The 105,124-nt window shown below is 40.4% G+C and overlaps 1 protein-coding gene across 3 annotated transcripts; it reads right to left on the bottom strand.

Moving 5' to 3' along the window:
• Window positions 1-20,536: 20,536 nt before the first annotated feature.
• Window positions 20,537-104,059, bottom strand: LOC126383250 (netrin-G1-like). Of its 3 annotated transcripts, none has more exons than XM_050033752.1 (7): window positions 103,799-104,059; window positions 97,363-98,020; window positions 63,227-63,870; window positions 38,044-38,216; window positions 33,720-33,746; window positions 31,831-31,875; window positions 20,537-20,929 (listed from the first exon to the last, which is right to left on the bottom strand). In XM_050033752.1, exons 2-7 carry the CDS (start codon window positions 97,606-97,608, stop codon window positions 20,691-20,693), a joined length of 1,374 nt encoding a protein of 457 aa, XP_049889709.1. In that variant the 5' UTR covers window positions 97,609-98,020; window positions 103,799-104,059; the 3' UTR covers window positions 20,537-20,690. The 3 variants fall into 3 exon arrangements, with proteins under 3 accessions (XP_049889709.1, XP_049889710.1, XP_049889711.1); XM_050033753.1 differs by lacking the exon at window positions 103,799-104,059 and adding an exon at window positions 102,396-102,876; XM_050033754.1 differs by lacking the exon at window positions 31,831-31,875.
• Between the last annotated feature and the right edge of the window lie 1,065 nt (window positions 104,060-105,124).

Raw genomic sequence — 105,124 nt, 5'->3', positions numbered from 1 at the left:
AGTTATTTCTTGATGTATTAGACTAACTGAATATAGTAGGGATGCACAATATTGGGGGGCATGGTGGTGCAGTGGTTAGTATTGGGTTCCTGATTCGAACCCTGGAATGGGGGAGCCCCTCTATGCAGAGTTTGCATGTTCTCCCCGTGTCAGCGTGGGTTTCTCCGGGTACTCCGGTTTCCTCCCACAGTCCAAAGATATGTAGGTTAACTGCTGACTCTAAATTGCCCGTAGGTGTGAATGTTAGCGAGAATGGTTGTCTGTCTCTATGTGTCAGCCCTGTGATAGTCTGGTGACCTGTCCAGGGTGTACCCTGCCTCTCGCCCAATGTCAGCTGGGATAGGCTCCAGCACACCTGCAACCCCAAACAGGATAAGTGGTTATGGAAAATGAATGAATGAATGAATGAATGGAAGCATGATATTGGATTTTTTGCCGATATCCGATATGGCGATATATAACAACCTGTTTGGCCGATAACTGATATCGATATATCCACTTTTTCCCCACCTAATTTTAGTGATCATCAAGTCTCGTTTATAGAGGCATCATGTTATGCATACATACTCTTATTGCGATGGCCCGCCACCAGGTGGATAGAATGCTTTTCAATGTATGTAATATTCATTCATTATGCAAACTAAGAAAAAGTATATTGGCCACTGAAATGAAAATTTGTGGCCGAAGCCGAATAATATTAAACGCTTGGCCGAATACCGAGTACCGAATACAGAATATCATTGTTTAGTTTTTCATTAGTTTTTGCAGATGAACCCCCTCCAGATTAGTGTTGTCATGGTACCAATATTGGGACCCATTGTACGATACCAGTGAAAATATCATGGTTCTGAGTAGTATCACGATACCACAGCGAAAATGAGGCAGATGTGCCTTTTGTCATTTATAAAAAGATAAATCACTTTTCTATAATCCATCAATGATATTTCAATGGAATAAATTACTTATTGACTTATTCATACTTCAAAAACAGCATCTATAAGTGATTAACATAGGGGGGATTGAAATAAAATAAAGAAATAAAATAAGAATCAACCAGCCACCCTCCTCCCCTGACAAGTCCCTTCATAAGTAAAGAACAGTCCCTAAAGTGCGGTGAGGTTTGTGGGCTGTGTTTGGCTGGCTCGGCTGTAAAGGTACTTCTGGGCAGTCATGACGCCAAGAAGAGGATATTATTGGAGCCGAATTCTCCGTCGCGGTAAGCCGATGGCCGGCGTATTTGACAGGAATANTATTCGGCCTTGCTTTTAACTTATTCCACCGAATACCAAATGTGTGTTTTTTTGCAATATTCGGCCGAATATATTCGGTTACCGAATATTCGGTGCATCCCTAATTATTGATGCTGTGCTGATATTAGCATGCACCCTCAGAATATAGTCAATCATCAAAAGGACCCTCTGTTACTATGATTGTTATTTTGTTTGTTTGTTTGTTTTTTGTTTTTCTTGTATGACTGATTACCTTATTGATCACCTACATTTTGTTCTATTTTATCTATGTTCGAAATAATGTTATAAAAAAAAAAAGAAAAAAAAAAAAGAAGGGACCCACACTTGGATAAATACTTCACATTGTTCCCTTTGAATGGCACTAAAAGTAAATGAAAAGCCAGTTCTCATGTTCCGCTTCACACATGTGAAGTCATCAAAGTGAAAAAATATATACAAAAGGATACAAGAACAAATAGCTTTTAAAAGTGCATGTGTGTGGGGGATGAATCGTGTAGGTTACTACTTCACTGCGAGCTGCTTCATCTTTTGATCATTCACTGTAGAATCCAGAGAGCCATTTTACATTCCACAGATTTTATGTTTACCTCAACTCTTTCTGGTTTCAGAATGAATGATTCAAGGGTGATGTAACCGCTGTTCACTGTAGAGCAAGGTAGCACAAGGGCGTTAAGTGATGCTGTTTTCCTTCAAACGTTAACATCCCGCTAACCATGTGTGTGACATCAATATTTAATAAAAGCAGACTCTTTGAATTGTACTTTTGAAATTTGATAGGCTATTTTTCTCTCTTCAGACAAATGTTACATTGCAGGAGCAAAGGCTTTGTGGTTGCATCACAAATGATAGTGTGATTGACATTTTGTGAATCTGACACAGTTGGGGAGGTGCAGCGGAGAGCCGACAGTGCTCAAATAAAGGCTAAACAAATACAACAGAAAAGAAAGACACCAGGAAGCAGCTGTGGTATAGGAACATGTAAGCTCAGAGCAGGTTTATGTCTTCTTCATTTGCTTCACTGAAATAGGAAACAATCTTGGCCCCCTTTCACTAAATTTGCGTCATGAGATCTTTCCTCCCTCATTCATTTTGACAAATTATACTTACTAAAACAAACAACACACCTGCAACCCATGCATGAGCAAGCCAGAGCCCTGCAGGACTCCCATACTATGTTTATCTCTCATGTTAGGGGCGATGTTGAAATACGCTGCTGCCGCTGTTTGCAGTGTACGTGTAAGAACTGCTGGCATTTGTGAAACCACCCCCTTGGCTTTAGCCCTTTCTTGCTGATCCTCTACTATTGCTTGAGAAGAACAGCACATCTGAAGTCAAGGAAAATGGTTATAGAAGTTCAAATCTCACTGCATGTCAGATATCTAGAAATTATTTGGTAACACTTTACTTGAAGGTATCTACATAAGGGTGACATGACACTGTCATAACTATGACATGACACTGTCATGAACCTGTCATAAACATTATGTCATAAACATTTATGACTGCTGTCATTAAGTGTTCGGTTTTTGTAATGACAAGTTGTCTTGATTATGACAACTTGACATTAATCAAAGTGACATTACCAGAAGTTGTCTTTGTCATGACAAGTTGACATTAAATTTGTTTGGGATGTCCTTATAATGACAACTTGACATTAACCAGGATGACATTACTAGAAGATGTCTTTGTCATAATAACTTGACATTAACAAGAAATGCACCTCTTTTTGTGTTTATGAAAAGTTGACATAATGATTATTATAATTAGATGTGCAAGGTTACAGACTGTCATAACAGCCCGTCTCATCCTTCATGATATCTTGATGACAAATCAAAATGGTGGTCTGCTGCTGCTGCGAGAGATCAAATTTCATTGGGGGCGGGGAAAAGTGCGAGGGAGTCAGCAGTCATTCATTTTGTTGCCCTAACCAAAGATACTGGATTACTACTGTATTATACAGTTTATACTATACTGTACTATTACTACTATTATTACTGGTTTCTTCACCGTCTTTGCCCCAACGTCTTGGTGTCCTTCTGCTTCTTCTTCTTGTGTAACCTTGTGTGTATTGGCGGTTAATACAGCATTACCGCCACCTAGTGGATTGGAAGTGCATTACACCTATAATGGGCTTTTATTGGGAAAAATAGCTCAAATGCGACCCCAGTGGTAAAATTAGGTATATAATTCGAGATATTGGTTTCAAATGCGACCCCAGTGGTAAAATTAGGTATATAATTCGAGATATTGGTTCGGTTAGATATTTGGCTTTAAATCAAACCGGCTGGAAAATTTTCAAACCGGCACAAGCCTAGATGGTACCACTTTACTTAAGGTCAAAGAATTTATTCATTACACTGTCATAATGGTGTCATGACAGCCAGTTTTGTGTCGTATCCTGCCAGACATCTATCTGACTGAGTGTCTGAGGTCTGTAACCTTACATATCAGAAAATAATCAAATAGGCAAAATCTTACTTCCACTGGGCGGCTATGGCTCAGAGGTAGAGTGGGTTGTCCACTAATTTGAAGATCAGCGATTTGATCCCTGGCTCCTCCAGTGGACTGGAGGATCCCCGGCTCCTCCAGTCCACATGTCGAAGTATCCTTGAGCAAGATACTAAACCCCAAATTTCTCCAGATGGCTGTTCCATCGGTGTGTGAGTGTGTGTTAAAACTGAGTAGCAAGTGGCACCTTGTATGGTAGCCTCGGCCACCAGTGTGTGAATGTGTGTGTGAATGGGTGAATGTGACTCGTAGTGTAAAAAGCGCTTTGAGTGGTCAGATGACTAGAAAGGCGCTATACAATTGCAGGTCACCATTTCCCATATTTACACTGCAGTAACATAGTTTGAAAAGTGGATGTAGTCTCACGTGTATCCTAGTCTGTGTTAGCAGAACACGTCAGAACATGACGGCACTCCAACTTAAGCAGTAGCTGGTTTGACCACTAACGTGGGTTACAGCTATCTTGATGCAGAAACATCAGGTGCTGCTTCTGGATCACCTGAGACGCACAGGAGAACAGGATGTGACTTAGGTGATTGAGAAAAAGACTATAGTCAAGCTAGCCGCCACTCGCATCTCTGCTGATCAAACCAGCTGCCGCTGAAGCTGTAGACAGACAAAGCGAAGTCTCGACACGTAGAGCAGTGAGGTCACTCTTGAGTTAATGTCTGGAAAATTATTTAATTGAAATGATTTTAAAGTTTTCGGAGCGCTGGCCTGATTGATTTGTTGATTGTATTTACTGACCTGATGTAACCAGTCTTGGTGTGTCTGGAGGAGCTGAGCCTTGCCTTTGGTTGAAACACAGCATGTCTGTAAATGACACCGAAACATAGCAGCGTACTTTCTTTTGTTCATTTGACCGCTGTGAAAAGACACTTATAATTTTAGGCACTGCCCTAATTTTCAAAAAAAAAAGTCCTTCCATGTTTTGTCAGATGTCACGATTTTCCATGTTTTATAGCTGACACCATTTTTATTGTCAAATTCAAAGATTCTGTCCGGATTTCCCGCATCACAGAAATCATAGGAACCTGTTTGAGCCCTTTGAACTCTTCGTATTAGCTAGTTAATGTCAAGTTCTATCTATAACCCTGTATCTGTTCAGTTTTTTTTCCTGCAGTGTTTTAATGCTCTGAACCTATTTTCTTCATTGCAGCGCTGTTTGTCATCTGTTTGTCAGTTGATGTGCTCTGTTTCCTGTCTTATACACCTATATTAATTTATTACCTTTTGTATTTGATGGATTTTGAAATATAAGATTCAACAGAAATAACACTGTCAGATAGGAGAATGCATTTCTACACCAGAGTCTCACAGTATCAGTATTCTGGTAATGTAAACACTCCCTCAGGCTTACTTTTCCCCCCACTGCTCTGCAGCCTCTCTAATGACCAAACTCAGCAGAGGGAGGGCTCTGTTGCACTAACAGTAACCCTCCCGTCACAAAGAGGCAGAAAGAATGGCTCCCCTAATACTCTTCCTCTCCTTAATCTGCCTGTTCCTGTCTTAGCCGAAGAGATGAAAGGCGAAGACAGAGAAGTTGGACAACAGCCAGAGAGAGAGGAATGGGTGTACAAGGTTGCGTGGAGTAGATAAAGTGCAGGGTGAAAGAGGATGGTGTGTCGGGGTGTGTGTGTGTGGATCTGAGAGAGAGACAAAAGGCAGATGGAGAGAGAGAGAGAGAGAGAGAGAGAGAGAAAGAGAGAGAGAGAGAGAGAGAGAGAAGGAAACCATGCATCATCTTCATCTGTCTGAATGATCTCCTTAACCCCCAGTCTTTGCCAGTCAGCCCCTCTGGATCTCTATATGGGGGTTAAATAGGGATTTAGCGAAAGCTGAAGCTGCCCTCAAATACGGTGAGCTCCGAGTTCCTCTCACAAGGGCTCGACTCTCCAGAAGACTTTATCTGTAAGATTTATATTCAACTGCTGACCTGTGACCATCAACCCTCCTTACCAAATCAAAAAACTACAACTACAGAGGTTTTCTGTATTCAGACAAGGTACATAAAACCTGCCTTGCAAGAGAAAAGCGAAACGTAAAAAAAAAAAAATCCAGTCCTGTTACAAAACTCACAGAAACTCTTATAGCTGATATCTACTATTTAACAGCCACATGATGCCATAAAATCAGGATATGACTTGATCAAGGGTGACTCAGCTGAATACAATAAAGATAAATGCCTATTGATTTAAGTCTGCAGATCATCTCTGATTCTTCTCACGTCATCTCACCGTCATAGCAGATGTTCATATCCTGCTCCTGTCAACAGTCTCCTTCTTGTAACCATGCTGGCAATGTTAACGCTGTTTACCTAAACCTAATCAAGCATTTTTTCAATGACGATAGATCATTTAGAAATATATCTATACGGTATTTCTTTAGATGGAAATAGGGAATATTTTTTTTGTGAATTAGACTCCATGGGATGTGGGTAAAGCAACGGATCAAAAAGATATTTCAAGAGCAGCATCCAGTAATTGAGTCATGGAATTTGGCAGGGATGATGACTGGCCAGATTCAGTGACGTAAAAACCTGTGTTTGTAGAGGAGCTCTGGAAAAGCTGGAAGGTTGGAGCTGGATGAAAAGCAAAAATTTGATGAGAGAAAAGATCCTCCTCACTGAACTTCAAAGCCTCGTTAACTGACAATACTTAATTGTATCTTAGCTACATGGGTTGCAGATCAGGAAGCACGAGTGTTTTTGTTAAAGTCTTGCGAATCATTCTGACACCACCTGTGTTGTTAAGTTACAAGGGCTTTCATCTAGTGCAGCCAGCAGGTTGAATTAATCACTTATCCAGTGAAATATATCCACATCTGGTCGATGGACAGGCACAAGATTTTGTTTATGAAAAAGTTTTTCCTTTGTCATCATCATCAGGCCGAAATTTCACTTTTCACAATACTTTTATTTATAGAATGACGAAATTGCTGCAAAAATCAATGATATTCTCAAGTATACTGTGTTCAGCAGGCTAAACAATAAACAAAGATGGTGAACAGGCTATATTTGGCAAGGGAAAAAGGGACAGGGTCCATTTTCAATGGAGTCCCTTGAACTCTCCTCAAGTTATCTGAATGAAAAATTCTATTGGATCCTCATGAGTCTCCACTGAACTTGAGAGGGCTTGTTCCCTGTAAATAATTTGTTCCTTACAATCAATGTACTCCTTCGAATTAAAGCAGTATATTTATGTTTTTAATAAAAAAGGACAACCAGCTTATTTGTGGAACAATGCATCGTCTAATACAGGGGTAGGCAGGCTGCGGCTCCAGAGCCACATGTGGCTCTTGAGCCCCTCTCCATTTGCTCCCTGTGGCTTTGACCAAAAATGAGGCTACATGGAAAATAATCACAATTATTTTTGAACATTTTAATTTTCATCCATCATTGTTGTAGGCCTACAGTGATTATTTTATTATCCAGTTATAAAAATATGTTATCTGTAGACCTACAACAAATTTAGAAAATATTTTAACATTTCGTGAACTAAAATGTGAGTATTAGCTATGTCTACGGCCTGGCGAACATCAAGAGCGGTGTTTTGTCTTGAGTCTCCTTAGCGAAGCTAGCTGTGGGCTCCAAATCCAGAAAGAAAAAGTCTTGGAGGAAAATATTTGATTTAATAGTGCAGACAGATTTGTTTACTTTCGCTGCAAGGTATAAAATATTCATAAATACTGCAGAGTAGCCACCTTATGGTATTGATTAGGCTAATTAGTAATGTTAATAAGCTAATTTAGACTTAATAAGGCTGTGTTACCTTTATTATAAGGCTCAGATATACAGACAAATTAAGTTTTTTGGACTAAAAATGGCTCTTCTGGTAGTAAAGGTTACTGACCCCTGGTCTAACACATGTACAGGTTTATGCTACTATGATAAACTTGGCTCATGAAACTTAATCAACTAAGGCTGGCAAGCCCATAACTCAGTGTCTCTCCCCACGTGTTGCATTAGACATGAGAAATGTGCCTGGACTTCCCTGGGTAAGTGTGACCTCTTCTGTCTAGCGGTGTGTGCGGTTGACTCATCGCCAGGCCACCGCTCTTGCTCCTTGTGACCAGCTCGCTTGAACTGGACGACTCCACTGGACACCCTTCCAGTGCCGTTCCATTGGACCAGTCAGCCAGCTTGCTCTTCTTCGTGGTTGTTCAGAGTCAATGTGTATTTACATGGACAATTCGTGGTGGCGTGTAGAACGCTTTCTCAGTCTCTTTTGTCTTCAGAATGTCTTGACCCCGGCATCTCCCTCGTGGCCTGCTCGCTCAGCTCAAAGGCCTCTCCAGCTCTTTCTCCAGGTGCGGCTAATGGCAGCCAATAGGTCAATACAACCAACCCCCAAGTGTGACATCAGTGATGACTCTGGCTCCTACTGCCTAAACCACACCCACGTCTACAAGGCGTTCACTTAACTACCAATAAAGCTATCATAACAACAGATACATAACACATTAAAAAAGGACTGTTATGGAACTCAAAATGTGAACTGTACCGGTATTAGTCTATGCACGTCTGATAATTAATAAAATTAACTGTAAAATTAGAAACCAAAGTATATCAGTGTGCAATTCCTTAACTTTAATATTTATATATTACAACAGCATAATAAAATTCCTGAAATTCAGTAATGGCTTTTGGTTTAGTTGTGCCACCCCCCAAATTTTCAGTGGCCCCATCTGGCCTCTGAGAGCTTTCTAGAGTGGTTGTAGATGCTTATTCTTTCTAATCCTTAATAGAAATACAATTAAATAATAATGGTCAGGAATTAAAGGAATGAATGAGGAAGGAACGAGGAAGAGAAGGTAAGGACAAGACCACCCTCCTCCCTCCTCGCCTGGATATTGTTGCTAAGTGGCTGTGAGGACTCTATCAGTGCTTCCCAGCAATTAAGATCTCACAGATCAAAGCAGTCTAAATGAGCTAATCCTCAGAGAACCGCTGCTCTCTCCTCCTCCGTCTATCTCTCTTTTCCCCTCTCTATCTCTCCCTCACCCTGGTTACTTCCTCTTGACTCATGGCTCCATGTGCTGACTGCGCTTTGATGCTTGACAGTGGTGGGTCTCCTAAATGTAAAATGGTGAATAAATGCACATTAATGGGTAATGCTTTCATATCCTTAATGCCAATTTGCACAGGCTGGGGAGCATGTTTTCAAAGGTCTTAAGACATAATTGGTGATCATGAATCCGTAGCTACTCTATCTGATGCCCACATGCAGCGCAGCTGAGCGCAGAAGCCTAACAGACTTATAAAGATCATATTGGCAGAAAGGCATTTTGCACAACGTTTGATAACAAGCAATATTCATACATCTAGGCCCGCATTAAAACTTATGGTGCGACAAGCCCCTTCTGAGTGTAGCGAGTTGGAACCAGTGCTGGCGTGAAAGCGAGTGACAGCTTTGAGGTCAATAGTTGTTCAAAGGAGCGTGACGCCGCTAGCTGCTTAGCAGCTCGGCCATTATCATAGAAAAAGCAGAGCATCTGCCTGTGACTCCTGCGGACAGGTTTAACGAGGTGGCGCTGCTCGTCATGGGGGCCGCTTTGGCAGGGCCCGTCTGTCTCTCACCCCTCTTGCTCCTTCTCTCTCTCCCTCTCTGTCTCCCTCTTTTTCTCCAATCCCTTCCTCCAGGTCTGCCAAACAGGGGTGTTCGTGTTTACTGCTGCCTCTTTCCATCAGGGAACCATTGTTTCATGGCGGGCTTTTGTGATGAAGGCTTCTGTCTTCCCTCCTTTATTTCTCCCCACTGTAACTTGAATCTCTTTGTTTTTGTGTGCCCGTTGTCTGCCTTTAAACTATTTCTTCTTGTGTCCCCGTCAGTCTGTTTCTCTGACTATCTTTCTGTGTGTCTGTTTTTTCTCTAACCGCTTTTGTACCGGCTCTTTGTTTTGGGATTTTCTGCCACCACCACCACCTGTGCCTCTCTTTCTTCCAATACACCAGACAACAGACCTTGGATTAACCAAAACCATTGCCAACACTGGTTTGCTACAAATGTGGACCAGATACTCTTAGTTAAAATAACAGACTTATTAGTATAATGTCATAAGTTACTATAGGGAGTAGATTGGCAGTAATAATAGAAATGATTTACAGTCATTTCATTTTGAAATATACAGTGGAAGTGACTCATTTAACCAGACGAAGAAGTCCTTATGGAAACTGAGATCTGTGAGTTATGAAGCTGGCATTGTTTCTGGAAAGAGATTTTGTTTTTGGAATTTGTAAGCATAAAAGTGAACACACACTGACATGCATCAAAATACTTGCACATATTGTTATCTGTGAAAGCTGCACAATGGTGGCTGCACAATGGTGGCACCTTGACCCATGTCTGTTAGATGACACGAGTCAACACATCATGGTTAGAGGTTGACTGATTTATCATTTTGGCCAATTAATCAGCGCTGAAAGGACGTTTTACAGACTATCGTTATCAGGGAAACTTCGATAGTGGCTGGTGGCTGTTCTGTCAGTCATGCATGGGACGTACATCACAGACTAGAGTTGAGGAGAGGAGGGTTGTGTTAAATGGAGCAAAAAAGGAGCTTCATCAGTGGATACAGCTTCAGAAAAAGCAGGTCTCTTCTGGTGTGTGACTGTGTCTTTTGTATTCTTCTTCATTTTAACATGTATTTACGTGACAGTTTTGCCTGGACTGCAACATCTGGTCGAGTGCTGTAGCGCTGTATTGCTTGAGCTAAAGTCCTTGAGATCATGGATGTATTAAGAGAACTGGATAGAGAATTGGAGGCAGGGCACCTTTCATTCCTATGAAAATTGCTCAGTGGTGCATGAGGCCAAAAAAAAAAAAAGTCTATATCCGTGTTGGGAAATTACCTGGATCTTCCGCATTGTGGGGCCCATAGAGCAAGACTACTAGAGACTTGTGGCTCAGCATGGCCGAGTGCAGCTGAGCTTGGCCTAGCAGCCAACATCCACAAACCGAGTGTCTGACTTCGGTTTATTAATGGGGATAAAATGATTTAATCTTGCAGCTTTTTGGATGGAATGGATCAAATCCTGATAGTCAAACAAGTCAATTTGCGGAGGTTGCGATGCCCAATGTAAGTCTATGGGAAAAAGTGTTTTTGGGGCAAATGACATCATAAAACAGACTTGGTTGTTAGTAAGTAAGTTTGTTGTATTTCCGCTATGTAAAATTGGCTTCAAAGCCCAGCGCTGTTCCTGGGGGCTTGCCCAAATCCTCTACTGAGTAAATGCATCTACTTGCGTTTCAAATTAAAAGTCCTTGTTTCAAAACAAAGCCCACTGGTATATTTCAAATACAAGTAACAGAAATACTGCCCATCTCTGATCACCATTGGCCATTTAATTGGCTGTTTGCTTTTTCCTGTTCCAAACTATTGTTATTCTATTTGCCTTTAAAAATGCAATATTGGTCGACCTCTGATCAGATACATCATAGTCCTGCTTCCTAGCTTCAGTGCGTGTCGACTCCTCGGAGAAGCCGCAGTTGCATCACATTTCTTTTACCGATCAGCACATTCTGTCTACTGTACCTTGACAACTGCATGTAGTGTGTGCAGCGTGTCACAATGATGCAACATTCTGCGGCGCTTGCAGTGTGTGTTGTTAATGTATTAATGTGTAAATACTGCACCTCCTGATGCAAACTATTATTCATCATTAACGCTCCCACTTGCAAAATATGTGCATGCTTTCCACAGCCTTGCTTACAACTAAGCAACCTTTGTGTTCATTTTTATCAGCACAGCTTGTAGCTTAAGTTCAGTGTACCCACGTTCCCTTTTGTTAACATATCACTGAATTAAAATGTACAAATTACCTATTTGAGCCTAAACCTTTGTGGTCCTGTCAGTTGAACCTAAACTGGCAGGTGCCTGCTATAAGGATGGTGGAACAAATACACTGAATGCTAAAACTGGAATGGTTTCTAGGACTGACAGCAGTCTTTGTGTGCAGTGTTCTTTGGAACAGGTGATAGTCTTTTATACACTCCACAGGTATGTTATTCTTGTTTTTCCAGTCACAGGTGTTTCTGATGCAACCCAGAGACCAACACAAACCCCACATCCCTCCCAGCACGTGAAAAAATGAGGATAAACCGTTTTCTTCCAAGCTCCGGGAACTCTGGAACAGACTGTGAATGGTATCTTTTATTTATGGACGGCGTCGGTGTGATACATAAATAATTTCTTCAACAGGGTGTCGGGGGCTTGTGGTGCCAATCCCAGCCATGGCTGATTTGCAATTTAGGTGTGGCACTGAAGGCCAAAAGTGCTGGATTTGGCATTGAGAAAAAATAGACAAGAGCTGTGATCATGTGTGACACTGAATAGGATTACCATCTGTAGCCGAAGAGCCGATTGCTGCCCTAGATTGTATTGAAATGAGGGGACATCAGATTGGTTTGTGGTCGTGACAAGAAAGCAGATTTTTTTTTTTTAAAGCTTTAGCTTTGTGCCTCTAAACTGTCCTGCGTAAAGCTGCCTATGCATTTAAAATAAATAATTTTAATTTCATTATTTGTTTTGCAATAATTGTCATGCACATTACTTGACACCCACATTGACTGTATGACATCCTACATAAAGTTTATGGTCCTCAGCGAGGACAAGGATAGATTTAAACTGTACTTTACAATTTCCAGAATATTATTTTTCACATGTTTCTTGAGTTAATGGATGGTGGCAGAGTGGACACATTGCTTCCTGTTTAGTCAGTTCCAAGAACTCTGAAAGAGCAGTGGGGAGAAAGGTATTTCCATTATGTTCCAGCGGAGGCAGCTTAACTTCCTCTTTGTTCTGTCTATTGATTCTAGTGTACTTTGGCTCTGTGTGCCAAGCCAGCGAACCACCCACCAGCTGTCCTTGCGATGTCACGGTTGTGAATAGGAGTCTGATAAAGCCACAGATGGCATGCTGCTCCCACCCCTCCATAACTGCCATTCCTGATGTGTTGCCACATAAATGGAGTCGATACAATTTCTACCGCTGGAGCTGACAAATTGATTAGGATGGAGAGGGCGGAAGGTCCTGTAGATGTTAGTGGGCCTGGCTGCATGTACGCTATGAATCGTACATAAAAGCACATGAGGTGCACTTTTGTGTGCGCACCTCAGGCTCTCACATGATGTTCAACCCCTTTTTTACTGGTCCAAAGAACACTTTAAACAAACTATTAAAAGTTAGCTAGTTCACGCGTTTTGAATATAAGATAGAAGTTTTTGAAATTGGTGTGTTGGATGATGGGGCTACATTTGTGTCAAGCTATATATTCTAGTTATTTATTGCCAAAATACCAGTATTTTAGGTATCTTAACTCTTAGAGTAAGAATTATGGCCTTCAAAATAAAAGAAAAAAATATAGGCAACGACACCTATGATGTAGTTAAACAGAAGGCTTGTTACACTAGTATAATGATGTCGCCTGAGAAAGGGGCTCTGAGCTCTCTTAACTCTCTTGTTTATGTTCTCTAAGTACCCTCTTGCATTACTTTTATAGCAGTAAGATTACATTAATTCTAGGGTGAGATTTTCCCCATATCCTCATGCTGAAACCAACTGGCAATCCAACCAAGTGGTTGCGGGGGTTGCCTCTTGACATATATGGTTCACCTTTTTCGCCCCTGTTGAGTTTGACCCCTGATTTTATATTGGTTTATTTTCTAATTAAAAACAGTGCACTTAGAAGATGATATATGTGCTATGTAAAAAGGTGTATACATCTACCCTGCATCACAGATTTCTCCTTGGGCAGCTTCTTTGCACTTCTCTGCACCTTTTTAATATAACCTTGCATTTCAAAGGACAAAATATTGCAGGTGAATCAGTTTATTTCAATGGAAACGCCATGCCAAAGTTAACGTGCAGACAATGTCCATCGAATTAGTGCCTTGAGTCAGTACTAGGAGTGTAACGATCCATCAATCTGGATCGATTTATCGATTCAGTGATCAGCAGCTTAATATAATTGATGCAAAGTGAAAACATTTATCCATATCATCGCCTTTATTTTGAAATTCTGTCTCACCATCAAACAGCAGTGGGTGGACGACCAGCAGCCATGAGACGATGAGGCTAAAGTTATTGAAGTCTTATGAAAAAATGATGGTTTGGGTTAAGATGAGAGGATTTCTTCTAGAAAGGGCTCTCTGACAGAAAGGTTAACATATCCATGTGCTGTTTGATATGTGTTAGTGGAGTCAATTTAAAGTCAGCTGTACTGCACTTATTATTATTGTGTTGTTTTTATCTTTTATGTCCAAAAGTTAAAAAGAAAGGATTGTGTTAAATGTGCAGATAATATTATCTCATATTGATCACAGGCCCCTTAATCACATCGAATTGAAATCATATTGTGGCAGACTTTTTAATGTCAGCAAATATTGTATTGTCCAAAGAATCGATATAATACCGTATAATAATGAAACTGGTGATTTAGACCCCTATTCAATACTAAGTAGACTTGACAATGTTGTCCCTTGAATGAACTGAGAAGTGAAGGGAAAACTGTCGTAGCTTATTTGGTGTGCTGCCTCATCCACTGGTAAATTTGCACGTACACATAAAAAAGAGACTGTAACAACAGGATAATAAAAAAACAACAACTAAATTTTCATTCCAGAATGTAAAAAAAAAAAACTGTTAAGAAATGCCATCATTTCCTCACCACCTTAAGTATGTACTGTACAGTAATTAGTTTCATGCGGTGCTCGCAATCGTTTTGCAAGACCAGGTATAACTTTTCTTCAAATGGTGGATATCTTCCGCAACAAAACTTTCTGAACAAACAAACAGACTGACAAGAAAATAAATAAATATATAAAATAACTTCCATTGTCAGGCAGCAGGCAGCTTTCGCTCTATGAGAATAGTGCTGCCGCTGCTGCTCAAAGGAAGAGGAGATCTTTGTGGAAACTGCAACTCTCCATATGGAGCCACACTTATAGTTTCATTTCTTTTGTTACCTTGACAGTTGGGCCAGCAGCTGAAGCTTGCTCAGTGACGGGTCAAGGACAACTTATTGTTAGAAACACAATGCTATGATTGCGAGAAATATAAGGACCCACAACATCTAACTTGAATTGTGAACTGAAAACTACTGTACGTATGTGTCATGATTTAAACAATAGCTGTACTTTATTTATAACTCTTTGATTTGAAAAGAGCTATGGGAGGAAATGTGAATCAGGCTGTCCATTCCCATTTCAGCACAAGCATTTGAAATGGTTTGGAAAAATGCATGCAGTAGTGGTATTGACAGAAGTTCAGCCTTCTATCCCTGAGCAGGCATGAGACTGTGTTTGAGTTCTACCGCTGGGCATTTCAAAGAGTGTCATTGATGAGCTGAATATGGATATTGGATTGCTAATAAGCTGAGTGCTCCAGTCATGTTGCTGAGCCTCTTCTTTCCTAGATACTGAATACCCCTTGTCTTATGTTATGTAACTTTCTGTTGGTGCCACCAGTGCTGACAGCGGCAGAACACAAGGACTGCTCGTGTCTAAAAATGTCCTTCTAATACCCCCTCCTGAGTCTTAGAAGTGAAAGGAGGAAGGACAAGGCGTTGCTGTGACACGGAACAGTGGGGAACATAACTAGCGAACAAAATCCTCAGGTCTTTTCTTTGTGCAGTGAATTCTGACCCCTGAAAAAAAAAAGCCTCATGCTGCACACCAGAATTGTACCAGAAAAAAATCATTATCATAAAATGTTCCACTGCTGCCATATATAGGTTCAAATGTCAGCATTTTTGTTTAGCTATGTATGGTAGTATTATAAAGTATATGTATGAAAATGTTTAATAACAAGTTGGAGTTACCACAACTTTTTCTGTCTCTAAATCAGGTGTTAAAAAAGAGGAGGTTACTTTATATATTTCCATGCCCATGATAGTTCAGCAGTAAGCAGGCCATGTAGAGGATCTATGGTGCTCATTTTCCTTCCCTGGCTGAGAATGTCAGTGTGATGCACTTGCTGTAGAGGCAGAGCAATGGTCTCAGCCCAGTTGTTCATCAGCACTTTGTGCCATCTGCATTTAAGTACAAGAGACTTGGATTTAACCTTAAAACTTTTCTGTGCTAATAGCTAAATACAGCCCAAAGCCAGGAGCAAGTGTCATAAAACACCATTTTTATTGCACTAACATGTCATAAAGGTAATTGTCTTTCTCTCTCTCACACACACACACACACACACACACTGGCCCTTAAACACTGCTCTAAAGCTTTGTTTCCTCCAACTGTCGCCACAAAGAGTCCCAAGAGTGCCACTTCACATTTTGCAGAGCCAGTTCGGACACAGGAACCTTGAAGAACACTATTAAGTCACAGAAGGCAATGTAATTGTAATGTTCTGACTGTATTTGGGGATAGAGGATAGTTATTGGTCAGTTTTAGTCACATCTACAAGCTTGAAAGAACAGCTGACCTTTCGCTAAGCCCCCATCCCCCTTAGTTACTGTTGGTACGCCTATCAAGCTTTCTGTTCTCAAAGTTTAAAATGATGACCAAGACAAATTTAAAATTGAAATTCCTGCTCAACTTTGAAGCAATCATGGGGTCCTTGATTGTCTTTTTGTTTTCGACTGTAATGACAACAATTGCTGGTGGTTTTCTTCACCATAGCAAGCTAGCTGTTTAAGCTAACATTAGCAGTGTCTTACATCACACGTCACACGGACTGTTGTGTGCCTGATGCTGTTTTCACTTGCTTGCTTTGGGTCGTCTTGGCACTTTTTTTGATAAACCACGAAACCATAACCTAAAAAGTTGTTTATTAGCCTAGACTCTGCCTCAACCCGCCTGGAGGTAAAAACCTACAGGAGACCTGACATCAAACTGTGACTTCAGAGATGATTTTTATTTTTATTTTTTTGTGATCAACAAGATACTCCTAGATTTATGCTCCTTGTACTGCTGGCACGGCTGCAACCGTGACTAGTGTTAGACCTCCCTGTGGATTTTCAAACACCTTTTAACTGGCTGCTAAATTCTCAAATTGACCATCATTACGTTATACGGAAAATATGTTCAACTAGATAGTGCGAATATATTTTGACATTTAGATGGACGAAATTATATCCAACAACAATAATCTCCTCAGATGGGGGGGGGGTCTGTATTGTGATATCAGTGTAAGGTTAGTGTCTTGCACCAAGAAATGCACTGACCAAATAAGCCTACAAGGCAGACTTTGAATTTTCATCTAAGCCTACATACGTGTGAGACCATATAAATGATAGAAAAACCATGAATAGTGTATTCTGTATGCCTTCATGCATACATGCATCAAACAAATAGATCTGATTTTCTATGTGTTTATTATTCAGTTGAGTTTGCCTTATTGCCCCAACTATAAAAATAGAACTAACCTATACTTTGCCACTCAGTCCAACTTCTCATTTTCATCAAACCAAATGAATCCAGGATTTTTGTTTTGAATTCTTACAAAGGTGCGCTCAGGTTTTCATACAGAGTACGAACATGCAATCAGAGCACAGGGTGAGACGGTCCCGGAGCTCGCTGAAGCATGCACTGCTGCGTCCTGCAAAACCACACCCATCAGGTGAAATACTGTGTTTAGGGAGTCCCGTCTCTAGCTGACTCCTTATATTTTCCAACGGACTTGTTTTAAAAGGAGAACCCTGCACTGAATGTGAACTCAATGGCTACACACATGATGTGCAGAAAGCCAGCATCATGACCAGTTTGTCCATGTGGATGAAATGGAAATAAAGACACAGCATTGTTCTTGTATTGCAGAGTAGAGATAGTTAGTCCTAGTATTATATTACAAGTATGATAAGCTGTGTGGCTGCTATGGCCAGCTTACATATTTTTACAAGCATGACAGAAGTTGTATGTTTTACTCTTTGTATTTTCAAGCAGTGCATTTCACTTCAAGAGGAAAAGCTTTTAGATAAAGGACTTTTGCAAATATAACTTTATCTTTGGCAACACGTTTGGTTATATTGGGTGTAAATTTATCCAAATCCAATAAAGAACAGGACACATATATTCAATGCAACCTCTATCCCCACAAAGTATTGAAGCCTTTTTGGTCTTGGAGCTATGCTAGGTTAGTAGGTAGTTAGCTGGACATGCTAACGTTTGCAGCTTATGTTAGAGCAGATAAACAGTGTTTAATTAATCTCTTAGACTTTTGCTCTTGTATTTTTAGTTTGGAAAAGCTACAAAAAATCTATATAATCACCCTTAAAGCTACAGTTGATACCTTTTAGGAAAATAACTACACAAGACAAATAATCCTGAAAAGCAGCGTTCCTCCTTCTCCTTACTGCTTCTAGTAGCATTCGCTAGAATCAACCACTGCTCACACAAGACGAGCCACTGTCACAAGGAGTCTCTAATGCAGCTGTCAGACATGTCAATCACTTCTCATTATGTGATCAAACTGTCAAATTAGGAAGTGCTGATCAAATATGAATCAAGATTCTGTTACTCAAATATTTTCAGAAATATATTTTAGTGTACTGTTTAGCTGTAAAATGAAAAAGCTGGTCTAGCTGGTGGGCGGTGCTTGGTGCTTTGATCGACTGTATCCAACATGGCGGTCAGATCACAAACGTTCTCATTTTACAGCTAAACAGTACACTAAAATATGTTTCTTAAAACATTTGAGAATTTTGAATGATATTTGATCAGTGGTGCCTACTTTGACTGCAGTTCATGGAGCGATTGACATGATTGACAGCTGCATTAGAGACTCCTCGGCTCTGATTGGCTGTTTTTGTTCACGTGTGGTAAGGCCATTAGAATTGCTACAAGTCAATAGAGTTGGCATTCAGTGCTGTGTGAATATAGTGACCATTTCAGCAAATATGGCAAAAGTCATTTTTTAGCTTTAATGCAGCCTAATGCTACTTCAACTGATTAGAAATTTAAAAAGCTTGTAGGAGGAGCTGTGCATTTATATGGTTGCTAGCCTATAATGGAGGAATTGCTGTCTTGAGAAAAAGTTTAGCAAATGGTAAATTCTTCAAGGATGTTATTCCTTTATTTTCTTATTTAAATTAATTGGCATGCACAAAGTTGCTTCTTTTTTTCCTCCTGAGCAGATTTACAGTGACCATGAGCTTTTCTTTCTCCCTTCCAAAAATGTAATATTTGCTTTACTAAATAAATAACATCCACTCCTCCCCGCGGGTTCTTTCACACAGTGTTTTAACCCATTTCAAGTACCTCATCCTCGTCTCCAAAAGCTGCTTTCCAAAGCATGAGTCTCTGTCAAAAAAGGCATTCGCTACTCTTTTCATCGACAGTGTCATTTAATGAGAGGCACTTACAGTAGACTCTAACACAATTAGGTGTTTCATGACAACCTCGGTAAGAAAATTAATCTCTCAAATGAAATTGGTCTTGGTGCTCAGTATGTCACCCAGTGGGATGTGACTTCATTTCTATTCATTGACCCTCCATGAATTAAAGCTCATTTCCTGAACGTGTCGCTTCTCATAGGCTCCCGCAGCAGGATGCAGGCTTTGAACCGTACCAGCTCAGAAAACCTTCCCCTCTTTCCATTTGATTCAAGGATTAGATTTGATTACAGATTTGAGCTGGACAACCTCTGCGACAGCCGTGCAGTCCCCCCACCCCCATGTCTTCTTGTTAAATTTACATAAAGCAGATGGGATTTTGGCTTGAGATTCTTCTGATTCTCCCATGTTTCATGAGCACAACAAGGATGGTTACAACACATTAGAAAAAAAAACAGCTGTAGTCATATAGGGATTCATTTGTTGACTGATATATTGCTACCAGCAACTGTTGCTTCAGTGAACAGGTCAACGATTGGCATCGATAGCTTTCAAAAAAATCCTTCAAAATGACATTCAGCTATTGTCACTGGCTTGTACTTATCTACAAACAATACACTGTTTCACTCGACACATCTTGTCTCAAATGTCATGTCACTACTTAATAAAATTACTACTGTTCAACAACAAGACAGAGACATGTTTTTCTTTTTCCCTTTGGTGGAAGTGTATTGTGTAAGTGTGTATGTAAACATAGTTTTGACAGCAGCTCTCAAATGAAGAGAACCACGTGCCACACAAGCAAAGAAATAATACAACCAAACTCTTTGCGCACTCATAGTCCACATCTAGGACAGGTCGGCAGCAATAGAAAACAAGTAATACATTTTTTTGTTTTGCGTAGTCATGAAAATATCTGTTTTATACAAAAATTAAATACAGTTACAGTATGTTACAACTTTTTTCCCCCCCGTACAGGTGAGCTCAAGCATGACTACAAAGCCTCTGAAGAAAGAAAAAAGAAGAAGGACTAGATTGGTACTTGTAGAGGGGCTTGATAATAATACATGTGCAGCATTTGGCAAAACAACAGACACCCTTCAGCAAAGTAAAATCACCAGAGTCACCAAAGCACAGGGAGGAGAGGGTGAAGGGAAAGGGGAAGAGTGAGGAAAGAAGAGAAGCAAGTAAGGAGGGAGGCAGTGAGGCAAGATGTTTTAAGATGTCCCCGTCCACATTATTATTTTTTAATAACTTCAGATGATACTTAGAAATCATGTGTCTAGTTTTGTACAGTTTGCTCTCAGAGTGTGGGTAGCTCTATCTGAGTCTCCAGTCTGCCTTTAACGAAGTATCAGCCAATGACATTATCACAAAGCAACTGCTCCAACCGCTCTCTCTGTGACATTATAAGACAGCAGTGACTTCAACAAGCCTTTCATAAATCCATCTAGCATTCAGTATAACAGATCAGTGCACAACCTGTTGCACCTAGTAACACCACTGTGGCCTTGGATATACAAAAGAGTTGCTTATATTGTATGCTGAGCACATTGTCCACACATCCTTTGTCCTTTATGTCCTTAAGGTTGAGAGTTCAGTCTCAACATATGTGGTCTTAGGGTTTTGGTTGAGGGGTGGGAGGCCGTTCAGGTCTCTCAGCAAAGGGAAACAATCAATAGCGGGAGCACTACAAGGGTAAGAGTGAGCTGGCGGCTGATGGGGGGATGATGGAAGGAGGCCCGTCCAGACAATTGGTCATCACACTCCCCGGGGCCCTGGCAGCGAACTCTCTCGCACAGGACGCCCGTGAAGCCGGGGGAACAATGGCACCGCTGATGGTGGTGGCAAGTGCCACCGTTCTGACAGCGCAGCATCGCGTTGTCACACACCCGAGCTGCGGAGACAAAGCAAAAAGGGCAGGGGGAGACAGGAAGGGGTGATTAATAGATCACTCAGCGATAGGGCGGCAGAGAACATCAACAGGCAAGTTCACAGGGCACAAGCTGCCTCTTCTTGTCCTGTCTGCATCGCTCTGTGTCCTTAGAGCACAGCTGACACATTAGGGAGGGTGAAGCCAAGGACTTTTGTGGAGGAGTGCGCAGAGGAAGAGGAGACAGATAACCAGGGCACGTACTGTATGAATACTAGAATGCAGCCCACAGCCTGTGTCAACCCTCTCCATGAATGATTGTTCATGACAAAAGAACACAGACAGACATTTTCTGGGTTTATGGATATTTTTAGGAGCACCAAAGGGACTTTAGAGCAAATAATCCTGGCAAAACAAAAGAGCAAACAATCCATGGCAGTGATGAGGTGAAATTAATGATTAGTGAATCAAAGGATGCCAGAGTATTGTGAAACAGCCCCCCCTGTGCAGGACAGGAGATTAAATTTTGCTTCCCTCTGGCACGGTGACACTCAAAGAACAGAAAGAGGAGAAGGCAGGGGGATGGATACCTGGCTCCACCTGCACCACCACTACCTTTTGATATGCAAATACGCATTTTCAGTAATTCACCAATTGCTCTTATTTTCCTCTCTGCAGTTGACCTTACAACAAACAATATGGCCCTGTTAGAAGAAAATGATGTTACATCCAGGACTGCATTGTTCTAGTGGCCACCAAACATTGCTTTGTTTTGATAGAGATTGATTACGAATACATAAGCTAATATTCACATTTCCAGACAAAAACTCACGACTCAATTATCCCAGGAAGCCTCTCTGCTGGCAGAGGTGAAATCCTGGAAGAGGTAATATTTGCCGAGAGATTTCAGTGTAATTGGATATCTCTCCTTGCATAAATAGTAATCACATTTTTGGTTTTCGGTAATGTGGCTCATGCATCAGAATAAACTCAACAAATAATCATTGCTCCTGCCAAAACTGATTAAAAAGGCATTGGTATTGCATTTAATGTAATAATATTCCCATCCCCTTCAGACAGACACGGCTGCTGTTATGTGCTTCAAATGGAAATTCCACCTGTGGATAGAGGGTTTTATCATCAATAAGGGATTTTCAATAATTCGGTGATGAAGTGTTACAAATTACTCTTCTGGTGAACCTGCTTTCCTTCCTTGAAAACCCTGAGAGGTTTGGTGTGTCAGCCTCGTCGTGTTTTTACCTATTTATAGAGAGACTGATAATGATAGAATTATAAGAGCAAATACAGCAGCTATTCTCGTCAGTCAAACTCCTTACTTAAAATGCAGCACTTCTAGGGGCTGCATTGCATGATAGATTTCTCCCTGTATGATTGTTGAACGCTGGTGCAAAATAATGAGTCTGGCAAGAAGCCACTGCTCCTCCATTCAAAGACTGACAACAAAACCTGACATTTACAATTGATGATATAGATAGATTACAAATTTTCATCCATAAAAACCTTGAGCTGATGCTGAAAATATGACATCATAATGTGTATATTTAGATGTGGCACAGAAAATAGACGCAACAGACCCTGATCTGCAAATCAAATCACGAATAAGCTGTTTGTGTACATTCAGGTCACTTTGAAGGGCAAATCAATACCGAACAAGAAAAATGATAATTTTCATAATTGGAGGCAGTAGTGCAGCTTTGAAAGGGGCTTAATTGGAATTACTTTATTATTAATGTGTGTATTAGAGGCTGGCATGCCATGGCTTCCAGCCACGACCACCGACAGTTTCTGCACTGCAGGTTCTGCCCAACATTTGTGTACACATTTTGGGATTGCATGCTGATGCAAATCAAGGATTTAATACTTAAAGGTCCAGTGTGTAGGATTTAGTGACATCTAGTGGTGAGGTTACAGAACTGAAACTTCTCTTGTGTGGAGGAGAACTATGATGCCCGGTGCAAAAACACGAGCCAGTATTTGATTTGTCAGTTCTGGGCTACTGTAGAAAAAAAACAAGTCCATGGAAGAGAACCCACTCCCTAATGAAACACAATGATTCTTAAGCCCTGTCTCCACCAAGCAGTATGGTACAATTCAGTTCAGCCTGGTATGCTTTTTTGTTTCCACTGTGAAAACTCGTGGATAGTACCAATGGAACCGTTCCGTACCGTCCTTATTTTTGTTCCCCCCTCTGTTGGGTTACCTAGCACACAGATCTGGTACTAAAAGGTGAAGCTGTGAACATTGCAGTCCATTGACTGGCCAATAGCAGACAGTCACTCTGCTCAGGGCTGAGTTGTGGCTGGTTTTGAGGCTCATGTAACCTCTGTTTTACATATATTAGTAGACTGTACCTATAAAATAAAGGATGTTTTGCTGTCTCTTGCAGCAGCTGGAGTCAGAGAAAAAATATCTGAAGGGTTACTTTTGGTTCCAAGTGTACTACACCGGAAATGTTGGTGGAACCATGGCTTTTGTTTCAGGTGATTCTAAACTCATGAAAACATAATTATGAATATGTGTCATTTCTGACAATAGATAAATCCTACATACTGGACCTTTAACGTGGCTATAATCAATATTTTTCTAATAACAGAGGATCAAATTACTATACTTAAATTAACTCTGTGGTACCCGCAGCTCTATTGAGCTCGGTGATTTCACTTGTGATTTGAGATTTTCGGAGATTTGATAGTGACTTTCAGCTTTGGTTTCCTGGCCTTCAAATATTCTGTTTTGGTTCACCCTGACCGCTTGATAGTATTGTTTTCGGCAGCAGCAGGCAGCTGTTCTAAGCAACTAAAGCTTTAAAAACCCACTCTACACTACGTGGCCAGCATGCAGACAAAGAGTTAGCACCGAGCTCCTGAACAACAGTGGAGCATTTACCAGCTTAAGGGAAAACTTCACCCACAAAATGACCATTTGTAGATCAATTAGTTATGCCATGTTATCTTGAATTTATGAATAAAACTTTCTCGCATGCCTCATGAAAACGGCAAACATGTTGGGTTATAGATAGATCACAACATCTGTTTACAAACTCTCACACAGCTTGTGCAGTATAATCCAAGTCTCATTCATCCAGTCATTTGCTCAGTACTTCCCAAAAACACATGCATTTTTGCTTAAAAAAAACAACAACTTTACTATTGGACTCTGACTTTAAAGAGAGCATAGATGCATTTCACCTTCCGTTCACTTTTTAGCGGAAATGCATATGGCAATTTTGTAGATGAAGTATTCCTTTAAGAGACAGATATTTCCCTCAGGAGTTGGCAGAGATCAGAAACAGCTAAATGGAGACTGAATCTTAAATACATGTTGATTTGTGTTTGCAGGTCCGCAATACTATCTTAAAAGTGATAATATGTCGATGTTATGTTCACAACTTGTTTCCACTAGTCTCAAGTGACTAAGTTATTGCAGGATTGATTATACTTTAATTGTAATGCTTATAATCAAGCCTAACTCTAACCCAAACCTGTCCCCACATGCAATATAAGCTTAAACCCAGCTGATACGCACCTCAGGCCCTGACGGCCTCAGTCCAAGACTGACAGGACCAAGACTTCTTCTCAGTCCACTCATGCCCAACAAATGAACACCTTACAAGTGCAAAAGTGTCTGTACTTGAACTTTGCACGCGTGAAAATGGACTCCTGAATTACAGAGTGCTGCTGCCCTGTCCTCAGTGGGTTCAAACATTAATGGCCCTCTGGCTACACCCCAATCAGTGATGTCAAAGCAGCTTCCTCATTTTACAGCTAATGGAAAACACCTGCTCTGTGTTTTGGTAAAAATCACCATGGGATGAGCTGAGTCTCTATTGCCTAGTCTACACATTAACTTTTTTTTTCCTGTGGCCAAAGGATAATCTCTGTGTCCTCCAGCAAACCCTCAGGACCATTGTCTTTCTAAAAGCATCTGTAGCCCAATTAGTTTGCTGATAGCGAGGCTTAAGCCTGGGTTGTCTTTGTGGAGCCACAGGGCACTGCTGTCATGACAAAATACAGTCAAAATCAAAATAAGTCAATTATTCTGTGTCACTCAGAAAAATATCTCACACAGTGACTGGGTATGAGTGAAATAATAAAAAGTTGGTAAGTTGGTGTTTTCAGATACTATCTCTTATAGATAAGATGAGCATGTCAGTGAAACTCTGTCTGCGTTAACTCAACACAGTGAGTCAGATTTGTCATTTTGGGCTATATTAAGGAAAGGAATTGTAATTATCTCCTATGAAAAGCCAAAAATGTGTGTGGAAAGAGAGAGAATGTTGAAAGGGGCTCCTCGGGAATTTAGTATTGCACCTCTGTAGAATTTGGGGACTTACAAGAGAGAGATCTGAAAAAGAATCATCAAAATTAAAGCAGCAGAGCCTGATATATCCTCACCTTTCTGGGCCGTCCACTTTAAGAACAATACTGTAACAATATCTACTGTATATCGTTTGAATAATCATTATAACTCAAGTGGATTATGAGTCCACGCCGCAACTATAAAGACAATGGCAGTGGCGAATGTTATCGTTGAGATCACTCTCAGAGCGATTTGATGAACATAGTGTTGCACGGTATACCGGTACTAAAATAGTAGTACCGCGGTACGAGAGTATTCCAAACGGTACTATACTGCATTTGGAAAATGCCGGTACTTTTTAAATTGATTCAATTCATTAATTTATTTAATTCATTTATGCACACAAACGCGTGAAAAAAGGCAAGAGAAAGTCTGCCTCGCAAAGGGAGACAACACGAGACAACACCAACTTGGTGAAACATTTGAGCAACCAAACCATGACGTCCGTACCGAGGTACTTACCGAACCATGATTTTTTTTGGTACCGTTACACCCTTACTATTTATTGTTCTAAAGGTTTGTATCCAAAAGGACTTTTCCTTAGGAAAAAGTACCGAAAAGTATCGAAATTCATATTGGTATCGGTACCGAAACAAAGATTTTGGTATCGTGACAACACTGAACAGTAGAAACACTGACAGCCAATTAAATCCATCCAAACTTATAGAGCGTCACATTCAACATGGCTCTGTGGAGATTCATCACTAAAATTCAAAAATATACACCCGTCTTTTATAAAAGAATCAGTCTTATAGGGATAGTGCACCCAAAAATGAAAATTCAGCCATTATCTACTCACCCATATGCCGAGGAAGGCTCAGGGGAAGTTTTAGAGTCCTCACAACACTTGCGGAGATCCCAGGGGAGAAGGGGTAGCAACAAAACTCCACCTAATAGAGGCTTACGGCGACCCAGATTAAAACGTCCAAGAACACATAATTGAAACCACAAAATATCTCCATAGCTTGTCCGTAGTGATCCAAGTGTCCTGAAGCCCCGACATAAAAAGTTGTTTGGAAAAACATCATTTGAACTCTGTTTTTAGCCTCATTGTAGCCTGCAGCTCTAACTGCCTCTCTGTGCACTGCGCTCACGTGTGCTTGCTTGCGCGAGACCATGAGACATGGGCACTGCATTCATGTGTGTTCATGTGCTTTCGCTGGTCTTGTGCGCAAGCATGTCGGGGCTTCAGGATACTTGGATCACTACAGACAAGCAGTATGGAGATATTTTGTGGTTTCAATTATGTGTTTTTGGACGTTTGAATCTGGGGCACCATAAGCCTCCATTAGGTGGAGTTTTGTTGCTACCCCCTCTCCCCTGGGATCTCCGCAAGTGTTGTGAGGACTCGAAAACTTCACCTGAGTCTCCCTCGGCATATGGGTGAGTAGATAATGGGTGAATTTTCATTTTTGGGTGCACTATCCCTTTAATAAAGAGAAGGACATCTGGGATGCAATAGGGCTCACCCTCGGGATCAGGCGTAAGTGTTTTATTATTATTATTGAGGGAGCTGAGGAGACGATTATGAATAACCAATGGTTTTTGTTTCTCTGTGCAGCGTACAGCAGTAACAAGGTAAAAAATATCCATTTTCCTAGGTTGCTGACACAGCTGGAGCGTGCAGCACGTGCTTGGTGCTTTACAGAATGTTATCATACATCAGTGTGGATGCTCACATCATTATTGTTATAGTTATCATTCTTGGTGTGGAGTACAGGTCAAGCCCCCAAAATGCTGGATCCCAAATTTCCCATAATGCAACACAGTAGGTTATTTCATTAGACAGTCCCTGTCTGGCACATCCCCATGTTTTTCAAACTGCATGCCACCTAGTGTGTAATACAGGCTTTCTGCTTAAAATTAGCAGTCTAAGACCACGCCGAAATAACTGTTATGACATCATTAGGCTTTCCAAGTACACACTGTGATGAATACAGTGAACTTCATGTGTAAATCTGGTAAAGTGCTCCTTTAATAATAGATAATACAATACACATTATGCATTTTGAATGATTTCTGTATATAATTGTATCTTATATAAGGGAGTCAACAGTGTGACATCACTCACTCTTGGACTTGTGCTGGCGGCAAGTGAGAATAAAGCAATTTGAGTCTCGGCTAAGCACTAGTGTACTCTCTCTGAGACATATGTGCACCTCACACCTGTGTGAGAAGTGTGACATTTTAGCAGTATAACTGTTATGACAGATCCACACTTGGGCCTTGGTGTCGCACGAAGCAACATGGAGGAAATTCACCACAGCAACAGCACAAAAGTGATAGATAGGAAGGTGAATTAGATTTCATGTCACTGCTTGTGTGACTGGAATCATGATGCAATTGAAAGGTGAATGTGATTTTGTCTTGTCGTCCTGTATCACATTCTGTAGCCCACTGTTGATTGGATTATTTCATCTGCTATGATACTAAAATATTGGACGTATTGGCTTTTTAGAGTGGTCTGTTTATGTCCCAAACATACTCAGGCAGTTCTCTAATCCTCTCATCTCAGAGAGCTTGATGTCCTCAGATACTCTGCGACGGAAGTCTCTTAGATACAGATCTGGATCTTATGTAGTAGAAATTATTTCTATCGAATAGCCAACCTTTTTAAATGCTTCAGTTCATAGCAACAGATCTGATATTACATGAGTTTTGTTGCAGTCATGTGAAACTTGAAACGAAGTTACAGTATTAAAGATCCCCTTTTTTATACAAGAAAATCCCCACAAAGAAAGCTGCACCTCCATTTAAATACATGCAGGGGAAAAACACATTAGTTATAGATACTAGTTATTCATTTAATATTTTAAAAAAGCCTCTATAACTTTAGATTCACCAGTGCAATTAACTATAACTGGAGACAGTTTTCAGATACAGGATCAGCTAATTATATGCTCTGAGACGGAATAGTGTTGCTTCAATTACATTGGATCAATATCTTTTGCCATGGTGTCAGGGTAAGCTGAAACCCGCATTCAGCCATGCCTCCTGTTATCATATTAACACGAAGGCTTCATCATTAGTCATGACTTGAGGCTCTGAGGTTCAATATAAGGTGTCAGCTGCGTAGTAGCACTTGACAGTAGCAGGAATACAAACACTGCTTCTGAAGACAGAAAGGGCCTGATTTAACTTTCACTCAAGCAAAAGTCCCGTGTCAGTAAATGCTTGTCAAGTCAGAATTAGAGGATTAGAGTGTTACATTAAAGGAGTAGTTAAAAAAAGGGAAATATATCCTCACACTCGTGGCTGCTAAATGTGAAGCTGAAGACTGCAGCCTGTTAGTTTAGCTTACTTTAGCAAAAAGAGTGGAAGCAGGCTAATTTGGCTTTGATGAAAAAAGCTACCAGCACCAACAAAGCTCATGAATTAACAGTTACATGGTGAAAGTACTGCAGCCGGATCATTAATGTATTAAGAGTGCCAGATACAATGTTGTCGGCAGGGCCTTGTTCATTCCTGTGAAAGTGATGCATGAAGCCAAAAACGCTCAGCTCCTGTGTATTAAGTCATCTGCGTGATCAGCACTGCTTTGACACCATTGGGCCCATAGAACACGCATACCAGAGACCTCTGCTGACCGAGCTGGCTACTTCAAGTTTAGCATGCCACAAACTTGACTGGGGATAAAATTATTTCATTGCACAGACTTTCAGTGAATACAAACAGAGCAGCCGCGCACATCCAAAAAATGAAAAAGGTGCTGGACTGAATGAATAAAACTGAAAAGACAAAGAAAAGTCCACACACTTCAGCTCCCTTGACTTTCCAAATGCCACTAGACTGAATGGATCATGTTCTGATAGTAAAACAAGTCATTTCACAGGGTTTGTGGTGCTTGGAAAAATGTACCCACTGATTTACAGAGGGTTCTTTCACGATGTATTATAGGAGAAAGTCTTTTTGGGGCGTGATGGAATCACATGTGACGGACTTGGTGGAAGTTGTAATTCAACTTTTGGCCACTAGGAAAATTGGCTTTGAGGCCCAGTGTTCCTTAAAAAGAAGTTGTAACATGTAAAAGGATGCAATGTGTTACTAGTGAGGTTTAGAGGTGCGTCTAGGCATTTTTCAGGCTAACTGTTTCCACAGGCCTCCATGTTTTATGCTAAGCTAAGCCAGGCAGGAAATCAAATTCACATATTTCCCAAAACATGTAACTACTGGCTGTTCCTTTAAAGTATTGCTCCTTCTTAAGATAATTTAAAAACACTTTCAGAATATCCATTATTGAATTCCACACTGGTTCACTTTGAATGCGTCATGTTCACACAACAGGCAACATATATAATTATTACTTTTCTTTTTCATTTTTACAAAAATCACTGATTCTAAAAAGATGTTGTCAAAAAGGTGCAGCAAAAGCATTTGCCATCAGATCAAATTGAGATCTAATTAAATTGGAATTTAGACTTTGAGGTTTTTTTTATATCTAGAATATTGATGACAGGTGGCATTGACATTTTGTTGGTTTTAAGCTGTGTTACTAAAATCCAACGTCTTCTAAATGCATCATGCCAGCATCATGGTGAACAAAACCCAACGTCAGCAAAATGTCATAATGTTAACCTTCACACACTGTGAAATTCTTTTTTTAAAGATATTTTTTTGGCCATTTTGCCTTTATTGGACAGGACAGGTAAGCGTGAAGGGGGAGAGAGAGAGGGGGGATGACATGCAGCAAAGGGCCACAGGCTGGATTCGAACCTGGGCCGCTGCGGCAACAGCCTTGTACATGGGGCGCCTGCTCTGCCACTAAGCCACCAACGCCGCCACACACTGTGAAATTCTAATGTCGTTAGGCATTTAAAATATTGTCAGCTCGATTTTCATTCCAACCAAAATTAACGTTTGTCTTGCGTAACAGTCCAACGTCTTTCCAACATCATGTTGACGTCCAGTGCCAGCTGGGTGGGGTAATGCACATAATATGGAACCAAATTTCCTTACTGCAAGTTCCACCTGGTAACTTTTATGCATACACCGTTAGCAGCATATGCTGGGATTAGTGTGTGTGAGTCAGTCACTATGGTGAGAGCCAATGAAACACCAGAGCTAGAAGACCTGCCTGAAGCTTCCATGTCAGCTACAACAGCAGTGGAGAGAAAGTAGTGTATAAGTCTAGGAGAGTGCCACGGCGTTGCTCCACAGTTGTCAGGAATGTGAATGGAAACACATCCAACATGCTAATGCACATTCAACAGCATCACCCAGGTGTGCCCATCACTGGGTTGATAAATGTTAGGGTGTTTCTGAATTTTAAAATAAAGCCAAGGTGGAGCTAACTGAATCACTCCTCCCTCATATCATAAGAAATGCTCTCCAGTCTTATAGCCATGTTGTGACCTGTTGCCTTTACAGAAAGTGTTTGTTTAGTGTTCATACAGTGTAATACACAAGTGTTTGAAATGTTTCTTATTTTTTCAAATGAAAATAGTTTACCAAGGTTGCCAGTGGACAAAATGTTACCTCAGTCCTCTGCGAGAGGATTTCGTCTGTCTGTGACGCTGGCACTACTGTCTGTTCAAAATAAAAGCGAACAAATTGCTTTACCAAACTCGCACTGAAGCGTGACTTTTGTGTACTGTTACTACCCAAATACCTATTATCACAAATGCTAAATATCTTCTTTATGTTTATTTCAGAGACACTTCTGTTGCAGTATAAAATGTCACCTCTCCACTAATAACAAGTCACCTCTTTTTGCACTTTAGGATTTTTCTTATGAAAACACCTACTGTCATGGGACATTTAAAACTGCTACAGTAAGTGCAGAAAATTCAGTACACCGACTTGTAAAAGCTTTTCATGACATTGTTAAAGGTTAGACTGACAGTATTTTCTAACACTTAATATGGAAGCGATGCAGATTACACAGGGAAGCAGATTTGTTTGTTATCCACTCCATTGCAGTAACTGGCTTCTGTTCACCTCTGACACTGGTGCATCTGGTTCCCAGCTTTGTGAGTCCAGGGAAGAGAAGAAAACACCCTCTCTTGATCGTGAAAATCCTGAAAGTCCTTTTTTATTTTTATTTTTTTCTTCTGGCTGTGAGAGCAGTGGTGCAGATGCAACTTAACACTCACTACACAGGATATCTGGGCCCGAGGATTAGCTGGAGATAGCTGGAGATCAATCTACATAAACCCCCCTGGAGCCTCTTCTCTCCTTCCCTCTCCTTCTCCTCTTTCCTTTTTTTTCTTTGTGAACATGGCAGAAAGGGTGCACCCCCAGAGAGCGTTCTGCGTAATTAAAAAGAGGGCATGATCAAAGGGGTTAGGAGGCTGTGGACTCGGTGATCATGAGGCATGTGGTCCATTCCCTGCAGTGTTCTCACAACAAAAGGTCTGCCTTGTACGGACCAGCGTGTGTTTGTGTGCATGCAGGATGAAAGCATCTGGGCTTTGGGAAAACAACCGACTGCAAACTGCTATTTGCATATTCTACATTACATTTTTTTTTTCCAAATTGCCGAATCAATAAGCAATCAATTCTATATTGGTAATGTCATGCTGAAGTTACAAAGCCTATAAGCCTACCTTGGTTACGATTTGCAACACCAAGAGATGAAGCATTTGCTCGATCTGTGTGAAAATGGGAAAGGTTATATATTACACTGAGTTGTCATATAATTCATGCTGTTATGTAGTTAAAGCACAGGGACAGCATGCATAGACTCTCAATTTTTATAAGAATCTGTGAGTCATAAAGGCTGATTTGCCTCAGAGTTATTGTAAAGTTTCTGCCATGTATTTTGGAGAAGTAGTAAATGGACTAATGTAGAATAGTGTGCATGCAGCTTAAATGAGTGAATCTTCCACAAGACAAAGGCAGAGACACGTACATATGGTAGCTGCTTTTGTTATCCAGTATGAACAGTCGCCTTCAGGCATCAACATGCGTAAGGATGCATGGTGGGAGCCATGTCTTCATAAAAAGTAGTTTTCTTTTCTCAGGCTTTGGGCAAATATCTGTCTGTGCGCTTAGAGCAAATATTCTAGTGTGGAAGGGAGATGATTCTCAGTAGTGCCTGCTGATGCACAGGCCCAAACATGCAGGGCTCCTACAGTATTTTATGAACTAGCAAGTCATTTATTCTTGAATCATACTAAAGTTTTAGCTTGTTTACCAAAAAAATACCATTAATATTCCTGCTGCTTACCATTTTGCAAACCATGCTGCTTAGGCTTATGGTATTGTCTCCCTTAAAACGGTGCTTGGAAAGTAGGAAACATCTTAGGCTTCCATTATTTTAAATTGGTCCATTTCCATTATTTTTGTTTTTAAAATAAAAATCAAAAAGCTTAATGGTCTTAATGGTCATTTAGGTAATTTCTCACTGGTGAATGCTACATGAAAATAGGCTGAATTCATTCAGTGGTTTCCATTCACTTCCTGGAAGAGCAATATATTCAAAATATGAAACAGGACAGCATGGTTTGCATAACTGTTAGCAGGAAGTAAGTATGATTTGTAATAAAATGTGAAAAATCAGCTCTAGTCCCTTTACATTTTTATGTTTTTCTTAAAACAAGAAAGAACTTTTGTCTGTCGGATGAGAAAATACTGGTCATTTGAAAGTCACTTTCTTTTATTTCAATAGTATTTTGGGACAAGTGTCACTCATAGACTGTATATGAAGATGGACGATGCAATTCCACCTCCTCCCACTGTAAAAAAAAAAAAAAAAAAATTAAGCCAAAGTATCATGGATACGGGCACTGCCATCTTGCACCAGTGACGTCATTTGAAGCCAGAGTCTGTGCAGTGGCGATCTCTGGGGTATTGTCTTCCCACCCATTACACCTGTTCAATCCATTGTAAGCGACGCTATTCATTATGACTACACCAGTTGGCACACACAGCTGTCAGTTTTGACTTCAAACACCCTTTTTAAAGCATCATATACCGAATTAAAACCAGACTTGAACACTTGAACATACCATAGCGTGAAAAGAACTACCTGAAATAACAGAAACCATCTTCGGGAATAATGTATTTGATGCTAACATAGTTGTTTTAGTTTGGCCCATGTCTGCTCTGCTAACATGGAGGTGGCGCGGTTTACGACTTATACTGCAGCCAGCCACCAGGGGGCGATTGAGATGTTTTGGCTTTGCTTTTAGAGAGCTGTCAAATCATCCATCTTTATTATACAGTCTATGATGTCACTATTAAAACTGCAGTTTTCTTACACCATGCACTGGCTCACTTCTATTCGTTAAAGTTGGATATTAAGATGTAATTCAACGTTAATGTCTTGTTAGGATGCATATTCTTTCACTGTGGAAAAACATACTGATGAATGATAATGGTAATGTACAGCACAATTTCACACACCAACCTCATCAGTCAAACAAGAGTTAGTCATCACTGAGGGAGGAAACCATTAGTCAGCATGCCAATTTAAAAAGCTTATTCAACTTACGCACTGGTCCATGATTACTGGGGATACCTGCGGAAAGAGCGAAGAAAAAATGTTTAATGAAAGTGACTTATTTCATTTTACTCTGGAAACTTTATTGTTTGTGTTGTTTGTTTTGAATAATTCAAAGCTCACCAGCACGCATCAAATTGGTCTCCACTGTGTCCAGCACTGATTAACAGCAGCTACAGCTCTGAAGAGAGCCTGACCACTGCGAGGTCTAACACACGCCTACTTCTGATGATAATAACAGGTCTGCCAGTGATGAAATGTCAACAGAATCAAATCTCTCAATACAGAAAGTCTTTGTATCAGCATTTTAATTTATGTTCAAAATAAATATGTTTGCTTTTCTGTATCACCTTTGCATCTACGAATCTGGAAATCAAACCAGTCAAACAGCATCTGAAAATAATTCATAGAATTTGCTGTAATATTCTCTGATTGGAGATATTGGATATTTCCAAGCACTTGTCCGTGAGCTGGAGCTGACTTGGGCAAGACGGTTACAGCCTTTGTCTGCAACGTGTTATCAGTATCTGGCTGTGGATTCACTATCTTTGTTACGTTAATGTAATCAGCAGGGAAATCCTACCCCACAATTAGCCCAATTTCTGATCATTTTCTGATGCTTTATCACTTTATCCTTCTGTGATTATGTTTCCGTGGGGTTTTCATATTGTTTGCATCCCATTCATCACTTCATTACTAGTTTGGGGCTGTCACAACAACTGTTGGCAAGTTCACAACACTGCAGCAGCAGGAAAAGCACAGATTTTATGCTCCAATTTGCAAGAAACCAAGCAAGCTGCGATTCCTAACCAGTGGTAGTTCTGTGTGAGAAATGGAGGGCAAACAATATTGCCCTTTGAAGCCAAAGCACATTCTACAGTCTGATCAAACTCTCAGCCCCAACCCCTCTTAACCTGTGAACCTGCTTTGGAACACAAGATGAGTTGACGCTCCCTGCAAAGTGGACTGTCAACATAATTCTCGAAGTGATTCCTCTTCTGCTCTGCAGGCAACTTACAGATTTTTTTCTCCTCCTTCTTTTAGGAAAGCCTTGGATTTGAATCACTCTCAGTCGCTCTCTGCCGCTGACAGCTATGGCCCATAGCAACCCAGGGTTCCATTTTGGGCTCTAATTTATTAGATGAAGGGTCACGTATGTCCATATATCTGCATGTGCAGGGATTTGAATATGTAATAGACCTCGCCCTGTTCCTACCTGTGAGATAAATGACTTCCGTGATTAAAGAGGAAGACTTGATGACAGATGAAAGCTATTAAACCATAATTACATTTTGCACGTTCAGCATATTTGTCTTGGTACGAGGCCTGTATGTTTAATATCCTCATAGGAAATATGAGCTTCACATAATGGATAAAGGCATGTTACTAGGCTTTACTTATGAGAGAAATAAGAATAATCCAAGACAAAAGTGTGTTCATTCAACACCTGGGGGACCAATATTGTTACGTCATTTCCATGTGCAACATTATTGCATTTTATGCCACTGCCAAACAAGTGCTTAATATTGCTTTTGATATGGCTAGACCTTGGTTTCATCAGTTCAGTGCAGATGCGGCCAAGTGTTGGATTTTTTAATAACGGCCTGTCAATCTGACAGCGAACACCACATTGCAGGGAGACTCATAACAGAGGAGGTGCAGGGGTAAATCCAGCAATATCTCCTTAGAGTTCACAGACGTTCCCAAAAACAAACTCCCACTCACAATCAAATGCGCTCCATGTGCATGCACGCACACCCACACAGTTTTGTGCACATACATGCATATACAACCACTCATAAAATTCGTACAAATGACTGTGTACTCCACCAATTTATCATCAGCAAATAGCCTAAAGAAGAGCAAGAAAAAGCACCCTTACTGCACAAATGTACTCGCACCAAATCAGCGGATCAATAGCAATATCACATCTCTGTACAAATCTAATCAGAGTGCCATGTCTGAGAATTCAAGTCAGACAATCAAGCTGAGCATCTGAAAAACCTGCTGTCAATCCCAGCAGACTGCTGCCATGAGAGTTTCTGACTGCAAGGCTGAATCAGTGTGAACGGAGGACCAGAGGGCTAGATCTTCCACCATCTGGCCTCGCCTGGCCGTCCACCACCACATCCCTGAGTGGCTGTATTAGATTTATTGAGGCAATGAGCCCCCTGCCTCAGGCTTGGGATTTGATAAATGTGACTCAACTCCCGTCCAAGATTATAATGGGGATAATGCAAAAGAGCACCTTCTGCCTCAGAGATACCATTTGAACAGGCAGAAAAATATCTAGCATTAGTTCATACTTGTCATGGAGTTGAGGCAGGAATACTAAATTAACTGTTAAAGTATTGGAAGGAGATTATGTGCACTTAACACTGAATGCATAAAACACAGCATGACTTATCATTGATGAAGCTCCTACAAAACAAACCCAACAGACCCAACTAGTGACATCTAAATAACAAAACAGGTCATCACTGCCTTTCACAATGACTCATATGACTATTCTAAAGGAGAGTCTTATTAGAGCTTTCTGATAGACCTGCCCTATGATTCAAGTATAGGTGACATTTAATTTGATAAAGTAGTCTTTGCTCAGCTTCTGCCTACAAGCCTTTTGAGGAACTTTAAAGCCCAATTGAGACCCGTGATTCATGACGAGACGAAACAGTTTAAGAACATTGCAGAGACTCAAGCTGGCTGATGGTGTCACCTGCAACTCAGCTGGTCAAATCACAGCAAACAATGTGTTCGCAGGTGATCTGTCCCCACCTAGCCCTCTGTTTCTGTCCTCATGGTGTGCCGGTGTTGGACGTTGGGTCGCTGCTGCTGCTGCTTGCTGTATGACTGATCAATGGGCACTGGTTAATACAGTCCAGTACAGTACAAAACAGTTCATCACTACTACAAATGCAGCTTTAGCCAGTATCTCACTATCACTATCCTCATTCATATGTTAAGAAGCTACAAATTATATCCAGCCACAATATAGGCCTGAAAAGCTGAACAAAGTGTTGTTGCATAGAGATGACGATAGTCCATCTAATCTAGTTGCATTGGTGTGAACTGGCAGGTTTTTAGATTGTTGGGCAACAGCGCTTTGCAAGTAGTTGCCTGTTTCAGCTCGGCTCGTCACAGATCTTTGGTCTGAACTGGGCTTTAACTGTATCTTATAGTTTTCATGAGCAGATGGACTTTGCTCAGTTGTCATGAAGATGGCTTGGTTGTCATCATGTAACCTACCCATGGAACTTTGCTCAAGTTATGTCACAACTTAATCACAAACCTTGTGTCTGTTCAAGGATGTTAAGGGATGAAAAGCGTCAAAATGATCAATGAGGAGTCAGTGGGCAGCCAAAGATCAAGAAGGCTACTCACATCCAACACCGGAGACATTCTTTGAATAAAGACAGGTGTTTAAATCGCTCTAAAATTTTACCCACTTAAAATAGTAAAAAAGAAACAGAAAGTCATATTCAACCACCCTGCCCACACACACAAAAAAAAGAAATCTAAGTGAGCAAACCTAGTTACAAGCTCTTAAAAGAAAAGATGATAGTTGTGGTCAAGATAAAAAAAGAACTCTTTGGTTAAAGGAATCATCTTTGATTGTTGGGTGGAACAAGATGCAAATTGCAAGATCTTGTATCAATGTTACACCATCTGAAAGCTCCAGCCACTCTAACCTCTTCCCTCAGTGTGTGTTCAGGCTGAGTATGTAGCAAAATTTTGAGGCAGCATAATTGCATACAAAGTCAATGGAAAGATGCAATTGGACTTGGCTAAGTTGCCCGGGATGCTAGCTAGCTTACAACTAACATCTTTACAGTTGGTAGAGTGGCTGTTTGGGGCAAATAAACAGAAATGGTCCAGCCATCAAACCCAGGCAGGTGAGGGTAGACATGTCCTGCTATTTCCAGCATTGCTTCTAAGTTAGCACGGATATTACTCACATGATTAAAGAGGTAGTTAATGACTGCAACATAAACTGAGGTTGCCCCAAGAGTTTAAACAAACACCCGCAGTTGTCATTTTAGTGTTTGATGTACAGTTCTAATTGTAAGAGATTTTGTACTGTAGGAAGATTGCTAGGTCCACTATCCAAAAGGTAACAAACTGTATGTGTTCAGCAGTTGGCAAAGAGCTAATGTGATATGGAGGAGCAACGATTTCCTAAGAGCATAGAGTAAAACTTAAAAGGTACGATGTTTTATTATTGCATCAATACTGGAAATGCTTTGTTAATAACAGCAATTAGCTGCATGGCCACTCTATATCTACCAAACGTTAGACACATTAGTGTTATACTTACATATATTTGCTGTTCCTTTGGGTATAGGGAGGTAGGAGCCCACACTCCAGGCTCTTCCGTGGTAGTGCCTCTTACAGCGGCTGCAGTCTGGCCCTGTGGTGTTGTGTTCACACTCACAGCCCAGCTTCCCCTTGTCAAACACACAGCTGTTGGCATGCAGGTTACACTTGCACCTGAGACAGAAAGATAACAACAAAAGACGGACACATGAATAGGCATCCTTCTGCAGCCACTGAATCCATACCCTCTGGAGGGAATGCACAAAGTCTGCCCTTGCTGCGGCGTGTATTTGTGCTTTTCAAATTTTTTGACAGGGGTAAATTGAAATCCTGGTGGGTTATCTGACTTGGATCGTGCCTCCACAAAGCTTCATTATGCTCTCCTTTAAAAAAAAACAAGGCCTCATTTGTCGCTGCCTCTGTGGAGAGAACAGCGTCGCGAATAAGGTCACTTTTCCCACTCTGAGAGCTAAATGAAAGGCACTCTGTAAGATTCGCTAATTGAGCACAAAACAGGGATCTGATAGAGAGATGATAGCATAAAGAGAAGCCGCGTAGCCTGAGAATTCTCTTTTTTCTCCCTCTTCAAAGTTGCTGTGTTATTTGGCAAGGGAGCCTTCAGGCAGGAAACCCTACCGGTCGACAGAGCTGGTTTATTAGACAGAACTGTGGCGGAGCTGACAGATGCTCCTGACTGGAGAGGAGAGAAGGCCTGATGGCTTTCAACACTCAACCAAATCCACCCCCTCTTTTGACCACATGGAACAAGCGCGCTGGTATTTCCAAGCTTGTGGAAAAAAACAAGTTGGTTGCAGTTTGAGTCTCACTTGTGTGTTTCTAACAACCTGAATGAGAAGGGAGTAAATTATGTTCTTAGAAAATAACCTTTTTTTTTGTTATATTGTAGCGAGAGTTGTGTTTACTCCCACTGAAGAGCTCCTTCAGAGGCAGAACAGCCTGTGTTTGTTGAGATATTACAGTTTCATATTCCATGTGTAGTCCAAATATAATTTTCCGTATTTGATTTTACTCCTAAGAGGGTAAAAGGTTACAACTGGTGACCTCAGCTTCTCGGGAGATTGGGTGGTGATACAGAAACAGTTGAGGAGGGATGGATCTGACACACTACCCGTCCCCACGGGTTTGAGCGGCTTACGGTTACACATATGTTTGTTTTTACAAAGTGCTTCCGAGGGAAGATTTCTCCCATTTGAGACCGAGGAGCTGGGTATCTGTTGCCTACAATCTTCGGTGAACATGAGACAGAGCAATGACAGCAGCAGTCAGAAATACATCCATTCTAATTGACTTCCTGGCCTTCCTGTGACATCTCACATTAATGATAGATAACTGCGGGAAACAAGGGAAAATGAAGCCTGTTCTGTAGAGCTCATAAGCAGCAGTAAAAATGAAGAAAGAAATGTGGATGTCTGGTAACATCCACCTACGGGAATTGTTTTATTATAGCCACAAAATGTATCATTTGAAGGCATCTTCCTCACAGATACAAAATATTCATAACCCACTTATATTATAAAAATAGAAATACCACTCTTCTAAAAATGAAAGGTGCTTGATTAGGGTTTGAAAGTTCACACCTATAAATGTTTGAATTCATTTAAGTTAAAATTATTCTCATAATGCCTGCAATTTTATGGTATATAAACATCTACTTGTTATTACGTGATTGCAAATTCTTTGCCCATTCAAAAAAATACATCACCCACAAAATGGTCTGTATAAGGAGTAGTCTGCCGTGTTACCTTCAATCTGTGAAGAAAACCTTCTCTCTCTCAAATGCATTTTTGCCAAAACCTTACTTTTGGATTTAAAACTGTAATGAAAGTTCTCTCTTCAAAGCCAGACTCCAGTATGAAGGGTTTTTTTGTTGCTGCAAAAATTCATGTGCTTGGAAAGTACTGAGCATACGATTTAGACTTAGATTATACTGCACGAGTTGTGTGAGAGTTTGTAAATGGATGTTTTGATATAGTTTTGCTGGTCCCCAATCAATCAATAAATCAACATGTTCGCCGTTTCCATGAAGGCATGCAAAAAAAACAATGTTTTCTTCATGAATTGTGATTACAATGATTTACATGTGGTTATGTTGTTGGTGAAGTATTCCCTCCACATTATGTTTTCCAACAGTTTACAAAGAGTAACAATTACAAGGTATCAATTTTGTGTATGGTTAGGGGTGTGCCAAATCATCTCATTACAATACGGGTATAATTTTCAATATCATACGAAAAATGAATATTGTGATACTTGCGATATTTTGACTTGTTGACATTGATGTCATACTGTTACCCGTGGCAACAACAAGCATATTAATACCGAGTCCGCGGTGGTTCCAAAAAGAGGAGCAGCTTTGTTAGTGTGGAATAAATTGTGGCGTCATTAGGCCTGAGCGTCCTGAATGTTTTATGAACAGCTCCAAACGTCTCTATTAGTGGGTAACCACTCAGAGGGAATTATTTTCTTAAATTAATAATAAAATATTTTTTATACTAATTTGTCATATTGTTAAGAATATCGTCGCAAAAATACCCTGAAATATCGTGATATTATTTTAGGGCCATATTGCCCACCCCTATGTGTGGGCTTATATTAATTTTACCAAGTGATATAAAGTATTTATCGCGTGTTTGCGTACGTAAAACTGTTTACAATGTATTTAAAGTCCTTGAGACAGTATTCTATGTGATTAGATGTGACACTTTGTTTGTATTGGCACGATACTGGAATTTCTAACTTGGATACAAAACCTTAAGACATATTTTATGGGTATTTCATATTATTTCCACTGCATAACAATAACGCACAGACCACAAAATAAAATGTACAGTTAACTCAAATAGTGAATGCAGTTACTGCTGGAAGTTTGCGTAAAATGAGCGATTTGGATGAATTTTGAGCTGAATTTTTAGTTTCTTTTTTTGGTGAATATTACATCAGAGATAAGTTTTCCTGATACTTTGGTTGTTTTGACTCCGTACTTTTCTAACACAGGATAACGCTGTTAAGCAAAGAGTGTACAGGGCCCCATGTACAAGGCTGTTGCCGCAGCGGCCCGGGTTCGAGTCCAGCCTGTGGCCCTTTGCTGCATGTCATCCCCCTCCCTCTCTCTCCCCAAAAAAGTATCTTTAAAAAAAAAAAAAGTATATCTCCAATATTAATATAAATTTAAAAGATAACAATTTTATTTCATTTTCTTCACAGAAATGATTGAAATGCTGAGACACAGGCCTGCTGTACAGTATGCATATATTTTTTTAAGCTTTCTTACATCCATTTCAAATCAAGTACGCCTTTCAAAACCCATTGGTGCTTTGGCGACTCCTCATAGGGTAAGGACCCCCAGGTTGGGTCCTGTGTTATAGACTGATATTAACATTTATTCACTCTCTGGTGCCACTTATAAATGCTAGATAGTGTGAAGATGTGTTGCACCAAATGGCAAAATTAGTTCATCTGGAATGTGATGTAATCTTTGAAGGGGCATTGTTATACTTATTGTTATAACATTTGTAATGAAAGGGGCAAACAAAGGTGTCCAAAACAGCACAAACATTATTTACACACACACACACACACACACACACACACACACACACACACACACACACACACACACAATCAGTGGATAAATACATAGATACACTTACATCCATTGATGGAATTAAGGGCATCATAAAGAATGTGTTGACAGAGACATGTGCTTGTTTTTCTTTAGAGGCCACTATGTTTGAATAGTTGTTGTTTTATTGTGGATTTCTGTATTATATGTAGTATTTGTTACATTTTAATGTGTTTTGATTGGCTGCTACCTTGGCCATGTCTGGACATGTTTGGACATTTATGAAAGGCTTTTGACTGTTTTCAATGACTCAAAGAAATCTTAGGTGAGCCTGCAGGAATTCACATAAACCGTAGACGACCATGCAAACCTTTTCAGTTCAAGCTGCCGTTGTTGCAGTTACATGGATTTCTACAGCCACAGCAACATTTAAGTTGAAAACAACTACTTAAGTCTTTCTATAAAAGAAAATCACCATCTCTCCTCAGGTTAAGTGCTGTCTCACAACATTAGCAGCCATAATGGATGCGACTGAATACCAGCTCACATTCACAGCAACTAAATGCTAGTGCCTCTTACCCCGCATTCCCCATAGTCCTTAACTTTTTAATCAATTAAAGTCCCTGCTCCATAAAATTAATGACTGGGTGTAGCTCTTCTGCCATGCAGACAGCAGCAGCTCCCTGAAGTCAAGAGCGATGAGATTTGACCTTCCACTTAATTAAAAACCAGCAAAATCTGGATCATCGAGCCCAACCGGTGCACGTTGCACGCTGATAGAGTAGAGGATGTGCACTCAGGGGGGCTCTGGGATGTGATGCTTTTGCCGCTGGCATTGTCATATTGAAATCAGAGAGTTTTTCTGTCCCCGGTTTTGGCCACAAGAGGGAAGAGATCCCCTGTATGTCCAGCCATTTTAAGCGGCACCATTACGAAGGCACATTTCATAAAGTTTTGATGACCTTTATTCAGTGTAAAGCCCAATAACAATTGGTATTATCCATTATTCAAACAAGTGACCCTCCCTTAGGAGACACTGGAGATCATTTAACGTCTTTGTCCCTTCCTCGTCAATCACATTTTTCTTCAGCTGGGGGTGAAAACTCTCAGAAGGGACAAAATGGAACACTGTCATGGATGATTGTCATTGTTCAAGTGTATGTGTGTGAAAGAAAGGGGTAAGGGGAGTCATTACTAGACACTACTTAGAGTTGTTCATCAAAATCACAAACACAAAGAGCAAATTGTCTTACCTTTAGTGGTAGCTAAATACGACTATAGTTTAGATTTTGTTTGTTGAGCAATATCTTGTCCAGAAGTAAAAAAAAAAAAAAAAAAGAAAAAAAATCATTATTATGTTGTCAGCAGTTGTTATCTGAACTGTTTCTTTGATATCAAGTAGTTTCAATGGACACTGATTACAGTGAGGTCTGTAAATTGTCCAGAGTAACCACAACATTGCCTTTGTTGAATTTTAGGAATGAAATTTAGCAATGCTGTGAACACAACAAATAAAAGTGGTGTGAAGGAAGGAAGTGAAAACCCATTTGAGGTAAGATAATATCTTTTTTTTTTTTTTTAGATCTGAATGCACCAAATTTTTCACAGTAAATTATATCTATTATGCTTTTCCTTATTTTCTGTCATAAATATAGTGTTACACTGTTGGATGTTCATATTTATATGTGGCCGGAGTTTCATATAATTAGGTAAACACATAAAAAAGTATTCAAAAACCTCAAGGTTTAGATTTCTTTATAGTCATCTGCTCCAGGTACACTACTGCAAGTCTTTAAGTCTTTATATTACAAAGCCTACTCTCCAACAAGAAGCTTCGAGCAAACATCAGGGAAAAGTGATCTTGGTTGCCGACGTCGTTCATTTGTCCAAGATTTCGGATCATATTCCTGCTGCCAGTTGTGTCCAGTTGGGTTTAGAAGCTTCTATCTGTGATTTTTAATCCCAGCTGCAACTACACTGCTACATGTAGCTACATGCTAATGTCGGGAAACATTTTATTTTGGTTGCTGGTGATGTTTATTTTTTCCCAGGTTTGGATCATATTCATGCTGGTTTAGAAGCTTTTATTGGTGATTTTTTCATGTTAGAAAGTGCAACTGTTCTCCGTTACATTCATTTCCCTGGCTGCAACGACGATGCTGTCAGAACACGCTGACCAGTCAGAGCAGACTTGGCTTTTTAGGGAGGGGGCTTAAAAAGACAGGTGGTAAAACGGAGTGTCTCAGCCAAAGGGTGTTACACAATACAGGTGTTCCAGCACAGATGGTATCAGGAAAATAAAGTGTTTTTGAACATTAAAGCATGCAAACTCTTTGACACTCTGCTTCCTTGGGTCCTGAGCAATACACCTGCCATGACATAGTAGCGCTAGAATATACATTTCATTTAGGTGCAAAAGCTCAAACAAACATTGTATGGCCTCAATGCTGCTAAATGTTGCTTGAAATTTTGAGTTTGCTACAGTGTAACATCTCTGGTCTCTCCGTCTTCATCTGTTCTTGAATGTACTGTAGCAAGCAATGGAGAGTGGGCTGTACAAAGCATGCCTTTCAGTGGTGTAACAAGTAATAAGGGTCCCTCCAGTGCATTACACTGTGTGTGCTTCTAGGAGATCCTGACACACTACTGATAAATATGTCCAGTAGATCTGGACACAGCACTTTCTTAAGTCCTCCTCGGCACTCGCCAAACGTGAAGCTGAACAAATGAACTGTTGTCGAGACAATCAAAGGACAGACCGACAGAGACTCCTTCCATTGTAGTCAGAGAACATTACAGCGTCTGATTTATGCTGCACCTGGTGAATGACGTGATACAGATTCTGAACTGAACTGTGGCCTGTGAAAGTTCATGCTAAATGTGAAAAAAGAACAAGTCTCTAGAGTGAAGTGAGGTGAGGCTACGGGCTAGTTTATGTTGATACTCTGGAGTAGACAGCTGCAGTGCCCTGTGTCTGCTGCCGTACCTTGGCTTCTCCTGGCTGCTTGGCACTGTGTTGACAGACTCACTATGTCTAACACAGCTTTTCTTCCTTGTGACAGCTTCTACTGTAGCACCTCTGATTCAAGACAAGAGAGGAGCACAGAACTCGTTAAATAAGAACCTCAAAGGAGAAGAGCCAGAACTGAAAGGTTAGGGAAACTTTCATTTTTTTCCACTAATTTTCAAACATAACCTTACAGTGACTTCCACGAAAATACACATTGAAGCTATTGATTTAATTAAGTGTAAGTTTTGCTTAAGACAAATTACTGTAAATTAATGTCCTGATCTTGGCAACATTTATAGTAATCAAGCCTTTAACTGAATAAACTGCAATTTTGCCAAAGTGTAATTAACTTTGTCACCGTGAAGCCTAAAGCCCTGAGGTAATTGTGAAAGACTAAAAAGCATGATATAACTTCCATTTCTTGCATTGCCTCTAAAATTCAGAGCTGATAAATTATAGTGAACTCGGTGTCAGGCAAAAGAAATGTTTGAATAGGGAGAAATTATATGGCTGTTATAAAAGCCATAATGAGTCTAGTAGTCTAAAGAGCAGCTAAAGAATGTAGCAGAATTAAAGTTGATGATAAGTGATGACCTGTTAATGAGAGCCATCCAGTAGAGACGTCATTATTTGAAAATCTGCATTAAATATAGAGAGAAATTTGGCTTTGAAAACCATTCAGCTTATTCCTAATTCCATCATCAGTGAATTATGGGTGCAACCTCTTCACTGCGAGAATCTGCAGTATGCTACAGGTGTCTTCACAGTAGCATATTTAGCATTACGTTGATATATTTAGCTACATTATTGATTTGATTGCTACCAGCGGTAAGGTGGCGAATAATAATAGATATGTTATGCTAAAGGTGGTGGAACAGCAGTTTGTGTATCTAAAAGTAGACATAGAGCCACATCAGTTCTCTTGGAAACTGTACTGTTGCTGACACGAGCAATCCATTTTAGTTTTCGGCTAATGTTTGACACAGTTTTGCTTGAGCCAAAGAGGTATGCTCTACAAGTCCGCACACACAGGTGCTGCCTATTCGTCTAATTAGACCTCTGAAGATGGTGCAGGTATGTACAGACCGTGCCTGATTGATGTCTCACTTACAGCTCATTTATGCTCAACGTAAGATACGTATACGGATACAGACGGAGCCATACTCTTTATTCATTTTGTCCATATTTGTGCTTGTTTTATGAAAGCGTATGGATACGGATGAAACAGAGTACCCTCAGCAGTCATGCAGGCAGTGTGGTGTGGATCAAGCGAGACAGGGCCAAAGGGCATGATGAAGACATTTTAAAATTGGCGGGCAGAACAAATCAATAATGTTGCACTGTATTTAATAGCCTCACAGAATACCGCTGTTGCCAAGATTAAAAGGTACATTATTAGAACCTTCTTTACCACTGTAACTACGTTTGTTGCTGTCAGAAACTTTTGACCCTGCCCTCCAGTGCCATTAATTGTACGTTTCTATACCAACATAAAGGAAGCATGAAAGTATGTTGGCAGTGATGTTTTCCAATATTTGAAACTGATGTGTCCATTTTCATTCCTAAAGGGAATATAAATCCGCCTTTACTCTCCTGTAGTACCTGTTAAGGTGAGGACTAATTGCACCTTTTTTGTTTGTATAGGCCCTTTTCCAAAAAGACATTTTGATATGTCACAGTAGGAAAAGGGCATGTGCAAATAATAAATTTAAAGGAGCTGTATACAACATTCCGAGCATATCTATAATTCAGAATTTGAGCCAGTCAAAGCTCAACAACGGCAACAGTTCTAACCATAGACTGTAAAAATTATGGATGGATTTATTTGGAGCCAGAAATGACCATATTCAGTCGAGGAGGTGGAACAGACTGAGAAGCTGAGGACACTATCAGTAGACAGCCTATCCCTCAAAGCGACCGACCCTTAATTATGCCTTACTTTAAGCCTTAATAAAGTTAAAATGGGTGAGTTATTTAAAAATCCATCCCCTGTACAGTCGTCATGTAGGAGGAAACTAGCTATAGAGACCTAAACTGTTATTTGTACCTGGGTGTACACATGTGAATTTCTGCTGTATTTTTTAACATGGGGGTCTATGGGGATTGACTGGCTTCTGGAGTCAGCCTCAAGTGGCTATTAGAGGAACTGCGGTTTTTGGCACTTCCATACTGGCTTAATTTTTCAACCTTGTTGTTGCTGCTTGGTGTTGACAGAGCTAACGGTGTTAACCCTGGAGGGAACTGGAGGGTCGTTACTACTCTTCTATGACAATGCCTTTAAAATATCAGCTTTTTAGCTGCGTATAACTGCTGTACGAGCACAGTGCAGAGGGGCAGCGATGAGCTAGCCACTGGGATAGACATACATGGAACCACATGGACTAACATGTATGCTGGCTGCAATATCTACCACAACATAGAACAGAGAAGCTCAGATTACAACTGTGACTTCATTCTTCTGTCAGTATGCCATTACTCCAATATCTTCACGTAGCACATAGTTGTTTGCGGCTGTATTAATGCTCTGAATGTGGTATACAGAGCCTTTAATAGTGGCTGAATTTCTCTTAGCTGTTTTGGTTACAGTGTCCTGGTATTGTGGGACACTTTGATAGAACGCAGACATTGTTAATGTTATTAGTAACACCTGTGCTTTTCCTGCTTTGACAAAGCAAAATGACCGCTGTAATAAAGCCTGTTGGTGGATTGAGTTCGGTGACCTTTCTTAATTCCCAGAATAGCTCTGCCAACTTCAACCCGAGGTCCAATTAATCAGAATAACTGAAAACACCTGTGTGGGTGTGCGGGGGTCTTTAATACATGTGTGTAGACCTTTGGCATTAAAGAAGAAGAATGTAAGCATTGATAGATGTTTCTGTTGTAACTGGGTCGAGTTTAGATTAAATATTTAAACCAATTTTGATGTCTTCTGACCTGCAAATTGGCACACCAGTGCTCCTGAGATAAAGTCTGCACCCTCTGAGATTATTTTATGCTAACAGTTGTTGACGCTCACTAACAGACAAGACTATATGTGCCTGGTGTTTGGTGTTGGTTCCCTGTGGTTCATCTTGGTTTTTCTTTCTCTCTCTCTGTGGAGGCAATGATGTGGTTGACCTAATTGATTGTTTGCACCTGTGGTGGGGTATAAATCCTGAGGCTCCCTGGGCCAGGTCATACACTGATGAAGGGCTGGTAGCTAAAAATGTCTGCACATTATTCCCCACTGCTATGAAGATAAGGAAAATAAAGATAATAGGAATTGCATATTATCTGCATTTGGGAAAATAGTGGCAACAGCTCCTACAGTACAAAATGTTTCTGGGGAAGAAATCTTCTAAAAACATTGCCTTAAACCTGCAAACGTGTATGCAGGCATTATTTATTGAGAATTTTATAAAATATCTATACAGTATTTAAACCGAAAAGCCCCTTTTTTGACTTTTCTCCCATTAGAGATTTAACCCATGAACGCCACTCTGACTGCCAGGACTGACTGAGCAAACCAGTCTCCCTCAGCTCTATATTTCACCTGTTCCCTCTCACAAGGCATCCATGGTCAGAGCCTGTAATGTGCCTCCATGCTGTATAAATACATACTGAGGCTTCCTGAAACTTTCCTCAACAAGACACTTTGTGAGCTTCACATATCCTGACCAGTGAGAGCTCTGACAGATATGGAGAGATCAAGGCTGCAGAGGGGAAACTTTGGCCTTGCTGAAAGTTTTAGATGAATGTCAATGTGTTACGCGGACATACCAGAATAACCTGCAAACACCTTACAGGGATAGAAAGGCTGTTTGATGTCTTTTACACGAGAGAAGGGGATGCTGTGATACATGGGGGCTACACAGGGACCAAAAATGGGAGAATGTCGTTTTAAAATCAGGAAGTTGGTCCTGTTACCATGGGATCCTGTCTCTTAGTGTCCTGAAGGAATGGCAAACTTTGCTCCGGCTCACAACGATAAACCGTAATTATTGTTTTTGGAGCCAAAGAAAAATGATTATCACTGGTCAGCTGCTATGTTATGAACATCCAAACCTCTCAGATCTTCTGGGAAAAGAGGTTTAACTCCTTTATGTTTGCCACTGCCTTTTGTTAAATTTAATTTAGGACCATTTAGTAGTATCTTGTACTACACAATAATTTCTTTTTTCATTTTTAATTTGCTCTTTTTTAATCTTGTTTTAATGCCTTGCCTATGTCTAATGTAAAACACTTTGAATTCCCTCGGCAGTTTTCAATTAAATAACCCCAACACATTTTTATACATATTTAAAAGCTGCCCTCAGTGCTTTTTGTCTCAATATATGTAAATTTGAGAACTTTTAGGCCCAAATTCAGTATTAGTTTTTTTTGTCCCCACCAGAATTGTATTGTGTTAACAGCTTGAGGCTTAATGCATTAAGAGCATAATGTTGGGAAAATAATTTCCTTAAAATACAGTATAAGAAGTAACTGAATAAATTCTGATATCCTGTCGTCCTGTTGTTGAAAGGTATGGTTGGGCTAATAGACTGGATACTAAACAATGTTTACTCCTTCGGAATAAATGAAATTATTCATGTATATTCAAATGAATAATACAGCTCAGATAATGTGATCTAATACAAGTAAATGTTTATAGACATGATTTTGATAAAGGGACATTTGCTGTAATGTGCAACCTAACTTGATTTGAACTTTTAGGTTAATAACAGTGAATTAAATACAGTATCTATCCAGTTTCATTAACTAAAAAAATAGAAGCCGCGTGTTTACATCCAGGCTGCCTTTAGAAAACTCCATAAGACAAAGTTGCAGGGATACAAAAAGACAAGACAAAAGTCTCTGACATCAACAACAATAATTTGAGCAGGAACAAGGCAGATCCAGCTAGCATAATGAGTTTGACAGTGTTACTTTACATTGACTCTTTTTACATCTCGTATGGCATTGAACGCGTTCAGGAGGAGAGGAGGGGAGTCACAGAGTCACCTCATTACACCAGGCTGTGTCACCGTGAAATTGAAGAGTCCGATTAGGCTTGTTTTCGTCACTCTGTGCTGTGGCCAATTTTGTCATTCTTCGGGGTGTAATGTAATACATCTCAAGCAAATTGTTTGCGTCCCCCATCGAAATATAAAGTAGCCACGCCAGGCCTCCCCAAATTGTTGGAGAAATATTAGGAATGGATCACAAGTTAATTCCCCCTGCTTCAATTTTCTGCAGAGGCGAAATGAAATTTGAATTTACGTGGCTTGGGCCACTGCCACTGAAAGCCTGTGATTTGTTTCAATGACAGGGCCTATTATTGAGGTTGTGCATTGATGTAGGCATACAGTATGGTAATGTCTACCCACCTCAGCCCTGAGAGGGCCGTCTCATTCATGTGATGTAAGCCAGTGAGACAAGGAGGAAGCCGTGAAGAAATCGGCAATGGGAAGACATATTAATATGGAAATCAGAGGCCGGCTGCATGCTCTGTGTTCTCTGTGTGTGTGTGCTTGTGTGTGTGAGCACAGAAGCATGCAAGTGGTGCTTACTGCATGCACTCACCTACTACGGTATGAAGGGTGAAAGTACAAATAAAAAAAATCTGTTTTTCTAGAAGTGCTGTTAATACTTCAAAATAATGACAAAAAAACATGCATTACTCAAGCGAGGACACACACGACAAATAAACCTACATACATTAGAAGAACCTTGTGTGTTCCACTATGAGCAAAGCCTGATCATACAATAAGTGTAGCAAAAGGACATGTTGATGATTTTACTATTCATGGCTCCTGGCCCACCAGAGACAGCTTATGTTGATGTACTTTCTCTCCATATATTATTTACAAAGAAAGCCTGGGCCTTAATGAGCACTAATTAAACGCTGGAGACTGGAAGATGACTGGCAGAAAACATCGCAGCATGTGACAGACATCTGGTGGAAGATAAGTGAGCAGGCGTTGGCAGAGCTAGAGAGAGCCTTACGGTGGTAGCGGAGTAACGCTGGGGGTCGTGTGAACCTGCACTTGAACCTGACTTTCAAACTCTGTCAATCAAGCTGGCTACAGCTGTCATGGTTCACAGGGCATGGGCTTGGAGGATTGGAGGCGTGTGTGTGCGCGTGTGTGTATACTGTATGTGAGAGGCTGGATAAGAGCCAGTGAATTTGTGTGTGCTGTTTGTGTTGGCTGGTGTGGTTATGTGAAGGGCAAGACTGCAATGTAGCCATTTAAAGGAAAATGAGCATCCTGTGTTTGATAAGCTTGACCCGGTGTTTACTTTGGCTCTCAGCCGTGTAAGTTTATCTCTTTTCAACTATTTTCAACTGCTAAATAATGGACAATGCATGATACTCCCTTCAGTAAACAAATCTGTTGGATCTCTGCTGTTAGTAGAAGGGCTGTAGCCATATTTAGAGATGCTTAGGTCATCAACTATTTCTCCAGTGCAACCACGCCCCATAAAGAAAAGCCAACAAAACGTCTGTATTATTTGTATCATCTAAATTTATTGTTTTTCCAGTTGTATGGTCAACACACGTGCTTTTATTAAAACTTCACTATTACTACACTAAAAAGTCTCTTCATTGACAAATTTTTTCACTTCTTTCACTGTGGACGCATGTGAGAAAATGTGAAAGTTTTATTATGAATTTAACATAACATAGGGTGAGTAATAAACAAACGATCATTTTGTATTTCTTTAACAAAACTGAAATCCTGCTTGTCAGCCCTAAAACAAAAAGAGAAATGCTGCTTAATAATCTGGGAATTTAACTCCCTGGATTAAATCTGAGGTTACAAGTCTTGGTGTGATCCCGAATTAACAAGGTGGCGAAAACAACACTTTTCCACCTCAGAAACATAGCTGAGGTAGGACCATTTCTATATGACAAAGATGCTGAGATATTGACTCATGCCTTTCTTTCAAGCCGACTCGACCACTCTGCAGCTCGGCTATTAACCAGAACCAAGAGGAGAGAACACATCAGGCCAGTCTTAGCTGCTCTGCACTGGCTTCCTGTTACATTTAGAATTGACTTTAAGCTCCTCCTCTTTGTATACGAAGCCCTACATGGGCTGGGACTGAGCTACATTGCTAACTCCCTTGTTAACTAGAACTAGAACTCTGTGATCATCTGCTGCTGGTTTACTGGAGGTTCCCAGCAACAGATGGAAGAAGATCAGGGATGCAGCCTTTGTCAGTTACGCCCCAAAGCTATGGGTCACACCACCTATAGATATCAGGGAAGCTAGCTCGCTAAATATTTTAAAAAGAAAGCTAATAATTATTATTATTATTATTATTATTAACAGTACGATTACTTACTTCAATAAATGAAGGTCTAAAGGGAGTTTGCCATAATTCATGTGGAGGAACACTAAATCCTTTTAAAAATATATGAAAGATTTAGTATAAAATTTAAAGAGATTTAGTTTGAAAAATATCAAAGCAGCCTAAAAAATCTCCTCCAGTGTTTAAAACCCCCACATTTCCATAAACTATTCCATCTGTCTGAATCACAGCTGCCACCTTGCTTGTTTGCAATTTACATATCTCTGAAATTTTAAGGTTGAATTAATCTAACTCGAGGACAAGATCTTTTCAAATCTTTCATTACCTATAGAGGCTGATAAAAGCAAAAGGTTGCTCACCGTTCTGCACCACTCAACCGTGCCGTGTATACTGGGTGTGATTTAAACTGCAAATAGTAGATCAACAATTAAACTTTGGCAATGGCTAATTTAAATAAAAAGCAGACTTTGACATGTCTTCGCCAGACATGAAATGAAAAAGCGGCCATCTGGTGCAGCAAACATCCCAAAAGGTAGAGAAACAGAAATTGCTCAAACATAAGGGTGAATGTGGGTATGCTACTCTGTATAAATACTGACGGAGGAAAAAGTATAAAAACAAAAATCCAGCGACACGCTGTGCAACTCTGAATGTTCTGCCATCTTTGCACTTCTATACTTTGCAATCGTCAAAAATTATGAAATCATTTCCACCCACTGAGCCACAAATCAACGACAAATTCCATCAAGCTACTCAACAACAGTCTTTACTTACTCAGGAGGAATATTGATTTATTTCCTCCTGCTGCATCCTGTCCTACCTAATAAATGTACAAGCAAGAGAAAGAGGCAGAGAGGCACAAAAACAGTTACAAGGCTGTTTCTTCAGAATAGACAGATGTCAGTAGTTTAAATGAGGAAGGAAAATATCCTGGCACATTATATGCTAGATGATATGGTGTAATAGCATTACAATTTTTCTTGTATTTCTATATGCAACCATTGGAAGGCATTCTATCCTCCGGGTTTAGGTCTTCTATACACGGTTCAGCGGGGTGCAATGCCCGTCCTGTGAATGCGCTGCGGAGGCGCTACATTTAGATAGACTCTTATTTAAGTGCAAGATACAGTGAAAGTGTGTGATACGGCATTTTTATGAGCCTGGGATTCCCACCGGGAGAGGGAGATACAGAGTTTGTCTATAGCTCAAGGGGAACATCGGGGAGCATATAATAATAGTAAAATGTTTCATATCTTATCTAAAACTATTATTCCTTTGTATCCAAATTGCCTTTGAATAACTCTCATGTATACCTCAGAGGGAAGATTCAGGGTATTTTGTTTGTCTTTGAAATTTGCTTTTGTTTAATATTTGTCAGCACAGAAAGTCAGAAGGGAATAAAACATCTCTCTTTTTTAATTTCTACAAGCCTGCAGTCATGTTAACATAAGACATTCTTACTTCCTTATGTGTTACAAAGCAGAGTTTCAGTGGGTGTTGAATTGCACAAGACTTGCAAGTATCAAGTATGGCATATCGTCCTGAATGAAAAATTATTAAATGTTCTAGTTTTGTGATCATTAAGTCTTTGAGAAGTAAACTTGTCTTTGCTTGTGGTAATCCTGGAGCCGATTGCATCAGCTGTTTCATGCAAACTCAGCCTAGTCATAATGTAAGTTACACTAAGAGATTTATGCATCACTAAATTTAAACAGGTTGCGCTACAAAAACAAGTTGTTAAGTAGCGATGAGTTATTAGGTAATAACAGCCAGGTGGTCCATTCCATTTGAACAGGAAAGTCGGAATTTACGAGTTCCCCATTGGATAATTCAACTGGAATGCCCCCTGAAGTCAGATTCCCAACTGGGAAAGTCCAGTGCCATCTGCTTGGGAGAACATGGACCCCCATAGCAAAGTGATGTTTCTATGGCAAGTGTCTGAGCTTCACAAGCATCTACAGGGGACTTGTATCTATTACCACAGCAGCCAACATCTGTATGGGGGCCCATGTGGATAGTAAATGGGCTGAAAATGGGCCCTATATGGGATTGTCCAAGGGTTCCATATTGGCCCCATGCCGATTGCCCACATGGGTGGCTTTACCCCAGATAAGATGCCCGTTTTGGGCCCATACCCACCTGGTACCAAGTAGCCTTAGCATAACCCACATGGGCCCCACATACAAATGTTGTCTGGAAGAGAAATGGTGTATTGTGTAAATTAGGAGTGGGGGAAAAATCAGAGTATCATCAGCATAGTATTGCAAAATCTTGGTGTGGCAATATTGCATTATCACACAGTGCCAAGTATTTTTTTTATTGTATCAATTATTAATGTTATAAATACAAATTAAACTTTAGGTGGCCTACTAGAAAAATATCATCAGTTGCTTTTTCAGCCCACTACAAAAAAAATGACTGAAGTGAGATAAACAGACTGAAAACTTGATCTTATTGGATAACAGACGTTCACAAAGTTTTCCTTTGGGGACATAGCTTGCAGTTGCAAACAGGTAATGAATCGCAATATATTTTAACGCAATACTCAGCATATCGCAACACATTATTGTGGCAGTAATATTGTATTGCAACTAAAGTATCGTGATAATATCGTATCGTGGAGCCTGTGGTGATTCCCACCCCTCGTGTAAATGGGTGCTTAGTGTAATAGTGTGACACACCACAGCCAGTAACTTGTGTGCAGTCGTTTTGTGTGGACTGGTACAGAGATATGATGCTTGCAAAGACTTTGATCAAGCATAAATCAGCTTCATTGGACTTGCATAAAACTCTAAAATGAAATAATTGATGATGTTGTTCTGCTTGCTTCTCTGTGTGCGCCGCCATGTTGCTGTGACGTCAGGTGTGTTTATGTTGGTGAACTTGGCCTTGATGGATCTTGCCCGAGCTTTGGACATAGATTTCTGACTTGAATGAGTGTTCCATTGCACATTTCCATATCAGAGGTTGATTTTTTCCTGGAGCTCCAAGCACAGTGAATTTCAGCATTAGTGTTCCCAACCAAGTGATAAAGCTGACGTTGTTTATGGAATATACGTCCCGTATTGACTAAAAAGCTGTTTAACAAAGATGAAAACTGAGAAGATTTTAAATTGCATTTCATTCAAAAAAAAACACAATTAGTAGCCTGGGCTAATATATATATAATTATATATATAATATAATGCTTAAATCACTGGAATCAACAGGCCTATATTTGGGACAGGCCTTTAATTCCTTTCACACTAAACTGTTGATCAGCAAGAATCGGGAAATACAACCAAATAGTTTTAAACCAGTATGAATATTATTTGTTAAAAAATTAGGCGTCAGATAATTTTACAATTATGAATCATTTATTTGATCTAACGCCGACGGACAAGGCATCAAAGGAATATGAATAATTTACAGGGTAACTGAGGAATGGACACATATTTTTAGTAGAAATCCCACTAAATATTAACTGTATGAATACCACTAACTATCAAACACATATTTCTCTGTATGTGTTTATATTGATAGCTTGATATATTCATGTGTGGCCCTGTTGAAAAGTTATTTCATGGTTACTTTGACACCATGTTGGTATACTACATAGTAGGGAAAGCGAAAGAATCAGTGAGGTAAGAAAAAGACAAACGAGAGAAATGGTTAGGGAAAAATAGAGAATGACACGGGGGGGATGAGAGAAATAGCACATTAGCACTTATGGATTAGCTGCCTCTCATTCCCAGGCCCCCGCTGCAGCCCTGCAGATGTGCAGCTCTGACCGCGCAGCCAGCCGGTAGCGGTCATGTCTTAATTAACGAGCAGACATCTGATCAATAAGTGAGGAACGATGGAGAGGGAGACGTGAAAGGTGGGACAGCCTGCACGGTTCAAGGTTTTTGTTTTCCGTTGATGTGGAATAACATTAGAAATCAATAACACGGTCAGCACCGCCACACACGACTCTCTACTCAGGAGAGGCAGAAAAAATAATCCCCCTTCTGTCTTCTCCTTGTGTCTTCTCTATCATACAAGATGACTGTACAGGAGGATTTGTCTCAGTGTTTTCAGTACAGTGTGATTCTGAGCCTTGTGAAGCCACTTTTACCAAGTCTTTCTTAGATTATTAAAGGAGGAATCTACTACGGTTCTTTTACGATGTCATGTGTGGCATCTTGAGCTTCCCGGGATTTATTTCTGAATGAAATGTTATTTACTTTTATTGGTGTACCTCCTTTGCTTCAGCCTGCCTCGGGCTTTCAAGTTAGGAATGTCTGTCATTTCTCGCAATGGCTTCCAAACACCTACAGATAATAAGCGGCATTCATTAAAGATCTGTACACACAACCTGTGCAGACTCACGAAGGAACCGTGTCGATGGTGCTGTTTTATTTACATCCACATATTCATTGCATTAACTAAACTGGTCATGACATCAAGTTCAGCTCAAGCAAAGCCAGAGCATGAAATTTCACAATTTTCTTCCTACTATATTTGTGCGTGGTATTTACGGTGTGACTAAGGTACGGCTAGAGTTGAGTTGGATTCATTTGTTAATGGAAGGTTTTAATAGAGGTTCTGCTGTTTGATACCTATACAGCAAAACTTTTGTAGTTCAGGGTCAGATTTCTCCTCACTAACAGCACTATGGCAACACCAGATGGATGTAAAGAATGTGATTGATCGCTTTATTTACGTTGCTTCATTCTCTGAGAAAGCGAGTTGGGGTCGCAGTGAGCAGAAGGTTTGCAGTGGAAATGGTTTTGCAAGATGTGTGTGTTATTGAAAAGGGGAAGAAAAAGCATGGCGGTTCAGTGTCAGGTATTGAAATCCAGCAATCCACCACCCTGACCTGCACACCTTTACTTACTACCTGTCTACATAAAGGGCTCACTACTTCTTGCATTGCTACTGACCGTTGACATCTGGTCATAAATCATGAAGTGCAGAATCATCCAATATGAATGTAATTCTTGGATACTGGTGGACAAACTGGTGTATCGTGCACTGCTGTTTGCTGAGGGTTTTCTGCTATGCAACTCTGTTGTATCTGGAGGTATTTAAAAGTGACAACAAAAAATAGTTATTCTTCAGAGTATAAAAGATTCAGTGACAAATTCTCCAAAACAAAAAAAAAAGAAAACATTGCCTTGCTAATGGCTGGATTTCAAGGGAGTTAAATTGTTCTATGATTGATTTTTCTTCTAACATTCTCCCCAAATTAAATGAGTAATTCATTTGTGACTAATTTTTATATTATCTTTTCATCTTTGCAAAGCACTCCTTCAGTAACTCCACACAAGCAGTGAATTCATAATACTTTTTTTCCATTTCTGAAATAGATGTGTAAAATGAGGCGAATATGACGTTTCTAAAGCGTGCCAGTATCTCTCCATCTAGAGCTGTGACATTTGCGATCATGTCCGCATGTTACCTGACGCTGCAAATATTCAGCCTTGTATGAGTGAAAGTTAATCAGCGTTTGTGGGGTATTCTGGGAATTCTCGGACAGGATAGCCATTCTGTGATAAGGCTTTCACATTTGGTTGTAGCCAGAAGGCTGCTGAGGCTGTTGGGAGCTCTAATCAGTCTCCCCCCCGCACCCATCACCCTCTTTCAAGTGAGTTACTGATCCACCTCTGGACAGAAATCGTATGTTTATTTTCTTTTCTTTCTCACTGCAAACTTTTGGTGGAAAATTGAATTTGATGCCCAGGGGCAGGATGGAAAATTGGGCAAAATAGCTTATTTTCCTCCCATCCAACCTTTTGCCACTCTTTCTAATGAATGGCAAAATAAGATATCTGTGGGAGATGCTATTCTGTGCTAGGTAGCAGGCCTTGCAATTTAGGGCTCATCAATTCATGTTTACAGTACCAGTGTGAATATCGGAGGAGTGTGTTTGACTGCAGAACATGTATATCTCTGTGATAGGGCTGAACTGTGAATATCACCCGCCACAGTTACAAAAAACTTGTTGTGGCATGGGATCAAAAACATCAAACATGGTGAAGTGTTGTCAGATATTTTGCCAGTGATGATGGCTCATGTTCAGTGACTGATTTGCTCAGATTTCTCAAAGATGATTAAAAAATACTAGAGATCTCTGAAAGTGTGTTATTTAAAGCATAAACTGTAGCTTGCTCAAAAGGGAACCCTCATACATTTAACCATAAATCTGCTCATTATTAAACAGGGCAAGGCTAAATTTGGAACCACGGCCTGGCAATTCTGAATGTCTGCACGTTTCACTGATGTGTCTCTGATGATTACCATTTAATCAGCTGCAAATGCCCTTAATTACAAGATTAGTCTCCTACCAATTAGCCAACGTGCTAATGGTTCTAATCTGCCATTGAAGTCGACTGAATTCTAATTAGGGACTAACTGTTTCAATTCACCGAGGGCCCATCTGATGGGTCATTACCAACCTAGTTATCCTCATATAAACCAACTGCAGCAAGCAACACAGGTCCCATTTGGAGAGCAGCTGTAGAGGCTTTACGACCATCATGTGGGCCATTTTCATGCATCATGAAACGACAATGTTTCCATTCCCTGAAAATCACAGAGGCATTCTGATGACTCACTGATGAATGTATTATATGCTGCAACATTGCAAGCTGTGTTAATGACATACAAAGGAAGTCTTCTTAATTTTACTGAAAATGTGGGTTTTAAAATCAGAAAAACTTTTATCTGAAGTGGGAAGGGAGAAATACCAAAATTCAAAGAGGCAACACAGGATTGGCTCTAGGGCTGGGGGATATTAAAATGTTTATCATGATAATATTTATGGCCATTTTAGACAACATTAATTATTATCACAATAAATGTCAAATCATTATTAATTTCACATTTAATGGCTGATTTCTGCCCCTACGTGAAAGTTGAGGAAACCAGACTATTAATTGTGGTTTAAACTACTTATTATTAGAGCATGACGATTGCCAAAAAGCAGAACATTTCACAATTCTGAGGTAGATTCAGAACATGATAATCAACATAAAGAAATCTTAATTCTGGCAAGTGGTATGTCAGACTCTTTGTGCTCGTGGTTTAAAACATTTTGTAAGTGTTTTAGCTGACTATATGAAAAAAATAAACTAATAAAAATCTCAACTGTGGTCAGTATTTTTTGGTACAGGTTTTAAATGTACAGTATGTAATTTCTGCAATTTCTAAATCAAAATAATAACAAAAAAAACGGACTTTGATGATGTCGTGAAGTAACATAGGATCATTCACTGCCAATGAAAATCTATCCGAAGCGACTCAGGCAGAAATCATGTGTATGGACATGGAAATCACGTTACATTGAGTCATGTTTATTCACGTTGTGTCATATTCTAATAAAGTAGCTGCGAGTTCTAACTAACCATTTGCACGAGATGAGTGATTACCCATACAGCTACTCTAGCTAACGTTATTTGGTGAATTTGATAGTGTTAGCCTGGATAAATGGTGGACAAAACAATCATAGTAAAAAGAACTTTATGAATCTGTTAAATGTTGTAGTAACGTTACCTTACCAGGCCCCCAGGAAAGCAGCTCAGCCTTGGAGCAATTTTTCCCAGTGGCCACTTATGGTATTGCAGCCCAAAAAGCATGATCCCCATAGACCACCATTATAAAAGAGACGTCTGTAAAACTGTTGACAGGAAACCTCCAGCTGCAAACAAGGTCAATTATGGATCTTCCTTTTTTAAGTTTTGAGCCATGGTGGTTTTATATTTATAAAATTTTCCTCAAGCCAAGAAAAGAGATTTAAAATCCATGACATAATCACAATGAGCCAAGTGGGAACTCGTGGGTGGCAACCAGACCCCTTAAGATCCTTTTGCGGATCTTTCAAAATATTAAAGGCATCTTTTATGTATCATATTTTGCGATATCTTGAAATATACATATAAATTTCCTAAAATTGTATCCACTAAAGATCCTTTTATAGACCCTTTAACATCAACTTCATCTTTGACGTATCCTTTTTTTGAGAAATCATCAACAAGATATTTTTCGGATCTTTTAACATATTAACTGTATCTTTTCTGTATCCTGTTTTGACATATTGCCTATAAATGGATCAAAACTATATTGAATATTTATTGAATCTTTGATATCCTGAAAACATTCCTGCAAAATCCATTAAAAATGTAATATTCATGTTTAGGCTATTACCATGTAATGGTGGATGGCAACTAGCATTTAAAGTGCATGAGTGCCCCCCTCAACCAGCATAAGGGTGCTTTAATTATAATAAACATTTATTGAATGTGTTATATTTCTATAGAGGAAAGTCATATTAAGATAATAATCACTATCATTTTATCTCCCAGCTCTTATTGTCTCTCTTTAAAGCTGCACTAATCAATATTTTTTACATTAACGATGGATAAAAGTACTATGTGTGATGTGAAGGGGGATGCTTGAAGTGACAAACCCACACAAATCACTCAACTCTGCAGTCCCTCTCAGCTCTAAAACCTTTTCCATGTGTTACTTGATTGCTGTTTTGGTTCTCGGGCCTCTAAACGCATGTTTTGATCATTCTCCCTCCTCAGCTATAAAACCTGATAAACACACTGTAAACTGCCTGCTCAGCACCAAATGGCAGAGAGACAAAGTTAGCGTCTGCCTGGTGAACAGTAGAGCCATTAGCAGCTAATCTGATCTAGTCTGATCTTTCCCTCAGGAGTTGGTAGAGAACAGACCACAGCTAAAAGGAAAGTGCAAGTTAGACTTACATTAATCAGGTGGCTAGAAACACGACTCCAAATAAATGTTGATGTTGTTCTGTATCTAATGGAATAAGTAGCTGTTTGCTAACAAGTTTGCCTGAAGGACTTTCTAAGCTGCTTGTTTAGCTGCCCCCTAGTGGTCAAACATCACCTAATGCAGCTTTAATCAAACTAAAACTACATATCACATGCTTTCAATTAATCATAGTTAATTATTTATTATTACATGACCTTACATGAACATGAGCTTTGTCTCCTTACCCAGGCTATAGAAATAAAATTAGCCATACAAAAGGTTCCTCTCCTTAAACACAGCTCACGTTTCTTATAATCATTCATCCGGAAGAACTCAGAAATTAAGGACATTTCACTAAAAAGAGCCATTAAATTATCATATAATGAGCAATAAAACATGAAATGGACTTAATCTCCAGTCGCACCTAAATCACTTAAAGTCTTTTTTTCTCCTCAGGGACACCAGTAAACCTGTCTGTTTCTATAGCTAATGGTAATGTACCTGAACGTAACGGCACACAGAGAACTTTGACTTTAGGCTGAATTCTGCTTCATTAAGATTCTACATCAACGTTTTTTATCAGACACAAAACTTCTTTCCACAATTGAGGAGACCTGTGTATATGGTAATGGGAAATTTGTGTTTCACTTGTAAATGGTGATATCTGTAGGTGTAATACACCCTTGAAAAGTTAATTTACTACAATAAGAAACGTTATGTAAATATGCAAAGTTTTGTAATCATGTAAAAAAACTCATATATATCTAAAGTGATCAAAAGAAAGGATCTATGTTATTTAATTGAACTCACAGCAATGTTTTAAGACAAAAAATATTACCAGTAAGTAAGTTCAGCTCTCCACAATTTATGTGCTACCCAACCCAATAATGGTAATATCATATTATGGGATTATGAGATGGCTGTTGAATCTGCAATAAAAAATGCAGAGAAACATGCATTAAAACTCTTCTCTCCACCACGGCTCACAGGAGGCAATCTCAGCCGTCTGTCCTTGTCAGGTTTGGGTTATAATAAGTAATTTAGGAGAGGAGAGTTCAGCATCTGCTCAGGCTGATTCAGACTCATTTTAGAAACAGAATTTTGGGCTGGGGTGAACTTACTCTGGGTCACCCAACCACTTTGGCTGCTCCGTGTTTACACTTGCAAATTGTGCAAGACTCTGGCTTAAGGAAGGGAGGCACTGAAGCTTCTTTGATTTGTATTTTCAAGTTTTAATCATTAATGTAATGTGCTAATACACTTAATTAGGAATTGTCTGCATCAAAATGGATTCAGAGACTTCCGTTCTTGTTTACATTATGGCAGTTAACTTTTCTGGTCAAGTGATGCTCACTGCGTCACTCATGGCCAGTCAGGACACCTCTTTTGTCAGCTTCAAATCCAAAATGTTGCCATATTGACATAGTTTTAGTTTTCTCGAGATACTACCTTTGCCATGTCTTGTCTCGGTACCGCAAAAAACACAGGAACTTTATTGTAAACAAACACAATGTGCATCACGTGCATCTTCCCCCCTCCCAACTCTACCGGAACTTGTTATACATACATACATATACATGTAAAACAAGTTGGATTTTGTGCAGTGACGCCATCAGCGCAGGTTGCTCATGTAGGCTATTTTTGTGTGCCAGAACCTGTCATAAAGACAAATGCTGGTTCAGCTGGTTTGCATAAAATCAAACCTGACTGGACCAGCCAAACCGGAAACTGTCCCAACTCTATCAAGAAGAGGCAGCTTTTACACCTACAAAAAGTAGTTTGGATTATACCAGTGGTTGTGCCAAGTACCACAAAGAAGCCACAGTCGGTAAGTTTTTATATCTGCTGATCACCTCAGCAGGTGATTTCCCTAATGAGCTCCCTCCCTGTATTTGAAGTGGTGCTAATCATTGTGTTGTGTCTTTATTTGGATTAAAACCCTGCAAACTGTTGGCACTCTGTAGCAAATGGCTTGCCACCTCGTTAATACTGATGTTCTGTGATAATTTCATGCCATAAATTTTACCAATCCATCCATAACATCTGTCAATATTGATCTGGCTTTATCCAGTGCTGAGGAATATGGGAATCAGAGGAGTATTGATACAGTTCCTCATCACAGAACTCCAGCTGTTTGAAAAAGTATTTTCCCCCAACAAACGGCAGTTTTAGTGTACAGAAAATTGGAGGCTTTTTTTGTGAAAGACTTCCATTGTGGTGTTGTGGTTTTGGGGACTTTGTTGACTATGAAAAGAAGCGCAGCAATGCACCAACAAAGGTAGTGAAGAAGAAGACTGTAAACAAGTGAACATGTGAACAATGCAGGATTTAAAATTAAAAATCATCTCTGTAAATGTTTTATGAGGAAGGTTTGAGCTCAACGTGTTTGTTTGGACTTTAAAGATACCCACTGGTTTTGGTGAAAATCAGAAAACTCAATACTTTGTAAACAGGTTACAAATGTATGTACAAACTGAAGCTGCTTTAAAAGACAGGCGAAGCTGCTGAAGCACCCGAACTTAAAGACTTGATTTGATTTAAAGCAGAAACCAAAGGAATATAAATGGGTCTTACCTGCCCTGCACCTTGATGTCAGAGATGGCGTAGAAGTATCTGGACAGGTTATTCTCATCCACCATGGTGGCTCCAGTTGCTGGCTTCAGCAGCTTAATCCTCAGATCAGTGATGGTGAAGAAGTCCCTCAGGTTCTTGGTGGTATCCAGCTGGCCGTACAGCGAGGCCATATTGTGTAGCCGTGGCCCGGCAAAAAGGGCAAAGCGGTCCTTTATCTCAAAACGTACTGTCTTGTCATTCTTCCACACGTAGCCTCGGGAGTAGTCCTCAGTGCAGATGATATCCAGCAGGGTGCGCTGGGTGAGGTCGTTAACTGTCTTGGGTTCCATGGTGAAGGCGTCCAGGCAGTCGGTGGCGTAGAACTGGTACGGGGTCCAGGTCCGGCCGTAGTCAAGGGACTTTTCCAGGACCATCTGCTCTGGTCGGCCTGACTCAAAAGTCAGCACGATGTCGTCAGTCAGCTCGATGGTTTTGTTCCACGACAGCGTGATGTTAACCTGGAGGGGCTTTGGGTATTTCTTCCATGAGGTGGACTGCCAGAACGTTGTGGGGTTGCGACCCTCAAAGTCAAACATCAGCTCTGGAGGATGGGCCAGCTCCTCGGTGCTGGCGTCACATTCATTGTTGCACATATAAGGATTCTCCTATAAAACAAACAAAAAAAGCAAATAGATACACAAATGTAAGCGCACATTGCAATCAGGGTATAAAAATGTGTACAGTGCATCTCTTAGACATTGTATAGGTACAATTTTTAATGACTCATTTCAGTGAGTTGTTACAAAAAGATGCAAGTGCAGTGCCCAAGTAGTAAAAATTTGGGGTTGAATTTGGGGACACTAGCCAAGGGCTAGGCAATATGGAGAAAATCAAATATCATATACTATTTTTGACCAAAACCTTGATATCGGTATTGCATAAATATCGTAGGGTTGAATATTGGTGCTTTCACAGAGTGTTTATATAATGAGATTTTTGATGAATAATCATCACTTTACTGTAATACAGCCTTTAAAACCAGGAAAAACAACTCTTATTATAAAAGGATAGCCAGAATCTAAGATGATATTTAGTCTTATATTATGATATCACACTAACCCATACAATACAAAGAGAAATTTACATCCAGTGTGGAAGTAAATTATTATAATAGTATATCTATATAACACTGCAGTGTATCTGTTATTTGTTGAACTCTGGCGGTGTAATTCAGTGTTGCTAATTTTGCATGAAAAGGCATCAGTAATCAAACACAAATGACATTTTGCCAACATACCTCAAGATAGTAATGAAATTGTGCAGTAATGGAGAAATAGCTTTTATTGTGGTGTTCTTTTCATAATATGCACAGAGGAACCCTTAAATCCTGAATATTTTTCAATTTTTTTTTTTAACATTCAGATATGTGGGGTGCATGTGCATGTGTCATATGTAAACAAAATCGTGGCAGTATCTGCAGTGATTCAAGAAATGCATATACCTCGAGTAATTATACCTGAGAGCCAGGTCATAAAATTAATCTTTCACAATCTGCTGACAAGGTTTAGGGCATGATTTAATTGCTTTTTGTGTTCGGCTGCCTGGGTTTCTTGTTGACTCCTTTGGAGCAGCTCTCCCTGCTAGCTGTGGAGCAGGTAACTCTAAAGGAAACTAATAAAACTTTGATTAACGGTGGTGTAGAGATTAGGAATCAAGGCCCACACTGAAAATACCTGAAATTTTAACTAGTTTACCTTTGTGCAGGAAGAGTTTTGTCCAATAAAACTGACAAATGAGGATAAAAGTAGGGACAAACTACGCTCTGTAGTTTGAGGAAGGGAAGTTAAGCAATTGAAATGTCAAAAAGGTAGTTAAATATTTAGTTTCGCATAAAATATTCAGAGTAAAAGTGGAATTCTAGAGCACTTGTTAGTTATAAAGCAGCTCGCTCTAATAGTCCCACCCTCACGACTACAAACCCTAAAGCATCTCTCAGGTCCGCTGTTGCTCCATTTTGCCTCTAAAGGTTATTTGCTTTTCCAGAGCCTCGTCGGCTCTCCATCCTATCATGATTCCACCACCGTACTCAATAGCACTTCTATCACATTCAGGCCAACGTGTATTTTATAATCTGCGCGAGCAATGTCGGCCCAAGAGCTGCAGGAGACAGTGACCCTCTCATTACGATGACACCATGGATCCCGTATTCTCGTTCAGTGCCATTCCTGCCTACACTGCCACCCAAATTGCCAGTGTAATTGATATTCCTGTGTGGTGTTTCAGCTGAGATGGGAATGGAATCCCGATGAGTGTTTCTTATGAAACACGCAAAGGGACATGCATTTTTCATGGGCCCGTGTCTGCTCTGTACCGTAGACATCCACTGAGTCTGGATGTTTGTGCGAGCGTGTTAGTGGGGAGAACGAGGAGCTCTTGATGTGTTTGTGTTTGTTTGTGAGAGGGATAGAGAGCTCTGAATGTGTTTGCTTGTGTGTGCACATGCAGCATGTATCCCTGTGTGCGAGTGAATGGCAAAGAGAGACAGCGAGAGCGAGCTGAAACGGAGCCAGAGAGCACAAGACACACTCCAATTGACATTCCTCTCACCTCTGCTCCAGGAACAATGAGGTTAAGTGCAGATGAGATTCAGATCAACTGTAAAGCGGTTCGATAATCAGCAATCATCCGACACTCTACACGCAAAATTATCTAAAGGTGAGGACAGTGTTATCTGCAACATTACTCGCTTATCTCTCCAGTATTGCAGTGCATTCAACGGAGACTGCCACTTTGTCGAGCGAAGATCACTGGCAGGAATACTGATAAGCAGACGCTGCTATATGTTATTTGAAAAGACCAATGGCTGCTTTTTGTCTTTGAGTAAAGACCCTAAACTCCTCTCGCCCAAGGAAAAAAAACGTATTTGATGCTTTATCTTCTTCACAGGGAGATGTATGTACGACTTCCCTGTTTTTAGATACAGATCTTCTCAGCCCATTTTATTTCCTGTGGGACTGTGATATGCTATCAGCAACTTGCTTCTCAGCTACAGTAGAAGAGATAACTATGGGATGAGGTAAAACAAGACTGAGGGATTGTGGGTCACTAGGCCTGCTCAGCTGACTCAAAGGAGCATTGCATGATCCAATTAGGAGGGTAATAAGGGTTATGCTGCTAAGACACAGAGAGCAGAGAGAGGGAGGGGGTGAGAATGTAAGACAAGTACACCTTTTCGTGTTTTTTTTTTGAAGATCTCAGTTGCTAAAAGTATTCTTCCCGCACGCCCACGCACACCCACACACATGCAAAGCCGACATGTTGCTCTAAAGGCCACACTGAACGCAGAAAGAGACAGAGATGTGAAAGAGAGAGTTAAGGGGTAATAGGAAGGACTCTGGCTGCCTGAGTTTGGCCACAGGGACAATAAATTGTACTTGTGTCAACTGTTTGCCAATGATGTGTGCTGAGGCTCGTTATATTCCCTACTTGTGCTTGAACAGCCTTGGAGGTCCGCTCGGAGCTCAGACCTTGGCGGAGAGCGAGGGAAGGAGAGAGACACAGACGGTGTGAGAGGGAGTGATTTCCCTGTTGTCATTCAAGAGCATGAATTTTCACTTATATTTGTTTCATTTGTCGTCACGGATAGGTTTGGGGAAGCAGCGGGGTGGCTGCCTTTGCATCTTCCGAAATGGGAGCCTTATTCACAGACGATATAAAGAAGTCAGACCGCAGCGTCCCGTGGCTAATGAGAAAAACAATTTCCCGGCTGAACAGTGAGAAGCGGAGTAAATAGAAGCATTAAAAAGAGAGAAATTTGCTTCATCACGCCAGCAGAAGAAGTGTTCAGAGACCAGTGGAAAGCAAGTCATAAATTCGATCCATAATCATTCTCTCGTTGCCTGCTTCAACTTCAGGCCTTCGGGGAAGTGATCATTCTAACCGGTCACATATGGGAGCTGGCTGGGGACAAACCTTTCATAAAGGCCCTTTCCATCATTAATAACACTCAATAATGTGAAGGCACTTTTCCAATCTAACATTAAGCGGCACGCGCAGCATTTACGTGCTCCCAGTAAAGCCCGCCATACTGGAATGCTTTCCTACAGCCCAGTGAAGGTGGAATGATAGAGGCTCAGACAAAGGTCAGGACCTTTCATCGGATTTCCTGTGGTGGTTATTTAACAACAAAAACAGTGCCTTATGAAGATCAATACCTTCTGTGGTCATTTAAGACCCACGGCTTCAGTACTCTGCTGCAGGGCAGCTATTGAAAAACAATAAGCCCTCTCAGCTTGATCCTTTACCTGTGATCATGGCTGTGGGAGAGGGATATAGTCAGCAGAGAATTAGAAAGAAACAAGAGTTTTGTACCAAAATGAGATATCGACCAATTGAAAAATGTGGCCCAGCCTTATAAAAGAATTGCTGCCATGAGAGTGTAATTTAGTGTAGATCATTACTGACGTTAAAAATAATCGTAATATCAGTTTTAAATAAGAATGTAACACGCTGATGATGTAATTAGATTGAGAAATGAGTGTATTTGTGTGCAGGCCTGTCACAATAATTACGTTATTGACTTATCAAGGTCAGCAAAGATTATTGAGGCCATATATTGTATGATAATGCTCTTTTGTTATATGCGAGTTTATTTACATAAAAAATGTCGCCAACATGATTTGCTGTCATTTCTGGTCACGCTGCTTCTGTCTTTCACTCTACACACATTTTAACAATTCATTTATGTTCACATAAAAGAAACCGGTACAAGGACACAAATATTATAGGTGCAATAGAATACATTTGCCTAATGATACAGGTTTTCACAATAGGAAACTAAAGTATTCAGTTGTCAGGGATATTAGTAACAACGTTTCTGACATATATGGTGTCTGCATTTATTTTTATATGTTATGTACATAAGGATGTTTTTGCATTATTACATAATACATAACAATGTATTTTTTTATGATGACTATGTAAAACAGATGTGTTGTGCAATGTAGGAGCTGTATGTATACATTGTTTGGGATCTTTTAATGGCAGGTACCACGTGTATCCAAGGCAACTTTACTTTGGGGACAATAAAGTCTGTCTTATCTCATCTTATTTAATTATGCTTTTATAATATCAAGTCATCAATGGACAAAATTACAGTAATATTGCAATTATTTCTGGGTCAATATATTGTCCACCAAAAGTAGTTATAATGACAGACCTATTTGTAGATTTGAAATCTGTTCTTTGGTGAAAGCAGCTTGCTGAGATGCATGTTTACACGTTTACTCATACATTCATGTAATTATTAATGCTTATCCTAACTCTAACCCTCCCTGTGATTTTTTTCTTGAACACCACACAAGATTTTCTTACACTACATATTCTATTTATTATTATTATATATATATATATATATATATATATATATATATATATTTTTTTTTTTTTGTTTTGGGTTTGTAAGACAGCTGGATCCCCATCAGGTCATGCCATAGAAGTCAGATAGTCTTCCTCAGTCAACACCTATTGACATTACACACAGCGGTGCAAGGTCTTCTAATGGCCTGTCTCTTCTAGGTATTGCTGACATCTCTATTGCCACCATGGCTGCTGTGTAACCTAGCCCAGCTGGTTTCTATCAGTGCTATATGATCTGTCCGGGGGCAGTGGCTTAGTGCAGAAGGCCTGAGCAGCGAGTCTGCGGCTGGTCGCAGCTAATGATGTCCCGATCTCTGCAGCCTATAAGGTCAATCCAATATCAGGGTGTCACACAGTAGGAGAGCAAAAGAACAAGGAAGAGCGCGAGACACAGGAGCTGGGAATGTGCCTCCAAATGTCATTCACTGGAACATAAAGCAGTCAGGACATTCAGGTCCTCAGATTGTCATGAAGGCTCAGTGGATATTTAGATGAAATTTCATGGTGGCGTTCAGTTGTTTAAGGTTTCTATTATAGGAATCAATGAACCGTGACCTGAAAAAACACAGCACAGAATAATATCTGTTGCGCACATTTATATCAATAAAATCTTTAAAATATTGACACAAAAATGGATTATAAATATAGCAATGGATGATTTCTCTCCTAAATGGGCTGCAGATGCACACATAGTACAAAAAATTCATGCACACACATACACACACACGTGCGCATAATGATGTGACGTGAGGCAGATGTTTAAAAGAGTGACATATGGCCTGTGAGATTGACAAAGCGTAACCTCTCATTGATGTGCCTTTTGACACAAGATGTGGCTCGGCAGATAAATTCTCTGGCCAGCGACAGCTCCAGTTGAAGGATGGGGGCAGGCAATCCAACCAATCAGTTTAGCTGACAGATTTCTGGACTTGAAGCTCACATCACAGATTGAACTCGCTGCAGTTTTCTGCTCCAGCCATCTCCTTTTAAGGCGACCATGTTATTTCACCATTGTGACATTTTAAAGTTTGATATGTGCTCACTGCTTCGTTTCTGTGTAAGTCACTCTGAGATGCACATTTTTGCTTAGTAAATGCTTTCTAAATTAATTTGGCTTGACTTTATTTGACTAATGCACCCCCGTTTTCAGGAGGAAAAAAAAGAAGAAATATTGTGCTATCAGTAACCTAACAGTCCTCAGGGAAATTTATTTTGGGTATAAACAAAGGCCTGCAGCATATAAAGAGTTCATTCAAGTTGAAAAGCTTATCAGTCAGAAGCCACAACATTGGAAGGGTATAATAATGATGATTATATAACACAGTTTTTCAGCAATAATAACTAATCAAATTGTGGGTCAATCAAATAATAACTCATTCAGTTTTGATTAGTTCTTTATTTGCCAGACTTACCTGCCCACCCACAATGTAATATGCTTGTAATACATTTTTGTATTACATTACATTACTTTAATGCACAAGATACAATTTCCTAAACTTTTTTTAAATGATAAAAAGTATGATTTGAATTATTAAAAACCTGAGGCCATTTTAGTACGACTTGGTAGTGACAATTTTGGCACTGTACTCACCCACAGTTTATCCTGATTATCTAATAACGCCACTTCATGTTGAGTTATAGCCAAATGTGGAGCCCCCAAAATGTCAATAACAACCTCCAAAGGCATCATTTCACAAGTTAAAGTTGAAATTAGGACATCTGATTTTTGACTGTGAGTTAAGGCTGTGCAATTAATCGTCTGGTGATCGCGATTACGATTTTGAGGTCAGACGATTTCAAAATGAATGAAATCGAGGGTAAACGATTTTTGGTCACGGACACCTGGAGATATTATTTTGTCTTCTGTGGAAGCCACGCATGTGCAATACCGCTCCCTCCCCGCTCCTCTATTCACTCCACGAGCCAGTCAAGTAGGTGAACTACGAATAATGCAAGGGGCAGGTGATCACGGAAGATTTCAAAAACAGCATGCGGAAAATGGCAGAGGGAGAGCGAGAGAGGTTGGTCTGTGTGTGTGTGTGTGTGTGTGTGTGTGTGTGTGTGTGTGTGTGTGTGTGGGCCGAATTCCGCCGTGCACGATACAGAGAGCAGAGAATTGTAAACATGCGACCATATAGAGACAGAAATGACATGCCATCGTGTAAACAATATAAGCCATCACATGCGCCGCGTAATCGTACGCATAATCGTGATTTCAATTTTGACCAAAAATAATCGTGATTAGGATTTTTTTCCATAATCGAGCAGCCCTACTGTGAGTGCTGTTTTGGTAACTATTTTATTTTGGCTAACTTGTGGGTTTGTTCAAAACGTGCAGTACAGTGTTTCCTTGTAACGAAAGCTTTGTGATCATTCTGTGAGTTTGAGTCGTGGGGTGGAGAATTGGTAAGCCAATCAGTATGTGGTTGGATCAATCAGAGCTGATCAGATCAGATCAATGCTGCTGCAGAAGCGAGTGAAAGCAAACTTTCACACCTATTGCTGGATGAAGGGGTTCGTGGTTTCCATGGGAACACAGCCAGTTTCATCTAAAGTAGCTAGGAAAAACAATTCACACCACTAAAATGAGAGCGCTGTTGTTCTGAGAAATAGAGCGTTCCATTTCTTTAAGAATTAAGAAACAGGGTTTAACTGTATTGTGCCTGGTGTTCTGCTGCTTCAGTGTGGAGCTCTGCATAACTGAACGGTTTATAAATTCCAGCACTGCTCCGAATTAACGGTCCAGCTCCAAAAAGAGAAAATCAATATCTGGCGACATATACAGATATATTGGTGGACCACCCCAAGTAAATGAATGTGTTGGAAACCCAACAGTATATGATGGGCTGACTTCTTGGGCCTTGATTTTGTTGTAGCATTGTCACTGCAATTACCTTAATGCGCACAATATCACTATTACCAACAGCGATGATCGCCATAACAACTACCAAAATAAGACAAACATTATAATAAACCAGAGATTCCCTTCAAACTTGAGGCTTCAACTGCCGTTATATCAGCATGATCTCATTGCCAGGTAGTCAGATACTGACACATTGTCACTTCCCTCGGTGTGTGATTCTGAATGCTGAAATCCATCTGCTGCAATATTTGACACTCAGAGCAACTGATGTGGTGTAAAGTGCAAGAAAGTCAGCATAAGGCAGGAGAGAGGTGGGTGAAGGGGTCAAACAAACACAGACCCAGGAGACTGAAACCAAAAGTCAGTGCTGTTACTTAGATCCATTCATCACTCACATGACATGTTTATGTCACGTTATGTACTTATTTTGACCCAACATATGATGTTTTTCTCTCAATCTAACCCAGTAGTTTTGTTGCCCGAACTTGACCGCGACTGTCTATCAGTGTTAGCCACATGTTAGGACGTCTGTGTGTCTCACAGAGATGCCAAAAGGTGCCTTCTGCATCAGTATCATACGTCAATGGGTGTGAGACAAGTGTCTGTATTTGACGACCTGGTGTGAGAACGTTCATATGTAGGATTTGTGTTAAAGCTTCAATGTGAAACCTACAGTAATATAACGTTGAGGAGTCTGTGACCTGTTAGACTCACAAGTCAGTCTTTAGACGCTTTGCTTAACTAAAGACTGATGTCTTTCTCCCTGATTTTGTGTTTAGATGGGCGGATACAATTTCAGAGTTTAAAAAAAACTCCCTATGTTGCAGAACCAATAGTAAATCCGCAGGGCGGTCCTTCGGTGGCTCACTGAACTCTTGTGCTTGTAAACATAGTCCGACTAGAAACACGTGTAGCGGTACAAAATGGCTCAGCCGCGCTCGCAGAAAATGCCGTCAAAGTTAGTGGATGTTTGTCGTGTTTGCGGCGACACATTCTCGCCAACTAAAAGAAACAAACCTAATCTTTTACAAAGCCATGACTCATCCGTCGGGCCGGACTATAGAGGGAATCGCCTATATATATCACATTTTTCACATCACTGTATCACCGTTTAGACTAATCAGATGTTTGTAAAGTCTATAAACACAATGATTGAACAAACATTACTATTTCTTAGCCGTTAGCAGTGTCTGTAATAGGTAATAACTCATTAAACGGTCCGTGAAAAAAATATTTTTTCCAGCGGATATCTTAGTTACAACATGGTTGAGCTAGCAAAGCAGTTTTGTGTTGCTATGTGTGGTATTTATTCAGTTTTGGGAAATCACGATGTCTAGAAAGCATCAGTGGCTGCAGCTGACAGGGACAGCTAACAGTAGCAGCAAAGCTAACATCAGGACGTCATCTGTTAAAAGCCTCCCGTTGTCGGATACGACATGAAACTACTCCAGTTAGCTCAATCATGTTGTAACTAAGACATCCGCTGGAAAAAATATTTTCTTCACGGATGAGCACACGTTTGATAAAACGGAGTTAAATCTCTCGGCATCCATTTTCAAGCTCTCTGTGTGTTTGTTTCCTTGCGGACGAGAAAAGGGGGAGCGCACATTTCCGAGAAGGCGTGTCCTTTTCAAAAATGCAAGAGGCGTTGCTTTGTTGCCGGCCGTTTTTGCCGGTGTGTTAAACACACTTTAGAAAGGAGTGTCCCCAGACTATCAGAAGGCGGAGATCTCTGATTGTCTGGTGGCAAGACTAGTGACCTGTGTGTACTTTACTCGTTTGTGCTGAGCCCTCAGTTACTTCGTCGCTACCGAGTCTTTGTGGCTGTGAGAGAAGTCTCTCCCACTAGACCAGAGGTGTTGCTGGATTAATCAGCACATCATCCTGCTCGGCCTTACACCTCCTAACCTGCCGCATGACACCTGCCGACCTGTCGCTGGCCCAAACCCCCCCTCTATCACACGTCCGATGCCCATCCTCATTCATGGGGCGCACCAGAGGAGGACAATTTGACAAATGACAGCTTGGTGATATCACTTGTCTGTGATTCAGTGTTCAGAGAGTTGATCCAAGACAACAAAATTGACGATTATTTGAGCTGAAGCACCACTTGATAAAAGCGCAAGATGCCCATTTTAAGACCACAATAAAATCTCAACTTTCAATCAGAGCAAAAAAGGCAAGCTGTCTTTGCCCTGCACTCATGGTACTTGGATATAACTGAGGATGATACGTTTGTGGTGCTACACAGAAGCCAAGCTAAAAGGGATGATATCAAGATAAATCTTGGTTGGCTCTTTAGAAGAGGGAATGCTCAAGTGTACAGTGAACACAGGGACTGGGTGTTGATCCTTTCAGGGCTTGGTATAAGCCCTGACGGAAGAGACAGCTCAGATGAGCCATGGTGAGATATTGGGAGAGTCAGAGCTTTGGCAGAAACTCAATAGAGCTTTAATGACCTGCAGTCAGGGCCAGCAGTGGCTCACAACAGAGCCAGGCTTTTCATTCTTCTGACCTTCAGAGGAATGAAGGACAGGAGGATTGCTCATCTGACCTGTGAGTGCACCATCATATCACATCTAAGGTTGGAGGGTTATGAACGTCTGAGACCTGACAACAGATAATGGCAATTCAATATCATGCATGTGCGGTGCAACAACAATTTTGTGTACTTGTGTACCAGTCCAGGCAACTATTGGCTCATATTCATTTCTGAAGGGTGTGAAAATCAATTAGCCCAAACATGCTGGAGTATTATAATCCAATGATCACCAACCTGGGGTCCATGGATAATTTTCAAAGGTCACAAGAAAAAAATAGGAATGACTGTCTTACACCGAACTGTGTTTATTTTTATAGTGAGATATTGGATATATTCAGTTGTTTAGGCCTTTAAAAATTAAAACAATCATAGAGGGAAAAATACTATTAAAGCTGCTCACAAACAGCTGTAATCTGTGATGATGTTTTACAGAAAAATATTTCAAAAAGAATGGTCATTGTTGATGCTGTAGAGGTCAGTATATCCTGTACACTTTTAGGCCTTGTTTAGACTGCCCAAGCTTTGTTTTTTTGTTTTTTTGGCATATCTGTGGACGATAAACAAGGAAATACAGTGAGTGCTGGACGCAGCAGTAAGTGACAACAACTCCGTGTACTCCGAGTACTGCTTGTGGTGGAAATGCTAAGTGGACAAGTGCTGCACGATTTGATAAAAATGTGCATTATGCGATTGCGATTACAATATAATTACAATATACAATATAATAAATAAATAAATGGTGTCATGAGTCTTTTTGCTTGATACAGTGTTTCCCCTACATTATGTTAGGGGGCACTGATCTGACATAGTTATTGTTATGGACAGACAGTGTGTCAGTGACCATCAACAGACTGAGCACAGTCAAACACGCTGCTCACACAGCAGCGCAGCACGGAACTGTACGCACAGCGGAGCGAGCCTGTGTTGCGTTCAGGCGTTGTCACGTAAATGACAAATTCCAGCACGCCATGGCACAACACAGCAGCATGTCAAGTGGGCCGAAACCGAGCAAAATTGCTCAATTTTTCAGTTGTTATGGAGTCCATGATTTCCTGTGACACCTACAAATGTTTCCTTAACTGTGCTTGGACGTTGTTTTATGAAGCTCTGGCGGCTTTCAGTTGTCCCTTTGTCTTTAACGTTACGCGGCTCGGCTTTCTCTCGCATGCACTCTTCCTACTTTTCCCTGTGCTGTGCTGTCTCAAGTAGTGATATAGATTGGTCGTGTTGCCGCGGGACGTGGCGACTTTAACTTTTAAACTTTTACACAGCACGTCTTTGAGGTACGGCGACTTTGGACAGAAAGACGCACTGTGTAAAAGTGTAAAAGTTAAAGTCGCCACGTTCCGTATCAAGTGTTGATATAGATTGGTCGTGTTGCCGCGGGACGTGGCGACTTTAACTTTTACACACAGCACGTCTTTCTGTTCAACGTCGCCGTACCTGAATCCAAAGTATCGCCATGTAACAGACGTTTTTTTCGCCACCAACTCAGCCTGTTCATGGTCGAGCTCATGCTCTTGTTCAGCATCTCTGTTGGTCACTGCTGCACGCACCAGGATAGCTTGTGGGCGTGATGTCAACAAACTCCACACACTACAGGAGAGGCAGTCACGTTCACAGACACACACGTTAACATTTATTTAGCCTACATTAAATCGCAAATCGCAGCCTTTTATGCGGTTATGTAATCGCACAGCCTGACATCGCGATTGCGATTGCGATTAGATTAATCGTGCAGCACTAAAGTGGACCTGGGGTCTTGGTACCGTGTCTGAAGGGTTACTTTTGGTTCCAAAGTTACCATACCGAAAGTGCGGGGCTAACTAACTATCTACTAACTAACTAACTAACTACTACTACAGTAACTATCACTGAGGCAGAGCTTTTCCAGTTTAGCTGTTTCACCAAGCATTTAATAGGGCTGATGAGAAAAATCGTATGTACAAGGCAATATAGAAGTTAACTCTGGGGTTGACGATGTCGTACACAGCATAACATTGCTAACGTTAAATATTTCTGGAATGCTTCATGAGAGAGACTTGTCTAATTTTGCCCAGAAGCTAACGTTAACCTTTATGCAGCTCCAACGAGGGCTTTGGAGTGATTGTATCCCTTTCAGGAGCTTTGTATTCCTGCCTTGACCTGCGGTGTCTTTGTCAAATAAATCCATGATGATAAATCCTACACTGAATGTTTTCTGTGATTATTTAGTCATTTTTCTGTGTTGATAATAGTCGTTGTTGTTAGCCCCCATTTCTCATGTGTCCCTATTGGAGCTGGTTGGTGCTTGTAAATAAGGGTGCAGACAGTCTGTCTTTAAGATCTGATTTAAGAAACAAATCTAATATGCCTGCAGTCTGAATGTAGTCACAGTCTGGTCAAACTTTGATCCTGTAGCAATAGATCACAATATCAATAACTCAATGGTTGTGATTTGTTGGTAAGACTTGCAAAGACACATCAGTGTGTTCCTCTGAGTGTCATGTGTGAGGCTGCACACGGCACACAAAATGAAAACATATGCATCAGGTGGTTCAGTAAACAGCACATCAGAGGGTGCAGAGGTGACGGCTGTAGCCTTCTATCGACGCCGACGTCGGATCAAAACCAAAACACAAACTTCTCTCGGCGCTCATGTTTCGATTTGCCACATGCCAAGCACTCCGCCCTTTGGAATGTAGCCCTCGCCAAAGCAGTCCCTTTGAGGACTGCGGTACAGCCAGTCTGGCCTTTTGAAGTACACTGCCTGGCAAATCAGCCGCGGCACGATCCAGCCTTGATTGGGATTCACGGGGCGTCGGTAGACGAGGGGAAACGCACTCCACATTAATTAACACCTGGCCTCATTATCAGTCCCATGTGGCAGAATCCCACTGGGGTAAATTTAACACCGCCTTATTATCGTGGGGGATGGTTGTGGGCTTTCATGTGTGCATTTGCATGCATGTGTGAAAATCTCTGTAGGTTTATATATATATAGAGAGAACTGAATCAAAGTCATTTGTACATTTGTATTTGTTGTTATTCTGTGTATGTTTATCTGTATGTGAGCGTACCTGCATATTTTCCTGTGTATTAGAGTGCGTTTGTGTGTGTGTGTATGTGTGTGTGTGTGTGTGTGTGTGTGTGTGTATGTGGCTGCGTGTCTCAGCATGTGTGCGCTTGGTTGTGTGCGGGATTAGATTCCCTCTGATGTCAGGATTCAATAAAACGCTTTAACATTGCTATAATGAGAGGATGTTTAATTCTCTTTGCTAGATCTCTCCCTCTCTTTGCGGCGCTCTGTATTCCAAAGCAGCCCCTGGATGAAACGCTGCCTGCTTGTGTGGTAAAAATTGATATCTCTCTTGTCAAGATACTTTAGAGAGAATGCTTAACGCAGGCAGATATTTGTGTGTAAAATAAACACATCAGATGGATTTTACAAGCATCTCTTTTGATCCTGTAGATATAGGGCATGGCACTAACAATGCCAGGGTTGTAGGTTCGTGTCTCATTGGCTTTAGCCGTGCTAAAAAAATATCATGTTTTGATAAAGATAGTCTCAGCCATTTGACAAGATCTATATGTTGTGGTTCACTGGTGGAAAGGGCAAAAAAACCAAAAAAACAACGGTATTCATAATCAGCCCACTAAAGAAGATGTAAAAGCAATCCGAAAAACATTACCTGAGTGAGATTAAATAAGTATCTACTTGAGTAGTGAGTAACTTCATTAGATGCAATTAATTACATAAATGTATTATATGTAAAGTCAGGTCCTCATCGGGTATTAACAAATGTGCAGGTTAATTGTCATTAAATTTCAATATCCAGAACCCAACCAATGGGAAAATACATGCTGTTAAGCACTGTTTAATCTCTTAAAACAATATAAGAAGAAAACACTGTGGTGCGTCTTGTGGAATTACTAGTGTTTTCTTGACTGGCCGTGATCAGCTCTGGTGGGAACATCACAGCCGGAACGTGGCCAAGCTGTGCCCGGTGTAATCCTCGCTGAATGCATAAAGGAGAGGCTTGGACACAGTGTGCATCATGTGTGTAGACCAACAGGCTATCTCGTTGCTCGCTGTCAGACAATCCCTGTCATTTGTGTGAGCTCAGTTAATACAAATAAATATTTATAGCTAAAAGCGACCTTTTAGTAAGAGTAGCAAGAAGTGTAAAGCCCAGTGTAATGGAGTAGAAGTATATATATTTAATTGCATGTGTACGAATAAAGAAGAGTAAAACGAAAAGTAAGAGTAAAAGTATGCTGCTAAATAACTACTCTTGGAAGTACAATTTATTTAAAAAAATACTCAAGTACAAATACTTAAGTAAATCAACCGTGTTACTATCCACAACTTGTTGAAAAACATATGAAGTGTGTAGTCTTTGATTTGATCATACTGCACAGTAGAGGTGTGTCCCTTCATCTCGTTCTCGATAATATTGGTATAATTTTTATGATCATATAAAAACTGTATATTGTGTTATTTGCGATATTTCTAGTTGTTGTCATATTGACGTCATGCTGTTACCCGCAGCAACAACGAGCATAGCTGAAAGCAAAATTTTTCCCGACTTCACGGTTGTTTAGCCTGTCACAGGTTATCACTTACTTTGCTGCAATTCTATTTTCTTGAATTAATAATAATATTTTTCCTCAGTAATTTGTCATATTGTCAAGAATATCGTTCACGCAAATATCCCCCAAAATATTGTGATATTATTTTAGGGCCATATTGCCCACCACTGCTGCACAGTCTTTGAGTTTTTTTGTCTCATATGATGACATATTTCAAACAGCATTATACGATGCTTTGTGTATACCAGTTTGGTTTCGTATTTGTATTAGCATGCCAAGTGTTAATGTCATATACGCAACAAATATGAGGTACGTTACTAATACAAAGAGTACTAAACCAGCCATGATCATGACACAATAAAAAATTACAAATAAAACATTGTATGTTTACATGTAAGATCTATGGTTTATATTTACTCCCGTCTATCGTCTCTTTAGATAAATTGGCATTTTGTTGTTTTTATCATGGCAAAATGACATGTATAAAAGTGAGGCTGGGCAATATATTGATATTATTTTGATATTGTGACGTAAGAATAGATAGAATTTTAGATTTTGGATATCATAATATAGTGAGTGTTGTCTTATCCTGGTTTTAAAGGCTGCATTATGATAAAGTGATGTATTTTTCTGAACTCCAAGACTGCTTTGTGAAAGCACCAATAGTCAACACTACAATATTGTTGCAATATTTATATCGAGGTCAAAAATATTGTGATATTTGATTTTCTCCATATCCCTCAGCTATTTTTGCAGATATAAATGGCCTTAATAAGGGTCACCAAGCCTTGCTAATCCACCAGACTTCTGTGTGTGCTATACCTTGATTGTCATTGATCACATCGTGTGAAGCAACCCAGAATTTCTTTACACAAACCCAAATTTGATCTACTTGATTTCACTCTTATTATGCTCTATAGTTTGAAACAATTTAAAACAAAACAAAAATGAGAGTGTAATTCATTTGTTACCCTAGATTGCCTCCTCTCTAACAACACAATGATAAAGTATTCTAAAATCATTGCATTATTGATTCTGACTCTCGCTAGTTTCATATAAGCAGCTTTAAAACACATCAATCTGCCACTGAGGGATTCTAAGTACTCTCTCATTGAGAAGAAAATCAGAGGACACAGACTTCAGTTCTCAGCCCTTTAACAATGAGATGCAGGGGTCATCGCAGAGAAATTGATAGAAACTGGGATGAAATTGAGAGAGCGAGAGAAAGAAGGAGAAGACAGCGAGAGTGAAATTGCTGCATTGTTCATCAGTGTGTTAGCTCATAGTGTGTCAACTCGTCCTCCATCTTTTCAATCTGCATAGTTATTAGAGGCTTTTATTAATTTGAAATGCCAAAGTGAGGAATAAAGCATTACTGAAATGTCACCCTTTCACTGAGCATGATAAAATCACACCAGCCACTTTTGGAAACGGACATTCTTCCCTTCTGCACTTTCATCCCTCCCCCTCTCCCTCTCTACAGCACAGTCTCTTTCACTCTTTCTCAGAGATCGATATGGCCTGACAACATGATGGCTGGGTTTCCTAAGGGGTGGTGGGTCGCAACAGTTGCCTGTCATCTCGCCATTATTTCTCTCTTTCAAGTCTTGCCCCTTTGACTCAGTTCATGATTTCTTGAAATTTAAAAAAAAAAAAAAAAAAAGAATAAAAAAACAAATTCCTGCCCTGTAATGCTTGACCTTTTCAAAAAAACACAGCCAGTGTTTTGACTTCTGGGGTATTTTAGATGGACACAATGCAATGTTGATGTGCTGCACATATAAACACCTTAGTTTAACATTTTGGGAAATACGCTTTCTTTGCAAGAGTTAAATGAGAAGAACAATATCGATCTCATGTCTGTGTTCTAACTAATGAGCTGCAGCTGGGATGTCTTTAGCCTAGCTTAGCATAAAGAGTTTAAGCATGGGAAACGGGTAGCTTGAATCTATACAAAGAAAAAAGATACACATATCAACTAAAACTAACCTGTATACAAACAGAGATGTGAAAATGACATTTAAATTTGCCACATTTGTCAAGTTGTGACGTTTAGGGCTTAGGGGAAATGGTGTTCGTTTAATAGTGTTCAGAAGCTAAAAACAAAAACATTTAATAAACAAGGTTAGACTTTTTGTTTTTAACTGCCATCTTTGCCTAGAATTCTAATGTCCAGTTCAGACCAAAGGTTTGCAATGAGACAAAACAAGCAACTACTTGCAATGTGCTGTTCTGTAATGTTCTAAAAACCTGTTGGTTCACACCAATGCAACTGGACGAGCTGGTGTATCATCTCTATGCAACAACTCCCTGTGCTCCTGTTCTGATGACCAGCTATAATTTGTAGCTTCTTAAAATATGAATGAGGATAGTGATAGTGAGATACTGGGTTGCATTTGTAGTAGTGATGAAACGGCAAAAACATAAACAAAATGAGCATCAGATGATAAATAAATAATACCATAATAAATATGCCACACTAATATAAATAAGCAGCGCCAATTAATCAGTCAATGATAATGTGTGAATGAGTGTGGGCATAAGCACATACAGTGTGCAGCAGTGCCTACTGCAGCAAGAGAAACGCGCTGTCTGGGGTCATTTTGACTCAAACAGTAGACTTCACTACAAGCTTATTGGCTTTCCGGTCTTAAACAAGCCACCAGCGATTTGACCAGCTGAGTTGCAGGTGACACCATCAGCCGCCGGCTTGAGTTGAGCTCAGATGGCCACTTCACATCGCTGCAACTTTTCTCTGCAATGTTCTAAAAGAGTTTCGTCTTGTCACGAATCATTAGTCTGAACTGGGCTTTAGTGAACCACACAACATACTATTGAGTAAAATAATGTTAAAAGACTGGGTCTGTTGTCATTTGCATTATTAAAAATGTCCATATGATTTTAAATTAAGTTTTCTTACTTTCTTACATAATTGGAACAGAACCAAACTTCTGCTTTCACTTTGCGCAGAAGTGGACAGGGTTAGTGTTTTTAAGTCAACAACATAAACATTGTAAATGGGTCCATTTTTATTTTCTGTTGCACTGAATCTGAATAACATCAGCTGAAAGGAACTAAACATGCACCTAGCAATTGCCTAGCAATGCAATTACAGTGAAACTATTTAGACTGATTAAGACTGAATCACCATGGCAGTGGGCTCAACACAACAATCACTTCTGATCGATTGCAGTTGCTGAGATACGTGAAATCGGCAAACTTGTTCATTTCTGTTGCAGTAGACCAGCAACTCCTGTGTTCCCCAATTTGACTTACTGTTTTTGTGGCTTTGAAATAACAGCTTCATTTTCCGGTGGGAAAGGGCTGTCTGGTGGTAAGGTAGAGCAATTAAAATATTCTAGATATAATGTACACTTAAATCAGTAATGTTTTTTTCACATGGGCCTTCTGAGGCAGCGTCTTGCTCAGTTACAGGAATGACTGTAACGGAGAATAGTGGCACTTTCCATCTTTAAAAATTACCAATAAAAGCTTCTAAAAACAATCAGACATGTTCCAGCATGATCTTAAATCGGGGAGAAATTAACAACATCAACAACCGAGATTACATGTTACCATGACTTAGCATGTAGCTACATGTAGCAGTGTAGGCTACATAATGTAAACACTTGCAGTAGCGTGCCTGGAGCCTGGAAAAAATCAGTCACAAGATTGTTTGGAAAGAAAAAAACTGTTGGAAACGGAGCATTCAGAATGGATTAAAGCCTTATTAAAGATTAAACCTCATTATTTGAAACTTTTGGCACTTTGAATTGTGAAATTAAGTTTCTCTCTGTTTTTTAAGAGCCTGATTTCCTAAATTCACCACACAACACTAAGCCACTATAAGAGACACTACAGATTAGTGTCAATATTCTAGTAAATATCATATTGCATCTCATGTATTACGTTCAGGAAAGGGTTATCTGCAGTGTTTTCATGTTAAATAGGTGAATGTGGCCTTTTTTTTAAAAAAAGAAAAAAGAAGAAAAAAAAGGCTGTCGTTGTAACACAGCAGTATTCCCACCAACACAGACTTCTGAGGTTAAAGCTTTCAGAGCGTTCCCCTCCCATGGGAGAAATGCTTGATTGCTTGACACTTCTCAGTCTGGCCAAAATTATAGACAGTGTCTTGAGGGAGGGGAAGTCCTTCACATTCACATGCACTTCCCTGCAAAGAAAAAAAAACCTTTGGCAGACGGGTGAGCCAAGTTGAGTTTTTTTGGGCAGCAGCAGAGAGCCAGCCTGCCAAATAGCTTTGGAGTAATTCAATTACTGTATCTTTTACAAGAATCCCATTCAGCTTGTCAGACATAAAAGGATGCTGAATGGGTGTAAAAGCACTGAAGGCTGGGGGAGCACAAAGAATTTAATTTAATGGTGAAGGAATTCCTTTTTATTTTTGAAATTACAGTGTGGGCAGTCTTGTTACCCTGTTATTTCTTTATTTGAAAAGGTAGCGGAGGTGAAATGGACACGGCAAAACGGGTCAGGGAAGCTCTCTGAGGAGGGGGCGGCAATCTCAAAATAGCTGAGACCCCAGAGTCACCACAACAGCATCATCACCAGGAACATACTTCATTCAAAGCTCTGAATCACAGTCACTGTCAAAGAATTACTGTCTCGTTGGTATTGACAGGCACCACATACGCTGAAATAACAAATAGTTTCCTGTGTAGTGAGGTGTAAGACAAACACTGTGATTCACCGATGAAACATTCATGCTCGTGTTACAGTATGCCTTTGCCAGGCAGGCAGCAAAAATGCGTCGGCATGTGAGTGTACAGCAAATTAGTTAAATGTGGCTGGACTACTGGAAGAAAGGAGGCTGAGTCATATAGTGAGGTAAGAGGATTTCCTTTGAATCATTCCAAAATACCGTCTTATCTCTTGCAATTTGGGTCCTCAAGGAGTAAATGCTAATGAGATTCATCTTTGTCACCCTGCTTTAAAATTCAAACCTAAAGGGAACAAAATAGATTTAATATCTTATGTAAAGTTTGTTGATCTAGAATATGAAAGGAGATAAGAAGTGAGGATGCAGTCTGACGTACTTTCATATCGCTGATCATGTAAACTTAAAACTATATTTGCCAAACTTAATGTGCAAAAATACAACTGTAAAAATCACATACGTACAAAGAGTGCCCCAATTTTTTGCACAGAATGATTTAAGTTGTATTTTAATTGGAAATCCTTATGTCAGATTTTTGTGTCAAGTACCAGGGCCTGCACTGCACTGCACCAGACCAATAAAGCTCCCACTGGTGGGTGACGTAATGTGAGCTTGGCCATTTTGACACAGGAACAATATGATATTTAACAAATGATCTCAAATTACAGTTAAAAGTTAAGCTTAAATATGTTTCTCAAAACAGTTTAGACAAGAAATAGGCAATGCAGTAACAGAATATTGGTTCAAATTTGATCAGCACTGCTTAAGCGGGATATATCTGCGTCAAATCAATGCTGTAGCCTGACGTGCACCTCCCCAGAAATGCAATACGTGACACAGACCTCCTGTCTATTTTTGTTAACTGAAACCATTTCCCTCAGTGGAAACAAAGCTTTTATTTACTTTCATTTCACAGATAAGAAACAAGAACTTGCGAAAACAATAAAGCCTCCACAAAATAGCATTTTAAGGTGGTGTGCGATTTATCCTGGCTTCACATGAGTAGAAGAACTCTCTGCTTGTTGGTAGTCTAATTTATATTATGTAAAATGCCACAGGCTTCGGCTAATAACGTTAGCATGTTATGATTGTGTTCAGTATAGGACAGCTGTTTTGTTAGTGAACCTTGTGAGTTGTAAAGGAACTGAATTTTGTATCGTTACTTTTGTTAAATGTTGCTGTTGTCCCAAGTCTGCTAGCCGCTAGGCTAATTTATAGAAAGTAAAATGCCATAGGCTTGTGTTAATAATGTTAGCGTGTTGTATTTGTGGGGAAAATGTGTCCAGATAAAGACAAGTGCTTTGTCTGTGAATGCTGCGAGTTATAGCGAAGCTGATTTGTGTACTTATAATTGAAATAGTCTCTATTAAGCCATGTTTAATGTGTGTCTGGGGTGTGTTTTGAATCAACTAAACTAATGTGTGTCTGGGGTGTGTTTTGAATCAACTAAACTTTATAGCACTTCACAGAAACCCCGCTGCCGACCAGCGTTTTGGAATTGTAACTGCAGTGTGACACAGACACACCATTGCACAAGTATAAATGATTGATCACATGATTTCTGAGTAGCCTACAACTTTTTCAGTCAGATACGTGTCGTTGAATATGAAGCCACCAAAAAACCAAATCTGCATTTTATAGTTTTAGAATTTTCAAATCAAAAACGGCCATGTATTATTCTTTTTTTTTGTGCACTGTTATCTTGTGATAACGACTTATTAATTCGTTATCTCGAGATAGCAAAGACTGTTATATCGAGATAATGAATTAATTAATTCTTTATCTCGAGATAACAAAGATTGTTATCTCGAGATAACGACTTATTAATTTGTTATCTCGAGATGACAAAGACTGTTATCTCGTGATAAGGAATTAATTAATTCGTTATCTCGAGATAACAAAGATTGTTATCTCGTGATAACAAATTCATTAATTCGTTATCTCGAGATAACAAAGATTGTTTTCTCATGATAATTGTCAAGTCTGATGATTGCGTGCTGGTTAATGTGATCGTCCTGATTTCAGCCTACAAGAGTTGCCACTGGTGTCCCAGGGAGGTGAAAATGGCAGATCACATTATTGATCAACGCATCAGGATGTACTTTAATCAAGGTCTAACACAGGCAGAAATTGCATTGTGTCTTTCTTTTAGAGACGGCATTTAGATTAGTCCTCGTCATTTAAGGAGAAGACACACACAGGCGACGGTTAAGTGATCCTGCTCATCGACAGGAAATCACATCATCTGCTATATGTGACGTACATGCCCTTATTTGGATAACACATCGTGGTATTCCCATAAACGTCGGAACTAGGGGTGCGGGGGGTGCGGCCGCACCCCTCCCATCCGCCCCCCCGCACCCCATCAATTTGTCTGACTACATTTATCTAAATAATTAATTAATTAATTAATTAATTCGTTATCTCGAGATAACAATCTTTGTTATTTCGAGATAACGAATTAATAAGTCGTTATCACAAGATAACAGTGCACAAAAAAAAGAATAATACATGGCCGTTCTCGTCTTCCGTACTGTACCCCTAATGGAAGTATTAGTCTAAATGCAACCATTGCTGATACNCGAGATAACGAATTAATCACAATCACAATCACAAGATAACAGTGCACAAAAAAAAAGAATAATACATGACCGTTCTCGTCTTCCGTACTGTACCCCTAATGGAAGTATTAGTCTAAATGCAACCATTGCTGATACAAATCCAGCTGGTCAATAGCTACATTGAACTTGATGCTTTGGGTTAAACATTTGTCTAACAGCTGATTATCAAACTAACTTCAGCCTGTAGTGCAGCTGGGTTTTTTCACTCACACATCAACGCCTAATTGTGACTGATTGGGCTCTTTGTTTTCCCAACTTGTTAAGACTCAAGTTCTATTTTTCCCTGACACTACAACACACTGCTTTAATAAGCACACAAGTGAACGTACACGATCGATCAATCACCTGCTGAGCTCAATCAGATGGATCGTGGTGTATCATCTCATTATAAGTGTAGTTCCTAGACAGTTTAAACAATAACCTTCCTAATTAGAAATACAAATATGTGGCCTTTGTTATGTAATGCAGTGCTCCAGCTCGTTTTCCTTAAGGCTTAAATACATATATCTGATAAAATAATGAAAGGCAGAGGTAGTCACATGTGTGTACTGGCCTGAAAAGATGCCCCCCACTCACTGATTAGAGAAAATTAAAATCAGACATTGATTGAGGAAATTACTGCAAGGTATTAAATCATAGGGTCAAATCAGGAGTGAACAAATAATTAATTTTCTTCATTTATTCATTCTGTCTTGAGGGCTACTTTAATCAAACATTGGTCATACTGTGTGCAGAACTGAAATAGTCTAAGGAGTTTATGGCTGTCAGTTCTCAGTTTTCCAGTCATACCCAATTTATGTAGTTCCAAGACTCTTTAGGGACCCCAGTATGCAGAAATATTTAAATAAACCATTTTGAAAAATGGCAAATGTTCCTTTTTCCCATGCCAAAATTTAGCATAACTGTAGAGCATTTTTTGGCCCCTTTTCCGATTAGATAACATAACATGGTTGATACCAATGGATGCCTTTGGTCCTCTAGATTAATAAAATACCCATGTCTTCGCTGTAGCTGTAAAAGTGAGCTCACTACAGCAGGTTTTATTTGCAAAAAAAATACTCTGCCTCACTCCTCACCTTCAGCTCTGCCTGTCATACCTGCTGCTTCTTCACAATTTTTTTTTTTTTGTCAGATATTTGGTCCTTGCCTCTCTTCTCCGTTCATTTTATGGTTCTCTCTATACCCTGGCTTTTTCTTGAGGAGCCCCTGATGTTTTTTGGTGAGACATTCTGACTTAGATAATCAGGCAGCAGTCTGCCTCACATGCTGACATTAGCGGCACTTGTGAGCTCTGCACATAGCGCACCTGACCGATACTACACAGCTATACCCTACTCCAGGGTATGTACCAAACCAATTCAGAATACCTTATCATCAGTGATTGAATTCAGTGAGGAATTTGTTGTACTTGATCCCATTCAAGGGTCAGCCATAGACCTTTTCATGGGCCCCACCTTGGCCTTTGGCTGGGGTCATCTGTACCATGTATAATTTTACGTTTAACCTACTAGTATTTCTGGTGCCGACTAGCGAGGGCAGCAACGTTCAATTGAATAGTTGCTTGATTGTTCACATCCCTAGTGCTTAACGTGACTTTAAAATAAGTCAACTTTTTCAAACCACAGTCTTCTGGGTTAAAGTCCTGTGGTTGTTTGACCTGTCCACCACCCTGATTGCATCCCTATCCCCTCCACCTTTGCTTGCGTCATATGTGGGAGGATAGGTCATACGATCACAGCCTCATGGCTCACGATTACGTGGTTTATATGTGGATTATAGTGCATTACTTTTTATTGGTATAAGTACAGACAGTGAATGAGAACAGCCTGCTCAGTTTCACTACATCAAACACAGTGGGCAAACATAACATCAAAGTCCATAAAGGTTTGACAGTCTGCCACACTACGCAGCTTGGTTCCATCATATGTCAGTGAAGTAGCAGAGTGTAAAATACAATGAAAGAACTGTACAATTTGTTTCATAGAATAACTGCTTATAAAACGTCTTTATTTTCAATATAGATATCAGAGAACTTGAGTAGGTGAGAGTATGTATATGGTTATTAGACATTTATTAATGACAGACAGTCTGATGTTATTGTAGGTTCAGTTTACAGCAACAAAAGGAACCTTGCTGTTATGATCATTTATGCTGAGAAAGCAATAGTCCTGCACACACCTACGGAAAATATTCCAAACTGGCTTTTCAAGTATTATGTCTGCTTAATATTTTTTGAGAATGAATGCATATGGTTATAGGCGCTCCATTTCAGACAGCAAACGTGCATTCAAATGTTAAGCTGTTAAGAAAGACTCCGTCTAGTCGAACCACAGAGCCCATCGCTTTCTTTTATATCTCCATGCATAATTCATCTGTGCTTGTATTTACAACCCTCTAAGAATTAACCTGTCACAGATCCCAGGGAATAATGCCGACATATCTCTATCTGTCAAGTCCTCACCTCATATGGAGCATCCAACCTCCACATGTTCAAACAAGGCATGGATATTATGCGTCATCAGCTGACAGAAAACAAGGGACAGGGAAATTAAAAAGCCAGGAGACAAAAGAGGTGGCAGGCGAGTGAAAGAATAAATGATGACTCCCCCCTCTCCTGGAGTCAGGGGACATGTTGCATGTCATCTCGGTGTCTTGGTACGCAGTGGTGCGGTGATGATGTGCTGGGCAGGGCCAGTTCAGAACAGAGTCAAGGGCAAAGGGTTGACGGGAAGCTAAACGCTCCAACTGTTTCCTGTCCCCAAACAAATATATGGATGAATGAACCCCCCTCCCAAGAAGGAAGGGTACAGGGATCAAAGAGGCAGTTTCTGGTATGACCTCTGAACTGCTCGGCCATTTAAGCAACTAGAGACGCTCACAGTGGTTTGCCACAGACATCTGCTGGTTCTGAAATCCTTTTCTATTTACTTTCCTTTACATAATAACTCTCTGCCATTTTATTTAAGTGTCCAAATTCTGTGGGTAATGTATATGTTATATAATCTGCTTAAAAGGTCCACAGTAGAATGGAATAGGTAGTGTCAGTGGCATGTTTACTACTGTCTGCTACCAATCTCATCTCTCATTTTATAGATTGCGATTGTTGTGTGACACTACAGAGTGAACTACTGATTGTCTTGTAGTGGGTGAGTGAACATGGGACTGATTTTGGGCATAGCTATATGCTCAGAGAAAGGAGCTGGCCAGTAGGATGAAGAAGTGATCGATCCTCACATTCAGCCTTATTTAGGAACTCAACCCTAAATGGCTTGGTTTTATGCAACTAGTTTAAAGGATATTCAGTGTCACTGAGAATGCATTTTTAATGATGTAACATAAAGTTCTATATTGAACACATCGTCGAGCTGTTCACTGTCAATTTTTTGCCTAAAGTTATCAAGTATGTTTATGTTTTGGCAACTTGAAGCGCTTGGTTAAATCTGCATGAATTAATTCTTTGGCCACTTGGGGTCAGCAAAAAACCCTTAACATTATGTATGTACAACAGTTGCCCTGATCAGTATATTTGCAGTTTGTACTGCAACTGATAATGAGGCTGAAGAAAGCTCTGAGTGAACTATAATAGTTATTTGTCAGTAAACCAAAACATTTAATTACTGAAAGACACTAAAAGGCTCAGAACTGAGAGGACCTCAAAGTCTGGTGCTAATAAGTGGATACTTTCACTTTACCAGTAGTCATTTTTTTTCTGTTGTTACTATTTAAAAAATTAGGGAAAGATTGTGATCTTGGTTGAATATTGGAAAACTAAAGGATGACTTGAAGCACAATAAGGAATGCGCTTACATTTTCAGGATTCAACCTAATCTACAACCTTTCCCTAACCTCACCTAAGTGTTTTATTAACCTAAACATGTTGAACATGTTGAACAGTTATTTTTAAAATTTTAATTTTCATTTAACAGTGCTGTAGGCCTAAAGTGATACTGGCAATTTCCAATTGTAAAAATTGTGTAGCATTTAACATTTTGGCCACTAAAATATGCGTCAGTCGTCTTCAGCTTGGTGCCTTTTCCTCTACATTTTGGCAAATCTCAGTAGTGGTAGCTACAGTAGGTTTCAGATTCCCTAGTTTGCCATGTCATGGATTTTTTGAAAGAAAACTGAATTTAATTGTGCCAACTCTTGTTACAATAACGTTCCAAATTATCATAAATAGCCCGCTGCAATGCCACCTGGTGGTAAAACATATTAACGAACGCTCATTTAGATGTTTTTGTAATGTTGACAGGCTAATTTAGATTTAATAGGTTGTTTTAACTTTATTATAGGGCTTAATGTTTTTTGTGGCTCCAGATAGATGTTTTTTTTTTTTTTTAGATATTTTTTAGGGTATTTTTGCCTGTAATTGATAGGACAGCCAAGTGTGAAAGGGGGAGAGAGAGAGGGAGTGACATGCAGCAAAGGACCACAAGCTGGAGTCGAACCAGCGCAGTTGCGGCAACAGCCTTGTACATGGGGTGCCTGATCTATCCACCAAGCCACCAACGCCCCTCCAGATAGATTTTTAACGTTATTTTCGGTCAAAAATGGCTCTTTGCCGACCCTGGCCTAAACTAACTTGTGGGACGCAAGACATAACTGTCTCCGGTTACACTTTGTGAACTTTCCTGCACTGGAGAGAACTCTCGCCAGTGAACTTATAAGAACTCTATGTGATTTGTAAGTCATTAATGTAGCAGCTAACAACTATTTGCTTTCTAAAGAGATTGTGGTATAATGGCATCCTGAGCAGAGATTAGGTGATGCTCTCTGTGTGTGTGTTGTAATCTGACTTTCTCTGTTTGTTGTTGTGGTGGACAGTCCGACTGCATAGTAGGCTATGCAAGACTTAATTCACCTGCAAGGACGTCAAACTAATGTAATTTTTCGGTAGCACTGTGGCATATTGAGAGGTAAAGCAAACAAACAATGTAGCTGAGGATTGTATATCTGATTTGTTCATTTATATGATAATTAAATAAAATAATTTATAGTTAAATTTCACCATTTCATTTTGATTATTGAATAATTTTAATACTGAGTTGATGAAGACCTGGGTCAGGTTATTTTGCGTTGTGTGGAAAACAGTCCTCTTCTTTCCATTGAGCTTTTAATCTCCATTTGCTGCCAGCAACCATTCTTTCCTCTATTAACTTGTCTCATCACCGCTATTGTTGAAGGCAATTAATGCTGCACCATTACCAATGAAACTCTACCACTGTAGTTTAGCATGAGCAAATTAATCCAGCACCATTACACTTGTAGAAAGGTTGCATTTGCAGTTCTATGTGACATGCGTACATGCTAATTTGAATGCAGTCAGTGTAATGTGCTTTGGATTAAGATTCTCATGTAATGAATTCATAAATCAAGTTCAAGGTTAAGGTTATTTTTATTATACTGTATTAAGAAAAATCAGTGTATGCCAGTAACACTCTTTGCTCCTCGGCGAAGGGCTTCCCGAACACCTCAAAATCCCAAGCCCTCCTGAGTAGCTCCAATTACAACAAGAACGACATGACGTATTTACACAAGATGGATCCTCTCTCACCATAACCATGATAAAAGCCGTGTGCAGACAACCTCCGAATCATAGAGATGCTCCGAACATCATATGTAGCTACTGTACTGTAAGTGACAAAGCAAGTTCGTAGTATATGAACATATTTTGTAGGAGAGTTGAGGCACTAGCCATTTTGCAGAATCCCTACTTACGTCAATGACCTCACACCATGTAGCAAAGGTTACTTCCCTTTCTTTAGTCTATAATCGATTGACTTCTAAAGTCTATTACGTCAATTCTTGTGGGCATGTAAGACACAGATTGAAAGTTCACAATGACTCCCGTCATTGCCGGCAAAGATAAGTCTGCTGCATTGACTGTCAATAACATGGCAGTCTCCGAGCAGCTTAGTGGGAGCTCTCGTCTCGTCTTTCCTTCCTAAGCCTCCGAGGGGGCCGTGTGGTGAACTGGCAGCCGCAACTCCTTTCATCCATTCTGAGAGAACTGAATAAAGTTCAGAGGAATTACAAGAATCTACCCAGTTAGACTCAGAGTAGCTGGAATAAGCACCATTACTGAATCAGTCTCACAAATGTTTATACAATTGCCAACGTGACGCGGATGAATCAGCATGGCTGGGGATAACTGTGGAGCATGTGGGCCGATGACACCTAACTCAAAGCTTACATTCATTCATTTAGATCTCCTGCCAGATTGCTGGAGATGTTGTGGGAGAACACAGTGTCTCTCAACTTGTTTCTCCAAGATTTTCTCTGCCATATTTCAAACCACCAAACCACTGGGTGAAAAGTTCTCTAATCAGCGGGGTACTAATCCAAACACTACTCCAGCATGCCAGTTGCAGTTGGAAATGCTTGACAGGGTGGTCTGTTTAACAAAACAGAATGTATTTACCCAGCAGATTCAGATTGTGAAAATTTTAAGACGCTGTGGCAGCCATCTGCCAAACGCTTATTTATGTTTTGTGGAATAAACACGTCCATGCCCATTACTTGGCAACTACAAATGATTTGGTTTAACTGTGAATTGCATGAAAATTAAACCTCCCCTCTCAATGAAGTCGATGTAATGGCCTGCCACTTTTGTGAATTGCAATTAAATCCCCCAAAGTCAACCTGATTTGGACTTAAGAGCGGGAGAAAAGTGCTGTAATTAAAAACGCTCTCATGTCCCTTAACCATATCGAAAAATATTATGAGAGGTTTTAGATGCAGATGAGGTTCAGCAGGAGTTCTCCTGCATTAAAGGCTATTGTTCGATAGGGCCCATGCGGTGCAGTAGTGTAATAATTGTCTCGCCAAACGATTCAAATTGGTCTGATTGGATAATTTGTATTAATCTGTAAAAATGTTCCCATTATTTAGAACAGAATACATAACTAAGAAGCATTAAACAAAATTAGAAATGTAATGGCAATCAATCCAAACTTCCTCCTCGGTTACAGCGTGTGTATTTCAACATTTTATCTTGCACACTGCCTCTTAGTTGAAAAAGACCTTAAACCGGTGTTGAATGATAGTGAGTGACAGTGCCACAGTGCACCACAGGAGAACAGCCTTAATACCAAAACATTTTGAAGAACCCCTGAAGGTCTGCAGCTAAAAATAAAAACAGGGCTAACTCCCTGATGCAGAACACCTGTCCTAGACACTGTTTATCCTGGACTCCCTTTATTACTTGTCCTTAACATTCAAGAGAAAACAGGCTTGGTATTAGAACTAAACACCAAAAGGGTATCTTTCATCCAAAAAGTAAACAACCTCAAACCTTAAGTTATAAAAGATCCACTCTTGAATGATTTATGTCCTTTTCATGAGCAAAGACTCCGTCATAACTATAATCAGCAGAGCTTAGTTTGGACAAAAAACATCCTTGAGCGACGGAGATGGGAATCATAAGCATAAGACGGAGGGAAGGGAGGAGGGGGGAGGGCGAGCCATCCAGGATTCTTTGACCATCCGCTATGAGGGAAACCAACTCCTGGGGAAAGTGATTAGACTAGGCTCACTGCAGGCAACTTGGTGATTGGCTAAAAGAGCTCATTTGCATGCTGCTCTCATCTTCAACAAACTCTCAGGAAGCACCGGTGGATAAGGTCAGCGGTGTCAGTCTGCCTGTGTGCCAGCCCAGAATGTAAACAGATCAAACGCACAACAGCCGTTTAAGCGAGTGCAGGAGGAGCCTGTGTTCTTGATCATCTGGACAATGATGACCTCAAACTCATGTCAGAGGTGATCCTGGCATCCTGACAGCCAGATGTAGGGATGTCTGAACAGTCGCAGAACCCCTCTAGTAAAGTCAAGGTATAGCTTGGATGAACACACTTCAGGGTATGGAAATTGCAAATGTGATATTCTATCAATAAGGTGAAGAGGATCGCTGATGTCCTGTTGTGGCAGGTCAATAATCTGTCTTCTTTGACCTGCAGTGAATACATCAATGTCTAAGAGCACAAATTCTGCATCTATTTAAAGTTTTTTTTCTTTTACTTTAAAATCGAAATAGACAAGTTTTTTGCTTTAACTTATCATTATGAAGTTAATGTTTATTGCACGATGTGATGGCTATAAAACAATGACACCATCACTTTTAGACTGATTCCCTATAAGCCTTGCTTTTACTAGCCAACTGGTGATCCTGTGCCCAGACCTTTGAATCTGCTCACTCCACTGAGTTCATATTAAAGTATTCATCTGGGTTAGGGTTAGAGCTACCACTGGGTATGACTTCCCAAGAAAATGAAGGCTCGATTTACGGCACAAAGGAAGTGCGTCAACCATTGTGCAACCAAAACCAGAAGAGGATAGCGCTTCTGTTTACCCTGGTAACTATCGGTCTATCCCCAGCTACCAAAGTTTATCGGTCCAAGTTCTTTGCAGCTACTATCACCAATAGAAATGGCTGACGGTGGATCGGCAAAAGTAACGGTGAAAATTCTACCTGGCAAAAGAAAAAAAAGTCCCTTTGCTAGGCTCTGAGGGAAATGGAAAGCAATTTGGTTGTCTCTGTGACAGTGGCACCAACAATAATACCGCATGGAAACATTAGGAGTGGAATCGCTTTATATGGTGATTAAACTGCTTCTACTTGTATTTGGAAATGGGCTTTTTCTGTTGACCATTAAACTATATGATGATTGCATTTTTTTCTTAAGGCTTTGCAAGTCAAGAAGGTGAAAGAATTTTGGTACAGTATAATCTTTTAATGAAAAGAATAATTACCAAGTTTAAGAATCTACAGTATAGCCATCAAGTGACTCATCAAGGCCGAATTTGGGCACAGCGTGGCTGTGAGCTAAATGCTAAGGTCACACAATGAAAATGCTGACATCTGATTCCAGTTCCGGACCGCTCTGACTCCCCACCGCATCAGTAAATCTTGCGTTGCTACCGTTACACAGGTTAGACCCAGCGCTGCTGCTGGCCACAAGCCCTCGGTGAAAATTAGAAATTTGGGTTGTGTCTGCCTGGGTGGGCTGCTGAAGTAGAGCCTATGTGCTGAGGCTGAGCCCCAGACAACCCTGGTCTGGATTAATTTAACCCCTGATTGTGTGTGTCCACGAGCTTGCACTTAAAACTTATTATTTTATGCTGCTATGGCATTCCTAATCAAGATATGTCGCTTAGAATTACAGATGGATATTTTAGAGGAAAATTAAAAGGATCACCAAAGCCAGTGGGATTTATCATCTGGGAACCATGAATATCTGTACAAAATTTTGTCACAATCTGTCTTGCAGATTTAATATATGTCACTGGATATAGTTAGTGAATATGTCTACCCTTCTAATGGCCCTAGACGAAAAGCAGTAGAGCAGTAGAAAGTCAGTAGAAATCTGGGGAACACTAATATCTTTACAAAATCTTATGGCTAATAGTTGTTGAGGTATTTCAGTCTGGACCAAACTGATGGACTGACTGATGACCATATATGAAGGACATCCCTAAAGCCAGGCTGCTAAAAATGTCCAAATTTGTTTGTAGTCTTGTCTAGATGGAAACAAAACCTCCGGCACAAGACGCTCACTTGTCCCAAAGCACCTAACTGTGTGTGTTGAGTCAGCTCTTCATGCATGCAACCACATCATTCTCAAATGTCAAAAAGAACAGATTAATTGTTGGGAAGCATTCTGCTCTGTCGTTACCATTGTCCAACAATTTCAAATTCAACAAATGTCAAGCAAATTACTCAATTATCTAATTGTATCTTACCACACAGAGGAATAACAACAATGAGTAAGCAAGCATATTTCAATAAGAAGTGACCATTCTTCTCCAACAGCTGACCTACAATCACCTAATATGTGTTTACTTACATATTACTGGTAAGTAAACACATAATTATATAAATGACATTAATTTATTCTATTTAAGAAAGAAATGTCATGTTATTTAAGAACATTAATTAACATTAGCACACGGGTCAATCATGTAAATGCACCAGAGTTAACCATACAGGTTAATTTCCATCATCATCCCCTGGCAGGTTGATGGCATAAAGTCAGTTTTTGTAACAAATTGTGGAAAAAACCATGCAGTGTACTGGTTATAAAAATAGATCTCAAAAGAAATGAAAAGGGAAACACAAAGTTGTGACAAAGCATCTTTAACTACCAGCAGTTACTGTGGTGAGACGATGTATCAGTCCAACCCTTGTGACTCTCTTTGCCTCTATGTTGCTCCCCCCTGTGTTATGTTAATGCTGCGTCTTCAGGATAGTCAGGACTGATAAAGGTTTCACTGTTGGTTTTGATATAAAGCTTCACAGAACGTCACACACGACTGGCGACCGGCTCCTTTTTCATCCTGCAGTGGCATTAAATGTCTCAATGCCATCTGGAGCTGCGAGAGTAGAAACTCTCCCTTTAAAGATGCCCATTTTAATTGGTAAATATTTACTTGCAGGAGCTCTCGGCGGGCACACACACGACTTCTAATGAAGCACTTTAAAGCCTATGGGCTCTTGCTGCTTACTTTGAGTGTGATTCTAAACAAATGCAACCTGGGGTTGAACTGTTGATAACGGTTGATAAGGGCCGATGAAACACAACGCTAAACACTGTGGCGAGCATGCAGTGCATAATAACTGCTCCGGTACAATTACCGTGTCACTGTTAACGCTGTGCTTCCCTCTATGTGTGTTTGTGTTGGTGTGTGTGGTTTGTGCAGTCATGTGTACAAGTGTATGCGTGTCTGTGAGTGCTGGGGCTGGTTGGCAAAATCCAATATTACAATATTTTTGACCCAGTATCTTTATATATATATATATATATATCTATATATATATATATATATATGTAGATGCTGTGTATTTATAAAAATGAAACATTTTGCGACAGAAATCTATCAGGGGAATACAAAGAGATTGCAAAATTAGGTTTTTTCTCCAATTTATAAAACTGTCCCTTATGTGGCTCCATAGAATTTAAAAGATATGCAAATGTGTGTAAAGAAATTTGTGACACAGATGAACGTCCGCATTGTCAGAAAAAAATACACTCAACTAAACCAGACAGATGAGCTCAGATTTTTTTTTTAATGACCTGTTGCTTGTATGTAAGGTGCATGTACATCTCCATGTGTGACTGTGCCTGTCTGTGAGTCTGTAGATGCCTGTATGTCCTTGTGCAGCACTTGCTTAGGTGTGTATGAGCTGATGTGCTCCTGTGTATCTTTACACCTGCTTCTCCAAGGTTTGTGCTTATATTGACGCGTTTGCATCCATTGTGTGTGTGTGTGTGTCTAGTTTGTGACTGTGCCGCTGCGTGTTAGCACTTGTATCCTAATGTGCACGCCGGGCCTGTGTGCACATTAATCTCTGCTGCAGCGGCAGCACGTTGCCTTGTATGCACTGCTCTCTATCCCTGACCCAGTATGCTGTGTGATCCTGCCTACAGCCTCATTTGTCTCCATCAGGGGACAGGCGAGGTTACGACTCACCAAAGCGCAGTACGTTTCTGGCGGATCTCCACACGTGATATTTGGGGGGTCGAGGGCCACTCGCAGGTACTTTGTCATGTCGGTGGCTTCTGGCTGACAGGCCATGTAGTCCCACGCCAGGCCCTCCTCTGTATAGATCTGGGACTTGCACACGTCATAGTGTCCCCAGGCCGCCGGGTAATGTTGCATGGCATGTGCCACGCTGGTGCACACAGCTTGCAGAGTGAACAATACGGGCCAAAGCATCGCTGATCTTGATTTGTATGGTCTCTGTGGAACTTCTTTTTGTCTTTACAGCTGCTGCTTCGTCACAGAAATGACAATATCGCCGAGAGTTTTCTAAATTAACTGCAGCTTTGAACGGTGCAATGGTGCATCTGGGAACTGTGGCAGCATGTTGCTACTTTTGTGTGAGCAGCTTCAGGCAACGATTAGCCCCCATTCAGTTATTTTGTCTTTGATTGCTGCCACTTCTGCCTGGCTGATGAGGTGTGTCAACAAGGGAGCTTCTTCTTCACGAGTGTTGGGCGTTGATGAGAGGGTCAACCAACGGTCAGATGTGATGTGCAGAGAGGAGTGACACTCCTCATAAGTCAGTGGTTGTCAGATGTCTTAGCTCGATCTCCTGTCAGTTGCGGATTTTGCAGCAGACAGCATCCTAAAGGACAGGAAAAAAAGACAGTTTGGTGAATTAAACAGGTCACATGAAACATTTGAAATACTGTTTTAAAATATTAACAGAGATCCAGCATGGTTTGAGGGCACTGAGGTGGATAAGTGGTGCGTCACACTACCTACTACCACTCACACACACATACATAATGTATACAAAATACAGGGCTCCGCTGTTTATGTGTATCCCTCAATAATAACCCTGCCAAAATCACTGTATACAATTCAAATGGAGCTTGTTCTGCAAAGCCTAATCTCCATTTGATTTTCATACAAAAAGGCTTATTTCCATGTGTCAAGTCACTGCATTTAAGTTATTGCTTTTTCCCATTCTCTTGCTCCTTTATAGCCGAATGTGGAGTTGCGTTTGTCCCAGTGCCTTCAGAGGCATTTGGGAAATATTAAAGTAAAATTGGGAGACAGAAATGGTCTATTTGAGGGATTGTGCATTTCTCGGAGCTATCACAAGCCATCAGTCAGATGGCCTAAGTCATCAGGTAATGGTGCCTGGCAGCAGTCAGTGGAGACCCACACCATCTCAATGTCTCAGGTACAGTGTGTGTGCGGTAGCGGGGAAAATAAAATTGAGCAGCTATATACAGCTGCCTGCAACAGAGTAATGACACTGTAAATAGGAGTTAAGTTACTGTTGACTGTCAATGTGCTCAGACGGCCTGAGGTTTTGCCATAGTGAAAAAGAAGTCTTATGTGCCCGCGAGTGGCTGTTCAGAAAAATGTACTTACATTTCAATTCAACCTTTGCCAGCTTAGGGCACAATTCTCACCAAGCATGTACAGTTATCCGCTTTAAAAGCCCATTACAAGTTTGCAGTGTCACATCACATTTATTCTAACGCATATTCAGACTTTAAAAAATGCCTGGCACAATCAGCTGGTACGTGCAGTTGAACCAGGAACTTTCCGGTCAGCAGCTTTACCCTCTACCCTTCAGGCTACAGCTTTGACTGACAGTCACTGCGGAAATGAAAAAGTTTCAGGTAAAATGGGGTTTGAAGCATGTTGAGAGTCTTTAATGTTCAGAGGAAAAGAGCTACTTGTGGATTTGTGTCAAGAGATTACGTCTTTTATCAGAGATTATCGAGTCAGATCATATTAATTAATAGATAGATTTCAATAGAAAGGTTTATCGTGTGAAAGGAGAAAGATTCAGATCAGATGTGGGAAACACAAACTCATCTTAATGAGTCGCTGTGGCTCACACATGCAGGCTGGTGTGGCTCACACATGCAGGCTGGTTTTCATTGCTCCCTGCTGACATATGGAGGCATTAGAATTCAGTATTTTAACTCGGCCATCTTGGCTGAATGGAAAATTGTGCCAATTTCAATAGGTTTTGACCACATCTAAGGCAATTACAGCTTTCCTCTTCCAACCTAATGCCCCTTTTACAAAATGACTACAGGCTTGAATACATTCCAACTGTAATGACAGATGTTCATCTGAGCCAGTAAAAATTATCTGCACTGCCATTCAGCCTCGGCAGACCCTTCAAAGTGAGCCATGTCAGGAGGTATGGATGGCAGGCTTCGTTCGACAGACCTCTGGTGGGAGAGGGGGAAGAACCCGGTGGGAATAAAAAACGTACAGGGAAAGAATTTTGGCTCTTTAAATGTGTTCATGTCAATCAACCAGACTCCTAAGAAGAGGCAAATTACAAATTTGATAACACGGCTGGAGCTTTGAGTGATGAATAAGCCATTTCTTTCTGCGTGTATCAAATTTCATAAATATAAATGTCAGTCCCGTATCAGAGATGCGTCACGGGGTGGACCACTCCCAACTCACATGGCCACACACACGTGCATTCACACACACATAGATACACCCCCCCCCCCCCCTTGGTAACGCTGAGGTTGACTTTCATTATAAAGACAGTTAAATTAGGTACCAGCTGCGGGGTCGTGGAGGTCGCCTATCTTATTTTTATTTAATAGGGAACATTCAAAGCTAATAAGCGACAGCAAATGGAGCTAGCCATGGGAATATTGGATTTAATTCATAGACACTTGGAGTAATAAAATCTATACAGATGAAAGGAAGGTGTCAGGATGCTCAGTGGACCTCCATGGACAGGTACCATTCAACATCAGAGTGCTGCGTAGGTGACAGGAAGGGGGGGAAACAGCGCACAATGTCTTCATTATCCTCAGTAGACAATTTCTGCATACAGTAAGTGTTCTGACACCATTTAGAAAGCTAATTCATCTCCTACCAAGAAAAAAATCAAAGAAACGACATCAAAATCTTGACTTAAAATCACACAGAGAATCTACGAACGCGTTATCCACAGCAAAATTAGAACCTTCTTCTCTTGTTGCTCCGACCCCTGCGTCTATACCTCACACCCAATTGCAGTCAGAACACAAGGAGAAACTCAGGAATGTCATAATTTCACCGAGAAAAATATGAGGTCAGATTCTATATTAAAAGTCATCAATATTTGAGCAGCTCTCCGTATGCAGGGAGAGAGGGAGAGAGCTTAGAGCTTAGGGTGACCACCCCCCCCAACCCTCCCAACCCCCCCCTACCTCTCTCTGTCGCTTTTCCTTCACTTGTTTTTGAAGCCTCTGAAACACCCCCTTGTGTCCGCTTGCATTCCATCCCCTGGGCAGCTCAAGCATGGCAGAGTGTTTTAAAAGTCAGCAGGCAGCCGTGCCCCGTGGCTTATATTGGTTACAAACTCCCAGCAAGACTCTTAAAAACCATGGCGGATGTATTCCATTCATTTTATAGTAATCCCGCTAAAGTGTGGCTTTGCTCTCTGTCTCAGTGTGGCTTTCTGATCGCCTCTTGGCTCCCATACAGGGCAAAGTGAAAGGGGGGAGCTGTCCACGGTGCTGAAATACAGGATTTCAAATCTGCTCCTATAAGGGAAACTCTGACATCAGTGATTTCAAGATGACACTTATATTGATGGTAGAATGAAAACAAAAAAAGAAAAGCCTCTGACAGCCAGAAACTGATGCCCCCTCTGCGGTTTATCCTGCAACAATTGCTATTTTGTTGTCTTGCCTTTCTATACCGAGCACCTGGTCAGGATTTTGGATGTGCACATATACAATGCCGCCTCGTTGTGTTTATTGATTTTGCTGACTTCCAACCAATAACTTCTGATCCATGGCCAGTTTGAGCAGACTGATGCTTTGTGGCTGGCTGATGAGTGCAACAATAAACGGGTTAATGCTTCCAGCGTTTCCCGAGCCAAGAACCAACCCTTCCATATGAGTCACAGTGGGATCGACTGGCAAGCAGAAGCATGTCTGTACTGGCACGTATTTGTCTTATTATTGTCTTCCACTCCTTCGTTCCCTCTCTCTGGGTATCTCATTCAAGTCCCTCAGTCCAGCTCTTCCTCTCTTCAAACCCTTCTCCATTGCTTTGTCTCTCAACAGCACCCTGGCTGCACTGGATCCATAAACACATAAAGCATTACAATTAATGTCCGAGGGCTGCACCTTTAGCCTCTGCAATTGGAGTCACTTTTTATTTACAAGTACTGGCTGTGCTTTCCTACAAAGAGCTTTTACCCTGAGAGGATGTGGTTGATGTGGAGACAATGTGAGGGGTCCCTCAGTGTGGAGCCCAGCCAGAGAGCCAGGCTGCCTGCACCACTGCCACACATGAAATCTGATGCCATACATTATTCACAGTTCTTCTCCTGGAGCACTAACATGCAAAACTGTAGAATGTGTTGCAAACGTTTTAATATCCAGGACATGTAACAGTCATGCAATTAGAGACACAGGACAGAGACCAAGACAAAAGTCTCATCATTTCTGAATTTGTTTGCTCATATACCTGATTTAAATAAAAATGCAAAGAAAGCAACCATTTATGACAACTTAAGACATCCAACAGAGGCTGAGCTCAGTGTGTTCTGGGTCAGATTTTGCGCAGAGGCGAGGCACACCTAGATCTGACTTTACTGACCTGCTGCGCAACAGGTTAAAGTCACATTACTTCATTTATTAACCCACTTAGGATAATGGGGATACATTAAGAATGACAGCAGCTTTGTATAAAGTGAATACGATGCATATTTACATTTATAAGCCCTCATCTTGCAAAACAAAGAAACCCTCCTCAAGACAGTGAAACTTCTTGGAGAGGACAATAGCAAAAAGATGTGGTACGTTTTAATTCTGTTTCAGAGGAGCCGCTCATTCCTTATTCATTTAACCCACTTCAAACCTGATTACAGTTCACGTTCCGCCCATGAAACAGCCCACTGTAATTACCCTATTATCGCCCATTTAGTCACGATTGTCATCATCATACAAGTGACGGTATGCAAAAAGCAAAGTGAACAGTCTGAATGCTGAAAACACAACAATACTCACATTTAAAAATGCGCTCCTGGGACGAGCTGCTCATTCAACAAGTTATTAGCCAAGAGTAGTTGCAGAAAGATTTTCATGCGCCTTTGACTGAATCTTCTCTTTGTGATTTATTCAGATTTCACCTGACGGATCAATAAAAGCAATGTATGCGCAGAAAGCGCGCATTCACGCGAAGAGAACAGCGTTTTCTCAACTTTTCTTTAAACTTTTGCGTCTCACTGAAGCAGCCTTATCTTCCGAATAACACTCCGGGACTTGCTCACATTTAGACCTTTTCTTTCGCGCTTACAAACGCGACTGCTGGTGTCCACACAGGCTGTTTGGCTTTACGTAGCGCTGCTCTTGGCGCAGCGTTCATCGGAATGGCGCACGAGAAAATACTCAAAGTCGCCGTCAAAGGGGGGTTCACAGCGGTCGCAAATTCATTTAAAGTCCATCAGCGCGTATTGAAACACATCCCGATGGAGAGCAACTCTTGGAGTCGTTTGGGTAGATTTCTCAGCCCAGCCGAGTTGTGGACGGGGAGAGGAGGGGAGAGATAAGCAATCTTCCTCAAATGGAGCCACTATGTCCAGTTACATACGAGCGCTCCGCCGGGTCCTAAAGATAATACTGACTTGCTTGTAAATCTCAACTTCAAACCTTTTGTTTTACGCGGCTGTTGAAATTGAGCAATTGCGCAAAAATACCCAGCCGTCATTTATTCTCTGTATCTTAGTTGTTTTTTTTTGCCACAGAGGGTGATTTTGTGTCTAAAATGCAACTCGTGTTTAGAATCTAACAAAGCAGCTGACTTTGTCTTGTGATGCTTTTGAAAATGCTTATCCATACGAAGGAAATCATCTTAAACACTTTGCATGATACGAATTGATCAGTAAGCAGAGACACATCTGCAGTGGCACCAAAGTGGAGTGTTCTATTTAAAGTTGCTCGATAATCACTCAGCAATGGGCTGCATCGCTTTTTACAGCAGCGTCCAACTCTTGCAGCCCAAACAGCTGCATGCCCAGACGCACTGATGTCATTTGGAAAGCACAACAGTTACAATCATATCGACTACAGCATACAGTAATTATGATCAGCACCTGTAATAAGGCGTATCACGCAAGTGTTACCTTACTGACCATTGAGTTTTTATCATCACATTACAGGAGCCACTTACATGACAAGGAATGCATGTGGAGAGTAAATCCAGCGAAACTTAACGGAGGCGAGTCCTCAGGACAGAAATTCAAAGTACGGCACAATTAGGATGCAGAATAACTCGCAGAGGAAATTAAAAACTATATCTGACAATGCATTATTTGGTTGTTTGCCTTTAAGCTTATTACAGCCCGCAGGTCACAGACACAGAAACCAGAACGGCACCGATGCTTTCGGAAAACAAAAAACACAGATCTTACCTTCCATCTGAGAATGTGTGAGGCTGGAGCTGCGCTGGCACAGAAAAAAAAGAAAAGACAAAACTGGAAAAACTCCTCTGGTCGGAGTTGTTGGTGTAATTATTCAGCGAATTTTGAAGGCAGAGCTGAAAGAATAACTACACTTAGGTGCGTCTACCGGGCTCCCTTGGCGAGGAGTCATAGATGTCACCCTCTCCACTACAGGGTGCCAAGCAGCACGGCAAACAACCGCGGTGACAGGTCGCTTTGAACACGCATTTTAATTGTGGTGTAATGCCAACTGGTGGAGATTGCACGATAAGAACAACCGCGCCCATCTGAAGGTCACCACAGTAATTGAGTGGACCGTATCCCATGTCGGTGCTATAAAGCCTGCAAACCACTGAGTTGTAGAATCAGTAACTCAAGCACTTATATTCTCCAGTCATGATTTTAGAGCTGTGTTAAATAACTGTGTTTCTTCACAGACACAGCAAACCAGGGCTGTTTTTTTCCTGTTTGTAAATCATTTAAGAAGAATAAGTGGAAACTGTGCAGGAAAGCTTTTCAGTTTTTTCTCATTATGCTGTTATTTTAATGTAATTCACTGGGATGTTCAGCACCCTGGACAGCTCCTGCACCCTATAGGCAACTTCCCAACATGCTGGAGTGGGTTTTCAGCGAAGAAAGTAAAATATGATTAATTAAAATTACGCTTTAAAGCACTTTGTAAGAGTCCTTTAGTAAAGTAGTTCGTGATGAATACAGTTTATTATAGCAAAAACTCATTTGGGGCTCCCAGTGGGCTCCATCCTTCCCAACATCCTCCCTTATGTTCTCATATTTAGTCATTCTTCTTTCCTCCCCTCCTTACATCCATTCATCCATTATATTTCAAAATGTAAGAATAAGCCCACCGGAATGAACCACTGCATTTTCAAGGGGTCCGTTTGACCTTTGTCTCTTTCATTCCTTGCAGAAATCAGAATACGCAAGTCTAATTTCCAACCCTCTTTTCCTCACTCTTCATCACTCCCCTTTTGCAGGATGTACGCTAAGCAGCTAAGTGTTTAAATGCCCCCAAACAGAACCACAGCCCATATTGATTTCTTGCAAATTAATATGCAACGAAAGAGCTGTAATCCCATTAAAAAGTGACAATGCCATTTCTGTTCTGATAAAGGCAGATTTTGGTCAGGACCGGAGCTGAATGACAACAAGTCTCTCATCCCCACTGAGGTAAAGTGGCTCACATTGTATCAGAGGGTTCAGCCTTTGCTTGGAGCGACTGCTGCTCTTGACATTTCCATTAAATCATTCCTCCTGGAAATATTACCATGCCGCCCT

This window comes from Epinephelus moara, chromosome 21 (genome assembly GCF_006386435.1).
Source record: "Epinephelus moara isolate mb chromosome 21, YSFRI_EMoa_1.0, whole genome shotgun sequence".
NCBI lineage: Eukaryota > Metazoa > Chordata > Actinopteri > Perciformes > Serranidae > Epinephelus > Epinephelus moara.
Note: the sequence above shows the minus strand (reverse complement) of the source record. Positions and strands in the feature narration are given on the sequence as shown.

Excerpts from the sequence above, each read along its gene's own strand:
- LOC126383250 (XM_050033752.1), bottom strand. The coding sequence starts at position 97,608 with ATGCTTTGGCCCGTATTGTTCACTCTGCAAGCTGTGTGCACCAGCGTG. Across the intron at positions 63,871-97,362 it reads CAGAAACGTACTGCGCTTTG|GAGAATCCTTATATGTGCAA; the intron begins GTGAGTCGTAAC and ends TTTGTTTTATAG. Across the intron at positions 20,930-31,830 it reads TGTTGCAAATCGTAACCAAG|CTCGGGTGTGTGACAACGCG; the intron begins GTAGGCTTATAG and ends TTGTCTCCGCAG.